Raw genomic sequence first — 144,179 nt, 5'->3', positions numbered from 1 at the left:
GTGTAGAGAGCCGATGTTGAAGTCCCCCCCATTTTTTTTTATAGGACAAATAGACTTTTTCAACAATGTGTGTTTTCTTCCAACAGAGGACTTTCTCACAGTGTCAATGTGTTGATTTGCTTTATGAAATTTTCTTTTTGTGAATAAGTAACAAAGAGTACTATGTAGCCCCTTATCTATTCACCTAGGGAGGCAGTCTGGGGCACCATTATTTTTCAAATTTGACATTTAACCACTTGCGGACTGCCCCACGCATATTTACTGCGACAGAGCGGCGGCTCTGTGCCAGATCACGTACAATAGTATGTGATCTGACACCTCCAGGTCTAGGGCACGTGCAGGGGCGTAACTAGAAATAGCAGGGCCCCATAACAAAATGTTGTATGCCCCCCCCCCACAGCTGCCCTAGTGTCAATGCAGCGTGACCTGTGCCACATACAGCGTGACCTGTGCCACATACAGCGTGACCTGTGCCCCATGCAGCGTGACCTGTGCCCCATGCAGCGTGACCTGTGCCCCATGCAGCGTGACCTGTGCCCCATGCAGCGTGACCTGTGCCCCATACAGCCTGGTCTGCCTGTGCCCCATACAGCCTCACCTATGCAGAGGAAGAGGCAAGTCACCCAGATCAGCAGAGAGCGGGATTGCCCGCTGTAACAGCTTTCATTTGAATTTCCCGTCTTCCCGGGGCTCATCGTCACATAGCCCCACCTCTTGGCCCAACGCCTTTGATGACGTCACATGTCCCGCATTGGATCGGCGTTCTGTCTATCAAAAGCGCCGGGCCAAGAGGTGGAGCTATGTGATGTGAGCCCCGGGAACACTGGAAGTTCTAATGAAAGCTATTACATCAGGCAATTCAGCTCTCTGCTGATACAGACATCTTGCCTCTTCCTCTCCTCTCTCTTCCCCTGGCTGGGAGACTGTGCTGGCAGTGCTCTCATCCTCACTGGGCCCTACTCGGCTGCGGGCCCCATAGCGCACGCATGGGTCGCTATGGTGGTAGTTCCATCCTTGGGCACGTGCACGCTGCTGGCGACCCGCTCACACTGTGATTGAACACAGCAGGAGCCAATCAGCGGGTCCAGTGGAGGTGATGTCTGCCCAGACCCGCCGATCGCTCGGGAGACAGGCAGAGTGGCGGTCTGCCCATGTAAACAAGGTAGATCACCGTTCCGTGGGAGGGGGATGTACTGATCCTGTTTCTGCTAACCAGGAACACGGATCTTTACCTTCCCCACTCCTACATACATTTAACCCTTTGATCGCCCTTAATGATGTTAACCGCTTCTCTGTCAGTGTCATCAGTACAGTGACAGAGTATATTTTTTTTAGCACTGATCACTGTATTAGTGTCACTGGTTCCATTTGTCTGCTGCAAAATCGCAGTCCCGCATTGCCGCCATTACTAGTAAAATAAAATAAAAAATCCCATAGTTTGTAGACGCTATAACTTTTGCGCAAACCAATCAATATACACTTATTGGGATTTTTTTTTTTACCAAAAATATATGTAGCAGAACACATATTGGCCTAAATTGATGAAGAAATTCGAATTTTTACTTTTTTTGGGGGAATGTTTTATAGCAGAAAGTAAAAAAAAAAAAAAAATTAAAACCGCAGAGGTGATCAAATAGCACTAAAAAAAAGTTCTATTTGTGGGGGGAAAAAAAGAGGACATCAATTTTATTTTGGTTCAGTGTCGCACGACCGCGCAATTGTCAGTTAAAGTAATGCAGTGCTGTATCGCGTAAAATGAAATAGTTAAGATTTTGTCTCGCCTGCAGACCCCACAACCTCAAGGCCAGTGTTGTGAGGAAAAAGCCCTGACCCTCCTCAACATGGGAATTAGATGCTTTTCATGCTTTTGGCCAGCCAGGCCGCATGCTTCAAAAAAGGTCAGATGTGGATTGTGGGGGACCCCACACTTGTTTTGTGTAGGGTTCATCCTTAAAATCCATACTAGACCCGAGGGATCTGGTATAGAATTTGGGGGGAAAACCACACTGTTTTTTTTTCCCCCTCTTAAAATCCATATAAGGCCCTTATCAAGGATAAAGGTCTGGCATTTATTCTGCAGAGGGGCAGGCTTTTTATTTGTTTGCTTTTTTTCCTCAAGAAAGTCATTGTTTACTATGGTACACTAAGTCTTGGTTCACACTGGGGCGGCTTTAAAGTCGCCCGACTCTGAAGCCGCCCCGTACAGCGCGACGTCAGTGTGGCTTGCAAATTACTTCTTTAATAGAAGTCAATGCAAGCCTCTCCGAAGTCGCCCCACCAAGTAGTACAGGAACCTTTTTCTAAGTCGAATCAACTTGAGTCGCCCAATTAGAACGTTTCCATTGCACTGAATGGAACGTGACTTAGTCAGGTGACTTAGCTGCCTGACAGGTCGCCTCAGTGTGAACGGAGCCTAAAAACCAATGATCATGTGGCCACCAGTCAACCATTGTTAAGATGTGGGTGACCATCCTGCTCAGTGCCCTTGGTTGCTAGCATGCAGTCATCCTATTTAAAAAATGTTGTGTGTTCCTGCTTAAAATTCATATCAGACCCTCCTCTAGGATAAGTATCTGCTATGGATGAAGGGAATCCCCTTTATATACAAACATAGGTAAGCTGGCCAGGAAATGTCATTTAGCAGCCAGCAATTTGAATGTTTTTTTTTTCTTTGAAAAGGTCACTTTTGCTCATTTACATTAGATGTGTGCCACTTTACAGGCAGATTTAAGGTATCTTCCAAACAAATAAATTAAAGGAATTATGCATTTTTTATATTTCACTTTACCGCTTGCCGACCAGCCGCCGTCATTATACTGCGACAGGTTGGCTCTCCTGGGCGAATCGCCGTAGGTGTACGTCGGCCGCTTTAAAAGCGATAGGAAGCGCGCGTGCTGCGATGCTGGAGCCGATGCGCGTGGCTGCCGGCCGCAATGTCCGCCGGCCACCCACAATCCCGCCACAGAGAGCTAGAACGGGGATCTGTGTATGTAAACAAACAGATCCCTACTCTGACAGAGGAGTAGAGAGATCTGCTGTTCCTAGTGATCAGGAACAGCGATCTCTCTCCTCCTCCAGGCAGTCCCATCCCCATACAGTTAGAAACACTCCCTAGGGAACACAGGTAACCCCTTGATCGCCCCCTAGTGTTAACCCCTTCCCTGCCAGTGACATTTATACAGTAATCAGTGACTTTTTTTTAGCTCTGATCGCTGTATAAATGTCAATGGCCCCAAAAAAGTGTCAAAGTGTCCGATCTGTCCGCCGCAATGGCACAGTCCCGCTAAAAATCGCTGATCGCCGCCAAAAAAATAAATAAAAATGGCATAAATCTATCACCTATTTAGTAGACGCTATAACTTTTGCGCAAACCAATCAATATATGCTTAGTGCAATTTTTCTTACCAAAAATATGTAGAATACATATTGGCCTAAACTGATGAAGAAATTTGTATTTTTTGGGGGATATTTATTATAGCAAACAGTAAAAAATAGTTTGTTTTTCAAAATTAGTTTATAGCGCAAAAAATAAAAAAAACGCAGAGGTGATAAAATACCACCAAAAGAAAGCTCTATTTGTGGGGAAAAAAGGATGGTAATTTTATTTGGGTACGTCGTACGACCGTGCAATTGTCAGTTAAAGCGGCGCAGTGCTGTATCGCAAAAAATGGCCCGGTCATTAAGGGGGCAAATCCTTTCGGTCCTTAAGTGGTTAAACATTCTTAAAAGTACTATGTTCAGATTAACATTGAAAGCTTAGAGGAAGTTTAGTGAACCTCCCATTAACTGATCCCAGGTACTTCAGCGCACCGCTACACCCCTCCGTGAGATCTCAGATGTCTAACAAGGTGGCAGAAGAGGCCTTCATGCCTTTTCCCATGACCATCCAAGAAAATCGGACCTCTGAAAAGCGGCCATCACAGAAAAGGTACACACGGATCGCGGATCGCGGCCACCTCCTTAGGGTGCGACAGCCGAGGACACAAGGAAGGAAGGACAATGTCCTCATTCAAATGAAAATCTGACACCACCTTTAGAAGGAGAAAAAAAAAAAAAAAGAGGATGGCTGAAGCACCATCTTGTCCTTGTGTAAAATCAAATAAGGTGGCTTACAGGACAAAACTGCCAATTTCGACACCTGCCGAGCCGAAGCGATAGCGATTAGGAAGGCAACATTCCGCAAGAGCGTAAGCAAAGGAAAATTCCAAATGCTTTAAAATAGAGGCTTCTGTAGAGCTGACAACACCAAATTCAAGTCCCACGGTGGCAAAAGAGAGAGCACAGGGGTCACCATATGACGAACCCCTTGAATGAAAGTCCCAACCAAAGAATGTGTGTCCAAGGGACGCTGAGAGAAAACAGCCAGAGCAGAGACTTGACCCTTGATCGTGCTTAACCACTTAAGGACCAAGCCTCTTTCTGAGATTTGTTGTTTGAGTTAAAAACTGTTTTTTTTTGCTAGAAAATTACTTAGAACCCCAAACATTATATATATATTTTTTCTAACACCCTAGAGAATAAAATGGCAGTCGTTGCAATACTTTCTGTCAAACCGTATTTGTGCAGCGGTCTTACAAGCGCACTTTTTTTGGAAAAAATAAACTTTTTTGAATTAAAAAATAGGACAACAGTAAAATTGGCTCAACTTGTTTTATATTGTGAAAGATAATGTTACACCGAGTAAATTGATACCCAACATGTCACGCTTTAAAATTGCGCCTGCTCGTGGAATGGCGACAAACTTTTACCCTTAAAAATCTCCATAGGCGACGTTTAAAAAAATTCTGCATGTTTTGAGTTACAGAGGAAGTCTAGGGCTAGAATTATTGGTCTCGCTCTACCGATCGGGGAGATACCTAACATGTGTGGTTTGAACACCGTTTTCATATGCTGTCGCTACTCATGAATGCGTTCGCTTCTGCACACGAGCTCGGCAGACCGGGGCGCGTAAAAAAAAAAAAAACAGTTAACCCCTTTATTGCCCCCTAGTGTTAACCCCTTCCCTGCCAGTGACATTTATACAGTATTCAGTGGCTATTTTTAGCTCTGATCGCTGTATAAATGTCAATGGCCCCAAAAAAGTGTCAAAGTGTCCAATCTGAGTGAAAATTCAAAGTGAAAAAAATAAATTAAAAAACGGCCCTTTAAGAGCTATGGGCGGAAGTGACGTTTTGATGTTTTTTCTACCCTGCAATGATATGGAGATGGGTGGGGGCCCTCTCCTGTCGCCAATAAAAGTTATCTTGCAGCGAATCCACCGCAGAGACCACTTTTATCTTGAAGCGAGACCGTCAGCTGAGGAAGAGGATACCGGGGTTATGGCAGCTAGCTGCTGCCATGACAACAATGCTCCTTTTCAAAGTACCGACGTATAACAACGGTGGGCGGTCTGGAAGTGGTTAAAGTTTCTGATCCACGCCCTGCTGGAGGAAGGCCAACACCCAAGCCACTGAGAATGAGCAAGGATGGAACCTCAAAGCTTCATACAAAATGATATAAGCTCTCCAAGTGCGGTTAAAATTATTCTGGGAGGTAGACTTACGAGCCTTTAACATAGTCGGGATCACCGAGCCAGACAACCCCCTGTCCTTCAAAACCTGGCTTTCAATAGCCACCCTGCCAAAGCCAGCAACGGTAAATCGGGGTGGAATACCAGCCCTTGGGACAGAAGGTCCAGTGCCTGAAGGCTTGGATAATCCACTTGCAAGTTTTTGACACCTTGAATGTGTATGGTGGACAGAGCTGGAACAAACCTTTTCGCCCATTGTAGGATGGGAGATGCCTCCAGTGCTGCTGCCGCACTTCTCGTACCTCCCTAATGTTTGATATATGCCACGGTAGTGGCATTGTCCGATTGCATCCTGATCAGGAGACCGATTAGGTGGAGCATACCACAAAGTTCTTAGGGAGTACAAACGGATGCTTCGGACGACCCCAGTCCTTGTTGACAAATTTGTGGAAATATGTGGGTTAAGGGAAAACCTTAGCAGCCCAAACTGGCTTGTGTGTACCAAAGGGGACAGGTACCATCAGATGCCCCAGTGTAATCCTCAGTTTTAGAATCAATGAGAGCGGTGACCAACGCCTTCTCCTGTGCAGCCACAGAGGCGGAGGAACCATCCTCCACATCCAAGGATTTAGGGGATATGGAACAAAAAATAGGGGGTGGGAGGTTTTTGGGACTTTAAATGAGGTGTGTGGGATCACACAGCTCCATCCCTATCTATATGCAAGAAAAAGAGGGTTTGGGACTTTAAATCAGGTAGATCTAGCATGGCTAAAAGAGGAGTCAATGTAACAAGACATGTTTTAATCATTAAACAACATGACATGACAATAGGAGTACATACATGATAAATAGGTATAATAATCACATATTATTGACCAGATATTTATAAAAACAATCATAGCAACTTGAAGATGACATATTGAGGTATCGGACAATTGTCCATAGTAAATAATCGCTTGAAAAGCAGCATGGTGGGGTAGCTTGGGAGTGGATGAAATAAAACCATCTAAAAAGAAAATGGTGCCACAAAATTGGCCCCCCGCACGTTTCATGGTTTCCTACCATATCATCGGGGGCGAGTGCACCAATGTCTGTAAAAAAAGCATAAATAAAACGATATGGTCCAAAGTTACACCCAAACACAGGGAAGACTATATATAAATAAAGGAGGGGAGAAATAAACTTATCCCACTAAGTACTTACATGTCAAATAAGTCTAGACCATGTGAACATGAGAACTGGTGGCTGTTTAAAATGTTCATCCCGGGAGCTGAGGAAGGGGCCCACAGGAGAGCCAGACGCACACAATGATCCCAAGAACAAAGGAAACCAGTAGTCAAAAGGAAACCAATTTGGGCTCAAATGCTGCAAAAATGAACAAATCAGGCAGACCATGAGTACATGAAGGTGCACTGTATATTGCGATTCAGGGGATATGTAATTGGGATTTGCAGCAAATGTCGATCTGGCGGTGGCAAAAACCTAAATCAGGCTCAGAACAATCTTAGGAAGAGGGTGATGGTGGGGGGCACTTCTTGCTCGCCTTGAGTCCAAACGCCGCCTCCACTCGGGAGACAAATTACTCCAGAATGGCGGAGTGAGTTTACAGGAACAGAAGGACCCACCACCCAATGGGCGCTGCTGCAACCAGGGACCTCACAAGGCACTAAGTAGGAGAGACCACCTCCAGACTACCTAGCAGAGAGAGGGAAACCCAAGAAAGGACTCACCACCGGACCACCAGAGGTTGCAAGGATTCATTCACATGCTGCTGTGTCCTGCTCAGAACCATGCTCCATAAGTTCCAGCCCTCACATTCTCTGACCCTCAGAAGGAAGGACATGGCTACAAGAAAATGGCCATTCTGAACCTCCCCCAGCTAGCTCCTATAGCCTATACAGCCAGTCAGTCCCAGGCAAAATTGCCGCTGGGCATGGAAAGTACAGAAACGTCACCAAAACCCAGGAAAAATGGGTCAGCAGCTCCAGAAACATAGCCACCACTTGTGAGCTACCCCCCCCCACAGCAGTACCAAGCCAGTGGAGCATGCAGGTAAGGCTCCCATGACAGATCCTCCTCTCTGCAGAAGTGGGAGGGCTGTTGGCCAGGGACTATAGGACTGTGACACGGATTATAACAATGGTCATATGTGTCGCCACAAGAGGCTTAAGTGGGTTGTTGAGCAGGGACTATAGGACTGTGACATGGATTGTGACATTAGTCATATATGTCCCTGCGAGACGTTTAACTTGCTGGCCTCCCCTGTTCAGGATGGGGCATGTTGGTGCTGACCCAGAGCTGAGCTACAGGTCTGCACGCGCCTGTTGATTGGACTGGGGTGATCACTGGATCTAGATTATTCAGCCCATTGCCCAGCCTGACTCTTGATAAATCTCCGCAGGAAGGAACAAATCCCAGGAAAAATTTTAAATGAAAAAAAATATATAGGACAAGTCCCAGCAGAAAACCAGGTCCGTGCTCCTGAAAACACTTGGATGAATGACTGTGTTGCCTATAGCAGAGAGGTTTTTTTTATACCCAGAGAGAACTGCCCATAGGAGGTGCTGAGTTTTTTTTCAGCCTGTAGGTGGGGCTATAAAACCCTGTTTGGTCATGGATAAAGAAGAGGCTGTGTCCGTCAATGAATGCAAGAGAAAGGGCTTCTCCCCAGTATGAGATTGCTGATGTGAAATAATGCTTGATTTCTGTGAAAAACATCTCCCACAGTCAGGGCAGTCATACAGCTTCATCCCCGTGTGAGATCTCCGATGTGAAACAAGACCTGAGTTATGTGAAAATTTTTTCCCACACTCAGAGCAGGAATACGGCTTCTCTCCTGTGTGAGATCTCTGATGTTTAACAAGGTCTGATTTCCTTGCAAAACATCTCCTGCACTCAGGGCAGGAGTTTGGCTTCTCCCCCGTGTGCAATAATTGATGTGCAACAAGGTTTGATTTCTGTGAAAAACATTTCCCACACTCAGAGCAGGAATACGGCTTCTCCCCTGTGTGAGATCTGTGATGTTTAACAAGGTCTGATTTCCTTGCAAAACATTTCCCGCACTTAGAGCAGGAGTTTGGCTTTTCCCCCTTGTGCAAAATTTGATGTGAAACCAGGTTTGATTTCTTGGAAAAACATTTCCCGCACTCAGGGCAGTAATATGGCTTGTCCTCCCTGTGAGATCTCTGATGGCTAATAAGGTGTGATTTATCTGAAAAACATTTCCCGCACTCAGAACACAAAAACGGCTTCTCCCCCGTGTGAGATCTTTGATGTGTAATAAGTTGTGATTTCTCTATAAAACATTTCCCACATTCTGGGCAGGAATTTGGCTTCTCCCCTGTGTGCAATCTCTGATGTCTAAAAAGGTCTGATTTCTGTGAAAAACATTTCCCACACTCATGGCAGGAATGCGGCTTCTCCCCTGTGTGGGATCTCTGATGTCTAACAAGTTGTGATTTATCTGTAAAACACTTCCCGCACTCAGGGCAGGAAAATGGCTTTTCCCCCGTGTGAGATCTCTGATGTGTAATAAGTTGTGATTTCTCTATAAAACATTTCCCACATTCTGGGCAGGAATTTGGCTTCTCCCCCGTGTGCAATCTCTGATGTCTAAAAAGGTCTGATTTCTGTGAAAAACATTTCCCACACTCATTGCAGAAATACGGCTTCTCCCCTGTGTGAGATCTCTGATGTCTAACAAGTTGTGATTTATCTGTAAAAGACTTCCCACACTCAGAGCAGGAATTTTGCTTCTTGCCCTTGTGAGATCTGTAGTGTATAATAAGTTCTGATTTATGAAGGAAACTTTTACCGCACTCAGAACAGGATTGTGGCTTCTCACCCGTGTGAGATCTCTGATGTACAATAAGACTTAATTCAGAGCTAAAACTTTTCCCACATTCAGGACAAAAACATTTCTCCTCCCCCTGAATTCCGGCACCATCCCTCACAGTACGAGGTTGTTCAGAGTCAGAGGGATTTGATGGTCTATCCACAATGTGAAGTCCTCCATCCATAGCTGAGCTCATTGTCTTTTCTCCTGTACAATCTCTTGTGATGTCCTCATCTTCCATTTTACAATCTAGAGATAAAGTGAGACGATCCTTTGAGGGTTTCTCCATGACATGTCCTGGAAAAATATAAAAACCATGATCAATAGATAGGAGAAGGTTAGTCCACTTAAATTAAGATTCCATTTGGATCAGGTAGATTTTAGCGAGCAGATGTTCTCTGTAGATGTTCCAACTAGCTGTGACTTCCCCTCTTCAGCCAAAGAACCTATGATCTTCCTCCCAGATCACTTCTACATTTACACAGCCTTGTCCAAAAAGCAAGAACTAATAGGGACTAGGAGGTGCAAGCTCTTCACACAACCACACGCCTAGGCACTTGGTCATGTGATCTCTGATAAACAAGAGGTTCAAAGTTCAGACTTGTAGAACCTTTAGCATAGAACAAATGACCACAGGACTAGGATTCTGGTGATATGCAGCACTGGAGGGAGCTTGAAGCAGTATTTTCTTCTGTAAAGTGTTTCAGTTTTTATGTTACTACTTAAGCAAGACTGTAAATAGAGTTTTATGTTAACATTTAGCTATAAGTGTGCTTATAAAAGGCTCACTCTGTGTTATTATATTTGTGCTACTGTAACTAGGAGTGAACCACAACCTAATACTGCCAGATTTACCCCAAAATTGACATATATCCCATCAGAGTATAAAAATTGTGTCTGCAGCACAGAGAAGGGGGTTTATCTGAGAGAAAAGAAGAAATAATATATATGATGTTATCAGTGACTATTATCAATGTATTGTTGGCTTATACAGTATAACTCATCTCCCGCCCTACTCTGGCTCAATCAGTGTGCAGTAACAGAGCAGAGATAACAGAAGAATATATTATGGCTCACCTGTGCTGATCTCTGTAGGAGTGTCCTCCTCTTTGATTGTCCCCATCATTTCAGCCTCCTCTATATATTGCTGATCATCCCTCACATACGTCTCTTCTACTTCACCCTCAACTTTGATGTTCATCAGATCTTCATCCTAAACCAACAGAATGGCAGAAAATAACATCTGTAAAATAGAAGTATTTATGATGTGAGATCACATAGAAAACATCATCTTGTAGAGTCCACACATCGGAGTGTTCAATCACTTTATGTTCCAGACCCTCAACTCCACCCACCTGATGATGGAGAGGGATGGTGTGATCTTCCTGTGTGGAATCCCGGGAATACAGAGGACGGGGACATGTCTCTGGTGGGTTTCTATTATGCAATGGTTCCATCATATTATCCTTGTAGAGATCCTTGTGTCTTTCAGAAAGCTCCCCTATCACACCATACTCCTCATCCTCCTCTTTATATTCTAACAACAATATTATCATCCCTGAAGTTTCTGCTCTGAATATATTATAAACATTCATTGTAACAAACATGCTGTGTATAAATCATAACTACCAATAATTCTTACATAGTTACATAGTAGGTGAGGTTGAAAAAAGACACAAGTCCATCAAGTCCAACCTACATGTGTGATTATATGTCAGTATTACATTGTATATCTCTGTATGTCATTCAGTTGCTTATCTAATAGTTTTTTGAAACTATCGATGCCCCCCGCTCAGACCACCGCCTGTGGAAGGGAATTCCACATCCTTGCCGCTCTTACAGTAAAGAACCCTCTACGTAGTTTAAGGTTAAACCTCTTTTCTTCTAATTTTAATGAGTGGCCACGAGTCTTATTAACCACTTGCCGCTCGCCCTATAGCGGATTGACATCCGGGAAGTGGTTCTGTTATCCTGACTGGGCGTCATATGACGTCCAGCAGGATAACATGCCGCCGCGCGCCCGCAGGGGCGCGCATCGTGGCGATCGGTGGAGCGCTCCACCCTCCGGGGGAGGCTCTTTACCACGTGATCAGCCGTGTCCAATCAAGGCTGATCATGATGTCAATAGGAAGAGCCGTTGATTGGCTTTTCCTCACTCGCGTCTGACAGATGCGAGTAGAGGAGAGCGGATCGGCGGCGCTCCTGACAGGGGGGGTCTGCACTGATTGTTTATCAGCGCAGCCCCCCCCTCAGATCACCACACTGGACCACCAGGTATCGCCACTAGGACCACCAGGGAAGGGGCAACATGTGGATGGCCAGGTATGTACCCCATGGCCATCCACATGTGCCCAATCTGTGCCAATCAGTGCCCACAAATGAGCACTGATTGGCACCATTATGTTTTAGTTATGCCCAGCAATGCCACCAATAAATTTTATCAGTGCCACCAATCAGTGTCATTAGTGCCACCTGTCATTGCCCATCGGTGCCCATCAGTGGCACCTATCAGTGCCACCCATAAGTACCCATCAGTGCCACCCATATGTACCAATCAATGCCACCTATGAGTGCCCATCAGTGCCGCCTATGAGTGCCCATCAGTGCCACCTATGAGTGCCCATCAGTGCAGCATACCAGTGCCACCTCTCAGTGCCCATCAGTGCCACCTCATTGGTGCCACCTCATCGGTGCCCATCAGTGCCGCCGTATCAGTGCCCGTCAGTGCAGCCATATCAGTGCCCGTCATTGAAGAAGAAAACGTACTTATTTACAAAAAATTTTAACAGAAACAAAGAAAAACTTGTTTTTAAAAAAATTTTGGTCTTTTTTTATTTGTTGCGCAAAAAATAAAAACCGCAGAGGTGATCAAATACCACCAACAGAAAACTCTATTTGTGGGAACAAAATGATAAAAAATTTGTTTGGGTACAGTGTAGCATGACCACGCAATTGTCATTCAAATTGCGACAGCGATGAAAGCTGAAAATTGGTCTGGGCGGGAAGGTGTCTAAGTGCCTGGTATTGAAGTGGTTAAACTCCCTTTCGTAAAAAAGTTTTATCCCTATTGTAGGGTCACCAGTACGGTATTTGTAAACTGAAATCATATCCCCTCTTAAGTGTCTCTTCTCCAGAGAGAATAAGTTCAGTGCTCGTAACCTTTCCTCATAACTAATATCCTCCAGACCCTTTATTAGCTTTGTTGCCCTTCTTTGTACTCGCTCCATTTCCAGTACATCCTTCCTGAGGACTGGTGCCCAGAACTGGACAGCATACTCTAGGTACGGCCAGACCAGAGTCTTGTAGAGCGGGAGAATTATCGTTTTATCTCTGGAGTTGATCCCCTTTTTAATGCATGCCAATATTCTGTTTGCTTTGTTAGCAGCAGCTTGGCATTGCTGAGCCTATCATCTACTAGGACCCCTAGGTCCTTTTCCATCCTAGATTCCCCCAGAGGTTCACCCCCAGTGTATAGATTGCATTCATATTTTTGCCACCCAAATGCATTATTATCTTTTTGCAAGGTTTCCACATCCTGCAGAGAAGTTATTACCCTGCTTAGCTTAGTATCGTCCGCAAATACAGAAATTGAACTGTTTACTCCATCCTCCAGGTCGTTTATGAACAAAATAAATAGGACTGACCATTCCAAGTACTCCCCATTTATCACCACCCTCTGAATTCGCCCTTGTAGCCAGTTTTCAATCCATGTACTCACCCTATGGTCCATGCCAACGGACCTTATTTGTACAGTAAATGTTTATGGGCAACTGTCCAGATACACCACGTCTACAGGCTTTCCTTTATCTAGATGGCAACTCACCTCCTCATAGAAGGTTAATAGATTGGTTTGGCAAGAACGATTCTTCATGAATCCATGCTGATTACTGCTAATGATACCATTCTCGTTACTAAAATCTTGTATATAGTCCCTTATCATCCCCTCCAAGAGCTTGCATACTATTGATGTTAGGCTAACTGCTCTGTAATTCCCAGGGATGTATTTTGGGCCCTTTTTAAATATTGGTGCTACATTGGCTGTTCTCCAATCAGCTGGTACCATTCCAGTCAGTAGACTGTCAGTAAAAATTAGGAACAATGGTCTGGCAATTACTTGACCGAGTTCCCTAAGTACCCTCGGATGCAAGCCATCTGGTTCCGGTGATTTATTAATGTTAAGTTTCCCAAGTCTAATTTTAATTCTGTCCTCTGTTAACCATGGAGGTACTTCCTATGATGTGTCACAAGGATAAACACTGCAGTTTTGGTTACTGAAGCCCCCAATTCCCTCGTGAAGACTAAGGAGAAGAATAAATTCAATACCTTCGCCATCTCCCTATCCTTTGTAACCCAGATGTCCTTCCTCATTCTTTATGGGGTCAATATGGTCTGTCCTCCCTCTTTTACTGTTTATATACTTAAAGAATTTTTGGGGATTTTTTTCCTCTCCTCCTCCTATGTGTCTTTCGTGTTCTATCTTAGCTGCCCTAATTGCACCCTAACATATGGGCGGCACAGTGGCGCAGTGGGTAGCACTCTCGCCTAGCAGTAAGAAGGGTCGCTGGTTCGAATCCCGACCACGACACTACCTGCCTGGAGTTTGCATGTTCTCCCTGTGTCTGCGTGGGTTTCCTCCGGGTACTCCGGTTTCCTCCCACACTCCAAAGACATGCTGGTAGGTTAATTGGATCCTGTCTAAATCGGCCCTAGTATAGGTATGAATGTGAGTTAGGGACCTTAGATTGTAAGCTCCTTGAGGGTATAGGGACTGATGTGAATGTATAATATATATATGTAAAGCGCTGCGTAAATTGACGGCGCTATATAAGTACCTGAAATAAATAAAATAAACATATCTTGTTGCATTCTTTGTAAAGTCTAAATGCCGATGATGATCCCTCAGCCTTGTATTTTTTGAAGGCCTTCTCCTTTGCTTTTATAATGATTTTCAGATTAGAGTTAAGCCATCCAGGACTTTTGTTCGCTCTTTTAAATTTATTTCCCAATGGGATGCATTGGCTAATGCCCTTATTTAATAGGCTCTTAAAGCAAACCCATCTCTCCTCTGTGTTCTTTGTTCCTAAGATTTTATCCCAATTTATGCCTTCTAGCAAGGTTCGTAGTTTAGGGAAGTTGGCTCTTTTGAAATTCAGTGTCTTTGCATTCCCCTTATGTTTCCTACTTGTGTGATTTATACTAAAGCCAATTGACCTGTGATCTCGGTTTTCTAAACTGCCCCATATTTCCACAGCCATGATCAGGTCTGTATTGTTGGCAATCAGTAGATACAGTAACACTTTATTTCTAGTTGGTTCTACCATCTGAACCATGAAATTGTCCTGCAAGACATTTAGGAACTGGCGAGCCTTAGACGAATGCGTGGTTCCCTCCGCCCAGTCTATTCCTGGATAATTAAGATGGAATCCTTATGGGTAGAGCTCCAAAGGGATGAAGCTAAGGGGAAAATAATACTGGGAATATGCTATAGGCCCCCTAACCTGAGGGAGGAGGGGGAGATGGATCTCCTATCACAATTTGGACTAGCAGCAAGGATAACACTTCCCATCCTTGCTGCTAAACCAAATTGTGATAGGAGATCCGTCTCCCCCTCCTCCCTCAGGTTAGGGGGCCTATAGCATACTCACTGTATTATTTTCCCCTTAGCTTCATCCCTTTGGAGCTCTACCCATAAGGATTCCACCTCCTCTCTAGCTCCCTTAGTGATGTCATCTCTCACATTCACTTATTCTTGATATATAGGCATACCCCTGCCCCTTTTTTACCCTCTCTATCCCTGCAAAAAAGGGTATACCCTTGAATGGTTGCCAGCCAATCATGAGAGCTGTTGAACCAGGTCTCTGAAATTCCCACAAAATCCAAATCCTCCTCATACAACAGTATCTCTAGTTCACCCATCTTGTCCGCCAGGCTTCTGGCATTGGTGAACATGCCACGTAGTTTACTATCGCATACTATCCTCTTATTGGGTGTTCCGAGATTGCAACTAGGACTTGTTACTATACTTACCTTGGGTTTATGTGCTTTAGTGAATCTACCACTAATGCCCCCAATACTACCCTCGGGAATATGTTCCGCGCTGACTATCTCTGCCTCTGGGCCCTCCACCCCGTCACCTAGTTTAAAAACCCCTCTAACTTTTTGGCCATCTTCACTCCCAAATGATCTGCACCCTCCTCATTTAGGTGCAGTCCATCCCTTCTATAGTACTGGTGATTGACTGAGAATTAGGCCCAGTCCTCCAGGAACCCAAACCCCTCCTTACTACAACAGCTCTTCAGTCACTTGTTTACTTCCCTAATCTCCCTCTGCCTTTCTGGTGTGGCTCGATGTACCGGTAGTATTCCTGAGAATACTACCTGGGGAGGTCCTTTTTCTCAATTTAGCTCCCAAGTCCCTTAAATCGTTCTTTAGGACACTCCATCTGCCTTTGACTTTGTCATTGGTGCCAACGTGCACCATGACAGCCGGGTCTTCCCCAGCCCCTTGCAGTAATCTGTCCACCAGATCCGTGATGTGCTGAACTCGAGCGCCCGGTAGACAACATACAGTTCGGCGCTTCAGGTCTTTGTCACAGATTGCCTTCTCTGTCCTTCTAAGAAATGAGTCCCCTACCACCAGAATCTGTCTTTCCTTTCCCTTCATTTCCCCCCCCACTCTCACTGGAGTTCTTCCCCTGACAGCTCGGGGAGTCCCTCAGCTCCAGCAGTGCTGGTCCCTGACTGGTTTCACCAATGTCACTCAATTGAGCGTACTTATTGGGATGCTCCAGTCCTGGATCGACCTCCCTGGCACATACCCCTCTACTCTTCCTGACTGTCACCCATCTACTCTTTCCTAGTGCTTGCATCTCTTTGTCTCCACCCACCTCTGTGCTGGCCCCTGCCGGCACCTGCCGTGTACGTTCCTGGCTCTCCTTTAGTATGGAGGGACTTCTCAGTGCTGACAGTTGCTTCCCCAGATTCAGAACCTGGGCTTCCAGAGAAACAATGTGCTTACATTTTGCACAGCAGTATTCACCCTCGATCAGATGATCAAGGAACGCATACATGCCGCAAGATGTATACTGAGTCGCATCTCAACACCCACCGGGCATCGTACCTATTTAATGAGGATTGGGGATTATACCCTGTTCACATTACCTAACAACTAGCTTCCTGACACTAATACTCAACAAGACAATACACAGGTACTCGTTGACCAACGTGCACTCGCTGACCAATGTGCACACACAATACACAAGTACTAACGATCCACACACTACTCGGACAACACTCAGGTACTCACAATACACAGGTGCACACTCACCCTACACAGGTACTTGACACCTGTTACAACCTCTTGTTTTCAACTCTGTTTTTTAACTCACCACTTAGTCCAGTTCCACTTGGAGTAAGTTCCAGCAAGCTCAAAGATGAGCAGGCTCACCATGAGTTCTACAGGAGGTTATATAGGCCTCAAGCACTTGTGACCAATTAACCACTCCCCTTAATTAGTAGGCTAAAGGAAGAAAAGAAAAAAAGCTGTTTAAAAAGCCCCAGAAAAGGGTGTTAAAAAGCTACAAGGAAAAGCCCCAAAAAGAACCTAAAAATGCAACCCAGCAATCACCAGCAGTCAAAAAGCAAAACTTGTTCACACTCTCCTCTCAAGGTCCTCACTGTTTAGCTTCCAACCAGCAGTCTTGTTCCTCATCTACAGTACCTGATGATGGTGAGGGATGGTGTGAACTTCCTGTATGGAATCCCGGGAATACAGAGGACTGGGACATCTCTCTGGTGGGTTCCCATTACTGGATCCATCTGTAGGAAACACACACACTGACTGAATACATTGTTTCTATGTGTTTATCAGATGATGGGGGATCTAGGTGGACCCTCCATACTGCTCTCTCCTTTACAATAAAGTCTCCTCTTACCCGGTGATGTGAGGGGCGGCTGATTGTCCATCATGACGTCCTTGTAGAGATCCTTGTGTCCTTCTAAATACTCCCACTCCTCCATGGAGAAATAGACAGTGACATCCTGACACCTTATAGGAACCTGACACACACAATGATACAGTCACCATCCAGACACATCCCTTGTCTGTTACTGGATAATGTCCCAGAATTCCCAGCACCGCTCACCTCTCCTGTCAGCAGCTCCATCATCTTCTTGGTGACTTTTAGAATCTTCTCCATGTTGTGTCTCTCTGGTTTTAGGGAGTCACATGGAGTCACTGTGATGGTCATATGATCACCTGACTTCAGAAGAGGAAATCTCTGTATTGGAAAACCAATAGGAATATCATGTTAGAATCCCAGAATCCTCCTCACCTCTCCGGTCAGGTCTGTGCTTTATTTATAGAGATAAGAGTGATGTCATGTGACCTCCCAGAATCCTCCTCACCTCTCCGGTCAGCAGGTAGATGATCTCTAGGGTGAGGTTTAGTATCCTCTCAGTCATGTGACTCCAGTCCTCCTCCATCCTCATTGATGTGGTCATGTGATCTATTCAGGTTCCTCTGTAGATGGATACCTGAAAATTATCTGCAGTGTATTACTTATACATTTTTAGGATAGTGACATAAAGGGTTAAAAGGCAGACTGTCGGGGGTTGAGGCTGATGATGATAGCATGAAGAAGCAACAATACAGATCTCTGCATCCCTCAGCCCTTTCAGCCAATGATTCACAACCTTAGTTAAGAAATGCCTACCATCAGGTTGCAGATGTGCCTACTTCCCTGAAAAGCCAAGCTTGAAGCAGTTCTGGAGGCCTTTGCACTATACATTGAGGGGTCTGTACACAAAGAACTTGCCAAAACCCGTGAAGATGTGACACAATTGCACCCCAGGGTCATAGCACAGAATTCCTCCCCAGCGGCTTTGCAAGCTAGAATTGTGGGCTTTAGAATCATCACACAGGAACTGCGCTGTATGCATCTACTTTTAGAAGATGGAGAAAACAGTAACCATTGTAATAATCTCAGGATCAGAGGAATCCCAGAAGTCACATCTGGCAAAGATCTGTAAAGCACGGTAACAGCAATTTTTAACATTCTGTGGGCAAATTATCAACAGATCTAATCGAGATAGACAGGGTCCACAAAGTTGTTGGCTCACGTGTACCCATGTCAGACCACCCAAGAGACATTTTGTGCCAAATTCATTTTTATACAACCAAAGAGACATTATGAGACAAAAAGTACCTTTGACTTCAATGGCACCACAGTTCAAGTGCTGCCAGATCTGGTGAGATGGACCTGACAGCACCACAGGATTTTGAAACCCCTCCTTAATTTAATTCACTCACCTGGAGCATTATATATGGGGTCAGGAAGGAGAACAGAACCTTCCTATTACACTACCCTTCTGAACTCTCTGATCTCTATACCTTTCTATACCTTTATCTGTACCTTACTAGTTCGATGTCCATAGCGATAATCCCTGACCACAAAGAAGACAGGGATTCAATTTTAATTGTCCTAACTACCAAAACCTGAGACGAGACCCTGGACAAACAAAACCATGGTCCTAGGTTGTTGGGTCTGAGGCAAATTTACTTTGACTCCTCTGTAGGCAGAGGAGCAGGGGTTAATTGAGTTAGGAGGTTGTGCAGTGCTTCACAGGCTGTGGCTCTGTTCCCTGTACCTGCATTCTGGAACTCACTGGAAGTTTCCAGAACAAGGTGGGGGGGGGGGGGGGGACAGAGGCTGCAGCCTGAATATTCATAGGACTTCTACGAATCCCTGGGGAGGCAGATCCAGAGGGTGGGGAAGAAACCCATAAATACTGTGAAGCCTGGCAGCCTGTGAGCAGAGTCCAGTCATCTGGGAGCTCTCCCCTTGGGAGAAACAAAGGAAAGAAAGGAAAGAAAGAAAAGAAAGGAAACAAAGAAAGAAAGCTCCAGGTGACATAAACAAGCTTCATCTAGGCGATCGGAGCAGAAGTTCTCCCTCCAACTTCCTGGAACATGTCACAGGAGGCTTCAGGACCATTCACAGGGCACAGCGCAGCTCACGCATGTGAACTGCATGAAGTCACAGCCGGCTTTTCACAGTCAACATGGTGGCGCCGGGGACCCCAAGACTGGTAAAGAGCCAGCCCAGGTGAGGACAGTACTGGATCCTTGGACTGGAAAATGTCTCTTTTATTAAAAGTGCCACCCAAGTCAATTCTGACATTTCTGTCATACAGCAAAAATCTGCATTTTTTTTTTCGCTAGAAAATTACTTAGAACCCCCAAAACATTATATAATTTTTTTTAATGCAGAGGCCCTAGATAATAAAATGGTGGGTTTTGCAGAATTTTTATGTCACGTGGTATTTGCGCAGTGGTTTTTCGAATGCAAATCTTTGGGAAAAAATACACTTTAATGAATCTTAGTACACACAAACACAATATATTACCCATTTTTTTGGTATGCCAAACATGTCACGCTTTAAAATTGAGCACGCCCGAGGAATGGCGAAAAACTACGGTACATTTTGCTTCCACTCATCTTCCTGTCTGTAGGGCACCAAAAGCAAAATGTCATCCCCTCCTGGGGTTCATTTTAATCTTAATCCCCACTTACCTCGTCGATTGCATCAAGCTGAAATAGCATACTTATTCACCCGGTGAATCTAGTGCTGCCCTGCTGTAATCTGCCCATCCCCCCACCGCACACGGCTTCCAGCACTGCTATCTTCCTTTCTGACATCTTCAGGGGGTCAGCTGTCTGTACTTGCCCCCTGATATCATGAAGTGCGCACACGTGCAGTGCGGTGTAAACAGTCCCAAAGCCTCCTGGGTGCTGTGACGTGATATCACAAGAGGCTGTGGGTCGCTGGGACTACATCATTACCACCTAGGTGAGGACTGTGGAAGTCCCAGATGGCTACATAAAAAAAATATATAGATATAGAAAAATAATCTATGATTCTGTCAATACTGGTTCTGAGAGAACATGATTATAAAAAAAGGTGAAAAACTGGGTGAAGGTCCACTTCAGGAGACCACAAATTCACCCAAGATTCAAATCCTGGAAATTGGGGTAAAATTTTAGTCCAACCTGAATCTGAATCTCATCCCTCGTTACAAGAGACGGCTAAGGTGAGAAGGTGACACATCTCCAAAATGAAGAGAATGTTCCGGCCCTGTAAGTGAGGAAATGTTCTGCCCCTGAAGGGGTTAATCTAGGTTTCCACACTATATATGTGTGTATCATCATCTGCTGGAGATAAAAGACATCACAGTGACTATGGAGGAAGAGGACGGACATGACGGAGGGTTACTGGGTGTAAATAGAATATAAGATCTTATTACCTCCTCTACTGCCACTTCCAGCAACGTCTCCTCTCTACTTTCTCCCGAGTCACCTCTCACTCGGAACTTCCTATTTATACCTGACATCACTTCCTGTCTGTACCTGACATCACTTCCTGTCTGTACCTGACATAATTTCTTGTCTGTCTTCCATAGAGACTTACTGTCTGGGTAGAAGTGAGATCACCGCCTTATGGAGCTCAGAGGAACTGCAGCTTCAAGAAACATCTCATAGTGTGAACAAGGGCTTGCTCTGTGTATATACTGTATACAAAATGTCTACTAGAGATAAGATACAGTTTCACCACTACCATGGGTTTGAGATCATTTCTACAGGTTTTGAGATTCTTGATCCTGGAAATTTTTCTCACAGATTTGTCTGTGGACAACCTTTTTTAAACCATAATGCATTGCATGGCCTTTCCACTATGATCATCAGGCTCAGAATGGCCAATAAGGTTTTTTTTTTTGCATAAGCCAGCATCCTCATTATAAAAGGATTATCACAGGTTTAGTGTTATTAATGGGGTACCCCAGGATTCCATGTTATTAGTGGTACACCCCAAGGTTCAGTGTTATTGGTGGTACACCCCAAGGTTCAGTGTTATTAGTGGTATAACCCAAGGTTCAGTGTTATTAGTAATGTACCCCAAGGATCGGTGTTATTAGTGGTGTTCCCCAAGGATCAGTGTTTTAGTAATGTACCCCAAGGATCAGTGTTATTAGCGGTGTACCCCATGGTTCATTGTTGGGACATTTACTCTTTAATATGTTTTAAATCATATAGAGTTTTGTCAAATAAAGCTTATCCTCCCTTATGTATTTGTACTTGGTGATCATATCCCCCTTAAGTATTTATTTATTTATTTTTTAACAAGAAAACCCCTTATGTATTTATACATGGTGATCATACCGCCCCCCCTTATGTATTTATACATGACGATCATATCCCCCTTATGTATTTATACATGGTGATCATATCCCCCTTATGTATTTAAACCTGGTGATCATACTCCCCTTATATATTTATACATAGAGATCATATCCCCCTTATGTATTAATACATGGAGATCATATTCCCCCTTATGTATTTCTACATTTTCTCAAGAGAGAATAAATTCAGTTCCTCTAATCTTTCCTCATAGCTGAGCTCCTCCATGCCTCTTATCAGTTTGGTTGCCCTTCTCTGCACTTTCTCCAGTTCCCTGATATCTGGAATATGCAGTTCAGTCTTGGGCTCCAGTTTTCAAAAAGGACGAGGTCTTACTAATGATTTGTACAGATGATGTCTCTCTGGGCACAAGAAAGGATTTTAGAAACTGCAGCTTGGCATTCCATGCTATTATTAAAGTGGTTGTAAAGGCAGGTTTGTTTTATCATAATATCATAATGTATTAAGATAAAAACTTTCTGTGTGCAGCAGCCCCCCTCACCCCCTAATACCTGAGCCCCATCTCAATCTGGCGATGTTGCGCGAGGGACTCTCTCTCCTGATTGGCTGAGACACACAGTGGGCACCATTGGCTCCCGCTGCTGTCAATCAAAGCCAATGAGAGGAGAGAGGGGGAGGGGCCAAGCCATGGCTTCATGTCTGAATGGACACACAGAGCAGCGGCTGGGCTCGGGTGCCCCCATAGCAAGCTGCTTGTTGTGGGGGCACACGGCAGGAAGGAGGGGCAAGGAGCACCGACGAGGAACACGAGAAGGGGAAGATCTGAGCTGCTCTGTGCAAAACCACTGCACAGAGGAGGTAAGTATAACATGTTTGTTATTTTTAAAGAAAAAAAAACAGACTTTAGTTTTACTTTAAGTCTATGATCTACCAAAAGACCCAGATCCTTCTCCACCATTGATTCTCCCAGATTTTCCCCACCTCGTATGTATTATCTATACATGTTTCTAGCTCCCATGTGCTGAACTTTACATTTATTAACATTAACCTTATTTGCCAAACAGTTGCCCATTAAAACAGTGCATTGAGTTTGGCTTGCAAATTGGTGACTTCCTGTAAGGAACCGCTCACTCATCTAAGGCTTGCCATTTCCTAAATGTCTTGCTGGATAATTTCATGGGTCAGTTGGTGAACGCGCCAACAAGAGACAATGCATTACTAGACCTACTGATTACAAACAACATGCAGATGTGGAAATAGCGATCACAGGTTGATTATATTCAGCATAAACCACAGAAATAAGAAGCACAAAGGGAGCACTAATACACTGAATTTCAAAAAAGAGCCAACTTCCCTAAGCTGCGCTCTATGCTACATGATATTAAATGGGATAAAATCCTAGGAAGAAAGAACACTGAGGAAAAATGGGAGTGCTTCAAGAGCATACTAAGTAAAGGTATTGGCCAATGCATCGCAATGGGCAATAAGTATAAAAGAGCTAACGTCAAACCCGGGTTGCTTAACTCTAATGTAAAAATGCACATAAAAGCAAAAGAAAAGACCTTCAAAAAACACAAGGCTGAGGGGTCATTGTCAGCATTCCAACAATACAAGGAATGTAATAAGAAATGTAAGAGTGCAATCAGGGCAGCTAAGATAGAATACGAAAGGCAGATAGCGGAGGAGAGTAAGAAAAAATACATTTTTTCAATACATTAACAGTAAGAAAGTGAGGCCAAAGCATATTGGCCCCATAAAGGATGATGAAGGGAATTTGGTTACAAAAGACAAAGAGAAGGCAAAAGTTTTAAATGCATTCTTCTCCTCAGTTTTCACTAAGGAAAAATGGGGGTATTGAAACCAAGACTATAATGTTAATAACACATCACAGAATGCACCCTCATGGCTAACAGAAGACAGTATCAGAAATAGACTTGAAAAACATAACATAAATAAGTCACCAGGACCAGATAGCTTACATAAGACAAAAAAGAAGTTCTGGACAGCCGCACTCCAGAATACAGCCTTTATTTGTAAAAAGTCCAACAGATGCAAGCCACAGCAAAAAATGGGACAAACGAGCTGACGCGTTTCACGCTTAACAGTGCTTAGTCAAAGCGATGACTAAGGACTGTTAAGTGTGAAACACGTCATCTCGTTTGTCCCATTTTTTGTTGTGGCTTGTATCTATTTAAACAGAGATAGTTCCCCTGGTGGACTTTAAAGGCACATATGAAAAAAATGTGTAGGAGAGTGTATTAAGTAGACAATAATTTATTCATTACAAAAAGAATCTCATAAAAACATCAAACAAGTAATACACATAGCGAGGAATGCGATTTCATGTATCTATACATATATGGCTATTGATACCAATAAGCTTGCACCCGACGCGTTTCTGAGTTGTTTTAGCCTCCTTCTTCAGGGGTGGTTGTAAGCTTTAACAAAGATTTATTGGTATATATGTATACTGACTACGCATTCCAGAAAGGTTTAAAAACAACGGTGACACATACTGCCCATCAAGCGTGTTTTCCAATCGTGGTATGTTGGACTTAGTTTAGTATGCCCAGAGTATTCGTATAACCTCTGTCGAAATGAAAGTAGCTGGGTATGGATATATAGGGTGGTTTTACTTCCTTATGATAGGAAGAAAGGCCCATCAATTGAGGGCATACAAATATTTTGGATCTGGGATCTCACTGAGGCCAAATGCGGGTCCTAATAGGCCTACTGTACAGAGTTCGAAAAGGAACACCAAACGATGATAGGTGTAGACCAGATGGATCTCGGATAAAGTATGTAGCGGCAGCTCACACCGACAGCGTCCTGCCCACAGCAGATGACATGGCTTGTATCTATTGGACTTTTTACAAATAAAGGCTATATTCTGGAGTGCAGCTGTCCAGGAACTTCCTTTTTGCCTCATGTTGCTATATTAGGGATGCACCGAAATTTCGGCCGCCGAAACATATCTGCCGAAAATGGCCTTTTTGGCAAAATACCGAAAGAGAATTCTTGCCGATAATAGGGCCGGAAATTGGGCGGGGCCTGCTGTGCGGGGGACCCGCCCTGCCCCTGGTGCCGCCCATCACGGGGGTGTCATTCTGGAGTGCACGTCCTTACTCTCTCCTTCTCCCCTCCCCTCCCTCCTCGCCCATGCTGCAGGTGGCCTGTGGGGTCTCTGTGTAATGTCCCTCTCTCCCCAAGCTGTGGCTGCATATGGATCCTCAGCCGATGTGTAAATCGGCTGTGCAGGAGCTCGGTCACGCTGTTTACTCTGAAAGTGAAAGTAAGGGAGAGGTGTCTACAGTGCAATACCCGGCATGGAGATTGAAGGTACAGAGCTGCAGCTGCCAATTTTTAAAAAGGCTGTCTATATATGTTTGTATGCATGTGTGTTTTATATGTGTGTATGTTTATATGTGTGTGTGCACTTGTGTGTGTGTTTTATATGTGTATGTTTATATGCACTGGTGAGGCACAGGCAGGCTCTGTGACGGGCACTGGTAGGCTGCTGGGCACTGGTGAGGCACAGGCAGGCTGCAAATGATGGGCACTGGTAGGCTGCTGGGCACTGGTGAGGCACAGGCAGGCTGCAAATGATGGGCACTGGTAGGCTGCTGGGCACTGGTGAGGCATAGGCAGGCTGCAAATGATGGGCACTGCTAGGTTGCTTGGCACTGGCAGGCTGCATATGATGGGCACTTGTGAGGCTGCATTGATTTCCTGTGCCATGTCTGCAGTCTGTGACCATCTCCTGTAGTATGTCTGCGGTCTCTGATCATCTCCTGTGCCATGTCTGCAGTCTCTAACCATCTCCTGTACCATGTCTGCAGTCTCTGATCATCTCCTGTGCCATGTCTGCAGTCTCTAACCATCTCCTGTTCTATGTCTGCAGTCTCTGACCATCTCCTCTATCATGTCTGCAGTCTCTGACCATCTCCTGTTCTATGTCTGCAGTCTCTGACCATCTCCTGTACCATGTCTGCAGTCTCTGACCATCTTCTGTACCATGTCTGCAGTCTCTGACCATCTCCTGTACTATGTCTGCAGTCTCTGACCATCTCCTGTACCATGTCTGCAGGCTCTGACCATCTCCTGTATCATGTCTGCAGTCTCTGACCATCTCCTGTATCATGTATGCAGTCTCTGACCATCTCCTGTACTATGTCTGCAGTCTCTGACCATCTCCTGTACCATGTCTGCAGTCTCTGACCATCTTCTGTACTATATCTGCAGTCTCTGACCATCTCTTGTACTATGTCTGCAGTCTCTGACCATCTCCTGTATAAAAAGAAATTTTTTAAAACAGTCACTTTCGGTATCGGTGCTGTTTCGGTATCTGTATTCGGGATCAAGGAAGATTTATTTTCGGTACCAGTTTCCGCACCAAAAAACCCATTCGGTGCATCCCTATGCTATATGCTTAGCCGGCACCTGGTGTTCCAGTTCTGAGGAGAGTTCTATATCCACATTTCTACCTGGAGCGGTGATCCCCTCCCTTCACCAGATAGCTTACACCCGAGGGTCCCTAAGGAACTCAGTCAGGCGATAGCCAGACCATTGTTCCTAATTTTTATGGACAGTGTACTGACTGGCAGAGTATCAGCTGATTGGAGAAAAGCCAAAGTGGTACCAATATTTAAAAAAGGGCAGAAATATATACCTGAAAACTACAAGCCAGTTAGCCTAACATCAATAGTATGTAAGCTACTGGAAGGGATAAAGGGACCATATCCAAGATTTTGCTGATGAAAACAGTATCAGTAGTAATCAGCATGGATTCATGAAGGATCGCTCCTGCCAGACCAATCTATTATTATTCTATGAGGAAGTGGGCTGTCATTTAGATAAAGGAAGGCCGGTGGATGTGGTGTATCTGGATTTTGCAAAGGCATTCAATGCAGTCCCCAACACACGTTTACTTTACAAACTGAGGTCTTTTGGCATGGACCATAGGGTATGTACCTGGATTGAAAACTCGTTTCAAGGGCGTGTCTAAAGGGTTGTGTTAAAAGACCAGTATTTGGAATGATCCGGTGTGGTAAGTGGGGTGCCCAGGGATCTGTCCTGGGGCCAATTCTGTTTAATGTATTCGCTACTGATATAGAGGATGGGATAAATATCTCAATATCTGCGGATGATACAAAACTAAGCAGGGCAGTAACTTCTGTGCTGGATGTGGAAACCTTACAGGGAGATCTAAATAAAATAATGGGGTGGGCAACTACATGGCAAAAGGAGGTTTAATGTTGAAAAATGCAAGCATTTGGGTGCCAAAAATACAAATGCGAGTTACTCGCTAGGGGGAGAACCTCAGGTGTAATCCAGGATAGCGAAAGATCTGGGGGTCCTAGTAGATGACAGGCTCAGCAATGGCATGCGATAATAAGCAGCTGCAAGCAAGGCCAACAGAATATTAGCATGCATCAAAAAGGGGATCTAATCATGGGATAAAATGATAATTCTCCACTCTACAAGACTCTGGTCCGGCCGCATCTTGAGTATGCCATCCAGTTCTGGGCACCAGTCTTCAAGAAGGATGTGGTGGAACAGTAGAGATGGGCAACCAAAACTAATAAAGGAATTGGGAGGACCTCAGCTATGGGGAAAGACTACAAGCATTGAATTTATTCTCTTTGGAGTGGAGATGCTTGAGAGGGGATATGATAGCGATCCACAAATATCTTACTGGTGACCCTAGCATAGGGAGAAAAACTTTTCAGTGAAAGGGAGTTTAAAAAGACACGTGGCCATCTACCTGAAATTGGAAGAGAAGTTGTTTAACCATAATCACCGTAGGGGGTTCTTTACTGTTAGAGCAGTAAGGATGTGGAATTCTCTTCCACAAGCAGTGGTATTAACAGGGAGTATCGATAGTTTAAAAAAAAACACTATTAGATGGCATCTTAATGATCACAACATACAGGAATATGCATTTTACTATTGAAATAAATACATTCACACACACACACAAATTGAACTGGATGGACTGGTGTCTTTTTCAGCCTTACCAACTATGTAATGTTATTTAAATGCATAAGGGGGATATAATCTACATGTGTAAATACATAAGGGGGGATATGATCTACATGTATAAATACATAAGGGGGATATGATCTCCATGTATAAATACATAAGGGGGATATGATCTACATGTATAAATACATAAGGGGGATATGATCTCCATGTATAAATACATAAGGGGGATATGATCTACATGTATAAATACATAAGGGGGATATGATCTACATGTATAAATACATAAGGGGGGATATGATCTCCATCACTGTGTATAAATACATAAGTGGTCCACTTCGTTAATTTAGTGTAGAGTTATTCACTTTCAGATATTACAAAGGAGAAGGGGGCACTCTTTATGTCTAGGTAAAAAAAAAATTAGCCTACACATATGGAAAGGCAAGAACTGTGAAAATGTGGAATTGCTAGCGCTGGAGCAAATTCATTCCTGCTTTATTGTTTTTTGTGTTTGCCTTCCTCTGAAAGCTCAAGCCCAACACACCCAGTGCACTGTCAAGCCAAAGCCCACCTAGCCCACTCTTCTTTCAAGACCAGTCATTGGCAATCGGGAGGTATATAACCCCCTTGACATGTCTATACCATCCTGCAAAATCTCAAGAATTAGAAAGGTGATTAGCGTGGGATTCTATTAGGTTGCCACCACATCCGTGGTGATTTGTGACATAGGTGAGTGTGATACAATGCCATTAATAGGTGATTTTAGCATTTGTCCTAATCTTTGTCATTTCTACCCTTTAAACATCTTTTGCTGTCTTTAGTAGCTGCCTATATCCACTGAAGAGTGGAAGAGGCTGTAGAACTTTTTTTTTTTTTAGAATGTTCATCTCTGTAATGCTGTGAGTCTCAAGTGGATGAGAACTCTTTGTTCTGCTCTTTGAGACCTCACCTGTGCGGAGAAACTCCTCGTCTGAGGGGTGATCATCAAAAGTAACCCCTAAGGTGCCACATCTACACATTTCCTTCCAAACTATGTCATCATAGAGACAACCCAACAAAGTCACATGGAGAAAGGCTTGTGAGTAAAACTACACAACTCAAGTGATTAAAATCTCAGCTGAGCACTATATACATCATGGTGTTAATTCACTGAAGCTTGGAGCAAATTAATGTCTCGGGGTTTGGTTAATGCTGGCTGATCTATATACTACAACCAATAAACAGTCACACATCACATTCATTGGAGGAACGTGACCAAGTTCTGCTTAGTCTGACTTTTATATTCCTTTATTCAGGAGTTGTATCCTTTGTAGGGGAATAAATACATGGCTTACACAACCTCATCCATATGATGTAATGCAGCATATAAAATCCTCCATATATGACAGCAACATTGAAGCCTTGAACAGATATTTCTCAAGCACCACACAAAATCATTGATTATATATTTTTTTCTACGGCTGGACCCACAGTCAGATTTGGTGTGGGCTGACCATATGAAAGATACAGTACTTGATTAGTAAACTGACTCTACACTATAGTGGAGTTCTTTGATGTTTAGTAAGATGGGATTTCATTAAAAATATTTTCCACAGGAATAGGTGCCCCTACTTCTTTGCATTTGGTCCAATGTAGGCTTTGACCCAAACTTTGCATGTTTGCCATTTGTTTTACACAGTCCAGGTAAGAAAGGACTGGAACCCCACAGTAGGCTTCATGAAGATACAGCAGCAGAAATCTCTGGCAAAGCAGTCTTGGTGGCTAAGAGCAATGCTACCCTACATGAAAGGCTATATTGGTGAATCTATCAAGACAATGGCCACCAATGTGACTAGGGCTTAGGTTAGTGCTGCAGGTTCTTATGCTCTTTGGTGACTCGCTTATCCATCTTGACATAGCAGGGCTCAGTACCTAACACAGGTTCTTCATCAGGTATGGTCACTCTAATGCCGCGTACACACGAGCGGACTTTACGGCAGACTTTGCCCAGCGGACAATTCGATCGTGTGTGGGCTCCAGCGGACTTTGTTTGCTCAAAAGTTGGATGGACTTAGATTTGAAACATGTTTTAAATCTATCCGTCGAACTTGAGTCCAGTCAAAAAGTCCACTCGTCTGTATGCTAGTTCGACGGACAAAAAGCTACGCTAGGGCAGCTATTGGCTACTGGCTATCAACTTCCTTGTTTTAGTCCGGTCGTACGTCATCATGTACGAATTCGACGGACTTTGGTGGATTGTGTGTAGGCAGGTCCGTTCATTCGGAAAGTCCGTCATAAAGTGTCTGTTTGCTGTTTGCTGTCTGTTTGCTGTTTGCTGTCTGTTTGCTGTTTGTTTGCTGGGTTGCATTTTTGGGGCTTTTCCTTTTAGTTTTAATTTGCCTTTTGCTGTCACTTTTTAAATAGCTTTTTTTTTTTTTTTTCCTGGTTTCATTAGTCTATCAATTAAGGGGTGTGGTTAATTGCTCACAGGTGCCTATTTAACTGGTTGTAGGACTCAGTCTGAGCGTGCTCAGTCTGAAGCTGTGGAGCTTGGTGTAAGTGGAGCTGGAATAAGTGGGAGTTAAAACCAGAGTTTAAAACAGGAGGTTATAACAGGGGTCATAGTACCTGTGTAGTGTGAGTATCTGAGTGTTGTCTGAGTAGTGTGTGTGGATCGTTAGTACTTGTGTATTGTGTACTTGTGTATTGCGAGTGCACGTAGGTCTGTGAGTACCTGTGTATTGTCTTGTTGTGTACCTGTGTATTGTCGTGTACCTGTGTATTGTCTTGAGTATTAGTGCCAGGAAGCTAGCTGTTAGGTAATTTGGACAGGGTAAAATCCCCAAATCCTCACTAAATTTAATAGGTACGATGCCCGGCGGGTGTGGAGAGGCGACTCTTTGTACATCTTGCCGCATGTATGCGTTCCTTGATCATCCGATCGAGGGCGAATACTGCTGTGCAAAATGTAAGCACATTGTTTCCCTGGAAGCCCAGGTTCTGAATCTGGGGAAGCAACTGTCAGCACTGAGAAGTCCCTCCATACTAAAGGTGAGCCAGGAACGTACACGGCAGGTGCCGGCAGGGGCCAGCACAGAGGCGGGTGGAGACAAAGAGGTGCAGGCAAAAGCAAAGAGTAGATGGGTGACAGTCAGGAGGGGTAGAGGGGGAAGTGCCAGAGAGGCCGATCCAGGACTGGAGCATCCCAATAAGTACGCTCCATTGAGTGACATTGGTGAAACCAGTCAGGGACCAGTACTGCTGGAGATGAGGGACTCTCCTAGCTGCCAGGGGAAGAACTCCTCCAGTGAGAGTGGGGGGGCAGTAAAGGGAAAGGAAAGACAGATTCTGGTGGTAGGGGACTCAATTCTTAGAAGGACAGAGAAGGCAATCTGTAACCAAGACCTGAAGCGCCGAACAGTATGTTGTCTACCGGGCGCTTGGGTTCGGCACATCACGGATCTTGTGGACAGATTACTGGGAGGGGCTGGGGAAGACCCGGCTGTCATGGTGCACGTTGGCACCAATGACAAAGTCAGAGGCAGATGGAGTGTCCTAAAGAACGATTTTAGGGACTTAGGAGCTAAATTGAGGAAAAGGACCTCCAAGGTAGTGTTCTCAGGAATACTACCGGTACATCGAGCCACACCAGAAAGGCAGAGGGAGATTAGGGAAGTAAACAAGTGGCTGAAGAGCTGGTGTAGTAAGGAGGGGTTTGGGTTCCTGGAGGACTGGGCCGACTTCTCAGTCGGTAACCAGTACTATAGAAGGGACGGACTGCACCTAAATGAGGAGGGTGCAGATCTGCTGGGAATGAAGATGGCCAAAAAGTTAGAGGGGTTTTTAAACTAGGCGATGGGGGGGAGGGTCCAGAGACAGTGATAGCCAGCGCGGAAGATATTCCAGAGGGTAGTATTGGGGGCATTAGTGGTAGGTTAACCAAAGCACAAAAACACAAGGTGAGTATAGTAGCAAGTCCTAGTTGCAATCCTGAAACACCCAATACGAGGACAATATGCGACCGGTCTAAACTATGTGGCATGTTCACCAATGCCAGGAGCATGGCGGACAAGATGGGTGAACTAGAGATACTGTTGTACAAGGAGGATTTGGATTTTGTGGGAATTTCAGAGACCTAGTTCAACAGCTCTCATGATTGGCTGGCAAACATTCAAGGGTATACCCTATACCGCAAGGATAGAGAGGGTAAAAAAGGGGGAGGGGTATGCCTATATATCAAGAATAATGTACAAGTGAATGTGAGAGATGACATCACTGAGGGGGCTAGGGAGGAGGTGGAATCTTTATGGGTAGAGCTCCAAAGGAATGAAGCTAAGGGGAAAATAATACTGGGAGTATGCTATAGGCCCCCTAACCTGAGGGAGGAAGTGGAGACGGATCTCCTATCACAAATTGGATTAGCAGCAAGGATGGGAAGTGTTATCATAATGGGGAATTTTAATTATCCAGACATAGACTGGGCGGAGGGAACCGCGCATTCATTTAAGGCTCGCCAGTTCCTTGGTGTCTTGCAGGACAATTTTTATGGGTCAGATGGTAGACGCACCAACTAGAAATAAAACATTACTGGATCTACTGATTACCAACAATACAGACCTGATAACAGATGTGGAAATACGGGGCAATTTAGGTAACAGCGATCACAGGTCAATTAGTTTCAGTATAAATCACACAAATAGGAAACATGAAGGGAACACAAAGACACTGAATTTCAAAAGAGCCAACTTCCCTAAACTACAAACCTTGCTAAAAGGCATAAATTGGGATAAAATATTAGGAACAAAGAATACGGAGGAGAGATGGGTTTGCTTTAAGAGAATATTAAATAAGGGCATTAGCCAATGTATCCTATTGGGTAATAAATTTAAAAGAGTGAACAAACATCCTGGATGGCTTAACTCCAATGTAAAAATGCATATAAAAGCAAAGGAGAAGGCCTTCAAAAAATACAAGGTTGAGGGATCATCCTGAGCATTCAGAATTTATAAAGAATGCAATAAGAAATGTAAGGGTGCAATTAGGATGGCTAAGATAGAACATGAAAGACACATAGCGGAGGAGAGCAAAAAAAATCCCAAGAAATTCTTTAAGTATGTAAACAGTAAAAAAGGGAGGACAGACCATATTGGCCCCATAAAGAATGAGGAAGGACATCTGGTTACAAAGGATGGGGAGATGGCAAAGGTATTGAATTTATTCTTCTCCTCAGTCTTCACGAGTGAATCGGGGGGCTTCAGTAACCAAAACTGCAGTGTTTATCCTCATGACACAACACAGGAAGCACCTACATGGTTAACAGAGGACGGAATTAAAATTAGACTTGAGAAACTTAACATTAATAAATCACCGGGACCAGATGGGTTGCATCCGAGGGTACTTAGGGAACTCAGTCAGGTGATTGCCAGATCGTTGTTCCTAATTTTTACAGACAGTCTATTGACTGGAATGGTACCAGCTGATTGGAGAAAAGCCAATGTAGCACCAATATTTAAAAAGGGCCAAAAAAACATCCCTGGGAATTACAGACCAGTTAGCCTAACATCAATAGTATGTAAACTCTTGGAGGGGATGATAAGGGACTATATACAAGATTTTAGTAATAAGAATGATATCATTAGCAGTAATCAGCATGGATTCATGAAGAATTGTTCTTGCCAAACCAATCTATTAACCTTCTATGAGGAGGTGAGTTGCCATCTAGATAAAGGAAGGCCCGTAGATGTGGTGTATCTGGATTTTGCAAAAGCATTTGACACAGTTCCCCATAAACGTTTACTGTACAAAATAAGGTGCGTTGGCATGGACCATAGGGTGAGTACATGGATTGAAAACTGGCTACAAGGGCGTGTTCAGAGGGTGGTGATAAATGGGGAGTACTCAGAATGGTCAGGGGTGGGTAGTGGTGTTCCCCAAGGTTCTGTGCTGGGACCAATCCTATTTAATTTGTTCATAAACGACCTGGAGGATGGGATAAACAGTTCAATCTCTGTATTTGCAGACGATACTAAGCTAAGCAGGGCAATAACTTCTCCGCAGGATGTGGAAATCTTGCAAAAAGATCTGAACAAATTAATGGGGTGGGCGACTACATGGCAAACGAGGTTCAATGTAGAAAAATGTAAAATAATGCATTTGGGTGGCAAAAATATGAATGCAATCTATACACTGGGGGGAGAACCTCTGGGGGAATCTAGGATGGAAAAGGACCTGGGGGCCCTAGTAGATGATAGGCTCAGCAAGGGCATGCAATGCCAAGCTGCTGCTAATAAAGCAAACAGAATATTGGCATGCATTAAAAGGGGGATCAAATGCAGAGATAAAACGATAATTCTCCCGCTCTACAAGACTCTGGTCCGGCCGCACCTGGAGTATGCTGTCCAGTTCTGGGCACCAGTCCTCAGGAGGGATGTACTGGAAATGGAGCGAGTACAAAGAAGGGCAACAAAGCTAATAAAGGGTCTGGAGGATCTTAGTTATGAGGAAAGGTTGCGAGCACTGAACTTATTCTCTCTGGAGAAGAGACGCTTGAGAGGGGATATGATTTCAATTTACAAATACTGTACTGGTGACCCCACAATAGGGATAAAACTTTTTCGCAGAAGAGAGTTTAATAAGACTCGTGGCCACTCATTACAATTAGAAGAAAAGAGGTTTAACCTTAAACTACGTAGAGGGTTCTTTACTGTAAGAGCGGCAAGGATGTGGAATTCCCTTACACAGGTGGTGGTCTCAGCAGGGAGCATTGATAGCTTCAAGAAACTATTAGATAATCACCTGAATGACCGCAATATACAGGGATATGTAATGTAATACTGACACATAATCACACACATAGGTTGGACTTGATGGACTTGTGTCTTTTTTCAACCTCACCTACTATGTAACTATGTAAAGTCAGTATTAAAGTCCGCCGGGCAAAGTCTGCCGTAAAGTCCGCTCGTGTGTACGTGGCATAAAGCTGACCAAAAAAACTGACCCAGTTCCCCCATCCACACATGCCTGCTGTGCTGAGAGCGCAGAGACTCCCATTCTGTCTAGTGTCTAGTGCTGCACAACTGATCAAATGTTTTTTTTATTTGACAGAGTGGTTGAACAGAAGTCGATTGGTAGATCAACTTCTGTTTAACTGTAGCGGCCATGCTAAACGGTCTGAATTTTGATCCATATATGGCCAACTTGATATCCAGAAGGCACCTCTGCAAAATATATCCCATGGGCATGTTCAATAGCACAGGGGAGAATGAGTGATGTACTGTAGATCCATAAGATTTACAATGAATGACATCTGCCAGCTTGCCATCCAAAAAAATTACTCGACACATCTGGAGACTCGTTGAAAAATGACAATCCCCCAACTAACAGTAAAATGTATAACAGGGGGCAATGGGCAGGGTATTTAGGAGTGATGTCACTGACCAAATATGGACATGATCATATTTGGTCAGAAACGTCACAGGGGATCCCAGGTGATGCAATGAACCAAATATAGTCATGTCCATATTTGGTCCTGCTCTTTGTTAATATTCAGCTAAAGGGCTGGGACCTGTCATTGATGGCGAGCAGTGATTAGGAGCGGAGCATTGGTTTTATTTGGCATACATTATGATTGACATGTATATACTTTGCTGGACAATGTGCTTGATTGATTTACAGCCTGGGACTTTATTTTATGGCACAAATGTACTTATTCAACAATGTGTGTTTTCTTCAAAAATAGTGCTTTCTCACCATATCAGTGTGTTTATTTGCTTTATTGCAATTTTTTTTTTAAACATTTAACAGCATAAAACAAACTATGTCTACCAACTTTACACAATCCGAGTTGGTTCTTTGAAACTATTCACAGGTAGATACAATAAGCAAACAGTCAACTGTCTCAGCAGCAATGCATACACTCTCTTATTTGTGACATAAAGGAGTATACCAAATACATCTCGTCTACTGTGCAGTTTCCACAAAAAGTAGTGATGCTGCCATACCATCCGTCAAATATAACAGGAACCACTTGCCAAGTATTCTACGCAGTAGACAGGGCCTGCCACTCAGGCAACCCTGCTCTCATGAGAACAATCTATGTAGGTGTAGGGATGTTGGTATCATGCCCAGGGTGGCCAGCCACCAATCCCAGAGTTTTTCAAATTTTCAATGCGCAGTTTCTATGCTGGTAGATTTTTCTCTGTTTGGTACTATTCACTTGGTTTCTCCAGTCTTCCAATGTAGGGGAGTATGGGAACGTCCACTTCTGAGCTACCAGCTTATGGGTTATGAATAGTGGTCTAACAATAGGAACATACGTGTTCTTGGGCAGGGTAGATTTGTCTATCATATCTAAAGTGGTTCTAAAGGCTAAAGGTTCTTTACCTTCATAAAGGGGGATCCTAGGGCTAGATCAGTTTTCTCCAAACCGGGGCCCTCTGCTTGTTTTTATCTGGCCCTTGGGGCACTTTTCCTACCACTGATGCAAGACACTATTCCTCCCACTGACACTACCAATGGGGCATAATTCCCATTACATCAACGGGGCACTATTTTTCCAACTGAAAAATTGAAACCAACAATGGGGCATTATTCCGCCCACTGATGCAAAACACTATTCCTCCCAATGACACCAACAATGGGTCACTATTCCTCCCACTAATAAAGAAGCACTATTCTTCTACTGAAGCCAATGATGGGGAACTCTTTCTACCTCTAACGCCAAAGATAAAAACATTAGCTAGAAGGAAATGTGTATGGTCAAGAGAGCAATCTAGGAAGATATAGTGCCTCTCCGGGTCGAAGGTGGACTGGCTGCAGGAGAAGGTAGAAGAGGAAGAAATTTAAACACTCACCCCTCTGTTGTAAGAGGAGTATTGGGTTCTGAATCTAGCCTTATGTAGAAGGGTAATAACTTCTCTCACTATGTGTGTCTCCTGCAGACAGACAATGTTTGGGTTAAACCCCAGTAAAGTAGAAAGAACCGCCTGTTTCTTAAAATGGAACCAAGCCCTCCTATCGTTTTCAGCCAAGGAAGCTGCCATCTTGGCCTGTGTTTGATCTTCAACTGCCATGATTCTGCACATGAGATCAAGTATGACACCAGCCATTTGATGGTTTGACACTTTGGTTGAGAGCACAATCAATGTGACAGTTATCCTGAGAATGCAACTGTTTTTTGAAACCGTTAAATCGATGGGTTTATTTCCACTTTAAAGTGGAGCTTTACCCATATAAAAATAGATTAAAAATAATGTTCTTTAGCAAGGAACATATATTCCACATTAATAATTATGCTACCAAAAATAGCTTGTGCTGTAAATTACCTCCAGCATTGCTCCTGTTTCTTCTTGCTGGGGGCCACCATTTCGTTGAAGCCCAGAGCCCCTGAACAGCAGTACATCCTAAAGCTGAACCCATCGTTTTAATGGTTTAAAAAACAGTTACCTTCCTGGAATGCAGGGATTGCTAACTGTCACATTGCTAACTGTCCTTTACAAAACTGTCAAATTGCTGGTGTCATAACTGATCACATGTGCAGCACTGTGGCAGTTGCAGATCAAACAGAAGCAGCTTCCTTGGCTGTAAATAATAGGAGTGTTTAATTCTGCTTTAAGGCTGTCAGCAGATCGACTTCTGCAAACTCGGCAATGACTAAAAATGGAGAGCCTCTGCTGCCGGAGAGGGTACAGATACTCAGACCAAGGATATGTGCCAATTTTCAGAATAGCAGCGAGAGCGCTCAGGGACACATCCACTTACACTGGTTCTCAGCCACACTTCCGTTTATTTGGTTTTGATTTTTTTTTTTATTATGAATAGGTAACAAAGGGTACTATGTAACCCCTTATTTATCCACTTAGGGATGGAGTCTGTTTCTGGGGCCCCCTTCTTTTTAAATTGGACAATCAGATTTCGTCTCCCCCCCAGACCCCACAACCTCAAGGTCAGGCTTGTGGGGAAAAAGCCCTTGCTTCAAAAAGGGCCAGGTGTGGATTTTTGGGGAGACTATACTTTGTTTTCCGTAGGGTTCACGCAAAATCCATACTGCACTGAGGGGGAGACCCAACAGTGTTAGTTTCTATTCCATGGGGTTACTCTTAAATTCGAAATAGGGCCCTTATCAAGGATTAGGGTCTGATATTGATTCTGCAGGGGGAACGCTTTTTGTTATTTTTTTCCAAAATAAGTCATTGGTTGCTATGGTACACTAAAACAACCAATGACCATGTGGCCACCGGTTTCCAGGATGTGGGTGACCATTCAGCACAGTTTCCTTGGTTGCTAGGATTCAGGCGACGTTTTATTTTTTGCAAGGTCCTGCTAATAATCCATATCAGACCCTCATCTAGGATAAGTATCTGGTATGGATGAAGGGAATCTAGGCATGAAATGCCATTTAGCAGCCAGCAATTTAAATGTTTTTTTTTTTATATGTAATTTCTGCTTGTTTACATTCACAGGCAGGTTAAAGGCATCTTCCAAGAAAACTCTATAAAAGTGACACGGACATTTTGATGATAGGCAACTCCTATCCTCATATTGATTAGTGGTTCCAAATTAATAACTATTGCAGTAGGGAACAGACACAAAAGATACGCTCAGCATCTTTCCAAATAACTGTTCTGCCTTATTATGATGCAATTGAAGGTTTTTATGCACATGATTACGTAGGTATCACATTAATATTACAATTGTACATTTACGGTAACAAGGGGCGTAACATAGGCAGACAAATTATAATCAGGACTTGAAAGAATGTAAACGTGTAATGAAAACATTATTAGTGCTGTGTGCACAGTGAAGGTAGTGTGCAATACATACAAAATAGAATACAATTATATACAGAACTTACAAATTTCCATTACAAAAGGAATTATGCATTTTTAATATGCCACTTTAACCACTTCAGCCCCTGAATATCTGTTACTTTTTGCTATAATAAAACTATTTTTTTCCTCAGTTTAGGCCGATATGTATTCTTCTACATATTTTTGGTAAAAATTAAGAAAAAAATGGCAATAAACGTATATTGATTGGTTTGCACAAAATTTATAGCGTCTACAAAATAGGGGATAGATTAATGGCATTTTTATTATTATTATTTTTTTTTTTTATTTACTAGTAATGGCAGGGATCAGCGACTTTTATCGGGACTGCGAGATTATGGTGGACACTTTTGCCACCAGTGACAATTATACAACGATCAGTGCTATAAAAATGCACTGATTACTGTATAAATGTCACTGGCAGGGAAGGGGTTAACACTAGGGGGTGATCAAGGGGTTAACTGTGTTCCCTATAAGAGAGAGAGAGAGAGAGAGAGAGAGAGAGAGAGAGAGAGAGAGAGAGAGAGAGAGAGAGACTTAGTATGAACACACGATCTGTCTCCTCTCCCCTGAGAGAACCAGGATCTGTGCGTTTACACACACAGATCCCGGTTCTCGCTCTGTCACAAGCGATCGGGGGTGCCCGGCCGTCATCGCACCCGCCGGGTACTCGCCTAGTGGTCAAAAGGCGAAGCGACGTAAGGGAACATTGTTTCGCCCAGGGGAGCCAACCTGCCGCAGTACGACTGCGGCGGCTGGTCGGGAAGGGGTTAAACAATAAAGCAACTGGTTTCAGATTGACATTGAGAGCTTAGGAGCAAGTTTAGTGAACCTCCCGTAGCCTGAACCCAGGTAGGTTCAGCTCATCTCTACACCACTCTGTGAGATCTTAGATGTATATAAAGGTCTGATTTCTGGATAAAAGATTTCCCACATACAGGGCAGGGATTTGGCTTGTTCCCAGAGTGAGCTCTCGAATGTGTAACAAATGTAAATTTCCGTGCAAAACATTTCCCGCACTCAGGGCAGGAATACGGCCTCTCCCCTGTGTGGGATCTCTGATGGCTAACAAGGTTTGATTTCCGCGTAAAACATTTCCCGCACTCAGAGCAGGAATGTGGCTTGTCCCCCGTGTGAGATCTCTGATGGTTAACAAGGTTTGATTTCCATGTAAAACATTTTCCACACTCAGAGCAGGAATATGGCTTCTCTCCTGTGTGCAATCTCAGATGTGTAGCAAGGTTTGATTTATCTAAAAAACATTTTCTGCATTCAGGGCAAGAATATGGTTTCTCCCCCGTGTGAGATCTTTGATGTTCAATAAGTTTTGACTTTGTTGTAAAACATTTCCCACACTCAGGGCAAAAATTTGTTTCCTCCCCCGTGTGAGAATTGCAATGTATGACAAGTTCTGATTTATAAAGAAAAACTTTCCTGCACTCAGAACAGGGATGAAGCGTCTCACCCATGTGAGATCTCTGATGGACAGAGAGACTTAACCCAGAGCTAAAACTTTCCCCACATTTAGGACAGGGAAATTTCTTCTCCCCCTGAATTCTGGCACCATCCCTCACAGTACGAGGTTGTTCAGCATCAGATGCACTTGCTAGTTTATCAACAATGTGAAGACCACCATCGCACTCAAGGCACAAATGTGACTTTTCTGCTGTGTGAGATATCTGATGCTTAACATGTTCTGATTTCTGTGAACAACATTTCCCACATACAGGGCAGGGATACTGCCTATTCCCTGTGTGAGATCTCTGATGTCTAACAAGTTTGAATTTCCGTGTAAAACATTTCCCACACTCAGGGCAGGAATAAGGCTTCTGTCCGGTGTGAGATCTCTGATGTGTAACAAGTTCTGATTTCCTTGCAAAACATTTCCCACACTCAGGGCAGGAATATGGCTTCTCCCCCGTGTGCACTATCTGATGAGCAACAAGATTTGATTTCAGTGAAAAACATTTCCCACACTCTGGGCAGTAATACGGCTTCACCCCTGTGTGAGAACTCTGATGTTTAACAAGGTTTGGTTTCTGCGAAAAACATTTCCCACACTCAGGGCAGTAATACGGTTTCTCTTCTGTGTGAGATCGCTGATGTATAACAAGCTCTGCTTTCTGTGAAAAACATTTCCTGCACTCAGAGCAAGAGTACGGCTTCTCCCCCGTGTGGGATCTCTGATGTATAAGAAGTTGTTTTTTCAGTGCAAAACGTTTCCCACACTCAGGGCAGTAATATGTTTTCTCTCCTGTGTGAGATCTGTGATGTTTAACAAGGTCTGCTTTCTGTGAAAAACATTTCCCGCACTCAGGGCAGGAATACGGCTTCTCTCCAGTGTGAGATCTCTGATGTCTAACAAGGTCCGATTTCCTTGCAAAACATTTCTCACACTCAGGGCAGGAGTTTGGCATCTCTCCCGTGTGTAATATCTGATGGGAAACAAGGTATGATTTCTTTGAAAAACATTTCCTGCACTCAAGGCAGCAATACGGCTTCTCTCCTGTGTGAGATCTCTGATGTATAACAAGGTCTGCTTTCTCTGAAAAACATTTCCCACACTCAGAGCAAGAGTATGGCTTCTCCCCCGTGTGAGATCTCTGATGTATAAGCAATTGTTTTTTCCGTGTAAACCGTTTCCCACACTCAAGGCAGGAATGTGGCTTCTCCCCCGTGTGTAATCTTAGATGCACAACAAGGTTTGATTTCTTTGAAAAACATTTCAAGCACTCAGAGCAAGAATACAGCTTTTCCCCTGTGTGCAATCTCTGATGTGAAGCAAGATTTGATTTCTGAGCAAAACATTTCCCGCAATCAGAGCAAGAATACGTCTTCTCCGCTGTGTGAGATCTCTGATGTATAAGAAGTTGTTTCTTCTGCGTAAAATATTTCCCACATTCAGGGCAGGAATTTGCTTTCTCCCCCATGTGAGATTTGCAATGTATGACAAGTTCTAATTTATGAAGAAAACATTTCCCGCACTCAGAACAGGAATGAAGCTTCTCACCCGTGTCACTTAGATTAAAACTTTCTCCACATTCATGAGAGGAAAACTTCACCTCCTCCTGAATTCCGGCACCATCCCTTACAGTATAAGGTTGCTCAGAGTCAGAGAGATTTGATGGTCTTTCCACACTGGGAAGTCCTCCATCCATAGCTGAGCTCATTGTCTTTTCTCCTGTACAATCTCTTGTGATGTCCTCATCTTCCATTTTAAAACCCTGAGATAAAGCGAGATGATCCTTTGAAGGTGTCTGGATGGCGTGTTCTGAAAAAAATATCAAAACATGATCAATATACTTAAATCAAGATTCTATCTGTATCAGGTAGACTTTAGTGGAATAAATTAAAAAAAAAAAAAACGCAGATCACCGCCATTACTAATAAAAAAAAAAAAATAATAATAATAAAAATGCCATAAATCTATCCATTTTGTAGACGCGGTAACTTTTGCGCAAACCAATCAATATACGCTTATTGCGATTTTTTTTTACCAAAAATATGTAGAAGAATACATATCGGCCTAAACTGAGAAACAAACTTTTTTTTTTTTTTTTTTTTATATATATTTTTTGGGGATATTTATTATAGCGAAAAGTAAAAAAAAATATTGCTTTTTTTTTTTCAAAATTGACGCTCTTTTTTCGTTTATAGCGCAAAAAAAAAAAAAAAAAAAAAAAAACGCAGAGATGATCAAATACCACCAAAAGAAAGCTCTATTTGTGGGGAAAAAAAGGACATCAATTTTGTTTGGGTGCAACGTCACACGACCGCGCAATTGTCAGTTAAAGCGACGCAGTGCCGAATCACAAAAAGTGCTCTGGTCAGGAAGGGGGTAAAATCTTTCCGTGGCTGAAGTGGTTAAACACTTAGCAAACTAATACATATGTGAATTGGTTAATCACCATTGTTATAGTACACAATAACAACGATGCCCCCTATCACAAAGCCCCAATCACTTAAAGTAAGCACACATTGCACTTTGAGGGGAGCAGCTATATTTTTATTGATTTTCACTAACATACTTACGCAAGGTTCTTTTTCATTTTACAAAAGTGAAATACAACCTAATACTGCCAGATGAACCCCAGGCTCTACATAAATCCTGTCTGAGTATATTGTATCTGTATAACCTAAAAGGAGGTTGTTTTGAGAGAAAATAAGTAATAATGTGCTGGACAGGTATCAGTGACTATTATCAACCCATTATTGACTGATATCAGTCATCTCCCACCCTACTCTAGACCAATCAGTGTGCAGTTATAGAGCAGAGATAACAGAAGAATATATTATGGCTCACCTGTGCTGATCTCTGTAGGAGTGTCCTCCTCTTTGAATGTCCTCCTCATTCCAGCTTCCTCCGTATATTGCTGATCATCCCTCACATACCTCTCTTCTACTTCACCCTCAACTTTCATGTTCTTCAAATCATCACCCTAAACCAACAGAATGGCAGAAAATAACATCTAAATTATAGATAAATAAATAAAATAGAAGAATTTAGAATGTGAGATCACATAGAAAATATCATTACCATCAATATCAATATCATCACATAGAAAATCCACGTGTCAGTGTTCAATCACTTTATTATTTTTATTATAATACAGGATTTATATAGCGCCAACAGTTTGCGCAGTGCTTTACAATATAAAGGTGGACAATACAGCAACAATACAATTCAATACAAGAGGGTTAGGAGGGCCCTGCTCCTGAGGGCTTACAATCTAATAGGGAGTGGCTGGTGCAACAAAAAGGTAGTAACTGAGGGATAAACTGATGAGGGAAGTAGAAGATATGTTTGTTAATTGAAGGCAGGATAGGCCTCCTGAAGAGAGGAGTTTTCAGGGATCGCCTAAAAGTGGACAAAGTAGGAGATAAATGGACAGATTGGGGTAGTGAGTTCCAGAGGATGGGAGAGGCTCTGGAGAAGGCCTGGAGACAAGCATGGGAGGAGGAGACAAGAGAGCGGAAGGTCTTGGGAGGAGCTTAGAGGATGGTTTGGGTATATTTGGAGATAAGATTGATTATGTAGCTTGGGGCAAAGTTGTAAATGGCTTTGTATGTTATTGTTAGTGTTTTGAACTAACAGTGGAGGGATGGGCAGAAAGGAGTGGTGGACACTGAACGGTTAGTAAGGTTGATGAGTCTGGCAGCAGCATTCATGACAGACTGAAGAGGAATTAGCATGCAGAGAGGTAGGCCAATGAGGAGGGAGTTACAATAGCCAAGGTGAGCGATAACAAGGGAATGAATAAGTTGCTTAGTGGTTTCAATGATTAGAAAGTGGCATATTTTGGAGATGTTACGTATGTGAAGTCTACAAGATTTGGACAGCAATTGGATTTGGGGCTGAAAGGACAGGTCAGAGTCCAGGATTACACCTAGCACCCTGGCATGAGGGGAGGGACTGATGGTTGTATTATTTATATGGAGATATGGAGAAGTCAGGGAAGTGGGCACGGGCTGGAGGAAACATTATGAGCTCAGTTTTAGAAAGATTGAGTATGAAGAAGTGGTGTGACATCCATGCTGATATGTCAGTTAATAAGTTACTAATGTGAGAGGAGACTGAAGGAGTGAGGTGAGCAATAGAGAGATAGATTTGTGTGTCGTCAGCATAGAGATGGTACTGGAAGCCATGGGAGTTTAATAATTGACCAAGGAAGGCGGTATAATGGAGAGTAATAATGGAGAAGAGGAGGGGTCTGAGGATAGAACCTTGAGGTACTCCTACAGAAAGTAGGTAACAATGAAGGAGTTCTGTGATAGGTAGGAGGAGAACCAGGAGAGAGCAGAGTCTTGAAGGTCAAGAGAGTGGAGTTGTTTGAGGAGGAGGGGATGGACAACAGTATCAAAGGATACAGAGAGGTCTAGTAGTAGCAGTATGGAGTAGTGGCCATTGGTTTTAGCAGTTAGTAGATCATTCGTGAGTTTTAGTAGGACACTGGCAATGGAGTGGAGTGAGCGAAAGCCAGACTGTAAGGGGTCAAGAAGATTGTTGTCATCGAGGTAGGATCGCAGATGGTTGTAGACTTATGCCCCGTACACACGGTCGGATTTTCCGACGGAAAACGTGTGATAGGACCTTGTTGTCGGAAATTCCGACCGTGTGTAGGCTCCATCACACATTTTCCATAGGAATTTCCGACACACAAAGTTTGAGAGAGGGATATAAAATTTTCCGACAACAAAATCCGTTGTCGGAAATTCCGATCGTGTGTACACAAATCCGACGTACAAAGTGCCACGCATGCTCAGAATAAATAAAGAGATGAAAACTATTGGCCACTGCCCAGTTTATAGTCCTGATGTACTTGTTTTACGTCACCGCGTCTAGAACGATCGGATTTTCCGACAACTTTGTGTGACCGTGTGTATGCAAGACAAGTTTGAGCCAACATCCGTCAGAAAAAATCCTAGGATTTTGTTGTCGGAATGCCCGAACAAAGTCCGACCGTGTGTACAGGGCATAAGTGTTCTAAAAGTTTTGGCGCAAACGGGAGCCATGAGATAGGCCTTAAGTTGTTCAGGCTGGTGGGGTCCAGCGAGGGCATTTTAAGTATGGGATGTTTAGGGCATGTTTTAGAGTGGAGGGGAAGGTGCCAGTAGAGAGGGAGAGATTGAAGATGTGAGTGAGGGAGCATAAGATAGAAGAGGGTTACCGTAGTAGTTGGGAGGGAACAGGATACAGGGACAGGTGGTAAGGCGGGCTTCTGAGAAAACTTTAGTGACCTCTTCAATAGTAGCAAAGTCAAAAGGGGAAAGTGTTGAGAGTGGATTTGTACAGGGTATGTTAAGTGGGCTAGATGTCTGTGCAGTGGAGATGCCTCCACAAATTGCATCAAACTTGTTTTTGAGGTGATTGGTAATCTCGTGAGCAGTGAGCGAGTTACTGGGTGGAGATTATGGTGGAGAAAGTAGAGTTAAAAGTGGAGAAGAGACTACGAGGACTAGAGGACAGAATATTAATGAGAGTGACAAAGTAGGCTTGTTTGGCAGCATGGAGGGAGGAATTATATTTTAAGAAGGCAGATTTATATTGGGTGAATGCATGCTGGGAGTTGGTTTTACGCCACAATCGCTCCAGTGCATGACTGTGTATCTTAAAGTTTTTAGTGTCGTCAGTCTGCCAAGGTTGTAATGCTCAGGGCCTGGTACTTTGTGTAGTGAGAGGAGCAAAGGAGTCCAGTGTGGATGAAACTGAACTGTTGTAGACAGAAGTGGCCAGGTCAGGGCAAGACATGGGTGAGATTTTGTCATGGAGGTAGTCAGTTGCAGAGTAGAAAAGAGAGGGATTAAGTGGCAAAGGTTTCTGCGGGTAATTGTTTTCTGCTTGGAGGGACAGGTGGTTAGAGACGAGGACATTGTGAAAGGTTGATGTTGTGGTCAGAGAGAGGAAAGGGGGTGTTGGTGAGGTTGTAGGGGTGCAAATATGGGAGAAAACAAGGTCAAGGGTATTAATATCGGAGTGAGTGGGTCACTGTGTCCATTAAGTTAGTTCAAAGGATGAGGTGGAGTTAAAAAGATGGGATGTAGCTGAGTGGGGATGTTAAAATCACCAAGAATGATAGTGGGTATTTCAGAGGAGAGGAAGTAGGGTAGCCAGGCAGAGAAGTCATCAAGGAAGCGTGAAACCGGTCCAGGAGGCCTATAGATCACTGCAATCCTTAGAGAAATGGGAGAAAACAGATGAATACAGTGTGTCTTAAAAGAAGAGAAGGATAGAGAGGGAGGGGTGGGAAGGACTTGAAAGGTGCTCAGTGGGGATAGAACCAACTCCACCTCCTTTCTGTCCTCTGGGTTTGGGAGAGCAAGTCCAGTGGTGGAGGCCTCCATGTGCGAGCCATCTAAAACATTGATTGGACCCTGGGCAAACATTTACTTGTCCCCCGCTCTGAGACATACAATAAAATAGCAGCTAGACTCAAAATCAGTTTACGGCAGCAGATCAGGCAGCGATTGCGATTGGTTCCCAGAGGTTACATAATATCATTATCGCTCACTGATTAGTTGCAATAGGTTACAACACATCATTTCTGCTTGCTGATTGGTGGATAGAGGTTACTTCACATCATTACTGCTCACTTATTGGTTGCCGGAGGCTACTGCACATCATTACGGATCACTGATTGGTTGTTAGAGCTTACAGATCATCATCTATCTTGGTCAGCTGTCTTGGTCCATGTTGGAACCAATGACAGGATACAGGGAAGGTGGAGGCTCCTTAACTACCAATTTAAAGAACTAGGCTGCAAGTTGAAGGGAAGGACCTACTAGGTGACATTCTCTGAAATACTGCCTGTGCCATGCGCAACACAGGAAAGGCAGGGGTAGATCAGAGAGCTGAATTCATGGTCAAAGACCTAGTGTAAAAAGGAGGGCTTTGGGTTTTTAGAGCTCTGGGCTGACATTTCATTGGGGTGCAACCTATATGCTAAAGATGGTTTGCGCCTAAATGGAAGGGGGTCTACTGTGTTGGGGGAGAGGTTTATGGAAAGACTGGAGGAGTATTTAAACTAGGATTGTGGGGGAGGGTGAATTAGATTATAATGGGGTAGACAGGTCAGACAGGGGTCAGCATCTACTAGTGGGTGGAATGAGGAAAGATGAGGGAGGGCTATGGCAGATGATATGAAGGCTCCTATGTTACAAACAACCATTGGAAATGGTACGATTTGTACTAAAATAGAAAAATATGCAACATATGTTTGTATGCAACACCAGTGCCAGAATTCTGCCAAGCAAAATAGGCTTCCTCTTCATCACAGAAAGCTGGCTAACATCCGACTGCAACACCATCCTAACTGAATTGGTGCCCGAGAACAACAGTATCCTAACCGAGCATAGAATAGGAAAAAAAGGAGGAGGCCTAGCAGTGATTTTCAAATCGCACCTTGGGTTCACCAAACCAACTTTACAGAACTCAGTGCCTTTCATGGAAACACTCTCACTGCATCTTCAAACAACACCTCAAGACACCATTCACATACTACTATGCTACAGAACACCAGGACCAAAGACCAATCTCCTTACTCCACTCACTGAATTCTTCTCAATACACACCCTGAAAACCAAAAACCTTCTGGTACTTGGGGATTTTAACCTGTGGGCTAACTCTGCCCAAGACTCTATCGCAGCCGCCTGCGTCAACCAAATGGAAGAACTAGGCCTTCAACAGCTGATAAATGCTCCCACGCATGGTTCAGGACACACTCTAGATCTCATCTTCAAACAGAATATGGACATCAACATATTTGACAACACTCCACTACCATGGACGGACCACCATACTATCAAATTTAAAATCACCACTAACACCACCCTCCAAAAACAGAAACGCGCAACAACAACACACTGGAATAGATCTCAGAAGAAACTACACTCCGAACTCAAAACTACATTATCAATCAAAATTCTTTTGCTAAACTCAAACCTCTCAACGGAACAAACACTCAACTCCCTTAACAAGGTATTACTACAAAACAGCAGACTCAGTGGTGCCAAAACGCAGAACACTCGTCCGCAAAAAAAACTCGAGTTGGTTTAATGGCACTCTCACCCTACTAAACCGTCCGCAGGAACTTTTTAAAATAGTTGCTCAGTCAATGAACCCGACCTGCTTAGAGCCCCCAGCAAACGATACTCAAGAATTCTGCAATGAGTTATCAGATTTCTTCATCGACAAAATCGACAACATTCGGAAATCAATTCATCAGAAAATAACAACCAACCTCACTCAACCAAAGCAAAAAGAGGATATCGACACGAACATCACACAACCACCGAATTTCTCTTTGACCCCAATCACCACTGACACGACTAAAAACATCATCAGAAGCCTTCGAGACAGCACATCACCAAACGACATCATCCCCACTAAACTGTTGAAAGAATGTTCCGACATCTTGGCCCCTACCCCAACACACCTCATAAATCAATCATTCAAAGAAGGGACTGTGCCAACCTCCCTCAAGCAAGGCATCGTCAAACCCCTGCTAAAGAAACCCAATCTCGACCCTAAGGACCCTAACTGCCACAGACCAATAACAAGCCTCAACACCATCTCCAAGATTATAGAGAAAGCAGTAGTACAGCAGCTACAATGCCACCTGGACACACACCAACTCCTGGACCCTCTGCAATCAGGCTTCCGCCCAGGCCATGGCACAGAAACAGCACTTCTCAAAATATGGGACAACGCCCTTGAAGCAGCAGATGACGGAGAATAGTGTCTCCTGTTACTGTTAGACCTCAGCGCAGCATTCGATACAGTGGACCACAATACTTTACTTGTCCGCCTCGCAGAAGTTGCAGGAGCTACAGATTCTGCTCTAAAATGGTTTGCATCCTTCTTAGAGAATCGCTCTCAGATAGTGAAACTAGGAACATTCACCTCGGAAACCTGGGCAATCTCCTGTGGAGTCCCTCAGGGCTCACCCGTGTCACCATTGCTATTCAACATCTACATCCGCCCACTCCTCAATATCATCAGGAAAACGGACCTCTGCTTCCACTCATACGCTGACGACACCCAACTCTACCTTCGCATCAACGGACAAAAAGACCTTCATCAGCAATTACAGAAATGCCTCACTTTAATAGATGACTGGATGACCATTAGCTCCCTCAAACTCAATGGATCAAAAACAGAACTTCTTCTCCTACATGCTAACAAAAATTCCAAAATAAAGACTCCGTGGACGCCTCCCACCATCCTCGGACAGACCATCTCTCCAAGCACCAAAGTCAAGAGTCTTGGAGTCATCTTTGACTCAGTAATGACAATGGATGCACAAATAGGATCAGTAGTCAGTGGATCCCACCATCTCCTCTGCCTGACTACACAAATTCGATCTACATAGGACTACCCCAATATCAGCTTGCGCGCTTGCAACTCATCCAAAACACGGCGGCAAGACTGTTAAGAGGAAAAAAACCTTGGGAATCCATTTCCCCATCCCTAAAGAGCCTACACTGGCTAACCGTGAAGAATCGGATCACATTGAAGACCCTCTGCCTCACCCACAAATGCATACAAGGAAACTCTCCTCAATACCTTCGAGAGAAAATAAAACACTACACGCCAAATCGCAGTCTTCGATCAGCTAACCAAAACTTCCTCATCATTCCCAAATACCGCTACAAAGCAAAGGGAGAACGAAGATTCGCAGTCCAAGGACCTCGACTATGGAATGCTCTTCCAACCAACATCCGCATAGAAGAAAACCACCAGGCCTTCAGGAAAAAACTAAAGACCTTCCTTTTCTAAGAAGCTGACAACAGAGAATGCATCTAGCGCCTTGAGGCGATTCAGTTCGCATTTGCAGCGCTTTACAAATCATTCATTCATTCATTCATGGAAAGGGCTGGGACAGGGATAATAATAGGGGATTTTAACTACCCGAAAATTGACTGGAGTAATGGCACTGCTGGGACAGTTAAAGGGCAAAAATGTATAAACCTATTACAAGACAATTTTATGGTCCAGTTTATTGAGGCCCTAACTAGGAATGACGCTCTGCTAATCTCAAAACATTATTACCAATATTCATATAAAATAACATCTGGGTAGCAGTGTTCTTAACATAACATGATTTCCTTTATTGTTAGCTGTAACAAACACATACAGGAAAGATAAAAACACTTAACTTTAAGACCCCTTTCACACTGAGGCAGTTTTCAGGCGTTTTAGCGCCTGAAAACTGCCTCCCATTCATTTGCATGAGTGCTTTTACACTCGAGCGGTGCACTGCGTGACATTAGAAAAAGTCCTGCAAGCAGCATCTTTGGGGTGGGTTTGGAGCGCTGTAAAAAGCACTCCAAAAATGCCCCTGCCCATTGAAATGATTGGGCAGCGCTTCTGAAGTGCCTTGAGAAGCGATTCGAAAGCACAGCAAAACGGGTGTTTTTTAGATTTTTTTTAAGGCCACATGACCACATGTATAGAGTGCAGGGTTGAGGAGCGTGCTATGTACAGAGTGCAGGGTTGAGGGGCGCGCTATGTACAGAGTGCAGGGTCGAGGGGTGTGCTATGTACAGAGTGCAGGGTTGAGGGGTGTGCTATGTACAGAGTGCAGGGTTGAGGGGTGTGCTATATGCAGAGTGCAGGGTACAGGGGTGCGCATGTGCAGAGTGCAGGGGTGTGCTATGTGCAGAGTTGAGGGGTGCAGAATGCATGGTTGAGGAGTGCGCTGTACATCCAAGTCCCCCCCAAGAACAAATCTCTCCTCCCCTCAGATTGTAGTTCAGAGCCTAACCCCCCCCACACCAGTACTGAGCTTTCCTTAAAAACCCACCTAGAAAACAACAGAGCGGCGCTGCAGAAGAGCAGCTACAACTCACAGCATGTCCGTGCAGGCTGCCGGTCTTTGGAGGAGCTTCCACCTGTGTAGATGCCCCGCCCCCTCCGCTCTCATAGAGATCGACGTGTGGAGCAGGGAGGCTTCTGAATGGCGCTGTCACTTGTAAATACAGAAGCAGCGCTCCTCTCCCAGAGAACAGTAGCGAATAGCCAGCCTGACCAGCACCGGATGTGGCGGGCAGCAGCGCAGACTCAAGGAGCCCCCAACAATGACTGGGCCCAGGACAGTTTCTCCGTTTTGCCCCTCGTTAAAGACGGCCCTGTCCATGGGAGAGGGCTGAGTGCGAGGCAGAGTCTGACTCTTGAAGCATGTTTCCGTGACTGCAAGGTGGTTAAGGGAGTGGGAGACAAAAAAGTCATGGACAGAAGTGAGCTTGTTGCAGACAGAGCGGGCATTCCAGAGGGCATGAGAAGGGGGGTGGTTTTTAGGAGCAGGGGGATAGAGATAGGACTTAGAAGATTGTGGCTAACGCTGGAGGAGGGAGGGTGCCTGGTGTGGGGGTGAGACACTAGAGTACCAGGATCATAGGAGATATCCCCAGGGGTTAGGAGTATAAGGAGGGTGAGTAACGTATGATGGGAGTGGGATGTGTAATGCCCCATACACACGGTCGGACTTTGTTCGGACATTCCGACAACAAAATCCTAGGATTTTTTCCGACGGATGTTGGCTCAAACTTGTTTTGCCTACACACGGTCGCACAAAGTTGTCGGAATTTCCGATCGACAACCACGCGGTCACGTACACCACGTACGACGAGACTAGAAAAGGCCGGTTCAGAACCAAGCGCAGCACCCTTTGGGCTCCTTTTGCTAATCTCGTGTTAGTAAAAGTTTGGTGAGAGACGATTCGCGCTTTTTCAGACTCGTGGCTTTCAGATCGTTTTCTGCCCTTCAGTTTGTGCTTGTGGGTTTGTATGTGCTCTTCAGTGTGTGCAAGCAAGTTCCGCCTGACTTTAAGTAGTCATTGTATTCTTGTTCGTTCGTTACTGGTTTTCAGGTCACTCTTCACAGGCCTTGCTGTTCTTCAGTGCGTTCTGCTACTTCGTTCTGAGCAGCCGACCGTTTTCTAGCCATGTTTCGTATGCGTACTCCTCGTAGAGTTCGTGCTGTGCGGGGGCTTGGTGTTGGGGTCCTGACCTTGACACAAGTCCAGTCCATGAACAGGGTGGGGAGGAGTTCATGGACCAAGAATTGGTTGCTTCAGCGTGACCAGTTCTGTCATATGCCTTTGCTCCGTGAGATCCGTGAGAATAATCCTGATGATTTCAGGAACTTTCTCAGGATGACGGACCCTGTGTTTCACCGTCTGTTGGCTTTGCTGACCCCCTATATCAGCAGGCAGGATACCTGCATGAGGCAAGCCATCACTGCGGAGCAGAGGTTGGTCGCTACCTTGCGGTATTTGGCCACAGGGAGAAGCCTGCAGGACCTTAAGTTCTCGACAGGCATCTCCCCCCAGGCTCTGGGGATCATTATCCCAGAGACCTGTTCTGCCATCATGCAGGTCCTGCAGAAGGAGTATATGAAGGTAAGATTTTTATCCTTTTATATCCCATTTTATTGTATTGAATGTTTGGTAATATATTGTATTTCTTTCCTCATTCCCTAATTACCATGATTGTAATATGCTGTGAATGTCCCCTTTGTCCTCATGCATGCTGGATTTTTATGTAATTATTATTTTAGGTCCTACATACATATTTGCCCTTCAATAACCTCTCCAGCATGGTGTCTCCTGCCCTATATTCACCTCATGTAGTCACTTAACAATGTATTTTATCAGCTCTATAGTAGTGCTTTACCTCAAACACCCCCTAAAATGTTTGGAAATGTTATTTTTTATTTAAATTCAGGCAGAGTGGCAGAGGCTTTTTTTTTGTGGTGTCCCCAAATTTTTTGTAACCCTCCCTCCCCCCAACTGCTAAGTCAGCTAATCCCAATTCTCTATCCTCAATCATCTATCTGCTGACTTTGCCAAACCCATACACATTATACCCACCTCTTTACTGGTCAGATTTATGGATGAATTCCCCAAAGCATGTAGTGCAAGGGCCTGCCTGTATACTTTCCAATGGTACTGTTTAAAGTTCTTGTATCCTATTATTATCTTGATAGGTAATAGCAGAATGTTCAAATGTGCTCAAATGTGTACAGTGTGTATTTATATCTTTGTATTATGACACTTCTTACCTGTCCAGTGGTCTGCCAATAGTGTAACTAAGGAGGGGCTGTTCCAAGTAATACCCTGTATTTAGGCATTCATCTCTCAATGAAGTGAAGAGGGTTACCTGTCCAAGAGTTCCCCCCCTATAATGTTAGAAATGGCCCATGAGGGGGGGAGGGGGAATATGATAGGTGTACCTTATACTTTGTTGTTGTTAAATTTCCCTTAATAAATGCTATCTGGAGGTTGCCCCATAATGTTTGTGTCTAATCTGCTTGCCATGTTTCTGTGAAAAAATAGTAATGTTTATTGTTTTTTCCTCAACAGTTTCCTTCAACGCCACAGGAATGGCAGACTGTGGCCTCCCACTTTGCCCAGCGGTGGGACTTTCCTAACTGCGGAGGGGCAATTGATGGGAAACACGTCCACATCGTCCCACCACCCAACTCGGGGTCGTACTATTATAATTACAAGGGGTTTAATAGTATAGTGATGTTGGCGGTGGTGTCGGCTAATTACGAGTTCTTGTATGTGGACGTGGGGAAGAATGGCCGGATGTCCGATGGTGGAGTGATCGCCCAGACGGAGTTCTACAGGCGTCTCCAGAATGGCAGCTTGGACTTGCCACCTCCAGAGGACAATGTTGAAGGTCTCCCATTTGTGTTCGTTGCTGATGAAGCATTTGCGCTGGGGGACCACCTGATGCGGCCATTCCCGATGAGGACCCTCACCCCGGAACAGAGGGTTTTTAATTACCGGCTGGCCAGAGCCCGAAGAGTGGTGGAGAACACATTTGGAATCCTGGCCAGCCGGTTCCGATTATTTCTGACACCCATCCATATGGCGGAGTATAAACTGAACCATATAATACTTGCCTGCTGTGTTCTCCATAATTTTTTAAGAAAACATTCAGCCAACTATGCTGGCTCAGTTGGGCCTGAGGCCGGAATCCCAAATCCATCAACACTGACGGCGCTTGAAAGTGGCCGTCCTGGCTTGCCCTCCCTGAGTGCCCGTGATGTCCGGTTACGATACCTGGAGTTCTTTGCGGGTAGGGGGGCTATCAATATGCCAGACAATCTGTGACACCTTTTTCAAATAAAAAACAACCAAAAGAAATTCTTTGTGGACATTTACTGCTTGTGTTTGTTTTAGCTGACCCTGACAGAAATGTGTTGAGTGCAGAAAATGTTGTGATTGGGTAACCTTATAAAAAACAGTGTTGGCTGGTACTTCCTAAATGCAAAAACACATTTCACTACAAGTGCACTTGCAACTGCACTGAACCTGCACTTGTAGTGCAAAGTGTATTTGCCCTTAGGAAATAACCCCCATTTTTGCATAAAACAGCAATTACATCACCCCAAAAGTGTTGTAGTGTTGAGACAATAATCCACACATTCTTGAGTAAGCCACTTTTTTATACCTGCACAATCACATGTGCATTTACGAATGTTTTTAAAACAAACCAACATGTTTGTTGTATAACAATTTTTGCAGTAGCATTATCAAAAATCGAAATATCCATTTCAGATAAAACAGGCCTGTGTAAAACCAACAAGAAAGCCAAAAAACTTTAACTTACAAAGTTCACATTTGGTAAAACCTGAAGGCTATATCAGACATCAGTATTTAGGAACTGGGTTTGATATAGCGTTCAGATGGGGGGAACTCACCCCTGGAAAAGCCAAATTTGGAAGATGCACACCAATTTACGAATGTCAACATGTGCTATCTGCCATCGGGGGGATCAAGGGACGTGTTTTGGGGGAGCAAGCCCTTCCTCAACGCGACTTTATAATTGAGGAAGGGGTTGCACCCCCAAAACGCGTCCATTGATCTCCCGTGATGGCAGATAGCACATGTTGGCACACTGTGTGCATCCTCCAAATTTGGCTTTTCTAAACATTGAAAAAATTTTTGGAAGATTGGACCACAATAAAACAGGTGATTTTGTGGGGTTTAAATTCGCCCCAAAACATCAATGATGTTATTATTTTTTTTAATAACATCACTGATTTTTTGCTGGATGTTCTGCAATTCGAGATTACACCCCATGATCTCCCCGATCAGTATCTGGGCACTTTCAGATGTGAAACGTTCTCTCTCCCTCACATCACAATCACCTAAAAAGAGATAAAGAACAAAAAAAAAGGTCTCAAAAATCTGCCACCATCCATCTCTTTTACCTGAGTCTGTGGTCGCAGACACTCACCTGTTGTGGTGCCAATCTCCACCACATCTTCTTCTTCCTCCTGGTCTTCTTCTTGGGTTGGTGTTATTTCCCCTTCTTCCAGAGGTGGGGGATCTGTGTTCTCCTGGGATGAGGGGTGTCCTCCGAGTCTTTTCTCCCCTATGTAAAACAAAAATGGTATACTTAGCACACAGATATTTGATGGCAGAACTAGAAATAGGAAACATTGCTTGGAAGTGGGGTACAATTGTCTATTTTAGCCGAGTTCCAAGATGTATATTTTTTATTGCCCTTTGTCAAGCTGCAATACTTTACCTGTTTGGTACAAGCTTCACAGATGTAGCCCCCCCTATAGTATACACTGGAGCACCTGTGTGCCCCCCCTAATAAAAATGGTGTTCTTGTGTCCCACACTAGTGCTCCAGTGTCCAGATGTGAAAACAGCTGCTCAGTGTCCTCTCCTTACACACAATCTAGTTGGCATTTCATTCTAGTAACAAACCCATCTACACAAACAAATATTTGGCATCCAAGTAGGCCCCAAAAAATGTGTGAAAATGCATATGGCCTAAACAATGGTGTTCTAGAGGCCGAAAGAAAAATGTTTGATACGAACGAATAATGGGCCCATGAACATTAAAGTTGCCCTTTTAAACGTTACAATTAATAAAAGCATATGGAGCAGAACGAACGGAATAAAGACAGAAAGAATAGGAACACAGCACAACTACTTACTTTTTTGCAGCACTCTCCGGATCTTTCGGTACTGCTCTGGCTCTCTCAACTTCAGGTCCGACCACCGCTTCCTGAGCTGATCTTTAGATCTTCGTACCCCGAAATTCCTCTCAAGACTCCTGACCACTTTCGCCATGATCTTGGCCTTTTGGATGTTGGGGTGGGGGTAAGGCCCATATTTTCCGTCATAGTCGGACTTCCTCATGATGTCGACCATCTCCAACATCTCCCCAAACGACATATTTGTGGCCTTAAAACGTCTCCTTCTGGATCGGGACGTGCCTGGATCCGGGCTTTCCTCCTCCTCCTCCTCGTTGCTAGAATTAGCATGCACCTGCTGTAACTCTGCCATCATGCTCTTCACCCACTGCGCCGAACGAAAAGGGGCGGGGAATAGACTAGAAAGAACGTCAGGGGCGGGCGGAGTTACACGCATGCGCAGTGTGTATAAAGCGTAACACGCGTGCGTATTACATACGATCTGTGAGCGGAGGAAGGAGCATTGGACGCGCCGATCGTAAGAACGAAGGTAAGAGACAAACTTGTGCCTATACTGCTTCTAGATTGAGGCCTATATTGTAACAAGATTAGGAGAGTTTTGTCTGACATTAGGCTTTGTCTTGTGTTGTGCCTTGCAGTGAACATGGATATCTTATTAAAAGATACTGACTTCATGTCATTATTCCTCGAGATGCTAAGGGAGCTGCCCTGTCTGTGGGAGATTACCCACCCCCATTTCAAGAACCAAGCAAAGAGGAAGGCAGCACTGGAGCAATTGTTGGAAATTGTGAAGCAGGTGATCCCCACGGCAGACATCACTTAAATTTAAATAAATTAATTGGTTGCCTGAGGAGTACATATCTGAGGGAGCGCAAGAAGGTCCTGGATTCACAGAGATCCGGAGCAGCAGATGACATCTATGTCCCCAGGATGTTGTACTACGACAGGCTGCATTTTCTGGCAGGCCAGACTGAACCCAGGCCATCCCTCTCCAGTCTTCCTTCCACGCTTCCTTCCCCCCCGGCTGAGGCTTCTGACGCCCAACCTGGGCCTTCCAGGCCACATGTGGAGGAGCCCAGATTGAGCCAGGTATAGCATTCTTTTTAAATATTTCTGCTTGTACAATCAATGATGTTAACTAGATGTTAGTTGGGAGTACTAATTTAGGATTGTGATTGATGATGCAAAACATTACAACCATGTCCCTTTTTCATACACAGGGAAGTCTCAGCCAGGAGGTGGCCGGGCCGAGCCGGCTGGCTGATATCAAGGTCCCTCCACCCCCCCTGAAAACAGAAAGTGGCAGTAGGAGGAGTACCCTAGAGGAGGCGGCTATAGGATTCTTTTGGAGGGCTACAGAGGTCCTGGGAGCACCCCACACCATGCAGGAGAACATTGCTGCCTTCATAGCATATAAAATGCAGAGGATGGAGGAGGGCCAAAAAGTAATGTGTGAGGCCCTCATATCGGAGGCTCTGGAGAAAGGTATGAGGGGCCAAATTACACCTCAGACACACCTTTGGGATGGTCCTCCTCCTCCTCCTGCAGGTCCTCCTCCTCCTTCTCCAGGTCCTCCCAGTCCTCCTCCTCCTCCAGGTCCTACTCCTCCTGCCACATCTCCAACTGCACAGCCACAGCCCGGAAGGAAGCGTGGAAGGAAGACCAGACAGTGATTGCCCTGGGTTCAGTCTGGTCGGCCAAAAGATGCAGCCTCTTGTGGTACCACAGCCTGGGGACACCGATGTCATCTGCTGCTTTCCAGATCTCTGCGAATCCCGGACCAGACTGCCCTCCCTTAGATATGGACTCCCCAGGCCACCAATTTTGATGTTGAAGAATTGTTGTCTGCCGTGGGGGTCCCAGGCTTCACTATTTTCTCCTGTTGATCCAGTGTTGCCTTCCTCTTTGTTTGGTTCTGATCCCTTAATAAAGGATTTTTGTTTGGAATTATACTCCCCTATGTGTTTTACTTCAAAAATGACAGTTTTGTTGTGAGGGTTCAGGTACATTTCAAATATACAATGTGAAATTAACAAGGGACACCAACACCAAACAATCTCCTGGAGATTAAATAATAAAATATATCAATGGTGTTGGGGTAACTTGACACACAAAACACACACACAAAAATATTCTGTAGTAAAAATAAAAATAACATTGAACAAAGATCAGCCTTGGAAAAAATCCAAACATTAAAGAAAAAAAAAGGCTGAAAATCCAAAAAAAAAAAAAAAAAAAAAAAAAAAAAAACTGTCAGATGTGACAACTAATAACAATATATTGAGGGAATCCCAATAAAAAAAACACAAAGAAAAGTTTGTGAGAAGTGTGTGTGAATATGATCAGCAAAACTACTTCATTCTTGTCACATTATAAAGAAGAAGAGAGTGCGCTGTATTAAACCATTTTTAACATTGCAGCGTGACGAAAGTGCTGTATCCATTGCGAACGCTAAGTTTACCAGAACGAGCTGTCCCGTGTCGGAATTTCTTCTGAGCATGCGTGGCACTTTGTGCGTCGGAACAGGCCACACACGATCGGAATTTCCGACAACGGATTTTGTTGTCGGAAAATTTTATCTCCTGCTGTCCAACTTTGTGTGTCGGAAAATCCGATGGAAAATGTCCGATGGCGCCCACACACGGTCGGAATTTCCGACAACACGCTCCGATCGGACATTGTCCATCGGAAAATCCGACCGTGTGTACGGGGCATAAGAGTGCACGTACTTCCTGTCCTGGTGTGTGGGTCAGCGGGTTGGTTAAGTATTAGGTGATGAATAAAGTAGTAGGGAGAGAGTAGGTGTTAGGATGATATGTAGAAGTTTTGGGATGGAGATAAAGGGAAAAGTGAGAATTTGAAAGCAGAGGATACTAGTATGAGAAGGCAGAGAAGAGGGGGCATATTAAAGGGTAGAGGTGATATGATTCAGTTTTGTAAGATGCCTTCCAAACTGGTGGTTTACGGTTGGTCCAGAGTGGAGCAGAATTCTTTGTGATCTTTTCTTGCTGTTTTCGTTATGCAGCTTTAGTTAAACTGTTGTGTTCAACTGCTAATTACTCCTGCGGAAAAGTTACTCAGGCAGGAAAAATTGCTCTGACTTTCCCCATAGGCTCTACTAAATGAGATGATCAAATGAGGAAACCTTCTCCACCCAAATTAGAGACTGATAAGGAACACATGAAATCAGGGGAGAAATGGTCAAAGCCAGCCACAGACACAAGCCAAAGTCATAAAAGATGATTGACTCTTAGATCCCAAAAGGAGGTGAGAATCATTCACCACAAATGGCCAAGTAAAAAAAAAAAGTTAGGGTTTTCCCTTGAAGAACAAGGCCAGGACATAGGGATTGGACTAGGGACCTCCCCCAAGCAGGGCTGGTGCAAGGATTTTTGACACCCTAGGCGAAACCTCATTTTGCCGCCCCATTGGCTCCACCCCTGACTCCACCCCCTTTGTCCCACCCATGTGACAGAAGGTAGCATCGGCTCTGCTTCCTCTAGCGCTGGCTCCAGTGCTGTACCTCTAATTACACTACCAGTCGGACTGAGTTAGTTACATGCTGCAGCCTGCAGAGCATGCAAACCCAGAGGGAAACCAGTGGCCTGGGCGCCCCTAGGCAGCAGTGCGCCCTAGGCGGCTGCCTAGTTTGCCTAGTGATAGCACCGGCCCTGCCCCCAAGGGTCAAAGATCAGGAGGTGTGTCACAAAGGTCAGGGGGTGTGGTTGACCCACACCAAAGTACCCCGACCACCCTAGCTAAGTCAGGGAATGAACCAAGTCGGGGAATAAACCAATTTGTGGAAAGCGTTTTGCGCGCGCAATGAAACAGAGTACATTGGTTGAGAGACAGTTGCATTACCCTAGATATAGCAGAGTGTCAGCAAAGCAGTGAGACAGTGTACACTGGTTGAAATACAGTTTTCATTGGTTGAGAGACAGTTGCATTACTTGTGAAGAAGCAGAATAAGAGATGATAAAATGATAGGAGAATGACAGACTGCTGATTACTCCTGCAGAAAAATTGCTCTGACCTAACCCCCTGTCTCTCGAAACCCTCAACTCCACCTACCTGATGATGGTAAGGGATGGTGTGACCTTCCTGTGTGGAATTTCGGGAATACAGAGGACGGGGACATCTCTCTAGTGGGTTCCTGGTATTAGATGGCTCCATCATATCCTTGTGTCTTTCTGGAAACTTCTCCATCGCACCATGCTCCTCTTCAAATTCCTCATCCCTGAGGTTTTCACTCTGAAAGATATAATAAAACACTTATTGTAACAAACATGATGTGTATAAATCAGAACTCCCAGTGATTGTCAATCATCTACCTGATTATGGTGAGGGATGGTGTGATCTTCCTGTGTGGAATCCCGGGAATACAGAGGACGGGGACAGCTCTCTGGTGGGTTTCCATAGCTGGATGACTCCAGCTCCATGGTGTCCTGGTACAGATCTTTGTGTCTTTTTAGAAACTCTGACTCCTCCATCACCCCATCCTTATCATCCTCCTCTTTTATCTCTTCTTTAACCTCAAATTTGGAATCTCTCAGGTTTCCACTCTGAATATATAATTAAAATTACATCAGTTGTAAAAATGCAGATAATGTACAGATCCTAATGATACTATCAGTGATTGTTCCTCAGCTACCCGATGATGGTGAGGGATGGTGTGATCTTCCTGTGCGGAATCCCGGGAATACAGAGGACGGGGACATCTCTCTGGTGGGTTCCTGGTATTAGGTGGCTCCATCATATCCTTGTGTCTTCCTGAAAACTTCTCCATCATTCCATGCTCCTCATCCTCCTCTTTATACTCTTCTTTAACATCAATATTATCATCCCCGAGTTTTCCACTCTGAAAGATATATTAAAACATTCATTGTAACACACACATGCTGTGTATAAATCATAACTCCTAGTGAATGTCAATCATCTACCTGATGATGGTGAGGGATGGTGTGATCCTCCTGTGTGGAATCTTGGAAATACAGAGGACGGGGACATCTCTCTGGTGGGTTCCCATTACTGGATCCTTCTGTAGGAAACACACACACTGACTGAATACATTGTTTCTATGTGTTTATCAGATGATGGGGGGATCTAGGTGGATCCTCCGTACTGCTCTCTCCTTTACAATAAAGTCTCCTCTTACCCGGTGATGTGAGGGGCGGCTGATTCTCCATCATGACGTCCTTGTAGAGATCCTTGTGTCCTTCTAAATACTCCCACTCCTCCATGGAGAAATAGACAGTGACATCCTGACACCTTATAGGAACCTGACACACACAATGATACAGTCACCATCCAGACACATCCCTTGTCTGTTACTGGATAATGTCCCAGAATTCCCAGCACCGCTCACCTCTCCTGTCAGCAGCTCAGTGTTCTTGATGATGACTTCTGGAATCTTCTTTTTCTTTCTCTATTCTATCAGGGAGGGAGGTGGAAGCAATGTGACGGTCTTATGATCACCAGACTTCAGAGGAGAAAAAAAATCTTCATTTGAATATGAATAGTAAAGTCAACTGACATTTCTAGAATCCTCGTCAAGTCTCCATTATATTAAAGCTCCACTTCAGGCCAAAGATTAATTTACCCACACAGCCCCCCCCCCCACCCCCCATACTATGTAGGTTAAAGGCTTGTCACAGAAAGAGCATACATCATATTGTAGCAGTAGGTCCTCCCTCTACTTCCACAGGACTCTGACCTAGGGGCAAGACACACACGACCCCAACCCTGCAACAGTCAGTCAGAATATTTAAAGTGATATTATACCATAATAATTAACACAACAGGATAGCAACATGCAGTAGGCACCTGCCTAAAGATCCAGTCATCAGAACTGGCTGATCCATATAACCTACCATCACTGAACAAGAAGGAACCCCTCTCCTAGCAGGTATTGTGACGCATCAAAGACTCAGCATTTACAGATTTCTAGTATTCTCTCCCCAAAAGCATAAAACAAGACTGCCCAAAACGAAGTTTATCTACGTTTTTCTTCTCTTATTTTATAGGCACAAAAAATACATATACAAAATATGTCATTTGTCTTCATTTTCTTTTGTAATTCTTTCATTTCTGCATATTTCTATGCACTACCCATCGAGGGGAAATTAAAATGTAAATTTAATAAGTGGCTTCTGTTACTAAACTAAGAATTCATACCTCAAGAGAGAGATAGTGTCATTAGTGGCTGTACGTTTAGTCCAGGGTACGTATATAAACGTCCTGGATGGTGAATGATTATATCAGGATTATGTTCTTGTTAATGGAGGGATGGAGCAGCCATGTAACCTATATCACACACCGCTTTGGTTTCTTGATATCAGTATTATGGTTGCACCTGTCAGGAACCTCAGGCCGCGGCCACGCTCATTTGAGACGTGAGCATAGATGTGTAACTGGACTTGCAAAAATGAGAATGCACGCACCATGGCATGCACATGGACCCACGGGTGGGCCCACAGATCCTGGCACCCGGCATTCTTTTAAACCTGAGGCCTGCCTAATATCATTACTGGAATTTTTTTAGCGTTACCTTGTGACTTGTGTTCCTGAAAGTCTGCTGTTATAGTGAGCATCTCACTGTGTCTTATGATCATCAGCATTATTGATTACACACAGCACAGCAGGCTATGACCATCATCAGCATCATGATAACCACACAGGCAGCACAGTCAGAAGGTGCTCCATCACAACGTGTCACATGGCTGTTGGGTGCTGGCTTTGTTGTGCCTGTTTTGTGTTATAGTTTGTGAGATTCTACTATAGCACCCTCCAGTGTGCTACCAGTGGTAGTGTGGGTAAAAGATAGCTTGGCTCAGGGCTAAACCTGAGCCATGGAATCTGGGTCAAGGTTATTAAAGTTCAGGGCTGGATGACTCATCCAGGCAGCTCTCTGGTGCCTCCCCCTGGTTCTAGAATGTTGGAGAATTTTCTAAATACTAGTGGGTGGAGGCTAGGAGGGTTGTCCTGCAGGGGACTAAGTGAGGCCTCAAGGCCTATGATTGAGTCAGGCCAGCAGGGGAGTCGGGTGGAAGATGGAGATGAAGTGATGAGGGAGGCTGTTGGTCGCCCTTGAGAAACCCCTTCTGGGGAGGGTCACTACCTTGGACCAGGGCTCAGGTGGCTGGCCTGGAAGGATCCTACCACAGGAGAAGTTGGAGGATGCTTTCCTGAGAGGTAGCGAGAGCCAGTGTGAGTACTGCTGCATGGGACAAGGGACACACAAGGGGAAAGACTGCCAGAGGTAGCAGGTCTTTTTCTGGAAGATAGCGCTGTGCTTAAATTTTCCCTCTTTGCTCTCGGAAATCTCCAGAGAGTCAGTCGAGCAGACTGGTGAAGAGTAGGGATGAGCTCACTGTTCGGGTCGAACATAAGTTCGACACGAAGATCGGGTGTTCGCCCATTCTCCAAAGAACTAACATTATGGGGCGTCTGCGGCAAATTTGAGCGCTGAGGAACGTCCCATAATGCACTGCGAGATCACAGTGCATTGCTGTATGATGATTAGCCAATGCATGCGTCTGACCTGAATGCTTTGGCCAATCACAGGGGGCTCTGCTAAGAGAGCCATAATTGCCCAAAGGCAGGGTGCCTTTGGCCAATCATGACTCAGGGAGACCAAGTCCACGCTCAGGGGGACTAAGTCCACGCCCCACACTATATAAGGCGGCCCTGTGTAGTGTTGTTGGTGTGGACGGAGAGATATCTTGATTTTGATTAAGCAGGCAGGTTATTCAGTTAGTGCCAGTGTATTTGATATATATATAGTACACAATACAGTGCAGCCGTAGTGCAGTTGCTACTACTTTTCTGGTGCAGTACACAATACAGTGCAGCCGTAGTGCAGTTGCCACTACTTTTCTGGTGGTGTACACAATACAGTACAGCTGTAGTGCAGTTGGAGTACACAATACAGTGCAACCGTAGTGCAGTTGCTACTACTTTTCTGGTGGTATACACAGTACGCAATACAGTGCAGCCGTAGTGCAGTTGCTACTACTTTTCTGGTGCAGTACACAATACAGTGCAGCCGTAGTGCAGTTGCTACTACTTTTCTGAAAAAAGAAAAAAGAAAAACTAGCTAAATGGGACTTTAAATGAGGACATTTCAAAAATGTACCTCCATCCCCAAAATGCATATACAAAACACAGAAAAGTAAGGGGGTTTTTTGGGACTTTAAATGAGACATGCAGCTGGGAAGGTGACACAACATGGTAATAATATGAATGTCTGATAGTTGCACCATAAATGCGACCGCATTGTGTTGCATAGTAATAATTACATAAACGGTAAGTTATAATAAATCCAGGAAACTTTATTCCATAGTAAGATGTATATTATTAAAACATCATAAAACAACATAATGGCATAGCAGCCTATTATGGTCGATATGGTACCATAGTAAAAATTCATCAGACTAATATTTGCATATGACTGCATCGTAATATTTATAATGTCTGGTGAATGGACCACATTAAAGACCACATAGCTTGCATGTATACAGAATAAGAGAGTATGACATATGAAAAAATGTTCCCTAAGTATGAACCAACATAATGAAGATGACCCATCAACATAGCAGCACAATGTGGAGCGCAACGGTGAGGTAGCAATAATTCAATTTTGAAGTTGTGTGTCTTCACAGTAAAATAGTAACATAGCAGTTGGTGGAATCCAAACGGCGTAATCTGATAGAAGTATAGGGGGGGCTGTTAATGTGAATAGCATCTAAGAGCTCTACGCGTTTCATGGATCTTTCCAATCTTCAGGAGCAGATGCAATGTAAAATGTCTATAAAAGATATTAAAAATATTAAGGAAGTTCTCCGGGGCTGATCACAGGGCAGGTAAAAAAAAAAAAAAAAAACTGTTGTAACATGATCCCAAAGTAGTAATGATAGCCAAAAACCATAAAGGATTACTTACAAGGAACCTATGTAGGTGGGTGGAAGGCCCCGAGGGTGTGAGCCTGCCAGGGATAGAGATCAAGCAATCCCGGGAGCTGAGGTGGTACCTAGAGGGCGACTTTGTAAAGAATTGTTGAAAGTGAGAATCACATCTTAAAGTTTTAAAAGGATAAGAAAAATTAAAAGTGACTATAAAAGGAAAGCAATATGAAGTGGAATATTAGAGATTGAGAAAGTGTATGTGAATACCATACTAAACCATGAGGTATAGCGGTTGCAGTAGTGAAGGAAAAAACAGAGGGAACAGTGAAAAATATACCAATAAGTGATAAAGTGATAACCGAACAGGGGGAGTATAATCAGAAAAATTAGAGTTGCATATATGTGCCTGTGCCATAGGAAAGAGTGTAACCACAATAGTGGAGGCCAAAAAAGGCCATAGTATTACCTGAGATTCCCAGAACACCAAAATGCCGACAAAGTGGCCACCGATAGGGGGTGTATTAGCAGGGAATGTGTGTCCACTTAGGTGGAAGAAATACAAATTAGAGCGCCGCCGGTAGGTAACCACCAACGCCACGTGGGCGGCTAAAATAAAGAAGGGTGACAGCTGTCGGAGCCGAGCCAAGCCAGCCCGCAGCTGGCGCTTCTTATAGACGCTTAGATGGGCGGCACACAGTGTCGACGTGATGGCGTCATAACGACGTCACACGCAGGACACTGGGAGCGCGGCGTCGATGCGTGATGGGAAGTCCGCCCCAGCCCCCACATGACAGGGGAGGGGGAGGGCTCCCAGCACGCATCGCAACTCCCGGGATTGCGAACCCCGGCAAACAACCCACCCAAAGGCCGACCACACCCCCCACACACGGTATTGTCCGCAGGGAAGCAAAAACAAGTCAATGGTAATCTAGGTATTAAATGAATACCTGTCTCTGGGAAGAAGCCTCCAAGAGGGAAGAAAATAATAACGAAAAGTATTGAGTTATACAGGTACTAATGATGGAAGATACCAAAATAATAAACGTTATGATAAAACCTACGATCCTATCCACAGTAAAATTGGAAACCTTACTGAAAAAGTAAAAGCCTAAATAGCACTTACACTGAATGCCACCAATAACAGTAAAAATTATAAAAGGTAGCGTGCATGTCTCCATCCCTAATATTTTGAAAAAAGAAAAACTAGCTAAATGGGACTTTAAATGAGGACATTTCAAAAATGTACCTCCATCCCCAAAATGCATATACAAAACACAGAAAAGTAAGGGGGTTTTTAAAGTCCCAAAAAAAACCCTTACTTTTCTGTGTTTTGTATATGCTACTACTTTTCTGGTGGTGTACACAGTACACAATACAGTGCAGCCGTAGTGCAGTTGCTTCTACTTTTCTGGTGGTGTACACAATGCAGTGCAGCCCTAGTGCAGTTGCAGTACACAATACAGTGCAACCGTAGTGCAGTTGCTACTACTTTTCTGGTGATATACACAGTACACAATACAGTGCAGCCTTCATGCAGATTCTACTACTTTTGTGGTGCAGTACACAATACAGTGCAACCGTAGTGCAGTTGCTACTACTTTTCTGGTGGTGTACACAGTACACAATACAGTGTAGTGTGGTGTTGCAAAACAAAATATACATCATGTTCGGAAGGCCACCAAGGAGAGGAAGATGCTCACAGGCCACTAAAAGAGGGCAAGTAGACCCAGTGTCTACAGTCAACAGTGCTGGTCGTGGACATAGTGCATCCCCTGCAGGTGGCTGTGGGGCATGCTTGTGTAGGCTCACATTCATAAAAATGGATTAGTCTTGGATCAGCAACTATCAAGCACCTGATGCTGATATAACTGATTGATTTTTCTAGGGATGTGGGATCCCTTGAAGACTGCCTATGCTGAGTGACTATCCTATTCCTCCTCAATCTTGATGATGCTAGCTTCCAAAAATATTTTTGGTTTAGGGCACCACCACCACTGCCTAAACAGGGGCATGTAATTACAATTTTTGATATAGATTTTCACAGCAGGGTTCGTTCCTGTGCCCACCAGAAGTAACTGTGAGGGCTTACAGTGTTGTGGCACCACCATCACCAAAGGCATAATTTTTCAGCCCGTTTAACAGGGGCATGTAATTACAATATTTGATATAGTATTTCACAGCAGGGCCCGTTCCTGCGCTCACCAAGAGTAACCGTGAGGGCTTACAGTTTTCTGGTACCAACAACACCTAAGGCCCAATTCAGCAGAGTATATAGGGCAGGCTGTATAGTATATATTTTATTATTTAAGGCACTTATATAGCGCTGTCAATTTATGCAGCGCTTTAAATATACATTGTACATTCACATCAGTCCCTACCCTCACGTAGCTTACAATCTAAGGTCCCCAACTCACATTCATATACTAGGGCCAATTAACCTACCAGCATGTCTTTGGAGTGTGGGAGGAAACAGGAGTACCCCTAGGAAAACCACACAGGCACAGGGAGAACATGCAAACTCCAGGTAGGTAGTGTCATGTCATGGATGCTACCCACTACACCACTGTGCTGCCCACTTCTGACCAGAGTATATAGTGCCTGGGGGCCACCCACGCCATTTTTAAAAAAAATTTGGGTGCGGGGTTCCCCTTAATATCCATACCAGACCCAAAGAGCCTGGTAATTTTTCTGGGGGGGGACCCACACCGTTTTCCTCAACGATTTTCATCTATATTGCCGGAACCTGACAATACATTACAGCCGCAAGCAGTTTTAAATGACTTTTTTTTCTTTAGAAATGTCATTTTGCTGTGGTATTGTTCTAAACAAGGGAAAACGTTTTTTTTTTTTTTTTTATTGTTTCACTTTAAGCATTTTTAAAATCACTGCTCCCGAAAAATTTTTGCATTGATACATGTCCCCTGGGTCAGGACCCGGGTCCCCAAACACTTTTTATGACAATAACTTGCATATAAAAGCCTTGAAAATTAGCACTTTTGATTTTTCACGTTTGTGTCCCATAGACTTTAACGGTGTTTGAACAAACTTTTTGCATGTTCGCATGTTCATCCCCAGTGAAGAAAGCCAGTCGGATTTAGACTGGTGAAGTGGAGCAGACAGGTGGGCTTGAGAAGAGGCAGCCAGGCACCTGCTGTGGTAAAACTGGGACCAGGGTCTACAAGGGGAGCTGGAGGTACTTCAGAAGACAGTCCACAGCCATTTTTGTGCTACTTCTACCAGGGAGGGAAAGTTTGTAGCCTTTAAGGGGCTTTTGCATTTCTAAGAGACTGCCAGTACTGAGGAGAAAAATCAGTGGGAGCTGTAGTTGTATAGGAGATGGATAATCAATTGGAGCTGTAGTTGTACAAAAGAAAGGAGTGAAGAATTGAAGTTAAAGCTGTACATAGGGGGAAGTTGGCCCTAAGTTTGGGCATCCCATAATTCCCATCCCTATTCAAGTTATTACCCCCTCAATAAAACATAAAGACAAGCTCAAGGACTGTTTTCTGTGTCTGGATGCAAGTTGAAGATGCCATGTGCCTGGCTGTGCAGCATCGGGGAACCCTGTCACTTGCAGCCCCAATGGGGGTAGTAGTGCTACACTACATTACCCTTATCTTTGGGGGGGGTGGCAGCACAGCAAACACGTGCAGCTGAGGTGCGCTTTTACCACCCCCAACCACTCCCCTTTAAGAACCTTTCACCCAAGCTTTCCAATTAGGGCCTCCTGTCAGTTTTTAATGCAGACCTGATTGAAGGCTCTATGTAGGTCTACGGGAGTCCAGATGTAAATGGACTTGTGTCCATTTACACCCACCTACCTCCATGTCTCTTCAGGTCCAAAAAAAAAAAAAAATGGAAAAGGACTGCATCCTTTTCTATTATTTCAGACCTAAACGTGACAGATCAGAGGTAGCCTGATGTAAATGGACATTGGTCCACTTACAACTAGCTACCCAAAGAGCTGTCACAAGTCCACCCGTCCTCTGTGTGGTGTATGCGGACACAAACTGAGCGGGCACGGATGTCAAAACACTGACATCTTTCTGTTCACTTCCACTTCTGATTGGTGAGGCACTGTGACAGCTGGTGGGATAGCTGGGAAGATTCAGACTACAGTCCAAATACGCCTAATCTCATCCGTGCTAATTGTTGCCAAAAAAGTTCTAAAACAAGGCATCTCTGCTGGATTATAATAGGTGCAATAAATTTAGAATATTAATGGTAATGGTAAAACGCAAAACTACATACCTGTACGCGATTTCTAGCAGCAGCCCTACAGCCATGGAAGTAGCTGATCAAACATGAGTTTGATCAACTGCTTTGAAGGGCACAGGAGACATCAGGGGTTGTGTCCCTTTATTAATTTTGTTACTAATACATTAAAATGTTATCAAATGCTTGGTTGACCCTGTGTAAAGTACTTAAATCTAGCTTTCCACACTATATATGTGTGTATCATCATCTGCTGGAGATAAAAGACATCACAGTGACTATGGAGGAAGAGGACGGACATGACGGGGGGTTATTGGGTGTAAATAGAAAATAAGATCTTATTACCTCCTCTACTGCCACTTCCAGCAATGTCTTCTCTCTACTTCCTCCCGACTCACCTCTCGGCGGAACTTCCTATTTATACCTGACATCACTTCCTGTCTGTACCTGACATCACTTCCTATCTGTGTTCCATGCTATAAGTGAGATCACCACCTTCTGGAGCTCAGAGGAACTGCAGCCCTGAGAAATGTCTTACACCGACCTATAATATTTACACGGTCTTGTCATTGCTGCCAAGTGTTCTGGGTGCTGCAGGACAGTCCTGGGATTTCAGCTACTGTCCAATCGATGCAGTGTAGAATGGCAACGAGGCACTGACTGCTGGAACATTCTCTGGGTTTCATCACCAGGCACTGCAATTTTACCAGACTGTTGGGATCAGTGATCTCCTTTCTGACAGTGAAAGTAGAACTCCGACATCAGCAGCAGGAGTGTGTGATCAGGAAAGTACAACCACTGATCACCAATGCTGGACTGGAATTCCGCTTTGTTCTCATTGACACCAATGATGGTGCCTATTTTTTACCTCTGACACCAACAATGGGACTTAGGCTATGTTTCCACTAGTGCGTCCCCAAAGTTGCGCGATTTACACTGCAACTTTACAATGCGATTTATGTTGTGATTTGATGCGACTTTAAAAACGACTTTGATGTTCTGCGATTTAGCCAGAGGGATGTAATTCCTTATCCTGCTTAGTTACTTCCCCTTCCTGTCTTCCACACTCACGTACATCAATATAGGAAGTGATGTATTTGGGAGGAGCAGAGATCATGTGCTTCCGTAGACTTCCGTGGAAGTTGCAACAAAGTCGCGGTGTCAGACATGTACATGCGACTGCATTGCGACTTAATACCTTTCTATGGAGAACAAGTCGCACCGAAGACGGAACAAAGTAGTGCAAGAACCTTTTTTGGAGACGCTGCGACTTGAGTCGCACTAATTAGAATGGGGACCATTGAAATACATGGGTTTTGACTTGTCATGCGACTTGACATGTGTCAAGTCGCAAAACAAGTCGCAGTAGTGGAAACAGAGCCTAAGTGACAGAGTGGTTAGTACTTCCTCCTGGCACTGGGGTCGTTGGTTTGAGGCCCAACCAAGGGACTACCTGACTAGAGTTTGCATGTTCTTCCTGTTTACTCCCACACTCCAAAGACATGCTGGTAGGTTAATTGGCTCCAGCCTAAATTGGCCCTGGTATGTGTACGTATGAATGTGAACTAGGGAGATTAGATTGTAAGCTCCTTGAGGGCAGGGACTGATGTGAATGTCAAATTGTCAAATATATATGTAAAGCGCGGCGTAAACTGACAGCGCTATATAAGTACCTACAAAATAAAATATTTTATCCCAATGACACCAACAATCGGACTTATTTGATCACACTGACACCAACGATGGGACATACCGTATCCCATTGACAGCAACAATGGGACTTATTTTAGCTCACTCACACACAATAATAAGTCTTAGGCCGCGTATACGCAGTTGGACTTTCCGACAGGAGATGTTGGATGTGAGCTTGTTGTCGGAAAGTCCGACCGTGTGTATGCTCCATTGATCATTTGCTGTCGGACTTTCCGCCAACAAATGTTTGAGAGCAGCTTCTCAAATTTGGGGGGATGCTTTGGGGGAGGGGGGGTGTTGATGAGGACAAGGGCCTCTTCCCGACAACCCTGGCTGTTGGTTGTCGGGGTCTGCGGGCGGGGGGCTTATCGGAATCCGGGAGCCCCCTTTGATAAGAGGGCCCCCAGATCCCGCCCCCCCACCCTATGTGAATGAGTATGGGGTACTTGGTACCCCTACCCATTCACCTAGGGAAAAAGTGTCAATAATAAAACACACTACACAGGTTTTTAAAATAATTTATTAAACAGCTCCGGGGGGGGGGTCTTCCTCCGGCTTCGGGGGTTCCTCTTCTCCCGGCGTCCGGTTGGTTGTTCTCCGCTCTCTTCTCCCGGTGTTCCAGTTCTTCGGCCGGCTCCTCTGCTGTCTTCAGGTAGCTCTCTTGCCAGCAGAGGTCCGGGCTTCTGGGCTTCTTGGCTTCTTCCCTCTTCTCTTCTCCAGATGTTGACACGACGCTCTCTCCGGCTGGACTGCTCTCTGAGGGCTCCGTTGTGACTTATATAGGCGGAGACCCCGCCCCCTAATGATGTCACAGTCCCTGGGCATGCTGGGACTGTGACGTTTTAGGGGGCGTGGTCACCGGGCGATATTGACCACGCCCCCTAAAACGTCACAGTCCCAGCATGCCCAGGGACTGTGACATCATTAGGGGGCGGGGTCTCCGCCTATATAAGTCACAACAGAGCCCTCAGAGAGCAGTCCAGCCGGAGAGAGCGTCGTGTCAACATCTGGAGAAGAGAAGAGGGAAGAAGCCAAGAAGCCCAGAAGCCCAGAAGCCCAGAAGCCCGGACCTCTGCTGGCAAGAGAGCTACCTGAAGACAGCAGAGGAGCCGGCCGAAGAACTGGAACACCGGGAGAAGAGAGCGGAGAAGAACCAACCGGACGCCAGGAGAAGAGGAACCAGAGGAACCCCCGAAGCCGGAGGAAGACCCCCCGGAGCTGTTTAATAAATTATTTTAAAAACCTGTGTAGTGTGTTTTATTATTGACACTTTTTCCCTAGGTGAATGGGTAGGGGTACCATGTACCCCATACTCATTCACATAGGGTGGGGGGGCGGGATCTGGGGGCCCTCTTATTAAAGGGGGCTCCCGGATTCCGATAAGCCCCCCGCCCGCAGACCCCGACAACCAACGGCCAGGGTTGTCAGGAAGAGGCCCTTGTCCTCATCAACATGGGGACAAGGTGCTTTGGGGTGGGGGGCCCCGCAGGGCGCCCCCTCCCTCAAAGCACCCCCCCATGTTGAGGGCATGCGGCCTGGTACGGTTTAGGAGGGGGGGCGCTCGCTCGTCCCCACCCCCTTTCCTGACCGGCCGGGCTGCATGCTCGGATCGGGGTCTGGTATGGATCTTTGGGGGAACCCCACGCCGTTTTTTTCGGCGTAGGGGGTTCCCCTTTATAATCTATACCAGACCTAAGGGCCTGGTATGCCCCGCGACGGGGCTCGCAAGGTGTCAATCTTGCCGATAAAAGCGGCAAGATTGATTTCCTTTTCTAGTCCCGTCGCACATGAGTCACGTTCAACATGAACGGACTTGTCCGTGTGTGGGCAAGTCCGTTCATTCTGAAAGTCCGCCGTACCTCCGGCGAAAGTCCGTCGGAAAGACGGGCGGACTTAGCCCGCCGGAAAAGTCCGGTCGTGTGTGGGCAAGTCCGTCCGTTTTAAAGTCCGGCGCACCTGGCGGACAAAGTCCGTCAGAAAGTGTGCCGGACCAAGTCCGCCGGAAAGTCCGACCGTGTGTACGTAGCATAACTGACACCAATGATGAGACTTATTTTATCCCACTAATACCAATGATGGGGCTTATTTCTTATTATTTATTTATTATCACTAATACCAAAAATTGGGTTTTGTTTATGTCACTGCTTTAACCACTTGCCCACTGGGCACTTAAACCCCACTCCTAACCAGACCAATTTTCAGCTTTCGGTGCTCTCACATTTTTTTTTTTTTTTCAGAGCAACTTGTTTTTTATTAAATATTAAAGCTCGGAGAGATTTAGCTTGTTGGGCATTCAATGTCACCACTGTTGATATCGTCATTTACATCATGTGCTGGTCTGCCATCAATGTTGCAGCCCACAGACTGTGCCGTGCCCAGGATCTCCTTAATGGTACCAGATAGTTCTCTGGCCAGGGAACGATGCCTCATCTGACGAGCAATGGCGACAATTTCATCAAACGTGATGCTTCCACTGTGTTTAATGTTCTTCTGCTTCTTCCTGTCACGTAGAGGCTCCTTCAGGGCCTTGATGATCAGAGCAGAGGCAGATGGTACAACCTCAATCTGGGCCTGTCTGTTCTGGATGGTCAGTTTGACAGTGATCCTCAAGCCCTTCCAGTCACCGGTTGCCTTGGCAATGTCATCACCAACTTTTTTGGGAGACAAACCCAACGGTCCGATTTTGGGGGCCAGAGCTGAGGTAGCCCCTACCTCACCACCGGTGCATCTCAGGAAAACGATTTTAATTTCGAGGGGGTCGAACTTAGGAGGCATTTCTGTGCCGGACTAAGGGGAATTCAGCTTCTCTCGGTCCGGTTTCGGTGTTGGATGAACCCAGATTCGGGACGACCGAAGAACAGTTGCACCTCTACCAGCAAAGGAAGCGGGATAGGAAAGAGGCGGTGCTCTCACATTTTGAATGACAATTACTCAGTCACAGACATCCCAACCTGCAGAAACTCAACTCAAAACTCAAACTCAAATTTCAACCCACCTCGCCATTCATAATAAAATACTATATTAAAATAATATTTTAAAGATAATTAATAATATAATGCCATAATAAAATAATACTTTAAAAGATAATGTTGTGTCACACTCACCTCAATATGTCTTTTACAGTCATTTAACCCACCATGGGCTACGGAGAATTCACTGCTGCAAACAGTGCAACGAGTTACACCGTCATTGTTTTTTACCCCTATTATGCATGGGTACACTTTGGTGTATTCTGGGGTGGCAGTGTAATTTGTACTTTTTTTTTACCATGATGGTTCTGCACTGCCACTGATAACCCTGGCCCTGCCTGTGTAGTAACTCTGGCACTAGGCTGTTGTAACAAATTTATATATAAATAAAAAATATATAAAATATATAGCCTCATCAGTGCAAACAATGCAGCCTCATCAGTGCCAACAATGCAGCCTCACTGTGCCAATCTGCAGCCTCACTGTTTCAATCTGCAGCCTCACTGTGCCCATTTGCAGCCTCATCTGTGCCAACAATGCAGCCTTGTCAGTGCCCATCAATACAGCCTCACTGAGCCATCAATGCAGCCTCACTGTGCCCATCTGCAGCCTCATTAGTGTCAACAATGCAACCTCAATGTGCACATCTGTATCCTCATCAGTGCCCATCTGTATCCTCATTAGTACCCATCTGCAGCCTCACTGTGCCCATCTGCAGCCTCACTGTGCCAACAATGCAGCCTCAGTGTGCCCATTTGTATCCTCATCAGTGCCCATCTGCAACCTCGCCAGTACCTTGATTACACACAGCGGGTGTGCCCCGCTGTGTCATGCAGCTGCAGTCTTAATTGTTCGGCGGCCGTCCACTGTAACAAAAGCCCCACCTCCTCATCCATGATAGATGGTCAACAGAACAGGGATACAATGCTGGGAAATGTAATCAGCGTTCCGTCTATCATGGATGAGGAAGCGGGGCTTTGTTACAGTGGACGGCCACCGAACAGAGATTGCAGCTGCATGACACAGCGGCAGACAACCGCTGTTTGTGATTACACAAACGGAGGGAGAGGAGGACTCTGCATTTGGATCGGCCCTGGGCGCCGCTGCAGTTGCAGCTCAAAGTGGCCCCAGGGCAGTCTGGCCCTGCTCCAGGCTGAGAGGCAGGAGATCGTGCCGCACTCGCTGGTGTCCGTGAGCCCACCGTCAAATGCGGGAGTATCCCGCGAGTCGCGAGAGACTTAAGATGTCTGCAGTCATGCAAGACTGTACCCATATAACATTGTTGTTTTTTCTTCACACAAATAGAGCTTTCTTTTGGTGGTATTTGATCACCTCTGGGTTTTTTATTTTTAGCGCTATAAATGAAATTTTTTTTTTTTTTTGCAAATTAGTAATTTTTCTTCATAAATTTTGGTCAAAAATTATACTGCTACATATCTTTGGTAAAAATAATCCAAATCGGTCTAAATTATTTGGTCTTTGTGAAAGGTATAGAATCTACAAGTTATGCTGCCAATCATAGAAAATTGATCACACCTGACAGCCTATTTAATTTCTTGAGACCCCAAGCCAGGACAGGACAAAAAAACCCCCAAATGACCCCTTTTTAGAAAGTAGATAGCCCAAGTTATTTAGTAAGAGGCATGGTGAGTTTTTTTAAGTTGTCATTTTTTGCAAAATGAAGATTTTTTTCTTTTTTTTCACAAAATTGTCATATTAACGGGTTATTTCTCTCACGCAGCATATGCATACCACAAATTATATAGTGCCTGTAAGCCCTCACAGTTACTTTTGGTGGGCGCAGGAACGGGCCCTGCTGTGAAATATTATATCAAGAATTGTAATTACATGCCCCTGTTAAACAGGGGCAGAAAAATTTGGCCTTTGGTGGTAGTGGTGCCACAACACTGTAAGCCCTCACAGTCACTCTTGGGGGGGCACAGGAACGGACCCTTCTGTGAAATATTATATCAAGACTTGTAATTACATGCCCCTGTTAAACAGGGGCAGAAAAATTGAGCCTTTGGCAGTGGTGCCCTAAACCAAAAATATTGTTTGAAGCTAGCATCATCAAGATTGAGGAGGAATAGGATAGTCACTCAGCAAAAGCAGTCTTCAAAGGATGCCAAATCCATAGAAAATTCAATCAGTTACATCAGCTTCAGGTGGATGAAGACGGCTTTGTTATCCACTTCACCAACTCTTCTGCATGTTCTGGCTCAATAACACAGCCAGCAGCAGAAAAAAAGGACAAGCATGCCCCTCGGCCACCTGCAGAGGATGCACCATGTCCACGACCAGCACTATTGACTGTAGACACTGAGGCTACTTGCCCTCTTTTAGTGGCTGCAATGGGAACAGTGAGACTGCATTGGGCACAGTAAGGCTGAATATGGGCACAGTGTGGTTGCAATGGGCACAGTGTGACTGCAATGGGCACAGTGAGGCTGCAATGGGCACAGTGTGGTTGCAATGGGCACAGTGAGGCTGAAATATGGGCACAGGTAGGCTGCAACAGGCACAGTGTGGCTGCAATGGGCACAGTGTGTTTGCAACAGGCACAGTGTGGTTGCAACGGGCACAGTGTGGTTGCAACGGGCACATGTGAAGCTGCATTGATGAGCACAGGTGAGACTGCATTGATGAGCACAGGTGAGGCTGAATTGAGGGGCACAGGTGAGGCTGCACTGATGAAATTGTTGTTAATATTTATTTCTGTAACTTATTTTTGCATAAAACATTTAAGTGTCATTTCATGAGATAACTTATAAGGGCGTGTTTAGGAGCGGGGCAGGGTAGGGATTGAGTGGGGCACTGGTGGCCAGTAACCCTTGAGGCCTGGCTAGTAGTTTAGGACTTGAAATTTTGAGCCCTGTATATACATATTAATACACCTCCTGAAGTGTATTAGAAAAGTATAGATATAGGCTACACTGGATGCAGATATATATATATATATATATATATACACACACATACATACATATACACAAGACTGTATATCTATATTAATACACTGCTTGCACTGACTGAATATAGAGTAAACACTGAATTTATAGGCTATGCTAAATGCAGAGTGTGTATATATATATATATATATATATATATATATATATATATATATATAGTATATATATATAGGTCACGTCATCCAGGGGCCCTTGGATGACGTGACCTATCACGAAACGCGTAGGGTGGAGCAGGACAACGCGCTGACGTCACCTCCAGACTGTGTGTTCTCTTCCAGCAGGACGGGTTTGTCTGTGTGTGTTCGGCCGACACACCGGACTTTAGGCTTGTTTTTTGGACATTCTATGTAAGTGTGTTTTTGACTTTCCTATACAATAAAGCTAAAAGGTTTTACACGATTGGAGTTTCCCACTTTGTGTTACATGCTGAATTTACCACTGCACCGATCGGGTCCCCTGATGTTCTGAGGCACAGCCGCAGCAGTCCAGTCCGGGAGTCATACAGCTGATATGCCCGTTATGATCCTCTGTAATGGGGGATCATTTTCGTCTGGTAAGAAGTAACCCCTTCTGTACTGGTGGTGGTTCACATCTTTTGCTGCATTGAAGTTGAAGATGTCCTTACAAGTGAACTTTTGGAGCTTGTGTCTTGCACGGGTGGACTAGTTTTTTTATCACAATGAGAGACTTTCTTTCTTCTTTATATATAAAAAAATATCACAAGTGCACATAATGTTCTATCAATGACGAGCATTTAGATATATTGATAAGGGCATTCTTATTTTTGTTTATCTATTTTGTTCAGTCAGTGAGGGATACATTAGATATATCACTGTATATATATATATTTTTTTACATTTAATAGAGCGATTCAGTTGTTTTTTCTATAATATTATCATTATTCTTAGGCTCACTTGGAAAAAAAAAAAGCCTTTGAAACTTCGTTTGCAACTCCATCACTATCACCAGGAAAGCAGCTTCAATATTATCCCATTAAAGAAGAGAATTGTGCGCTGCATTTGGAGATTTCATCTTTTGCCACGTCACGAATGTTAATTCTCCATTACGAACGCTAGTTTACAAGACCAGCCGCTTCTGCTTATGAGCATGCGTGAACTTTTGTGCGACGGACTTGTGTACACACGATCAGAAAGTCAGACAACAAAATTTTGTTGGCGGAAAATTTGAGAACCTGCTAGCAAACATTTTTGGCAGAAAGTCCGACAACAAATGTTCGATGGAGCATACACACGGTCGGACTTTCCGCCAACAAGCTCACATCCAACATTTCCCGTTGGAAAGTCTGATCGTTTGTACGGGGCATCAGAAGGATGATCTATTGGGTGGAGTTGGTGATGGTGCGGAGGAGGAATTACGGGTGAAATGATATATGGGTCTATGAACTTACTTTTGGATTATACTACAGACACCCTAAGATTTATGAGAAGAGGGAGAGTCGGCTGTTCCAACAAGTACAAGCTGGGAAAACTAAACTACGAAGACACAAGATTAAGACTTAAGCCGTGTACACTTTCTGATGGGAAATGTTGGATGACAGGCTGTTGGCGGAAAATCCGACCGTGTGTACGCTCCATCAGACAATTGTTGTTGGACTTTGGCTAGCAGGTTCTCAAATTTTCCGTGGACAAATGTGTGTTGTCGGCTTTTCCGAGCGTGTGTACACAAGTCCGTCGGACAAAAGTCCAAAGTACAAACACGCATGCTCAGAAGCAAGGACAAGCCAGAAGAGGTCTTGTAAACTAGCGCTCGTAATTAACATTTGTGACGCGGCAAATTATGAAATCTCGAAATGCAGCGCACAATTCTCTTCTTCTTTAATGGGATAATAATGAAGCAGCTTTGCTGGTGATACTGATGGAGTTATTGCAAAAGAATTTTCAAAGGCTTTTTTTTTCTAGTGATATCAAGATTATGATTATTATGCTTGCTTTTTTTTTTTTTTGGGCAAGTTACCACAACACCATTATTGGGGTCCCCTCCAATTTCATACCAGACCCTTGGGGGGGCCCCATGCCAAAATAAAAAAACAGCATGGGGCCCCCAAAATCCATACCAGACCCATAGGGACTGATATGCATGGGGAAACCCTATGCGTTTTTTTCATTTTTTTTTGTATTGCCGGGTGATGACAATTTTTTTTTTTTTTTTTTTACAAATGTCAGTTTTCCTGCAGCAGGCTCTATACACAGTACAGATGCACTACTTTACAGGCAGACTAAGGGGACCCCTCAGGCACTATATTTAAAGGAATTTTTCATTTTTTATTGTTTCACTTTAAGCACTTAAAGCGGAGTTCCACCCATATAAAAGTCAGCAGCTACAAAAAGTGTAGCTGCTGACTTAACAATCGGACACTCATCTGTCCCACAGTCCAGCGATGCGGGCGAATGAAGCCACGCTCCTCTCCCCCTCCTCGGCGCTGGCATTATGACTGTGGGCGCCCGGCTGTGGCTTCACAGCCAGGCATGCACTTCGCATATGTGAGCCGCGCTGTGATTAGCCGGGCAATCTTCTGGGACCTGTGACGTGTCCCAGAAGATTGTACGGAGGGAGAGGGGGAGAGGTGAACTTCCTTCCGGCTCCGCGGAGCCCCGGGAGAAAGTGGGAGCTGGATGCCCCTAAAAAGAGTATCTGCTCCCCCCCCCCAAAAAAATTACATTCTGTCACAGACCTAGCCGGGACAGAGGCTGTTGGAGAGGACTGTATGCAAGCCTGTTGCCTTTTGATTATGGGCCCTAGCATTTGGGGGAATGGTGCTCTCTGTGAGCTGTATGCCTGGGGACCCTGGGGTTGGTGTTACGTTGGATTCAGCTCCATGTCCCCCCAAAACACACAGACTCTGGAACCCGTTATATGCCATATTAGAATGATAAGACTGAATTATACTGTTGGGACACATCCTGTGAGGAGATGCTAATTTCATCAACTCCACTCACCTGTCTGATGTCAGCTATAATGTGTTTAATGTAAATAAGTTTAGTCTAGGTTCTAAGGGTATTCAACTCATTGTTGTTTGTTCTAATTAACCCTGTGTTGATGTTTATGGTAATGTGTGTAAATTGAATGAGCTGATCACATTGTCCTCTATACAATGTAGGAGACGGGACGACTCCTATTGGAGCTCATGTTAATTAGGTTAGCTTTGAGTCATCCTGGTGTATAAATGTGTGGGAGATCTCAAATAAAGAGTAGTTCTGATGTACTCCAAGACTGGTGTTGTCTAGTTCTTGGGGGTTCCTATAGCCAGATCCATTGGACTCGTGTTCCAGAACTTAGGAAGCGGTATACTGACGGAAACACTCAAGCGGAGTGTGGGACGTTCCGTGACATTGGTGGCAAGCAGCGGGAAAGCTTCCTGAAGTCTGGGATATCCAAACCTCCAACTGGATCCAAGATCAGCATAGCAGACTTCAGTCACCCCAGCGGAGATATGGACCTGGCATCAGAATTCCCGGGGCTGCTGCGGATCATCCTTTCAACGTACACCAGGACTGTGTCGGAGGATGAATACCTGGAGCTCAGGCAGCTGATTCGGGTGGAGCTCTGGATTGCAGCCCTCCGTCTCGCTGGTATAAAACAGGGCAAGTGCTTTCCAACCCAAGGCAACAGGCTTGCATACAGTCCTCTCCAACAGCCTCTGTCCCGGCTAGGTCTGTGACACATTCCAAATATGGCATGTCAGGGGGTCACCTGCACTTAAGGCGGAAGTTCCATTTTTGGGTGGAACTCCACTTTAAGGACCGAGCCTCTTTTTTACACTTGTTGTTTACAAGTTAAAATCAGTTGCTAGAAAATAACTTTAATAAAATGGCAGTCGTTGAAATACTTTGTCACACCGTATTTGCGCAGCGGTCTTACAAGTGCACTTTTTTTGGAAAAAAAATACACTTTTTTGAATAAAAAAATAAGACAACAGTAAAGTTAGCCCAATTTTTTTTTATATTGTGAAAGATAATGTTACGCCGAGTAAATTGATACCCAACATGTCACGCTTCAAAATTGCGCCCGCTCGTGGAATGGCGACAAACTTTTACCCTTTTAACTCTCCATAGGCGATGTTTCAAAATTTCTACAGGTTACCAGTTTTGAGTTACAGAGGAGGTCTAGGGCTAGAATTATTGCTCTCGCTCTAGCGATCACGGAGATACCTCACATGTGTGATTTTTTTTTCTTATTTATTTTACTTTTAATTTTTTATTTTGACACTGTCTTTTTTTCTAAAAACATTTGGGTCACTTTTATTCCTATTACAAGGAATGTAAACATCCCTTGTAATATAAAAAAAAAGCATGACAGGACCTCTTAAATATGAAATCTGGGGTCAAAGAGACCCCAGATCTCATATTTACACTAAAATGCAATAAAAAAAAAAAATTCTCCTTTAAGAGCTATGGGCGGAAGTGACATTTGACATTGCTTCCACCCTCCCATGCTATGGAGCCGAGCAGGGGCCATCTTCCCCTCAGTCGGCAACCAGGCATCCACGGGAGAGGACGCAATCGTCTCCGCCGCTACTAGCGAGCCCGGTAAGCGGCATAGACGACCGGAACGCGGTGAGGTTGGGGCCCCTCTTTCGCCGCCGATAAAAGTAATCTTGCGGCAAATCCGCCACAGAGACCATTTTTATCTAAAGAGAAACGCACAGCGTTCCTGAACATACTGGGGTTATGGCAGCTAGCTGCCATAACCCCAGGATTTAGTGTCAAAGTACGGGTACGTCACTTTGCGTGAAGTGGTTAAGCATAATTAAAATCACTGCAGTACCCGGACCCCCATACCCCTTTTATGGCCAATGACTTCCATATAAGCCTTCAAAATGGGGACTTTTCATTTTTCATGTTCGGGTCCCATAGACTTTAATAGAGCTTGCAGCTCGAGTCAGAACTTCTTCCCTGTTCGGGAGTTCTGGTGCGAACCGAGAGTTGTTCAGCCCATCACTAATCCTTACACATGACATATCACCTTCTCATAGAAACATAATACAAAAAGGAACACGCTTGGTAGGTTGGGTTTGAAATGTATTTATTCTGTTCTGAACAGATTGATCAGAGGGCAGAGTCAACCAATATGTGATACCATGGAGGTATCCGGACAAACATTTTCTACACTCAGAAAATAAATATGACTTCTCCTCTTGTATAGCAAAGTTTGACTTCCATGTATAACATTTTCCACACTTAGGGCAGGAATACGGCTTCTCCCCTGTATGAGATCTTTGATGTTTGATAAGTTCTTATTTCAGTTTATAACATTTCCCACACTTAAGACAGGGTTACAGCTTCTTCACTCTGCAAGATCTGTGATGTGTGACAAGCCCTGATTTCCGTAGATGACATTTATCACACTAAGGGCAGGAAAATAGCTTTTCAAGTGTGTGGCAAAACTGATGTACAGTTTTGCCCTGTACACACAATAGAATTTTCCGACAACAAATGTTGGATGTGAGCTTGTTATCAGAAAGTCCGACCGTGTGTATGCTCCATAGAACATTTGTTGTCAGAATTTCTGCAAACAAATGTTTGAGAGCAGGTTGTCAAATTTTCGACAACAAAACTTGTTGTCAGAAATTCCCAGCGTGTATACATAAGTCCGACGCACAAAAGTCCACGCATGCTCGGAATCAAGCAGAAGAGCCGCACTGGCTATTGAACTTTTTCTTGGCTCGTCGTACATGTTGTACGTCACCGCGTTCTTGACGTTCGGAATTTCTGACAACATTTGTGTGACCGTGTGTATGCAAGACAAGTTTGAGCCAACATCCTTGGGAAAAAAATCCACGGTTTTGTTGTCGGAAAATCCTATCGTGTGTACGCGACATAACACTTGATGTTTGTCAGGACAGGTGTACGGCTTCTACAGTGTGGGATCTCTGATGTTTAATAAGGTCTGATTTCTGTGAAAAACATTTCCCGCACTCAGAACAGAAATACGGCTTCTCCCCTGTGTGAATCCTCTGATGTCTGCAAAGACTGGACTTCTCTGAAAAACATTTCTCGCACTCTGGGCAGGAATACGGCTTCTCCCCTGTGTGAGATCTTTGATGTCTAACAAGGTCTGCTTTCTGTTGAAAAAATTTCCTGCACTCATGACAGGGATACAGCTTCTTCTCCCTGTGAGACTTCTGATGATTGCAAAGACTGGACAACCGTAAAAAACATTTCCCACATTCAGAGCAGGAATACAGCTTCTTCGGTGTATGAGATCTTCGATGTACAATAAGGTTTGAGTTCTGTGAAAAACATTTCCCGCATTCAGGGCAGGAATATGGTTTTTCCCCAGTATGAATCTTCTGATGTCTGTAAAGATTAGATTTCTCTGAAAAACATTTCCCACATTCAGGGCAGGAATATGGCTTCTCGCCTGTGTGAGATCTCTGATGTGTTAGAAGGTCTGCTTTTTGAGAAAAACACTTCCCACATTGCATACAGGAAAATGGCTTCTCCCCTGTATGAATCATCTGATGTTTGTGAAGAGCAGATATCTCTGAAAAATATTTCCTGCACTCAGAGCAGGAATACGGCTTCTCACCTGTGTGAGATCTCTGATGTTTAACAAGGTCTGATTTCCGTGAAAAACATTTTCCACACTCAGGACAGGAATATGGCTTCTCCCCTGTATGAACCCTCAGGTGTCTGCAAAGACCGGATGTGTCTGCAAAACACTTCCCGCACTCCAGGCAGGAATAAGGCTTCTCTCCTGTGTGATATCTTTGATGTTTAACTAATTCTGAATTCTTTGAAAAACATTTACCACACTCAGAACAGGAATGGACCTTCTTACCCATGTGAGATCTCTGACGTACAGTAAGACTTAATTCAGAGCTAAAACTTTCCCCAAATTCAAGAGAGGAAAATTTCCCCTCCCCCTGAATTCCGGCACCATCCCTCACAGTATGAGGTTGCTCAGATTCAGAGGGATTTGATGGTCCATCCACACTGTGAAGTCCACCATCCATAGCTGAGCTCATTGTCTTTTCTCCTGCACAATCTCTTGTGCTGTCCTCATCTTCCATTTTACAACCTGGAGATAAAGTGAGACATTCATTTAAAAGTTTCTCAATGATGTGTTCTGGAAACATAAAAACATAATTGTTATATACATTACCTAAATCAAGATTTTATCTGGTAAAGGCAGATATGAGTAAGCAGTTGTTATCTATGGATGTCCCAACAAGCCGGGACCCTTCTCTCCTTCACTCAAAAGGCCTGTGGTCCTCCTACATTTAAGCAGTCTGGAGAGCAGGAACCCTTGAGGACTGGGAGGTGCATGCTTTTCACACAACAAGACCAGGCACTGGGTCATGTGATCTCTGATAAACAAGAGGTTCAAATTTCAGCCTTGTAGAATAGGGTGACCAGACATTCCCGGAGTACGTCTGTCCCCGGATTGCAGGGGCGGTGCCAGGTGCAGGCTGATCCTGGGCGGGTGCTGAGGCGGGGGGGGGCGGTGCATCCCAGGTGCCACACACAGGGGGGTGTGTCAGGCCGACCTCTCCCACTGTGTCAGCTGCTGTCCCACAAGTCCCGCCTCCTGGTTTTCTCCTTCGACAGACAGCACACTTGTCCAATGGACATGTGCTGTCTCTCATAGGTAAGAGCCAGTCCAGGAGGCAGGGCTTGTGTGACAGCGGGTACCCGGCAATTCAAATTAAAGCTGACACAGTGGGAGACACCGGCCTGAAACAACCCCCCTCAGCGGACTGCCCCCTCTGCCTCAGCACTCGCCCAGGATCTGTGTGATGATCAGCTCTCCTCTGCCCTGCACAGGTGAGGCTGCATCGCTGGGCACACGTGAGGCTGCATCGCTGGGCACACGTGAGGCTGCATCGCTGGGCACACGTGAGGCTGCATCGCTGGGCACACGTGAGGCTGCATCGATGGGCACACGTGAGGCTGCATCGATGGGCACACGTGAGGCTGCATCGATGGGCACACGTGAGGCTGCATCGATGGGCACACGTGAGGCTGCATCGATGGGCACACGTGAAGCTGCATAGATGGGCAAACGTGAGGCTGCATAGATGGGCAAACGTGAGGCTGCATAGATGGGCAAACGTGAGGCTGCATAGATGGGCACACGTGAAGCTGCATAGATGGGCACACGTGAGGCTGCATAGATGGGCACATGTGAGGCTGCATTGCTGGGCACACGTGAGGCTGCATTGCTGGGCACTGGTGAGGCTGCATACATGGGCATGTGCATTGTTTATGTAGTGCACTCCTGAACTATGCACTCTGTTTTTTCTCTGTCTTATCTTCATAACATTTGGTAGTCATATCTCAAAAAATTCTAAGCAGTATCTTTTTTTAATCTTTATTTATAGACGAAATAACGTATATATCATACAATCATTTCACACATAGTACATACACTGCATATATCATTTGAGGAAGATATGCTTATAAAATACCGTATTTATCGGCCTGTAACTTTTTCCCCCTGAAAACAGGAAAAACAGTGCCTGTGTGTTATACGTCAATATATTTTTTTTTTTTACCAACGGGGCGGTCCACCCCGAGTGCCACACATTGGGGGGGGGGGGGGGGGGGGTCATGCCGGCCGCCCCGCCTCTCGTGGTCCTGAGACAGCCCACCAATGTATTCTAAAGATTAAAAAAAAAAAAAAAAAAAATCACTGCCAGCCCCTTCCATAGATCCTTTGTAGACTGTGTAAGTGTCATAGTAAACCGAAGGCCGCAAATACCTCATTCCCGCCATTCTTTCCGGCCGCTCTCCTCCTCCGAGTGTAGCTTTAGATTGGAGGAGGAGAGCAGTCACGTGAAACATCAGAGGAGAGCGATCATGTGACCAGCCAGAAAGAATGGAGCTAATGAGGTATTTGCAGGCTTTGGTTTACAATGACAGTGACACAGTGTAGGAAGAATGTATGAGAAGGGACTGGCAGATTTTTTTTTAACCGCTTAAGCCCCGGACCATTTGGCTGGCCAAAGACCAGAGCACTTTTTGCGATTCGGCACTGCGTCGCTTTAACTGACAATTGCGCGGTCGTGCGACGTGGCTCCCAAACAAAATTAACGTCCTTTTTTCCCCACAAATAGAGCTTTCTTTTGGTGGTATTTGATCACCTCAGCGGTTTTTATTTTTTGCGCTATAAACAAAAAAATTGCATCAATTTTGAAAAAAAAACGCATTCTTTTTTACTTTTTGCTATAATAAATATCCTCAAAAAAATATATTAAAAAAAAATTTTCCCTCAGGTTTAGGCCGATACGTATTCTTTTTTTTTTTTTTTTTTACCAAAAACATCGCTATAAGCCTTTATTGATTGGTTTGCGCAAAAGTTATAGCGTCTACAAAATAGGGGATAGTTTTATGGCATTTTTATTAATAATTTTTTTTTTTTTAATACTAGTAATGGCGTTGATCAGCGCTTTTTATCGTGACTGCGACATTATGGCGGACAGATCGGACACTTTTGGCGCTATTTTGGGACCATTCACATTTATACAGCGATCAGTGCGATTAAAAATGCATTGATTACAGTGTAAATGTGACTGCAGTGAAAGGGGTTAAGTGTGTCCTAGGGAGTGATTCTAACTGTGGGGGGGAGGGGCTACGTGTGACACAACACTGATCACTGCTTCCGATTACAAGGAGCTGTGATCAGTGTCACTAGGCAGAATGGGGAGATGCTTGTTTACATCAGCATTTCCCCGTTCTTCCTCTCCGTGAGACGATCGCGGGTATCCCCGCGGACATCGAGTCTGCGGGACCCGCGATCACACTCACGGAGCTCGCGGTGGACGCGCCCGCAAACCGCTTCTTAAAGGACAACCTACAGGTATGTTAAATATGCCCTGTACGTGCCCTTCTGCCGACGTATATCGGCGCGGGGCGGTCGGCAATCGGTTAAACTTTAGAGTATGCTGGCAGTGCTGACCCAGAAGACTGGGGTGTCTCCTGGGAGTTCAGGAGGTCTGTGCAATGTGCGGGGGTCTGCATAGTTTAATTGCAGGGGTCTGTTTAATGTAAAGGGGGGTCTGTGTAATGTAAAGGACATGCTTTGGAATGTAAAGGGGTCCGTGGAAAGTTTTTTTCCTGAAACTTCCCTCTTAACCACTGCAGCCCCGAAAGAATTTACCCCCTTCCTGACAGAGCACTTTTTGCGATTCGGCACTGCGTCGCTTTGACAATTGCGCGGTCGTGCGACGTGGCTCCCAAACAAAATTGATGACCTTTTTTTCCCACAAATAGAGCTTTCTTTTAGTGGTATTTGATCATCTCTGCGCTTTTTATTTTTTGCGCTATAAACAATTTTGAAAAAAAACGCATTATTTTTTACTTTTTGCTATAATAAAACTCCCCCAAAAATATATAAAAATTTTTTTTTTCCTCAGTTTAGGCCAATATGTATTCTTCTACATATTTATATTATTTAAAAAATAAATAAATAAAAAAATCACAATAATCGATTATTGATCGGTTTGCGCAAAAGTTATAGCCTTTACAAAATAGGGGATAGTTTTATGGCATTTTTATTAATAATTTTTTTTTTTTTTTTATTAACTTACGGCGATCAGCGATTTTTATTGTGACTGCGACATTATGGCGGACACATCGGACATTCTTGGGACCATTGTCATTTATACAGCAATCAGTGCTATAAAAATGCACTGATAACTGTGTAAATGACACTGGCAGTGAAGGGGTTAACCACTAGGTGGCAGTGTAGGGGTTAAGTGTGTCCTAGGGGCGTGTTTCTAACTGTGAGGGGCATGGCTGTGTGTGACACGTCACTGATCTCTGCTCCGATGACAGGGTGCAGAGATCAGTGACACTTGTCACTAGGCAGAATGGGGAGATGCTCATTTACAGTAGCATCTTCCTCCCCGTGAGGCGATCGCGGGTATCCCCGCGGCGATCGAGTCCACGGGACCCGCAACCCGACTCACGGAGCTTGCCGCGGGCAAGAGACGCGAGGGCAAAAAAAACAATAAGAAGGACCCAAACTGCATTAGAAAGGAGAAATGTAGCAATATAAATATAATTTTGAAATTGAAAACTTAAAGCAAACCAAACAAAGTGATAACTAACAATGTAAAAGCATGATGCGGCTACAAAACTTGGAAATACAAAGCAATAGCCTTACTAAATGAACTGTAAGCAGCATGTGGAGTCTCACTCCTCATGCTGCAAAATGAAACAGAGTCTCTAATGAAACAACTGCAGACAGAACGTGGAGTGAAGTTGAACACTCCCTCCACAGAACAAGTGACCGTAGTCCTGGAATTCTGGTGATAAGCAGCACTGGAGGTCATTTCCTTTTCTATGTTCCTTCTTAATTTTCATTCCAAAAAAACTGTAAATAGAGTTTTATGGTAGCCTTCAGCTACAAGCCTGCCTAAAGATGAGGGACCAAGGAACATTCTATGTTATTATATTTGTGCTACTGTAAAACACAACCTAATGCTGCCAGATGAACCCCAGAAGCTATATAAATTATACATAGGGGTTGATTTACTAAAACTGGAGAGTACGAAATCTGGTGCAGCTGTACATTGTAGCTAGGCATGAGCTTCGAGTTTGAGTCGAACTCGAACAGCGAACAATTTGGGGTGAAATTCGAACACCCTTTAAAAGTGTGTTTCCCGTGTTTAGAACAGTCTGACAGCAAAATGACATTTCAAAGGAAAAAAAGTAATTTAAAACTACTCGCGGCTATTAATGAATTGCCGGTCCGACAATACACATAAAAGTTCATTGATAAAAACGGCATGGGAATTCCCCACAGGGGAACCCCGAACCGAAATACCGAAAATTTTAAAAAAATGACGTGGGGGGTCCCCCTAAATTCCATACCAGGCCCTTCAGGTCTGGTATGGATATTAAGGGGAACCCCGGCCAAAATTCAAAAAAAAAAAAAATTGGCATGGGGTCCCCCCAAAAATCCATACCAGACCCTTATCCGAGCACGCAACCTGGCAGGCCGCAGGAAAAGAGGGGGGGACAAGAGAGCGCCCCCCCCCCTCCTGAACCGTACCAGGCCACATGCCCTCAACATTGGGAGGGTGCTTTGGTGTAGCCCCCCAAAACACCTTGTCCCCATGTTGATGGGGACAAGGGCCTCATCCCCACAGCCCTTGCCCGGTGGTTCTTGGGGTCTGCGGGCGGGGGGCTTATCGGAATCTGGAAGCCCCCTTTAACAAGAGGACCCCCAGATCCCGGCCCTCCCCCCTGTGTGAAATGGTAAGGGGGTATTTGTACCCCCTACCATTTCACAAAAAAACTGTCAAAAATGTTAACAATGACAAGAGACAGTGTTTGACTATTCCGTTATTTAAATGCTTCTTCTTTCTTCTATCTTCTATCTTCCTTCGGTTTCTTCCTCCATCTTCTTATTCTTCTTCTGGTTCTTCTGGTTCTTCCTCCGGTGTTCTTGTCCGGCATCTTCCTCCGCAGCGTCTTCTTCCCTTCTTCTCCCCGCATCCATGATGGCATGGTGGGAGGCTCCCGCTGTGTGACGCTTCTCCTCTTCTGACGGTTCTTAAATAACGGAGACCCCGCCCCCTCTGACATCACGGGGAATGCCACAGGGAAGTCCCCGTGCGTCAGAGGGGGCAGGGTCACCGGGTGGCCCCGCCCTCCATTATTTAAGAGCCGTCAGAAGAGGAGAAGCGTCACACAGCGGGAGCCTCCCACCATGCCATCATGGATGCGGAGCGGCCCGAGGGGAAGAAGGGAAGAAGACGCTGTGGAGGAGATGCTGGACGAGAACACCGGAGGAAGAACCAGAAGAACCAGAAAAAGTAGAAGATGGAGGAAGAAACCGAAAGAAGATAGAAGAAAAAGAAGCATTTAAATAAAGGAGTTGTCAAAAACTGTCTCTTGTCATTTTTAACATTTTTGACACTTTTTTTGTGAAAGGGTAGGGGTACTTTTGTACCCCCTTACCATTTCACACAGGGGGGAGGGCCGGGATCTGGGGGTCCCCTTTTTAAAGGGGGCTTCCAGATTCCGATAAGCCCCCCGCCCGCAGACCCCCACAACCACCGGGCAAGGGTTGTGGGGATGAGGCCCTTGTCCCCATCAACATGGGGACAAGGTGTTTTGGGGAGCTACCCCAAAGCACCCTCCCAATGTTGAGGGCATGTGGCCTGGTACGGTTCAGGAGAGGGGGGCGCTCTCTCATCCCCCCCTCTTTTCCCGTGGCCTGCCAGGTTGCATGCTTGGATAAGGGCCTGGTATAGATTTTGAGGGGGACCCCACGCCATTTTTTTTATTTTGGCCGGGGTTCCCCTTAATATCCATACCAGACCTGAAGGGCCTGGTATGGAATTTAGGGGGACCCCCACATCATTTTTTTTTAAATTTTGGTTCGGGGTTCCCCTGTGGGGAATTCCCATGCCGTTTTTATCAATGAACTTTTATGTGTATTGTCGGACCGGCAATTCATTAATAGCTGCGAGTAGTTTTAAACAACTTTTTTTCCTTTGAAATGTCATTTTGCTGTCAGACTGTTCTAAACACGGGAAACATGCGCCCCTTTACAGGCATACTATAGACACCCCCCAGGTACAAAATTTAAAGGGATATTACACTTTTATTGTTTCACTTTAAGCATTATTAAAATCACTGCTCCCGAAAAAAACGGCCGTTTTTAAAACTTTTTTTTGCATTGATCCATGTCCCCTGGGGCAGGACCCGGGTCCCCAAACACTTTTTATGACAATAACTTGCATATAAGCCTTTAAAATTAGCACTTTTGATTATTCATGTTTGTGTCCCATAGACTTTAACGGTGTTCACGTGTTCGAACAAATTTTTTGCCTGTTCGCAAGTTCTGGTGCGAACCGAACAGGGGGGTGTTCGGCTCATCCCTAATTGTAGCCCATCAGCTTCTAACTTCAATTAACCACTTAAGGACCGAGCCTCTTTCTGAGATTTGTTGTTTTCAAGTTAAAAACATTTTTTTTTTGCTAGAAAATTACTTAGAAACCCCAAACATTATACTTTTTTTTTCCGAACACCGCAGACAATAAAATGGCGGTCGTTGCAATACTTTCTGTCACACCGTATTTGCGCAGCGGTCTTACAAGCGCACTTTTTTTGGAAAAAATAAATTTTTTTGAATTAAAAAATAAGACAACAGTAAAATTAGCCCATATTTTTTTTTATATTGTGAAAGATAATATTACACAGAGTAAATTGATACCCAACATGTCACGCTTCAAAATTGTGCCCGCCTCAAAACTTTCACCCTTAAAAATCTCCATAGGCGACGTTTAAAAGATTCTACAGGTTGCATGTTTTAAGTTACAGAGGAGATCTAGGGCTAGAATTATTGCTCTCGCTCTACCGATCGCAGCGATACCTCACATGTGTGGTTTGAACACTGTTTTAATATGCGGGCGCTACTCACGTATGCGTTCGCTTCTTCACGCGAGCTCGTCGGGACGGGGCGCGTTTAAAATTTAATTTTTTTTATTATTTTTACACTGTTTTTTTAAGAAAAAAAATGTCACTTGTATTCCTTTTACAAGGAATGTAAAAAATCCCTTGTAATAAAAAAAAGCATGACAGGACCTCCTAAATATGAGATCTGGGGTCAAAAAAACCCCAGATCTCATATTTACACTAAAATGCAATAAAAAAAAAAAAAAATTGTCATTTAAAAAAATAAATTGGCCCTTTAAGAGCTATGGGCAGAAGTGACGTTTTGATGTCGCTTCCGCCCTGCAGTGTCATGGAGACGGGTGGGGGCCATCTTCCCCTCACTCATCTCCATGTCAACCCAGGGGGCCGCCGCGATCCAGTGCCCTCCGCCACTTACCGGAGCCGTTGGCAGTGGCGGAGGGCACCGGATCGCGACCGATAAAAGTGATCTCGCTGTGAATCCGCCGCAGAGACCACTTTTATCTTGTAGTGGACCGCCCGCTGAGGACGGGGATACCAGGGTTATGGCAGCTAGCTGCTGCCATAACGATATCTTCCTTCAAACTGCCGCTGTATAACGACGGCGGGCGGTCCTTAAGTGGTTAAGCTTGGACAGAAAACCTGAAAGCTGATTTTTATGCAGAGCTGCACCAGATTTTGCACTCTCCAGTTCTAGTAATTCAACCCCATTGTGTCTGCAGCAGAGAGAAGGGGGTTTATCTGAGAGAAAAGAAGTTCTAATGTGCAGAACATGTATCAGTGACTATTATCAACCTATTATTGGCTGATAATCACTCATCTCCCTCCCTACTCTGGACCAATCAGTGTGCAGTAACAGAGCAGAGATAACAGAAGAATATAGTATGTCTCACCTGTGCTGATCTCTGTAGGATTGTCCTCCTCTTTTTTCAATGTCCTCATCATTCCAGCCTCCTCCGTATATTGCTGATCATCCCTCACATACGTCTCTTCTACTTCACCCTCAACTTTCATGTTCATCAGATCTTCACCCTAAACCAACAGAATGGTAGAAAATAACATCTGTAAAATAGAAGTATTTATGATGTGAGATCACACAGAAAATATCGTCTTCCGGATCAATAAGCGGACTCTGTACGCTCGGCGGATCAACAGAGGTCTTTCGGTCCCCAATCTTCAGGCATACTACACGGCAGCGAACACAGTCCCACTATCTCACCTTCATGACACATATCAAATGCCGCTATGGGCCACCATTGATCTGGTCGAATCTCACCCTATTCCCATTTCCTCTGTACCCTGGCTCCCCCCCCCACAAAATGCCCACATGGGTTTGGGCCATGTATGACACACTCTCTTTGCCTATGGGACTCTGTTAAATTCTTGGCAGGACTACTATCCCCCCCCCCCACTTACCATTACTGCGTCTTACTCACTGCCCTTTATTTCCTCCAGTTGTGAGAATAATAAACAATTCTCGTGGTGGACGGATAATGGATTCACTGACATTCATTCTCTGTTCACCCCTACGAGAATAATAACATTCGCTGTTCTCAGATCTTCCCATGATATCCTCCTTCGGGAACATTATAGTTACCTTCAAAACATTAATTCTCTGTTCACCCCTACGAGAATAAAAACATTCGCTGTTCTCAGATCTTCCCATGATATCCCCCTTCGGGAACATTATAGTTACCTTCAAATTAAACACTTTCTCCAACAACTCACAAAGGCCCGACCTACCCCATACACCTTAACCCCCTTTGAAAGCATCTGCAGGGCTAAACCCCATTCCCCGGGATTAATATCTTTTCTTTACTCCTCAATCATTTCCTCTAGGAAACCCCCAGTGAGAGCGTATCATCTCCAAGAGACTTGGGTAAACAGTTGGACCCAGAGGACTGGCAAATCATGACAATAGCCCTTACGAAGAGTTCTAGGAATGTTCTCATTCTGGAAGATGCATACAAAGTGTTCTATAGATGGTATTATATGCCAGCTAGACTAGCTAGTTTTATACCTTCCTATTCCCCTCACTGTTACCGGGGTTGTTCGCAGGAAGGTACCATGGCCCACATTTGATGGACTTGTCTCAAAGCATGTAGACTATGGGTCAGGGTAGGGCTGGAAGATTTTCCTAAAAAAAAAAAACTCAATTCACGATTTGAATTGAGTTTTTTTTTTTTCTTGTGGACACCGTGCCGGTCTCGAGGAGCTGCGGGCAGGAGTTTTTAAGTGAGGCTAGTCCGTGGTGTCCGGTCTAGCGGACTAGGCCGAAGCCACGGCCTCGCCTAAAAACTCCTGCCCGCAGCTCCTCGAGACCGGCGCGGTGGGAAAAAAAAAAAAAAAAAAAATCAATTTGCTTAAATTTTGAATTGATTTGCCCTCTCAACCCGATTCAAGATTTAAATCGATTTTTTTCTCCAACCTTAAAAGAGACCCCTAAGAAGCCCTTCTGTGTAAACCTATCCTTGAACTCCTCCGACCGAAACGCCAATTGGCCCTGCACCTTTTTTTTAATGCAACTAAGTTGACCATTGCGAGGGCATGGAAAACCCCAGTACTCCGCTTCGAAGCAGTTAAAAACCGCATGAACGACATTATGATTAATGAGAAACTGGCGGCCCTCATCTCTGATACTCACAAAAAATTTCTCAGGGTCTGGCAACCATGGATATCAATACAACCAGTCCTCCGGGTTCAACAGCACCCACCCCCCGCCCCCCAACGGACTCTTCCCTCCTTTCTCTCCTCCTTTTTTTTTCTCTTATATCCCCACTTGTCTTCTACAGTCTAACCATTCCTTTTCTATATACTTTCTCTGACACTCCGGGTTTCCAGGAGTCGGTCCAGTGAAGATGGTTACAGTGATGAAAAAAATAAAATGAAAAAAAAAAACAAAAAATAAAAAACAAACAATTATTTTTCTCTTATCCATAATCAATATGCAGTTAATCTATGTATGCACCCCTCTTTATTGCTTGGGGTTTCCGAGCTTTTGCCTACCATACAATATACTCTGGGGCATTAAATAATCTTCATTGCGATGTATCGCTGCTGCTTTCTATTGTACTGATGAATATTGTACCATGTATATAACATCCCTTTGTTGCGATCTTCCTCTCTATCTTATGTTTGATGTAACCATCACACTGTTACACTAATCTGTTGAATTTACTTTACTACCAATAAAGACTTAGTAAAAGAAAATATCATCATCCTGTAGAGTCCACACATGTTCCTCCTCACGTATTACTGATTTACTATCAGATATATCAGTCTGGATGTCACACCACTTCCTCAAACTTAATCTATACAAGACTGAATTTATCATTTTTCCTACCCCACGTGCCTCTTCCCCTGATCTCTCTGTCAAAAACAATGGCACAACTATAAGTCCATCCCCGCATGCCAAGGTCCTAGATGTAGTCCTGGATTTTAAAGTCTCATTTAAGCCCCACGCCGAATCACTGTCCAAATCCTGCCGCCTCAACCTCCGCAACATCTCCAAAATATGCCCCTTTCTAACCAATGACACAACAAAGCTCTTAATTCACTCGTTGGTCACCTTTTGCCTTGACTACTGCAACTCCCTCCTCATTGGCTTACCTCTACATAGTCTATCCCCCTTTAATCCATCATGAATGCTGCTGCCAGACTCATCCACCTTACCAATCGCTCTGTGTCTGCTACTCCTCTTTGTTAATCCCTCCACTGGTTTCCGCTCACCCAACAAATTAAATTCAAAATACAAACAACTTACAAAGCCATCCACAACTTAGCCTCCAGCTACATCACTAGCCTAGTCTCAAAATACCAACCTACTCCTTCTCTTCGTTCTTCTCAAGACCTCTGGCTCTCTAGCTTCCTCGTCACCTCCTCCCATGCTCGCCTCCAGGACTTTTCCAGAGCCTCTCCAATCCTATGGAACTCCTTACCCCAATCTGTCCGCCTATCTCTTACTCTATTAGCTTTTAGACGATCCCTGAAAACCCTCCTCTTCAGAGAAGCCTACCCCACCCACACCTAACAACTGTATTTTCACTTCCTCCATCTGATCATACCCCCCACTGCTGTTACCTTTTGTTCCCCTTGACCCTCCCTTCTAGATTGTAAGCTCTAACGAGCAGGGCCCTCTGATCCCTCCTGTATTGAATTGTATTGTAACTGTACTGTCTGCCCTCATGTTGTAAAGCGCTGTTGGTGCTATATAAATCCTGTATAATAATAATAATAATAATAATGTTCCAGACCCTCAACTCCACCCACCTGATGATGGTGAGGGATGGTGTGACCTTCCTGTGTGGAATCCCAGGACAACAGAGGATGGGGACATCTCTCTGGTGGGTTCCCATTACTGGATCCATCTGTAGAAAACACACACACTGACTGAATACATTGTTTCTATGTGTTTATCAGATGATGGGGGATCTAGGTGGACCCTCCGTACTGCTCTCTTCTTTACAATAAAGTCTCCTCTTACCCGGTGATGTGAGGGGCGGCTGATTGTCCATCATGACGTCCTTGTAGAGATCCTTGTGTCCTTCTAAATACTCCCACTCCTCCATGGAGAAATAGACAGTGACATCCTGACACCTTATAGGAACCTGACACACACAATGATACAGTCACCATCCAGACACATCCCTTGTCTGTTACTGGATAATGTCCCAGAATTCCCAGCACCGCTCACCTCTCCTGTCAGCAGCTCCATCATCTTCTTGGTGACTTCTAGAATCTTCTGCATGTTGTGTCTCTCAGGTTTTAGGGAGTCACATGGAGGCACTGTGATGGTCATATGATCTCCAGACTTCACAGTAGGAAACCTCTGTATTTAAGCAAAAATATTAATATCATGTCACATTCCCAGAATCCTCCTCACCTCTCTGGTCAGGTCTGTTTTTTATTAATAGAGATAAGAGTGATGTCATGTGACCTCCCAGAATCCTCCTCACCTTTCCGGTCAGGTCTGTGTTTTATTAATAGAGATAAGAGTAATGTCATGCGACCTCCCAGAATGCGCCTTACCTCTCCGGTCAGCAGGAAAATAATCTCCAGAGTGAGGTTTAGCATCCTCTCAGTCAATTGAATCCAGTGCCCCTCCATCCTCATTGATGTGGTTATGTGATCAATGCGGATTAATCTGTAGAAAGAGAATTATCTGGACTGTATTTGTTGTACAATATTAGGATGGCGATGTAAGGGGTTAATAGGAGAGCTGCCCCCATTGGGATTTGGCACATGTGTAGGAGGCTGCTTCCTTACAGTGTCTGTATTTGTAAATAGCTGTTGTTTGGTGAACAGAATATTAACAGATACTGCCTGTCTCTGCTAGCTTGGTAGGAAACCCCATCTGGAGGACTTTGATATCTTTATAAAGAGGGGGTTTCCAGGAAGTAGACACAGAATCGGACCACATAACCTTCCAGGCAGGGGTTGTTACTGTAATATTTCATCCAGACTAGAAGCAGAGACTATTAGGTACGTGTTCCTGTGTTCTAATTGTATAACTGTTGTGTGTATCTGAAGTTTAGTGACAGAAGTATTGTTATCCTATTGTTAGAAGTGTCTCTGTCCACATGCACAGCACTAGATAGCCAGGTCTTTGCTACTGTATGTGTGTAGCGGTCACCTATTTTTAGGTGAAACTCTTTATTAAAATAAGAGTTTATTTGAAGATCCTATTACTTTAGTTAACTGCTGTCCCTTCTGGTCTGGGATTCTGTAGCTAGCTTTAGCTCAGGACTCAGTAAACAGCTTAGGGTAGAGCCAGGTTAGGCATCTGATGGCTCATAGTCAGCTAGAGGTCAAGTTGTATGGTAGATTAGAAACTGTTAGGGGTTGAGTAGATAGGTTGACACTGAGGTCCGGTGTCACACCACAAACCTTTCAGTGAGTAGATCTGTCCCAGGCTGGCCAAATGCAGTTCAGAGGCTCGCTGCATCACCACTATCCCAGCTCTTCAAAGGCAGAATGTACATTGCACCTGTGATCATCTCCCATGGGTTCTCGCAACTGGAATTTACTGAGACTTCTCTTTGCTTAATATTTATATATCTGCACGCAATTCACAGGGACTCCCATTGGGCTTGTTTTACTAATGTTATATGTTCATAGATTGGGTAAATGTTCTACTGGTGTGTATCTATAAACTTATCGTTATTGTTATATACTGGGTGCAGTAGATCCCCTGCTCCCAATTATTTTGCTTAATTTCTCAGGAAGAGAACCCCCTCTGCTCACAAAATACTCTGTCCTGGATGGAGACACCGTAAAATGAATTATCAAAATCCACTCTTCCACTTGACGAAGGCTCTGGTCTGCTCCCAGATTTGCTAGGACTGCCCTAATTTTCAGACAGGTGTCCAGCAATGTTTGTGTCCCATAATGTGTCCCGGGATCAGGACCCTGAGAGTATTGCGTTCAATCTCCTCCGCTCTGCAACAAGGTTCCTCCCATATTTCTACTCAGCGCCTCTGCAGCGAACACACTCCCTCTGCCCTATTCGCTCACATTAAGCAAGCACACTAGTCAACACATACAACACCTCTGCCCCACTCGTTCCCACAGCAGGGTGCACACTGTGTGTGGGCCGTGGAAGCCGCTGGTTTTAGTATTAGAGGTATTAAAGGCATAGATGGGTCTCAGTTCAGGGGGTAGTGGGGGAGAATGGGTAAAGGGGTCTTAGTGCAGGGGGAATCGGGGGGGGGGGGGTGTTTCAGTGCAGAGGGTATCGAGGGATGAATAGAGGGGTCACAGTGCAGGGGTTAATGGGGGAATGGGTAGAGGTGTCACTGTGCAGGGGGTATCTGTGTGGGGAATAGGTGGAAATAGTATTATGGGTTTTAGGGGCATAGAGAGGTCATAGTTCAGGGGGTATTAAGAGAGAATTGGTAGAAGGGTCATAGTGCAGGGTGAATCGGGGGGAGAGGGTAGAGGTGTTTTAGTGCTGAGGGTATTGGGTAGAATGGATAGAGGGGCCACAATGTGGGGGGTATTGGGGGGAATGGGTGAAGGGGTCACAGTGCAGGGGTTAATGGGGGAATGGGTAGATGTGTCACTATGCAGGGGGTATCAGTGTGGGGAATGGGTAAAGGGGTCACAGTGCAGGTGGGATGACTAGGAGGGGCTATCTGGGAGGTAGAGAGGTGACAGTTCAGTCACCAATCAGAATTAATCTGGTCTGTGCTGAAAGTGCTGCATGGAGAAATACAGAGATTTTAAATCCCCATGTAGGTGAGGTGCAGCGTGGTGCAGCTGCAATCATTCACACAGTCAGGTGCAATGGAAAACTTGTACTGAAGCACTACAGCAACAGCTCACAACAAACCGGGTGGGGCAGCTACCCAACCAAGCACAGTTCCAATAATGTGAAGGAGTAGGTTCCAGCCAAACCCGCAGCATCTGTTCAGAGGGGACAGAATGTGGCTTGGCTGTCTCATGCCCAATCAGGGTATCCAAGGAAATGGGACCCTATGCTTTCTGTCCTCATCTGGAACCTTTCCCTATTGCTAGTTCTGTCCCTCACAGACAGGGTACTTTTCTCTACCCACTCGAATAAAGTGCACCAAACCCAGGGCCTAGGGTCTTAAATAGACTCTGCCACAGCCAAAATGGTCATCTTAAGTCACATGTCTGGCCAGCAACCAACTTCCACTGCCTCTGCATGGCCGATGCGGTTGAGTGCCACCTGCAGTGGAGACAGCAGATTGTACCTGCCTACACCCAGACCACTCAGCTCAGCATCCCTAATAGTCTAGTCTCATGACCCAGTAAGCCAGTGGATCATCAACTGGAAAGCGCTCCATCTCTGTTTTCACCCCTAGATAATCGTCCACCACGTGATGCAGACGCTGCCGATGGGATGTGGAAGCTGACAGCCCTGGGCAGCGAGAACTAAAAAAATTGAGAAATACGTCACTTAGGTAGCCGCCTTCTCCACCGCTCCTCTCTTGACCAACAGAAGCCTCAAGACTACATTTTCCATGACTCTGTAACCTACCAGAGTCAGGAAAAGCGTTTGATAAACTTTTCTTTAAGGTGTCCTCAAGAGATTTCATCTTCTGCACTCTCTGTGGGGGATAAGGGGAGATCTAAAACTTTCCCCTTATAACAGTGGTCAAGGAGGGTTGCCAACCAATAGCGATCCTTCTCCTTTACGACACGTGTTCTTGGGTCCTTTTGCAGGCTTTGAAGCATGAGGGAGCCCATACACCGCAAATTTCTGGAGGCAGGAGAAGCAGACTCCTCGGGGTCACTGGGGATTAGAGTATCTGGAACTGCCTTCTCCCAGCCAGGTACTACTCCCAAGGATTCTGCGGATGGAAAACTGTGATGGGAGTCAATTTAGGTGGGGGGGCTTGTGAAACCCAGGTTACCTTGGAGAGCACTAGAAGCTCCTTGTTCAGCTCCTCTGATGTGTAAGTTACCCTGTGTCTATTAGGGGCACAGGGTGACCGAGAACTTCAGTCTGACCTCAGGAATATATGAAGATAAAGTCCACCGTTCATCAGAGACCATTGCTAGATGGTTTGAGGTGGGGTGGGGGTTGCTATGTGTTTGTTAGGTGTAGCTGTATCCCATTGTTCCATTGTGTGTCTGCCTTGTGATCAACCTATTATGGGATGTATATGTCTATGTAGATTAGCTATGAGAGGGGAGGGGGAGAATTCCCCCAACAGCTCTCCCTGCTGAATGGACAGTCTACTGACGAGAATTTTGAATATCTCTGTGTGCCTATATTCAAATAATCAGTTCCATGTTCCAGCTTTGTAACTTAGCTAGTCTTGCCTGTTTTTAGTTACAATATGTGGCTGTAAGATCTGATATCTATATTCAGACTGGAAGGAAGCAGTATATGACAAAAGCACTCAAGCAGGGTGTGGGACGTTTCATTACAATAAACATCTCTTGCTGTTTGATGTAGGTCTTCCTCTGCTTCAATGCCTCTGAAAATGCTAGAATCCTCCTCTCTCCTCTTGCGTGTTCTGTGGTATAGGAACAATGGTGTCTGAATAAAGTGGGCCTTGAGAGGAAAGTAAGTCGTCCCCCCCCCCCCCCCGCTGCTCTGCTTTGAGTGCCCTGTCCATAATGCACGCAGTCTGCTCCAGCAGAAACACAACAGGGATTGTGTCACTGATGCATGCATTGTCACGGCTCACCATCCTTGTGGCCTCCTCAAATGGTGACAGTATAATGCATGTATCCTTTATGAGCAGCCATTGGTGTGGGGGAAAAAAAGCAGACCTGGCCCGAGCCTGTCATGCCATACTCACACAGGTACTCGTTGACGGCCCTCTGCTGCATGTGCAGCCGCTACAGCACTGCCAAAGTTGAGTTCCACCTGGCGGGCATGTCACAAATCAGGCAGTTTATGGGCAGGTGGAATTCCCGCTGGATTTCAACCAACCGAGTACTGGCTGTTTATGACCACCTAAAATGGCTACAGACTCTTCTGGACTGCTTTAGTAGATCTTCCAACTCTGGGTACCTATTTAGGAAACGCTGCACCACCAAATTGAGGACATGTGCCAGGCATGGCACATGTGTCAACTTTGCCAGTCTAAGGGCAGACAGGAGGTTTGTGCTATTATCACTCACCACCATTCCTAGCTCCAACTGGGGTGGCATGAACCACCTCTGGGCCTGTCTCTGCAGAGCTGCAAGAATCTCTGCTCTGGTGTGGTTCCTATCCCCTAGACACACCAGCTGAAGCACTGCATAGCACCTTTTAGCCTGACTCATTGAATAGCTCTTTCAAAGCTTAGAGGGTACTTGAGGTTCATAGGACAATTCAGAGGAGGGCATGGAGGAGGAGGAGGGGGTAGAGCTGATGAATCTGGCATCATCACCAGCTGTATGGAGACGTGGGGGCACAACAAGCTGCAGCACTGAGCCCTGTCCTTCCGAGCTACAAGCAGAGTTACGCAGTGTGTTGTGAACTAAATATATCGTCCCTGCCCATGCTTGCTGGACCACATGTCAGCAGTAATGTGGACTTTGCGACTGACTGCCTGGCCCAACGATGCTACAACATTGCCTTCCACGTGATGGTAGAGAGATAGAATGGCCTTACGTGAAAAGAAATATTGACTGGGAACCTGCCATTGCGGTACAGCACATTCTGCAAATTCACGGAAGGAGGCAGAATCCACCAGACGGAAAGGCAGAAGTTGTAGAGCCAACAGCGTAAAAAGTTTGCATTTAGACGCTGGGCATGTTGGTGGCAGGGATTGTATTTTTTTCCCGCTGCATCGGATGGGGCAGAGAAATTTGCCGGCTATAGTCTACAGCTGGTGGTGTGCTGCTGGCAGATGTGCTGCTAGGACCTAGGACACCCTGCGCTATACCATCATCCCTGTCAGTGGAGGCTGCTGAGAGGTCATGAGGTATAGCAGGGAGAGACTGAGGTGAGTAAAAAGGAGGGACAGATTTGTGCCTCTTTTGTTTGGTTTTTAGGTGCTCTTGCCAACGGGCTGAGTAGCGGGAGGTTAAATGCCTTGTCAAGCATTTGGTACCCAAAATGTTGGCGTTTGCAAAAAGCAGCAGTGCAATCGGCTGCACATGAAGGCCCAGACAGCTCAGCTGTGGGAAGTGGGCTGGGAGATAACAGCTCCACAATGTGATGCAATAGGATGGCTGCTTTCTATTCTTCCATGATGGCTGCCTCGTTGGGGTTGTGCCTCACCCTCACTTTCCTCCTCTGCTCTATCCGGCACCCAAGTCGAGTCAGTGATCTCATCATCATATCCTCCTTTCTCATTACCACTGGAGACAAATTGGCAATACGCTGCGGCTGGGGGAACATGACTGCCAATTTGTGTACCATTGTTCTCCCCTCTCTGTAGGCTCATGTTCCTGCCTTCCTCAACCTCAGAACCAACATCTGAATCGAGTAATGGCTGTGCATCGTCAAGGGCCAAGTGGCTGAAGCTATGTTAAAAAAAAACTTAGCTGACTCCTCCATGCCTGATGGTGGGGCTATGGCAGGAATAGCTGTGGACAAGGAGGCAGGTTTTGCCACTCTGGTAGCTGCAGGGTACTGCGCACTAGTCTCTGCTTGGGTGAAGCCGAAGGACAGCTACAGCACGCTCTCTGTTGTTCTGGGAGGGTGTGGGTGTCCATAGACATCTGCCCAGAACCAATTTTTCAAAATGTTCGGTCTTTTTTTCGCAAACAATAAAAAAAAAACAGCAGTGATTAAAAACCACCAAAAGAAAGCTCTATTTGTGTAAAAAAAAAAAAAAAAAAAAAAAAGATAAATATTTCATATGGGTACAGTTTTGCATGACCGCACAATTATCATTCAAAGTGCGACAACGCCGAAAGCTGAAAATTGGCCTGGGCAGGAAGGGGGTGAAAGTGCCCTGTATTAGAGTGGTTAAGATCCTCCTTTAGGGTACCTAATTGTCAGCACAGCGTAATTGACTATTATATTATTGTTTATTTTATTAACAGTATAAGAGTGCAGATGTATGATTAAGCAGTGCCAAACTAATTAAGGTTTATTTAAATAAAATAAGATCTTATTACCTCCTTTGCTGCCAGTTCCTGCAATGTCCCCTCTCTACTTCGTACAACTTGAAACTTTATCCTTTACATCACTTCCTGTCTGTAGCTGACATCACTTCCTGACTTCCATAGAGACTTCTTGTCTCGGTATAGATGAGATCACCACCTTGTGGAGCCCATGGGAACTGCAGCCCCGAGAAAGTTTTCGTAGCGTGAATAGAGCCTAGTCATTGTCAATGGTCATTTATATACCGGGATGGAAGCGTTCGGATAAATGGGATCGGTAGTGTTCCCCTACCTTCCCGGTGTGAGGTTTGCCCTTATTCATAGGGCACCTTATTTTAAGGTATATATACTGGATATAATTTATATGTATATACTGCTTTTTTTGTACTTATATCAAGTTATTTGTTTATATGGTATTTATTTCTGTACATGGTTTTATAGCCAGCATGCCTGGCACCGATTCAGTGTCCCACATGGCTATTTATTTCTAGGTGTCCCATGCATGTTTACCACCCGGCCAGTGTTGTGCTCTGTGTGGTTGTTTGGGTTGTCAGGTTGTGCTGGGTTCCCTCCTCTGTGCGGGAGCTGCGATGCGCCAGTGGGTCCTCCCCTCCTCCCCCTTTCACCTTGTGATTGGGAGGTTCGGGCGGATGCCCCTCTGTGCATCAGCGCCACGTCTCCTACGCCGTACGTATGACGTCAGTTCTAACGTCACTGCGCCGACGTGTGTTGTGTTAGATCCCGGTGTTCCCATTGGGGGGGTAATTTTGCGCCGGCTGCTGAGTAATTATTCAGTTCAGGTGCGGTCCCTCCCCCTTCGGCTTGCACCCACGTGGCGTTGGCGGCATACATATATACCCCCACTCCTGGAGCAAGCTGTGTCCACGGCTAGTCTCCTCCTGGAGTTAATGCACACCAGTCTCCAGGAATACTGGTGGTGCTTGGGTGCGACTGTCGGGTGAGATTTTTTCTATTGCTGACCCTGTTTTCTCAGTTATTTATTTATTTTTTAGTCAAACAATGTCCTTTTTACTCCATACTATTTCATTTTCACTTAATCCCTGCAACTTTATATTCATGCAATAACACTTATGATATAGACCCACCACTACCTTTTTGCACTATTTAGATTTTTATTATCACCTCCTATGGAACTTACTGGGTTCATTATTAATTAATATCATAAGCACCACTACTACAAATTATACATATACTCAATATTTTATTCCCAGGTATGCTTGTTTCAACAACTATGCTTCAGCTCCGTTTGATGAGATCTTCGCCACTTTTCTGCACTTCCCTTCTCTGCCCGATTGTCGCATCCATCTATATGCCGCCTCAGCTCCCGTGGAGAGGTTATATTCCTAGCCCCCCCTGCACCCACCGCCATGCACTGCACTCGCTGTCTGAGGTGGTGAGTGTATCTGGTTCAATATTTATATACACTAGATGTTCATGCACCTTGTTACTCTCTCTACATTATCAGTATGGTTTATTTTAATCTATACATATTCCATAGGAATTTTTGGACACATCAACTCCTGATGAGTGGAAATACGTCTATCCACGAAACGTGTCGAGCTTTACTATGATGCCCCAGATACATCTTACACGCAACCATACTTACTGAACCACCATCTTATGTATTCAACCATATTATCTGTTCCTACTCAGTGGATGTATGTTTACCGTATGGGTGCAATTGTCGGTATCTGGCATGTTGTCGCCTACAGTATTATGCTATACCACTAGAATCATGTGCTGTTATAACTGTACCTTTTTACTATGCCTATGCCATGTGTACGCTTTTTATATGTACATGAAATCCATACTTTTATTGTTTGTATATCATTAAACATTCCATGGTGAAATTCAAACATGGTGTGATTTACCTCTACTATCCAAACGCTTCATTTAAAGCCCCAATTTCAGTTTATTATTACCCATATATCGGGATGGAGGCACTTTGCCGTGCTTCATCTAAAGTCCCAACTCCCCCTCTTTTCCAAAACATCTGGGGTGCCAAAGTTCGCCATCACTGCTCTATAGCCTTGGACATCCTTCAAACAGGGTCTTACTCTTATGTGTGGCATTGGGGCAGGCCCAGAAGCATCTTCCAGGGGGGCATCAATATAGGAGTGGGCCTTGAGGAGTGAGACCTTCTACAGTGGCTACGATGATGTTCTCTTCCTTATGACATATTAGCATTGCTCCTAGACTGGAGATTGGAGCTCAGGCTAGCCCTAGAATGGCTAGAGGCAAAGATACAAGTAAATTTGCATTACCTGTGTCTGCGTCAATCCTTTTCTTCATTAACCTTGACCACTGATGCCTACCCTTTCTGTTCATGTTGTTCCACTAGGGGTGACTGCTCCAGGGTACCAGGTGATTGCTGCAGAGCTCCTGTTAGCTCCTTGGTGCAGCAAAATGAGATCAGATGTAGGACAATTCGTCATTTAATCACCCACCAGCTACAGACGATTTACTGGAAGTGGGGAGCATCTGAGACCTGACCACCAGGATGCTGTTCAGCAGGAGCCATGCACCATATATAGGAGCAGTATTTCTACTGCTTCTATGTAAGACAGCTTCCTTCTCTCACTGGTCCTTAGATATCGTAGGGAATCTCAGCTCTTTTTAAGCAAAGGGGCAAGGACAGAAGTGACATCACTGCCCAAATATGGTCACTGTTCAAATATGCCATGGCCGTATTTGGTCTAGGATGTCACCAATATCCCTGCCCTTAGGTGGCCAGTGACAACTTGGGTAACTGTCATTGGATTGGCCAGGATTAGTCAGGCGTGTCAGGACTTTTTTTTTCAGCAAATCAGAGGGTGGCATGCATCGTGTTTGACGATTAATTTACAAGGGACATTTTTTGGGGGATTTTTTTTAATAAAGGACCTGTCAAAAATTTGATTTCTTTAATTGTTTTTTTGTGAATGAGATGGGGTACTTTGCACTCCATAATCATGTAGTGGAGCGGTATCTGGGGGACCTCTTTTTATTAAAGGGGGCTTCCTGATTTTGTACGTTTTCCCTCCCATGGACCCCCAACAACCACTGGGCAATGGTTGTTACCAACCACTGGGCAATGGTTGTTTGCCCCCCCCCTTCTTTCCCTTCTCTTTCCTGACCAGCATGCTCAGTGAGGGTCTGGTTTAGATTTTTAAGGCCAGGTGGATTTATGATGGGACAGGTGTCCTAATGTCATGCATTTGTTTCCCATTTCTTTCCATTCAGCCCTTCCAGGTCAGATTGATAGCTTGCATGGGACGACAGAGACCTTGCCAGACCGCAACAGCAGCATTCTTCTTCCAAGTCCAGACGTGACTCTCCGTCTAGGACCCATCAACAGAGGAGATGTTCCCATTTCTCCTCCAGACACCGCACCCACCGCCTCGACAGCCGCTCTGATCGCAGAGCCTGCTGGGGATGTGGGACACGAGTCCCAGAGGGCAAATCGCTATGTGACCCATGCTATACCCAGGCAGTCGGGGAAAAAGAGACTGAGAACCTACAAGATGGAGTCTCTAGTTAAGCGTGTGGTGCAGCAATCCCTAAAGGAGTGGGGCACAACCCGCATGCGGAACCAGTCCACCACTTTATCTGGCTCCCTGGCTGACGAGGCCCAGGAGGATCCAGGCCCATTCCAGCCTTATGACGCATCTCCCAGGTCGTCAGACAGCAAAATAGAGGGAGGTGAATTTGTTGGAGGCTTCGACTTCGCCTTTGTTTCACCACTGACTAAAGCGGTCAAGGAGGCCCCTAAGTGGGAAGACACTTCCACTCCCTCGGTAAACAAAAGAGATTCTTGAAGAATCTGGGGAAGGAGCGCTCCAATTTCCCTCTCCTTTCAGAGTTAAAGGATATCATTGATGATGAATGGAGCAAAGTAGATGCGATTACCCAAACATGTCACTTTTCCTTTAGAGGACGCTGTATCCTTTAAGGGCGGGCTTGAAAGGAGAATAGATCAAGACCTTGGGCCTGGATTATGCTGTTTTTGGTCACGGCTAAGCGGGCCTTATGGTTACGCCCTTGGCTCGCTGATCCAGCATCTAAACAAGCCTGGTGTAGGATTCATTTTGAAGGACCCACGTTGTTTGGCAACAGGCTGGATAGCACTATGGCCCAGGCCATGGGCTTGAAGTCGGGCTTCTTGCCCCAGGATAGGCATCTGTTTGGCCATAAGAGGCCTCAGCAGAGAAGATGCAGTACCGAGCATCAAGAGAAACACGCTCTTACAGGCCTGGCCGGAATTTCAGAAGGTATTGGAACAGAGGTCAGACATCCTTCCAAAGCCCGCTAAAAGGCAGGCGTCCAGTGGATGCAAGCTGGCTAAGTCATTTTGAGATCGGGTCAGCCCAGGTGGATCGGTGGGGGCGCGTCCGCTTCTCTTCCGGCACGTCTGGGTGGCCTCAATCTCGGACTACTGGACCATCAAGACGGTCTCTACAGGCCACACATGGTCCTTTACCAGTACTCCTCCCCCAGATTTATTTCTACCCTGCTAAGACGGTCAGAAGAAAAGAAGCTGGTGCTTCTGTCCTATGTGGATATGTGCCTGTCCCAAAGGGCAAAGAATTCCAAGGGGTGTACTCCCCTCTCTTCCTAGTGCTAAAGAAAAACGGTTCATAGTGTGATAGACCTAACCTACCTAAACAAGTCTATAAAACACAAAAGATTCAAAACGAAGACTGTCTACCATCCAACATTCCGCACAGCCAGGCGATTGGCTATTCTCAATCGACTTGAAAGGATGTCTATTTCCACATGCTTGTAGCAGAAGAATTTCGCAAATACCTCCAGATCATGGTTGGGCAAGATCATCTACAGTTCACCTGCCTCCCTTTCGGGCTGACAACCTCACCCCGAGTCTTTTCAAGTTCTTCTGGCCTTGGTGGCCCTCATCAGAACAAAAGGGATACGCTTGTACCACTATCTCCTGCAACTATTCCAAGACAAAGAGCAGCTGTTGATCCACAGAGCGGAGGTTATCACCACACTGCTCGTGTTTGGTTGGCTCCTAAACTTAGAGGAAAGCCATCTGGAACCAGTTCCACGCCTGGTATACCTGGTGGCCCAGTCCAACACTGTGGAAAGTACCATCTCTCTCCCAGTAAAGAAGATCCCAGTCATATGAGAAAGAATATCACAGGCTTTGAGCTCCTCACGCCTGTGGGCCTCACAGTGCCTAAAAATTATTGGCACAATGGTCTCTACGATCTCCATGGTCAAATGGTCTCTGTGGAGGCTACGCCCTTTCCAGATAGGGTTTCGCCAGCAATGAAACTCAGGAGACAGCAACCAATCCATTTGCATAACAGCAGTAATGAGGAACAGCCTCTTCTGGTGGCTTCAGAGCAGGAATCTGCTCACATGCCACTCCATTGCCCCCGTCTCATGGGTCACGGTCATGATCGATGCCAGTGGTGCTGGATGGGGAGCCCTTTGCAGGTCAGAGCTTGCACAAAGCAGGTGGGATGCTCGTTTCCACAACCTGGGCTCGAATGTCCTGGAATTACGGGCAGCCTGGTGTGCCCTTCAAACCTTCAGTCATCTCCTGAGAGTGGAATCAGTTTTACTGAGAATGGACAACACCACAGCGGTCTCCTTTGTGAAGAGACAAGGGGGCACTCGGAACTCCACCTTGCTCCAAAAAGTCAAGCCCATCATGTCATGGGCCCAGAAAAAAAACTGGCCAATATCTCGGCAGTCTTAGTTACTGGAGTCCAAGTGGACTTCCTGTCTCGCACACAGACAATAACGAGTGGTCCCCTTATGTGGAGACGTTCGAGTGAATCTTGTCCTTGGGAGTCGATCCCGAAGTAGATCTATTTGCATCCCCTTGCAACTTCAAGATCAGTAAGTACTATACTCGGGGCCATTGCAGCCAGGCCTTCGGAATAGATGCCCTGACAGATTGCTGGAGTTTCAGAGGGGCATATGCCTTTTTTCCCCGATCCCGACCTCAGGTTTTTGCAGAGGCTCCAAGCTGAAGCGGTCGAGGTGGTGGTGATAGTGCCTTACTGGCCGAACAGGCTATGGTTTCCCCTCCTGACCCAGCTCAGCTTCCGGGACCCGGTTCCTCTTCCTCTCAGACCGGACCTTCTTTCTCAGGGGGCAGTTCTGCACCCTTGACCGGCGTTGCTGAGACTGATGGTCTGGTTCTTGAGAGGGAGAGGCTGGAAATTCTTGGGTGCGCATCAAGAGTGATTTCCACCATCATGAGCTTGAGAAAGGCAAGCACAAATAAAGTCTACGGGAGAATATGGGCTAAGTTTGTTGAATTTTCATCCTCTATGGGTAATTCGTTCAGAGACCCGGGAATCCAAGATATCCTGGGCTTCCTCGAATATGGCCTAGATCTGTCTCTATCTATCAGCTCCCTCAGGGTCCAAGTCTCAGCCCTGTCAGCCTTCTCTGGAACATCATGGGCCGTTAAGCCTCTAATCTGGCAGTTCTTCCGTGGGGCGGCAAGACTCTGGCCCCAATGAAAGCCGAGATTCCCCAAGTGGGATCTTCCTCTTGTCCATGACTCACTGACTGGTCTCAGTACCGCGGGATCCACTCCGCTTTCCATCAAAGACCTTTCTGCAAAAGTTGCTTTCCTAGTTGCCATTACTTCGGCCAAAAGGGTCTCTGAGATCGGGTCCTTAGGTCATAATGAACCATTTCTGACTTTCTTCCCGGCCTGGGTGGTCCTTATTCCTATGCTTGGCTCAAACCCGAAAGTTACATCAGTGTTCCATGAGAACCAGGAAATTGTCCTACCTACATTCAGGGCCCCAGAGTCCACTGAAGCTCACCCTGTGGTTATGGGGGAAATACTGAAGGAATACCTGCAAGTTACTTCCTCCTTTAGATGTTCTGACTATCTGTTTATCCTGCACTTCGGCAATAACAAAGGGAAGTGAGCTTCGACCAGAATGGTTTGTCCAATTCACCCAGCAGGATTATAGGGCTAAGGACTTGGCTCCTCCAGAGGTGGTGAAGGCTCATTCCACCAGGGGTATGGCGGCTTCCTGGGCAGCAGCCCAGCATGTGGCTCCAGATGTCATCTGCAAAGCGGCCTCGTGGACCTCCATTAATACTTTTATGTCACAGTATTGCATAGAACCTGCTTCTCTATCAGCTGTGAACTTTGATTTAGGAATCCTGTCGGTTGATGGGCAATTTAAATTTCTTTTTGATCAGCATACCCGCTCATGTGGTTTGGCTAGTTATTTCCCACACGTAGACTGCCATGGAGTCTGTCAGGAAAATTTTCTATCAAATACTTACGGTAATTTTCCTTTCCTGATGGACTCCATGGCAGACGGAGTTCCCACCCATTGGTTAAGAGTTGGCTAGTTATGGAACGCAGTCTCAAATTTATGGCAGTGGGGTCCTATAGTATTGGAGAGGAGGTGGGGTTAACCCACACATAGACTACCATGGAGTCCCTCAGGAAAGGAAAATTAGGGTAAGTATTTGATAGGAAATTTTCCGTTTTCTTCTAACTTCAAATTGTGGCCACATGTCCTCTTCAGGGACCTTAAAGCAAACATTTTATTTCAGTTACTGAAGTCACCTTTGATATATTTTTAAATGGTAATCATATTGCCTCTCCTCCAGAGTGAATAACTTATCTATGGCATCGATCCTCATAGCTGAGGTCCTCCATCCCCCATAGTTAAGCTCCTCGATTCCCCATAGCCAAGCTGCTCCATCCCCCATAGCTGATCACCTCCAATCCTCATAGCTGAGGTCCTCCTTAGCCAAGCTCCTCCATTCCCCATTGCCAAGCTTCTCCATCCCCCATAGCTGATCTCCTCCATTCTCCATAGCTGAGCTCCTGCATGCCTTATAGCTGAGCTCCTCCATTTCTCATAGTTGATCTCCTCCATCCCTCATAGCTGAGCTTCTCCATCCCTCATAACTGAGCTCCTCCACTCCTCCTTTCTGATGCCTCCATTCCTCATAGCTGATCTCATCTGTTCTCCATAGCTGATCTCCTCCATCGACCCATAGCTGAGCTCCTCCATCCACCCATAGCTAAACTCCTCCATTCTCCATAGCTGAGCTCCAACAACCCTCATAGCTGAGCTCCTGCATTCCTCATAGCCGATCTTCTCTATTCTCTATAGCTGATCTCCTCCATCCACACATAGCTAAACTCCTCCATTCCCCATAGCTAAGCTCCTCCATCCCTCATAGCTGAGCACCTCAATCCCCCAAAGCTGAACTCCTTCATCCACCATAGCTGAGCTCCTCCATCCCCATAACTGATCTGCTCTATTTCCCATAGCTGAAGGGCTCTATGCTCATAGCTGAGCTCCCCCATTCCCCATAACTGAGCCCCTTCATTCCCCATAGCTGGGCACATGCACAAGACACAGACAAGTAACAAGACTCAAATAACATATGGGGAAGCAGGAGTAAGAAGGATTATACTTCATAAGGACATTCTGGCAGTCAAAACAGGCACTTAGCTGAATAAAAATACCTTAAAATTATATTTGTAAAAAAAAAAACCTTTAAATAAGCATTAACTCAGGAGACCCCCTTTAGAGGCCCATGACTAGGGATAAGCTAAATGTGCCTGTGTTCCGTTTAAGGCGGGTTCCCATATATGACTAAAGTTCAGATGCAAATCCAAATCCAATCGAAGTAAATGGGAGCTAAATATTAAAAATCAGTAAAGACCATGTTCTCAGCAAATAGGTAAGGGGGTTAGGCACTGCCCTGGGGGACATGTAATTTTTTAAATTTTTTTTTATAAATTGTTATTGCTATTTTAAGTAGAAAAACAATTAAGAAAACAGTACAATATAGTATATGTCAGGCCTCATAAATACCATTGGAACATCCCTTAAATCATATGTTCTTATTATTAACGAAACTGTTCCCTACAACAGATGTAGTTAAAATTTCAACATGTTCCAATCAGAATTATAACTTTCATCAACTTTAAACACATACCATATCAATTTTAATTATTAATTCCCAACCTCCTCCCCTCAAAGGAATAGAAGGGAGGTAGGAAGAGGGAGTAAAAAATAAGAGGAAAGAGGAGAGAAAAAATTAAAAAGGGCAAAAAAAAATTTAAAAAGTGGAAAAGGGGAGAGAAAAGATGGGAAAAGAAGAGTGAGATGAGAGAAAAACCTACGACAAATATATAAAGCGGTTAACTGATATGTCATGCTCTGACACTCTATTCTCTAAAGTCCGAAATTAATTCACAATATAACATAGTAGTTCTAAATTCGAACCATTTTGCCCATGTCTCAAGATACTTCCTGGTTAGCCCTTTATTCCTACAAGTTAATGCTTCCATTAGACGGAGCTCATCAACCCTACTAGCCATTGCGAAATAGTAGGTATAAATTGCTTACCCCAATATAATGGAATAAGAGCTTTACCCACATTTAATAGATGTGGAATCATTGTCATCTCATATTGACCTATCGATTCATTCGTACAGTGAAATAGGAATGCCAATGGTTCAGGTCTGATTACTCCACCCTGTATCAGAGAAATCATCCATGCTGTGGTGGGTCCTTATGTTACATAATTGCCTCTATAGGATTCAGTTTGTTTAAAGAGCGAAAAGGTTGCGGTAGACTCCAGATGTACGTATCTCCACTGATCCATGAATGCTGGCTGGTCTACTCCGCACATGGACATTAATGGTTTAATCTTTGAGTCCTTTATCACTTGATGTAGTAGTGGTATTGACTCTGAAAACCATGATTCAAAACCTTTGTCTAGAACCCCTGGCATAAAATATTCATGTCTCAACAAAGGCTTTGTTGGGGAGTTATTTTTCCAGCCATATCGATTATGTAAAGAATCCCATAATGCCAAGGTAGATCTAGTCAAAGGAGATATTGTGGATGCTAGCCTTCTCATTGGTCAAGGTATCCATATTACTGATAAATCGGTGTCTCCCAGTGCCATTTTTAATTCAACCCAGAGTTTAGTCTTTCTAGCATATTTCCAGTCTTCCTTTAACCACCTCAATACAGGGCACTTACACCCCCTTCCTGCCCAGGCCATTTTTTAGCGCTGTCACACTTTGAATGACTTCATTTGCGGGCATGCTACACTGTAACCATGTGAAATTGTTATAATTTTATTCACACAAATAGAGCTTTCTTTTGGTGGTATTTAATCACTCCTGGGTTTGACCAAAATGACCAAAAATTTTGAAAAAAAAGGTTTTCTTAGTTTCTATCAGTAAATTTTGTAAATAAGTAATTTTTCTCCTTCACTGATGGGCGCTTATGAGGTGGCACTTATGAGGAGGCACGAATATGCCGCACTTATGGGCACAGATAGGCGGCACTGGTGGGCACAGATAGGCGGCACTGATAGGCAGCAGTGACGAGCATTGATGGGCAGCAGTGATAGCCAGCACTGACTGGCATTACTAATGGCCACTAATTGCTGGCACTTGTGGACACTGATTGCTGGCACTTGTGAGCACATATTGGTAGAAATTGTGGGCACTGGTTGCCACTGATTGCTGGCAGTGGTGGGCACACATTGCTGGCACTGGCGGGCACTTAATTGTAATCAGGGCACTCTCCTTTCTTCCTCTGAGAGATGCAATGGGAGGGGCAGAGATTCCCCTGCTGAAGTCAGTCTGGAGGGGAGGAGGAGAGGGTTGGCTGGTCATGTGATCGCAATCTCGGCTGTGAAATTAGGTATTTACAGCCTTTATATTTATAAATCACACACAGAGGGGGACACTGTAATAGGAGGCAGTGCTTATGGTGTACACAGGTTAGTGTTATGAGAGGAGCGGGGGGGTGGCACTGTCGCCGCAAAGAGGGGAAGGGGGAGGAGGACACAGGAGCAGAGAGGAGCCAGATAGCAGGCTGCAGATGAAGGAGGCACGTACACTGAACACGGTATCAGGGCTCAGCAGCCATTGTACACCGTGGTCAGTTTACAGAAGGGAGGGGGGAAACTGGCAGGATCAGCCAGGTTTTTTAGATGTTACAGGGGGCCAAATGACTCAGGACAAGCACTGTGTCATATAACATGCTTTAAAGGAGCAGGATCCATTTTTTTTGGGTTAACAAACACTGCCGACCGCCTCACGTAGAAGTATGGTGGCAGATCGGCTCTCCTGCACTGGATCACATATCTAGTACGTGATCCAGCACTTTCGGGTAGCGGGCGCTGGCTTGTCTTGTGGTTAGTCACAGCACAAGCTGATCAGGGGGCGCGGGCCAATGATTGACCACCAGAAACCACCGAGCGGCGAAGAGAATGACAGAACAGAGCTCTGTGAATGTAAAAAATACAGAGCTCTGTCCTTTTAGTGGGGATGTGCAATTTTTTTTTCTCTGCAAAGCAGGATCCCATGCATAGGGAGGAATATGTCCCCCCTATGCATGGTATCATTATTCCTATGACTAAGCTCCATGGGCGGAGTGAAACGTGTTGGGGGCATGGCCTGGTTGGAGCCTGGGCTGAGGCTGTCATACACCTTCTTACAGGATTTTCCTTTTTCCATTGGTTGTCTAAAGCTAGAACGAGCTCTGTCCTTGTTTGCACTCCCGGCAGTGTATTTATTTAGGGTTTATTTACAGTACCTGGGGGCCCATTATTGTTAAAGGGAGCTTACAGATTCATGGGAACAAGGTTCTTTGCCAGGGGAACCCTGTAGAGGGCATGGGGTCTGGTATGGTTTGGGGGGGGGTGTCGCACACTCATACCCCTCCTTTCCTGGCCAGTTAGCTGTATGCTTGGATCAGGGCATGGTATAGATATTGGGTTGGACATTTTTTTTTCCACACCAAGCTTGAAGGGTCTAGTATTACTATGAGGGGACCCCACACCTTTTTTTTTGGTATGGGGTGCCCTCTAAAATTTACCCCAGACCTGAAGGGTCTGGAATTTCTATGAGGGGGTCCCACTCAACCACTTGCCAACTGCGCTATAGCCAAAAGACAGCTACAGCACGGTCATCCAGTTCTAGGACCCCCCGATCAGAGATCAAGGCAAAGGGCCAATCACAGCAGCCCTTTACCATGTGATCAGCTATGTCCAACCACAGCTGATTCCATGTAAATAAATGCCGGCTATCTGCATTTCCTTTCTTCTGCTCTGTCACTTTGTGAGGAAAGTCGATAACCAGCTATCTTGTGACAGCACACGTTTACACTGATAATCAGGGCACTGATCATTAATGCCCTGATTATCTGTGCAGCCTCATCAGTGTCCATTCTTGCAGCCTCATCAGTGTCCATCAGTGTAGCCTTACATAGTTACATTGTTAGTCAGGTTGAAAAAAGACACAAGTCCATCCAGTTCAACCATAAAAAAAAAAAAAAAAAATCGTACAATCCAATATACCCAATACTATACCCACAGTTGATCCAGAGGAAGGCAAAAAACCCCAGCAGAGCATGCTCCAATTTGCTACAGCAGGGGAAAAAATTCCTTCCTGATCCCAGAGAGGCAATCGGATTTTCCCTGGATCAACTTTACCTATAAATGTCAGTACCCAGTGCCTTATCAGTGCAGCCTCATCAGTGTCCATTATTGCAGCCTCATCAGTACCCATCAGTATAGCCTCATCAGTGCAGCCTCATCAGTGCCCATCAGTATAGCCTCATCAGTGTCCATTATTGCAGCCTCATCATTGCCTATCAGTATAGCCTCATCAGTGTGGCTATAGTGTGGGGTGGGTAGTGGGGTTCCCCAGGGTTCTGTGCTGGGACCAATCCTATTTAATTTGTTTTTTAAACGATCTAGAGGATGGGATAAACAGTTCAACCTCTGTATTTGCAGACGATACTAAGCTAAGCAGGGCAATAACTTCTCCACAGGATGTGGAAACCTTACAAAAAGACCTGAACAAATTAATGGGGTGGGCGACTACATGGCAAATGAGGTTCAATGTAGAAAAATGTAAAATAATGCATTTGGGTGGCAAAAATATGAATGCAATCTATACACTGGGGGGAGAACCTCTGGGGGAATCCAGTAGATGATAGGCTCAGCAATGGCATGCAATGCCAAGCTGCTGCTAACAAAGCAAACAGAATATTGGCATGCATTAAAAAGGGGATCAACTCCAGAGATAAAGCGATAATTCTCCCGCTCTACAAGACTCTGGTCCGGCCGCACCTGGAGTATGCTGTCCAGGCACCAGTCCTCAGGAAGGATGTACTGGAAATGGAGCGAGTACAAAGAAGGACAACAAAGCTAATAAAGGGTCTGGAAGATATTAGGCTGTGTGCAAATGGGAAAATCCGGACAGCCGCACTCCAGGAAATTATAATCCAAACTTCTTTATTTTAAAATCAGGAACATGTCATACAGTACATCAAAGGCAGAGTGTACAGACAGGCAGCTGCCTGTCTGTACACTCTGCCTTTGATGTACTGTATGACATGTTCCTGATTTTAAAATAAAGAAGTTTGGATTAAAATTTCCTGGAATGCGGCTGTCCGGATTTTCCCATTTGCACACAGCCTTTACTAGCATTAGCCAGCACCTGGGGCTCTTTGTTCCTGGAGACCAACAGCCAGTTCATACCTGGACAGATTCACCCTAGTGCAGGGACAACATTCACATCTGGAAGATATTAGTTATGAGGAAAGGTTGCGAGCACTGAACTTATTCTCTCTGGAGAAGAGACGCTTGAGAAGGGATATGATTTCAATTTACAAATACCGTACTGGTGACCCCACAATAGGGATAAAACTTTTTTGCAGAAGAGAGTTTAATAAGACTCGTGGCCACTCATTACAATTAGAAGAAAAGAGGTTTAACCTTAAACTACGTAGAGGGTTCTTTACTGTAAGAGCGGCAAGGATGTGGAATTCCCTTCCACAGGCGGTGGTCTCAGCGGGGAGCATTGATAGCTTCAAGAAACTATTAGATAATCACCTGAATGACCGCAACATACAGGGATATGACATATAATCACACACATAGGTTGGACTTGATGGACTTGTGTCTTTTTTCAACCTCACCTACTATGTAACTATGTAATTATGTGTCCATCAGTGCAGCCTTATTAGTGTCCATTATTGCAGCCTCATCAGTGCCCATCAGTATAGCCTTATCAGTGTCGATCAGTGCAGCCTCATCAGCGCACATCTGTGAAGAAGAAAAACAACTTATTTGCAAAATTTTATAAAAGGTTTTTTCTTCAAAATTTTCAAACCTTTTTCGTTTGTTTACAAATAAAAAAAAAACAGTGGCGATTAAATACCACCCATAGACAGCTCTATCTGTCTCAAATGATAACAATTTAATATGGGTATAGTGCTGCAGGACCACGCAATCGTCATCCAAAGTGCGATAGCACTGAAGGCTGAAAATTGGTCTGGTCAGATAGGGGGTGAAAATGCCCAGTAGGCAAGTGGTTAATGTCTATACCAGACTTGAAGGACCTGGTATTACTATGAGGGGGACCCCACACCTTTTTTTTGCATGGGCTCCTCTTTAAAATCCACACCAGACCTGGCAAAACTATTGGGGGGGGGATGTACCCATGCCAATTTTCGTTCCCCACAATCCGTGCCCTCTTGTTTACATTATACTGTCAATTGGCTGACAATATAACGGACTGAACGGGAGTGATTCCTGGAGACTGATGGGGAGTGATTCATGGAGACTGAAGGGGAGTGATCACATTTAGCACCAGCAGTAATGCTTGACTTGAAAAAACACCAGTTTAGTTGGGCCGACTGTTGAATCTCCAAACAAGCAAAATAAAATCTGAAATGGTAATGCGTACAAAAGACATATTAACCTTGTTCTCACCACAAGAGGATGAAAAAAAAATGAACACTCCAGATAGGATGGGTAAAATTTTATTTATATTGTCCTCGAGGGGTTGAGCAGAGGGCAGAGTCAACCCTGAGAGATACCATGAAATTGTCAGGAAAAACATTTTCTACGTATAGGAAAAAAATATGGCTTCTCACCTTGATGTATAGCAAAGTCTGATTTTTATATATAACATTTTCCACACTCAGAGCAGGAATACAGCTTCTTCCCAGTGTGGAATACCTTATGTGTGACAAGTTCTAATTTTCGTGGATATTTCCCACACTCTGGAAGGAAAGCAGCTTTTCCCTTCTGTGGCACATCAGATGTACACATCCACTGGGCGTCTATAATTTCCACACTCGGGGCAGAAGTATGGTTTCTGCAGTGTGAGATCTTTGATGTCTAACAAGAACTGATTTACGTGAATAACATTTCCCGCACTCAGAGCAGGAATACTTCTCCCCTGTGTGAATCTTCTGATGTTTGGAAAGACTGGAAACCTCTGGAAAACTTTTCCCGCACTCAGGACAAGAGTATGGCCTCTCGCCCGTGTGAGATCTCTGATGTTTAACCAGGTCTGATTTCTGTGTATAACACTTCCCGCACTCAGGGCAGGAATATGGCTTCTCGCCAGTGTGAAACCTCTGATGTATAACCAAGTCGGATTTTTGTCTAAAACATTTTTCACACTCAGAGCAGGAATAAGGCTTCGCCCCTGTGTGAGAGCTCTGATGTCTAAAAAGGTTTGATTTTTTTGAAAAACATTTTTCGCACTCAGGACAGGAGTACGGCTTCTCGCCTGTGTGAGATCGCTGATGTGTGATAAGGTTTGAATTCAGTGAAAAACATTTCCCACACTCAGGACAGGAATACGGCTTCTGCCCAGTGTGCAGCCTCTGATGCCTGTAAAGACTGGACTTCTCTGCAAAACATTTGCTGCACTCAGAGCAGGAATATGGCTTCTCGCCTGTGTGAGATCTCTGATGTATTAGAAGATCTGATTTCTGTGAAAAACCTTTCCCGCACTCAGGACAGGCATAAGTCTCCCCTGTGTGAATCCTTTGATGTTTGTAAAGAGTGGACTTCTCTGTAAAACACTTCCCACACTCAGGACAAGAGTACGGCTTCTCGCCTGTGTGTGATCTCTTATGTTTAACCAGGTCCGATTTCTGCGCATAACATTTCCCACACTCAGGACAGGAATACGGCTTCTCACCTGTGTGAAGCATCTGATGTCTGTAAAGACTAGACATCTCTGTAAAACATTTCCCACACTCCGGACAGGAATACGGCTTCTCACCTGTGTGAGATCTTTGATGTCTAACAAGGTCTGATTTCTGTGAAAAAAGTTTCCCGCACTCAAAACAAGAATGTACCTTCCCACCCATGTGAGATCTGTGATGTACAGTAAGATTTGATTCTGAGCTAAAACTTTCCCCACATTCAGGACAGGAAAACTTCTCCTCCAACTGAATTCCGGCACCATCCCTCACAGTACGAGGTTGCTCAGAGTCAGAGGGATTTGATGGTCTATCCACACTGTGAAGTCCACCATCCATAGCTGAGCTCATTGTCTTTTCTCCTGCACAATCTCTTGTGATGTCCTCATCTTCCATTTTACAACCTGGAGATAAAATGAGACGATTCCTTGAGGGTTTCTTGATGGCGTGTCCTGCAAAAATATAAAAACCATGATCAATAGAGACGAGATGGGATTCTACCTGGATCAAGTAGTCTTTATTGAGCAGCTGTTCTCTGTGGATGTTCCATCCAGTTGGGACCCTTTCACCTTCAGGGCCTTGCAGATCACTTCTACATTTACACAGCCTTGTCAGAAGAGCAGGAACCAATAGGGACTGGGAGGTGCATGCTCTTCACACAATCACAGGCCTAGACACTGGGTCAAAGGATCTCTGACCCCACACTATTTTTTATTTTTTTTGCCTTACAAAAAAACCATACAAGGCCCTAAGTGTTAGGCAGCAATAATTCAATGGTTGTTAGGAAGCTGGAAAAATGACAAATTCCAGTCAAACCTAAAGCCCATCCGGATTCCTTAACTGCTTGCTGGCCAGCCGCCGCAGTTGTACTGCGGCAACATGGCTCGGCTGTGCGAATCGCCGATATGTTACTTCGCTCCCTCTGGTGGCCACTAGGTCTCGCTGACCGCTGGACTCCCACAATCACTCGCAACACGCCGATAACTGGGATCTGTGTGATCCCGGTTCTCTGAGGGGAGAAGTGACAGATCGTCTGTTCATACAAAGTATGAACAGCGATCTGTCATCTCCCCTAGTGTGCTCCCCCCTTCAGTTAGAACACACACTAGGGAACATAATTCCAAACACACTTGATCTGCCCCTAGTGTTAACCCCTTCCCTGCCAGTTACATTTTTACAGTAATCAATGCATTTTTTTTAGCACTGATCGCTGTATTAATGCCAATGGTCCCAAAAATGTGTCAAAATTGTCCGATGTGTCCGCCATAATGTCGCAGTGACGATTAAAAAAAAAAAAAAAAGAAGTCGCAGATCGCTGACATTACTAGTAAAAAAAAAATATAATAATAATAAAAATGCTATAAATTTATCCCCTACTTTGTAGACGCTATAACTTTTGCACAAAACAATCAATATATGCCTATTGCAATTTGTTTTACCAAAAATATGTAGAAGAATACATATCGGCCTAAACTAAGATAAGAAATAGTTATTTTTTTAGATATTTTTGGGGGATATTTATTACAGCAAAAAGTTAAAAATAATGCTTTTTTTTTTTTCAAAATTGTCGCTGTTTTTTGTTTATAGCGCAAAAAAAAAAACGCAGAGGTGAACAAATACCCCCAAAAGAAAGCTCTATTTGTGGGAAAAAAAGGACGTCAGTTTTGTTTGGGTAGAACGTCGCACGACCGCGCAATTGTCAGTTAAAGCGACACAGTGTCGAATCGCAAAAAATGCTCTAGTCAGGAAGGGGGTAAAATCTTCCGGGGCTGAAGCGGTTAACTTCCTGGTATCCAGGATAACTTTTTATCCTGGTGAAACTGTTAAAGAGGAAGTAAACTCAGAAGAAATATTCCCAGTAATCATATAACCACTATGTATAGCATTTATAAACTCACCAGGTTAAGAAATAGCGTTCTAGGATCTTCCTTACTGTTTGTGCAGCTTGGTTTCTTCTTTATCTGTTCCTGCCTAAGCCGGCGCCATGTTTGCGGTTGCCTTTCCGCTGCCAGCCTCATCTGCACTTCTGCCCTTTCCTCTCTGTCAAAGTCAGAATCTCGGGCATGCTCAGTAAAGATTAACCAAGCCTCGTTTTAGTATACCGTTACCATGGCGACAGCCCGGCAAACCAATGAGAGCACACATGCAAATATCCTCCCTGTGTTAACCATGAATGTCCTTGTTCACACCCCCTGTGATGTAGCTGGTCACATGGGGTGTTTCAAGAACACCAGGATCTCGTGGGATTGTCATGCTGTGGAGCTCTACTATCAGAGGTACGGCACATAGATGCATAGACTGACGTTGTGCGGAGTTTGCCGTAAGTGAGGGACAAAACGCGCATGCACGAGGGACGTCACTGACACAGATATCGTTGATATCCCCTAACAAACACAGTTTTTAAAACTTTTAAAGCCACCTACATTATAAGTGATTGTAAAATGCTTTACATGCGGTAAAGTTGGGCAGTGGAGCTTACTTCCATTTTAATAGAGTCTTATCTTAATACTTAGCTATAAGACTGCTAAAAAGAAGAAGGACCAACTTATGAAAGGCACAATCTGTGTTATATACCCTAATTATATATATATATATATATATATATATATATATATATATATATCTGTGCCTACATAAATCATGTGTAGCCAGGTACAGGACTGCAGCAGTCAAGTTAAAGACCTTGTTTCAAAATGCAGTCTCCTTGAAGTTGTTGTGCTGTTGCTTTTTTCTCCTCCAGCCAGCAGGGGGAGAGTTAAATCAGTCCAAGCTTAAAAAGGGGTTGTAAACCCTCGTTTTTTTTTTTTTTCAAATAACAAACATGTCATACTTACCTCTACTGTGCAGTTCGTTTTGCACAGAGCGGCCCCGATCCACCTCTTCTGGGGTCCCCCGGCGGTGCTATCAGGTCATCCCAGCATCGGAAAACCACCTAGGAGAAGCGCTCCCCTTGGGGGTCCCTCCCGAGTCTGGCTTTTGCTTCCATAGACACAGAATGCTGGACTTGGCCCCGCCCCCCTGCGTCATTTGATTTGATTGACAGCAGCGGGAGCCAATGGCTGTGCTGCTATCAATCTATCAAATCAAGAGCCGAGACAACAGGCAGAGAGGTAAAGCGTGTCTCCGCCGTGAGAACGAACCGGCTCAGGTGAGTAAAACGAGGGGATGGTCAGTGTCAGAAGTTTTTTCACCTTGATGCATAGGTTGCATTAAGGTGAAAAAACACGAGGGTTTACAACCCCTTTAAAGACTGTAATATAGAACAGCTGGAACACTGGGTGATGTAGTTTGAGACATATCGAGGAGATGGTCTTTTTTTAAATTACAAATCCCCATGGCCTGTGTGCTGCAGGAAGAGGTAGGGGGGGCTTTACATCCTTTGCCCGGGAAAAGGCTGCTATCTTGGAAGACTGGACCTGTTGGAGCGAGCCAGCCTGGGAGTAGGCCTAAGCTGCTGGCGTCGGGAGCGCTACTTGTGCAGTCCACAGACCAAGGCAGCCGCTGTGAGATCGCTACCTTCACCGGATCTGTTGTCTGATCTTTAACCAAAAGGCCGGAATATCCTTCAGACCAGTGGAACTGTTGATTGTCACCACCTCGGGAACCTGCACACGAAAAGGAGCCCCCTTCCACCACAAAACTTCATTGTCTCTTAAGAAGTTGGTGAGCGGGCCGCTGAACCACATACACTTACATCTGACATACCACTAAAAGCAGAACATCAATTACTCTTCCTTATAATCAGATCCTTAAGGTTGATGCCTCTATTTCTTGACTTCACCTCATATACTGCCATCCCAGGGTGCAGTTTTAATACAGTTCACCAAGCACCCCTCTGACTAATGAGTGTTTGCATTGCATTGCAAAAGAAGAACAACTCTACATCTAGTGCCTGCAGGATATAACCATCATCATTAATGGACAAACCGTCGCCTACAGAGCCTCAACTAGGGATATATGTAAAGAACCCGCACTCTGGAATCCATCCAAATTCTTTATTCAATAATCACCAAGTACAGAGTAACTACAGGGCCCCAACATTAGCCGGCAACATTTTATCTTAAAGACTCCCTCTTGCTCGGTTTCAAACCCCTTTTTGTGTTTTTTATGCTGGTGTCAGGGCTGGGCTCATCCCTTCCTTCTCAGAGCTGGCCGCTCACCTGTCAGCTAATTGCCAGCTCCTATCTCCCCACAGTTACTCAGCTGTTGGTGATATCCTGCTCGTCAGTCCTGCCTACTTAAGCCGTCCAGCCCAAAGGATCTCTGCCTTCGCCTTGGTCAACATCACAGAGCCTCCTGCGTTCCTGTTTAAAGACTTGCTTTGCTGACATCCCTTCTGGCTCCAGATCCTGCTTGCTGTTCCACTACATTGATCCCTGACTTCTGGCTTGGCTGACTATCCATTCCGGTTACTGAACTTTGGCTATGTTTTGACTAGAGGTCGACCGATATATCGGCCGGCCGATATATCGGCCGATATTTGGCGTTTTTTACTTAATCGGCATCGGCCGATTGTGCTGATAAAAAAGGCCGATTATAACTTCAGCAGTGACTTGCAAATGACTTCTGTAATATAAGTCAATGCAAGTTGCCTGAAAGTTATCTTCTCTCCTTCTCTGGGCAGCCTGCCAAGTCTGATAAGAAGATACATTTGTATCTCTTCAAGTTCTTTTTTATCAATAGACTGAACTCCGTGGAGAAGTTTTCAGTTTAACCATTTAAAGACTAAATCTTTTCTGACACTTGTTGCTTACAAGTAAAAATCCTGTATTTTCTGCTAGAAAATCACTTAGAACCCCCAAACATTATATATATTTTTTTTAGCAGAGACCCTAGGGAATAAAATAGCGGTTGTTGCAATATTTTATGTCACACGGTATTTGCGCAGCGGTCTTTCAAACGCAATTTAAAAAAAAAATACACTAATAAATTAAAAAAAAAAACTAAGCAGTAAAGTTAGCCCATTTTTTTTTGTCCAAAAGTTTTGATTACCTGTTTTTGTGTATTAATTTTTAAGATATAGTTTTTTTTTTATATTTTTTTTAATCTAAATTCTACATACAAGTGAACTGATTGGAGGTTTGTTTTGTTTAATAAATGTTTAAATGTAAAAAAAATTTCTGTATCACTTTAGGTTGCTTTCACACTGGAGCGGGCATGCGTTGACGGTAAAACGCTGCTAGTTTTAGCGGCGCTTTACCGTCATTTTAGCGGCGCTATTCGGCTGCTAGCGGGGAGCTTATCACCCAGCAGCAGCCGAGGAAGAGGTTAAATGCGCGCCTGAAGCGCCGCTGCCGAAACGCTTTGCAGGCGCTTTGGCAGCGGTGTGCATTCATTTCAATGGGCAGGAGTGGTGGTATACACCGCTCCAAAGATGCTGCTTGCAGGACTTTTTTTTAACATCCTGCCAGCGCATCGCCTCAGTGTGAAAGCTCTCGGGATATCACACTGAGACTGCAGGGGAGCCGTTTTACAGGCACTTTACAGGCGCTATTTTTAGCCCAAAAGCGCCTGAAAAAAGCCCCAGTGTGAAAGGGGTCTAAATGTTAGATTTTATGAGATGAAGGGGAAAAAAAAAAAAAAAAAAAAAATCGGCCTAATATATCGGCCCAAAAAAATCGGCATCACATATCGGCCATCGGCCACTGCGATTTCTAAATATCGGCATCGGCATCGGCCAGAGAAAAACCCATATCGGTCGACCTCTAGTTTTGACTACGTTTGTTCTTTTTACTTTTATTATTAAACAAGGGTGATTTAACTGTACTTCTGTCTCAGTCTGATTTCATGGTTTCTGACAGCTGTTTGACTTTGATTACATTTCCTAACCAGTCTAGACCTAACACAGGCACCATTAGGACACGTGGGTGAAAAAGTCCTGTTTCCTTGTTAAAGGGAACTCACTCATTGCCTGCTGAACACTCAGGGTATAATTCCTACTGTTTATGCCGATTTGGGGCTACTAAACCACATGTATATAGTAGGTGAGGTTGAAAAAAGACACACGTCCATCAAGTCCAACCTATGTGTGTGATTATGTGTCAGTATTACATTACATATCCCTGTATGTTGCGGTCATTCAGGTGATTATCTAATAGTTTCTTGAAGCCATCAATGCTCCCCGCTGAGACCACCGCCTGTGGAAGGGAATTCCACATCCTTGCCGCTCTTACAGTAAAGAACCCTCTACGTAGTTTAAGGTTAAACCTCTTTTCTTCTAATTGTAATGAGTGGCCAGGAGTCTTATTAAACTCTCTTCTGCGAAAAAGTTTTATCCCTATTGTGGGGTCACCAGTACAGTATTTGTAAATTGAAATCATATCCCCTCTCAAGCGTCTCTTCTCCAGAGAGAATAAGTTCAGCGCTCGCAACCTTTCTCATAACTAAGATCCTCCAGACCCTTTATTAGCTTTGTTGCCCTTCTTTGTACTCGCTCCATTTCCAGTACATCCTTCCTGAGGACTGGTGCCCAGAACTGGACAGCATACTCCAGGTGCGGCCGGACCAGAGTCATGTAGAGCGGGAGAATTATCGTTTTATCTCTGGAGTTGATCCCCCTTTTAATGCATGCCTATATTCTGTTTGCTTTATTAGCAGCAGCTTGGCATTGCATGCCATTGCTGAGCCTATCATCTACTGGATTCCCCTAGAGGTTCTCCCCCCAGTGTATAGATTGCTTTCATATTTTTGCCACCCAAATGCATTATTTAAAATTTTTCTACATTGAACCTCATTTGCCATGTAGTCGCCCACCCCATTAATTTGTTCAGGTCTTTTTGCAAGGTTTCCACATCCTGCAGAGAAGTTATTGCCCTGCTTAGCTTAGTATCGTCTGCAAATACAGAGATTGAACTGTTTATCCCATCCTCCAGGTCGTTTATAAACAAATTAAATAGGATTGGTCCCAGCACAGAACCCTGGGGAACCCCACTACCCACCCCTGACCATTCTGAGTACTCCCCATTTATCACCACCCTCTGAACACGCCCTTGTAGCCAGTTTTCAAACCATGTACTCACCCTATGGTCCATGCCAACGGACCTTATTTTGTACAGTAAACGTTTATGGGTAACTGCGTCAAATGCTTTTGCAAAATCCAGATACACCACGTCTACGGGCCTTCCTTTATCTAGATGGCAACTCACCTCCTCATAGAAGGTTAATAGATTGGTTTGGCAAGAACGATTCTTCATGAATCCATGCTGATTACTGCTAATGATATTGTTCTTATTACTAAAATCTTGTATATAGTCCCTTATCATCCCCTCCAAGAGTTTACATACTATTGATGTTAGGCTAACTGGTCTGTAATTCCCAGGGATGTTTTTTGGGCCCTTTTTAAATATTGGTGCTACATTGGCTTTTCTCCAATCAGCTGGTACCATTCCAGTCAATAGACTGTCTGTAAAAATTAGGAACAACGGTCTGGCAATCACCTGACTGAGTTCCCTAAGTACCCTCGGATGCAAGCCATCTGGTCCCGGTGATTTATTAATGTTAAGTTTCTCAAGTCTAATTTTAATTCCGTCCTCTGTTAACCATGGAGGTGCTTCCTGTGTTGTGTCATGAGGATAAACACTGCAGTTTTGGTTACTGAAGCCCCCCGATTCACTCGTGAAGACTGAGGAGAAGAATAAATTCAATACCTTCGCCATCTCCCCATCCTTTGTAACCAGATGTCCTTCCTCATTCTTTATGGGGCCAATATGGTCTGTCCTCCCTTTTTTACTGTTTACATACTTAAAGAATTTCTTGGTATTTTTTTTGCTCTCCTCCGCTATGTGTCTTTCATGTTCTATCTTAGCCGTCCTAATTGCACCCTTACATTTCTTATTGCATTCTTTATAAAGTCTGAATGCTGTGGATGATCCCTCAACCTTGTATTTTTTGAAGGCCTTCTCCTTTGCTTTTATATGCATTTTCGCTTTTTTAAATTTATTACCCAATGGGATACATTGGCTAATGCCCTTATTTAATATGCTCTTAAAGCAAACCCATCTCTCCTCCGTATTCTTTGTTCCTAATATTTTATCCCAATTTATGCCTTTTAGCAAGGTTTGTAGTTTAGGGAAGTTGGCTCTTTTGAAATTCAGTGTCTTTGTGTTCCCTTCATGTTTCCTATTTGTGCGATTATACTGTCCTTTGTTTTTCCCTATGATAGCTATCTACCCAGCGTGTTAAATTGTGCAACGGTAATTGACTTTGGCTTGCATCTGTCTAATAACCATGTTGCCAAATAATAATCAATCAGTTCACTTTGTCACAGGTTTTTTTTTTTATCTCACTCAAAATAACTGGGGTATAGAGTGTTAAGGATTTTTTGCGTTTAACACTTATCTAATAGCCTGGTGTGCCAGTACAGCTTAGGCCTGTGAAAGTTGGTGGCAGAGGACAGAAAACCCGTCTTTACTAGTGCCACCTTTGGGGGTAGCACTACACATGTCTGAATAGAAAAACTGTCTGCAACAAAGAAAAGGGGGTTTATCTCAGAGAAAAGAAGATCTATTGTGCAGGATGAGTATCAGTGACTTTTATTATTGGCAGAGATCACTCATCTCTCGCCCCAAATCTGGACCAATCAGTGTGCAGTAACAGAGCAGAGAGAACAGAAGAATAATATATTATGGCTCACCTGTGCTGATCTCTGTAGGAGTGTCCTCCTCTTTGAATGTCCTCGTCATTCCAGCCTCCTCCGTATATTGCTGATCATCCCGCACATACGTCTCTTCTACTTCACCCTCAACTTTCATGTTCATTAGATCTTCACCCTAAACCAACAGAATGGCAGAAAATAACATCTGTAAAATAGAACTATTTATGATGTGAGATCACATAGAAAATATCATCTTGTAGAGTCCACACATCGTCTCCACATGTCAGAGTGTTCAATCACGGTGGGTGGTGCAGGGGGCATGGCCGGAAGCAGATGGAGGTGAGAGCTGAGGAGTGAGAGTGGATATGGCCCTGTGATTAGCCTAGTCAGCCTGTGGAGATGTGCTTGTTTACGGCCCCCCTGCTCTGTCGCCTATGAGTTTGATATCCCCTGTGCGGTAGCGGCTGGTGCTGTGCGACCCTGTCCGGGACGTGTGTGGGATCGGAAGCTGGTGGAGGAGAGGAGTGTATGACGCAAGCCAGACGAGGGGGAGCGTGGCTCGGCTGCGGGTGAGAGAGATTGGAGGAGGAAAACACCAAAGGTCAGCAGCTGTCAGAGTTGCTGGAGGCGGGACTTTCAGTGTGTACCGCAGCTAACATGCTAGCTGAGCTGTGTGAAGATTATAAGCAGGAATTTGGTGTGCTGGCTGGAGCAGTGTAACTAGAGACAGTCTGGCAGCTGTAGATAGCGGTGGGGTGAACAGCTGTGTGCAGCTGTGAAGATCACAGAAGCAATCCTTGGGTCCTGTGTATCCCCCATAAACCAGGCTGGAAGTATCCTCTGCCGTGTGAAGGGAGGTATCGTATTAACTCTCTTAACCCTTTGTAACAGTGTTTGGTGCCACCTGTAGTTCATTTTGGAAGCATAGCAGGGACTGCCGTGTATTGAAAATATTGAGTTACTGGATCAGTTAAGCCTTCCTTTGAGTTAAGATAAGCCTTCCTTTGAGTAAAGAAATAAAGTATATACTGCTATACTGTGACACTGTGATACGGGCTGTGCAGGTGGAAAAAGCATAAACTTACAAGGTGAACCAATATGTCAGCAAGAAGGAAGGGAGAGGAACACCCCAACCAGGACAATATGGGTATCCAGTCTCTACGGTCAGCCAAAGAGAAGGAAAAAAGCCTTCACCCTATTGTGGCGGGGGCAACGGCAGCGGCGGTTGCAGCATCCGCCAAATTAGAGAAAATGGTTCTTGCAGCGGAGCATACTCCTAACAAAGGGGGGCATCTAGCACAGAACAAGGCGGCAGTGGACAGGAGGAGTCAGGGACAGTCGAGCCTGCACACTACTACGGCTAGTACAAAAACTCCCTCTACAAAAAGCGCAGGTGTCTCTAGTAAAGAATTAGAGGCCTCAGCCTCCTCAGAATGTAAGGCAGAGGATGAGCCCTCCCTAAAGGACATTCTTCTGGCAATAAATGTATGTAAGCAGTCTCTGGGGGAGCTTGGAGTTCAAATGAAGGATATCAAAGAGGAGCTGTCTTTAGTGCGAAACGATCTTAAGAAAACCGCAGAAAGGGTGACAGAAGCAGAAAATAGAATAAGCCTGATAGAGGATGAGCTATTCCCTCTGAAACAAGAAGTGAAGAGCTGGAGAGAAAAATGTGACAAGCTGGTGGGGAAGTTTGATGAGATGGAAAATAGACTTTGCAGGGACAACGTGAGGGTGGTGGGGGTCCCTGAGGGGAGTGAAGGTCCAGATCCGATTGTTTTTCTGGAGAACTGGTTGGTGGGGGTGTTTGGGGGTGAGATATTCTCCCAACAATTCTCAATAGAACGAGCACATAGAGTCCCGTTTAGACCCCCCCCCTCCTGGAAACCCCCCAAGACCATTCATCGTGAAGTTCCTAAATTATAAGGACAAAGTAACTCTCCTACGTAAAGCCCGTGACTTGGGGAAGGTTCTATATAAAGATGCCAGGATATCAATATTTTCAGATTTCTCCCCGGACCTACAGAGGCGTAGAGCTGGGTTCCTGGGGGTTAAACGTAGCCTCCAGAAATTCAATGTTACATATGCCCTCCTCTACCCAGCTAAGTTAAGGATAACCGCACTGAGGGGAAGTCAGATTTTTGAGACCCCTGACAGTGCACTAGCTTGGTTAGAGGATAAGAAAGATTTTCTACCCAGGAAATAATGGAGGAATCATGAGGGAATTAGTAGACACAAATAGGGTTAAGGTTAATTTTGTTTAATAATATATTTGTTCACTTAAAGGAGCAGGATTGTAGTGAGTGTTGTAAATGGATATGAGATGGGGAATGGTGTTAAATATTTTTGTTTGGTGTACAGGGGGGGGAGGGGGGGAGGTGGGGGGAGGGGTGGGGTGGTAAGGGTGGGGGTGGGTTGTGGTACGGTAGGGTAGGTGGATGTGGGCTGGCCATTAAAAAAGCCCCTAGGGGTAACCTAGAGTGGTATGGGAAGGATGGGCGGAAAGGGGGGTGGGGAAATTGGGGAGGGGGGGTGAGGGGGGGTGGGGGGATTAAGTATGGATATAGTAAAACACAATATAAGGTAGTAAGCCGCACGTTAAATGTAAAAAGAACCTGTGACACATTGAATTATAGAAAAACACAGAAGACACAGATAAAAATAGGGTTAAATATATTGATAATCTGAAAGTTTGTAGTGAGACAAATGATATGCAGGTTTTGCACTGGATGTTACACGATATGAAAAGTAGGTTTTGGGTGTTATGGGGAAACACAGAGTTAATATATTGTAAACACGATACAAAATCCAACACCTAGGTAAATGTGGTATGGGAAGAAATGGAGCAGGACTACACTAAAATATGAAAATAATAGGAAGCTTCAAAAGAATAATAGGACCGGTGGAGAGCTATAGAGGGGGTACCCTTAGACGATATCTGTCCTTCTTCCGTTTGTGTGGTGTTAACTTTACTTTAGATTAGTAAATGGGACTAAAGATAGGCTCATGGAATGTTAGGGGGATGGGCACTCCCTCTAAGAGAGCACTGGTATTTGATATATTAGAGACTTTTAAAGTTGATATTGCTTGTCTACAGGAGACGCATTTGACACGGGATACGAAAACTCACATAAGAAATAGAAAATATTGGCACCAGTTTCATGAGGTACACACCTCCTATTCAAGGGGGGTGGCGGTGTTAATTGGGAAAGAGGTTGTGTTCTCCTGTAGGCAGTGCAATATAGATGTGGAGGGGAGGTATGTTTTCCTGCATTGTACAATAGGGAATCAGGAATGCATATTAGCGAATATTTATAACCCTCCACCTTTTAAACTAGACGTTCTATATTCTTTGTTGAAGTTCATGGTGGATAAACCGAATATACCTGTTATTGCTGTAGGGGATTTTAATGTCGCAATAAATAAAGAAATAGATAGATTTCCCCCAGGAAAAAAGGGGCAGGGCTCATACGGGATCCGAATGAGCCAGTTTCTTAAAGAGGCAGGGCTGTTGGACCTCTGGAGAATGTGTAATCCAGGGGTGCAACAGTTCTCATGTTATTCAGGTACTTACTCTTCACTCTCAAGAATTGACTTTGTACTAGGTAATGATCTGGCCGCACATATAGTCAGAGACATTACGTATCAACCTAGGGGGGTATCAGACCACTCATTGGTGACTGCCAGGATGGTTACTGGATTGAATAGACAACGCGGTATGTGGAAACTAAATCCAATCTGGCTTGAGATATTTGCGGACCCAAATAAAATTATAACCAGAATGAGGGAGTTTATAAGTGTAAATGAGGACACCACAGCAAGAGGGGTAATGTTGGATGCCCTGAAGGCATACCTGCGGGGTCTGTTGATCCAGCAGGTATCCAGGTTAAAAAAAGCCTCAATGGCAGGGGAAGAGAAGGCCAGGGAGGAGCTTCGAGCGGCAGAGAGGGAACTTGTGAGAGATCCAACCCTGGACAGTCAGCAGAGATGGGAGGATAAACAGTTAAAATATAAGGAGGTAATGACTAGGAAATCCGAAAACAAGAGGCTATTTCAAAAACAAATGTTATATGGAGAAGGGGAGAAAGTGGGGAAGATACTGGCCCATATTGTTAAATCAGATCCCCCCCCCCCCCCCCCCGACGATCCCCGCTATTAGAACCAAAGATGGTGAGATTACATCCCATCCAGATAAAATCAACGAAACATTTAAAATATACTATGATGAATTATATAAGTCTCGGGGCTCAGCGGAGGGGGCGGATAGGGAAGACTTTTTTAGGAAAATAAGGCTGCCCTCCCTTTCAGGATTGGAGATTGAGGCATTGGAGGCCCCGATTACATTAGAAGAGATTGGTATAGCAGCAAAGGCACTGGCCAATAAGAAATCCCCTGGGCCGGATGGCCTCCCAGCGGAGATCTACAAGAAGTATGGGGAGATATTGTTACCGGAACTTTTAAGGGTATTTGAATGGGCGTATCAGGAGGGGAAACTACCTGAGTCAATGACTGAGGCTATAATAATAATAATATTACCTAAAGAAGGGAAGGACCCCTTGGAACCTGATTCTTATAGACCGATCTCCTTATTATGCTCAGATGCAAAAATCTTGGCAAAGATTCTGGCCACCAGACTGCAAAGGATAATACATAGGTTGATCCACCCGGATCAAACTGGGTTTATTCCCCAGAGATCAACAAGTGAAAATATAAGGCGGTTCTTTTTGAATGTACAAACCCCAATAGAAAACTCGGGCACCAGAGCTGTCCTGATGTTAGATGTAGTAAAGGCATTTGACAGCCTGGAGTGGGGATTTATATGGCATATGTTGCAGGTATATGGGTTTGGTCCCTCATTTAGTAAGTGGGTAAAGATTCTATATAATAAACCTAAAGCAAGGGTCAGAGGCAATAATATACTCTCGAGCGAGTTTTGCTTGGAGAGAGGCACCAGACAGGGGTGCCCCTTGTCGCCTCTGATCTTTGCTTTAGCAATGGAACCAGTGGCTGCCGCTATAAGGCAAAACAGGAGTATGGAAGGATTCCGGAGAAGCACTGGGGAGGAGAGGATCGCATTATATGCGGATGATGTACTTATCTTCTTAGGAGATACAGAAGGTTCACTTGGTCAGGTGATGGGTATCTTCGCAGAGTTTGGGGGGATCTCGGGCCTTTCCATAAACTGGGAGAAGTCGGTGATATTGCCAATAGACCCGATTAAGCAAGGTACCCGTTTGGAGGAAACCGCACTAAAAATTGTGGAAAAAACAAAATATCTAGGCATCCACATAACTAAAGAACCGGGTAACTTCCTAAATAATAACTTGGTCCCACTGTTGGAGAAATTTAGGAAAAAGACTGAGATATGGAGGAGACTTCCACTGTCGGTAGCTGGTAGGTGCAACCTGTTAAAAATGCTATGGTTGCCTCAGCTATTGTATATCTTACAAAATTCACCAGTATGGATCTCTGGAAAGTGGTTTAAAAAAATAGATATGCTGTTTAGAGGGTTGATATGGAAGGGAGGGCACTCCAGGGTAAGCCTACAGACACTACAATTAGCGACAGGTGAGGGGGGTATGGCGGTTCCGCATCCGCGAAACTATTTCCTGGCAGCCCAACTGCAACATCTGAGATCAGGTAGTGGTTATGGGGGTAATAATAACACGGAAATAATGATTGTTGGAGCACCTCATAGGCAGATTTTGGAGGTATTAGAGGCAAACTCGTTTACCTATAGGACCCCTACGATTAAACTAATGTTAAAAGTGTGGAACTCAATTAAGGGCATGAAGGGTATGGAGGGGGAAGCGAGGCACAGCCCTTTATGGAACAATAAGAACTATCAGGAACTATTACAGATAGGTAAAATTAGGACCTGGGAATTAAAGGGGATAGTAAAATTAGAGCAATTATATAACGGTAATATGTTAAAGACCTTTGCCACTTTAAAGGAGGAATTCGGTATTCCAAATCAGTCATACTTTAACTATGTACAGATCAAGCATGCACTGCAGGCCCAATTTGGAGTACAAGGCCCGAACTGGTGCCAGTCACCCATTTCCCAAAAGATAGAGAATACTGTGGGAGTAAAAGGGCTAATAACAGAATTCTACCAATACATTTGTAAAAACAGTAGGGAAGGTCCTGAGAAACTTAAGTGTAGAAGGGAATGGGAAAGGGACCTGGGGACAATATCGGATACTCAGTGGAAAGAGATTCTGGAGGGGGGTCATCAGGTGTCGGTTTCACCGGCCCAGAAATTCTCACATTTATTGCTCCTTCACAGGGCATATTATACCCCCAAAAAACTGTTTAAGTATGGGAGAAGGGTAAACGCTGATTGTCCCAGATGTCAAAATACGGGAGATATGTTACATATGATATGGAAATGCCCCAAGCTATTTCGCTATTGGACGGAAGTGGTTGAGAGTATAAATAAGGTTTTCGATCTGAAACTTAATATAGACCCGAAATTATGTGTTTTGGGGGTAGTGGGGAATGGAAAGGCTAAGAGTAAAGCGGTGCGGAGATGCCTTTATCAGGCAAGAAAGGAAATAGCAAGGAGATGGCAAGCAGAGAAACCCCCTTCAGTAGAGGATTGGTTTAGAACGGTGTCAGAAACAATAGGGAAGGAAAAGACAGTCTATGTTAGAGGAGGGAATATAAAGGAGTTTAAAAAAATCTGGACTCCATGGATTGAGAAGGGAGAATATCTAGTTAGAGCATAAAGGAAAAAAGAGGATATGGAAAAGTGTAAGATCTAAGTATTAAGTAGAGGTGTGCACGCAGGTAATATAAGACATAGAGTGGGCTGACTACCAGGTTTATAGGTTAGTGTAAAGGGGGGTATAAAAGGGAAGAAAGTTAGTAGAATACACCCGGTAGGGTGGATATATACATCTTGTAGTGAAGTAGTGGACTGTATTACTATGTGGTTTTATGTACATTGTTTAATATGAGATGTGATGTATTTTGTATGAAGATGAATAAAAAGTATTGAACTAAAAAAAAAAAAAAGAGTGTTCAATCACTTTATGTTCCAAACCCTCAACTCCACCCACCTGATGATGGTGAGGGATGCTGTGACCTTCCTGTGTGGAATCCCGGGAATACAGAGGACGGGGACATCTCTCTGGTGGGTCTCTGTTATTAGGCTCCATCATAATGTCCTTGTAGAGATCCTTGTGTCCTTCAGAAAGCTCCTCCATCACTCCATACTCCTCATCTTCTTCTTTATACTCTTCTTTAACAACAATATTATAATTCCCGAGGTTTTCATTCTGAATATATAATAAACATTAATTGTAACAAACATTCTGTGTATAAATCATAGCTACCATTAATTGTCAATATCTACCTGATGATGGTGAGGGATGGTGTGATCTTCCTGTGTGGAATCCTGGGAATACAGAGGATGGGGACATCTCTCTGGTGGGTTTCTGTAGCTGGATGACTCCACCATGGTGTCCTGGTACAGATCTTTGTGTCCTTTTAGAGACTCGGACTGCTCCATCACCCCATCCTCATCATTCTCATTTTTTATCTCTTTTTTCACCTCAGCTTTAGAATCTCTCACGTTTTCACTCTGAATATATAATAAAAATGACACCAATTATAACAAGGCAGATAATGTACAGATCCCAATTATAGTATCAGTGATTGTTCCTGATCTACCTGATGATGGTGGGGGATGGTGTGACCTTCCTGTGTGGAATCCCGGGAATACAGAGGACAGGGACATCTCTCAGGTGGGTTCCCATTACTGGATCCATCTGTAGGAAACACACACACTGACTGAATACATTAGTTCTATGTGTTTATCAGATGATGGGGGATCTAGGTGGACCCTCCGTACTGCTCTCTCCTTTACAATAAAGTCTCCTCTTACCCGGTGATGTGAGGGGCGGCTGATTCTCCATCATGAGGTCCTTGTAGAGATCCTTGTGTCCTTCAGTTCACTGATCTTGCTGGCGATTTCTAGAACCTTGTTTTGATTTCTCTATTCTGTCAGGGAGGGAGGTGGAGGCAATGTGATGGTCATATGATCACCGGGTTTCACAGGAGGAAAACTCTAGATTTCAACACAAATGGTAAAATCAGATGATACTCCCAGAATCCTCCTCACCTCTCTGGTCAGGTCTCCATTTTATTAAGGCCCCACTTCAGGCTGAGGTATAATTTAACCACTTAAGGACCGTAAGAATTTACCCTCCTTAATGGCCAGGCCTTTTTTTGCGATACAGCACTGCGTCCCTTTAACTGACAATTGCGTGGTCGCGCAACGCTGTACCCAAACAAAATTGACGTCTTTTTTCCCCCACAAATAGAGCTTTCTTTTGGTGGTATTTGATCACCTCTGCGCTTTTTATATTTTGCGCTATAAACAAAAAAAAGCGACAATTTTGAAAAAAAAAAAATATTTTTACGTTTTTCTATAATAAATATCTCCAAAAATTATATAAAAAAAAATAAATTTCTTCCTTAGTTTAGGTCGATATGTATTCTTCTACATATTTTTGGTAAAAGTCCAACAGTCCTGCTTTGCATGTGAGAATGCCAAGGTTCTGCCCACATTCTAAGAGCATTGGAAAAAAGTCACAGCACCCTTTAAAATTCTGCATAATCTTGAGGCACCCCATCCTAATATGTAAAAGAAAAAAAATAAACGAACAGCTTTACAAAATGCAGCAACAGCCACACACGTAGGACACGTAGTTAACCTTAAACTACGTAGAGGATTCTTTACTGTAAGAGCGGCAAGGATGTGGAATTCCCTTCCACAGGCGGTGGTCTCAGCGGGGAGCATCGATAGTTTCAAGAAACTATTAAACACCTGAACGACCGCAACGTACAGGGATATACAATGTAATACTGACACATAATCACACACATAGGTTGGACCTGATGGACGTGTGTCTTTTTTCAACCTCATCTACTATGTAACATTAGAGGTAATGTATTCTTCCAAAGCAAATAGACCTTTGCACGCTGGTATATACTTATATTCCAATGCTTCACTTCTCCCTCAGTTTTTCTCCCTCACTCAGCTAATGTGGCCCCGGTGCCGACAGAGAGGGGAGAGGCAAACAAGGATGCTGTGCGATTAATCGTTAAGAATCAAAATCAAGTTTTTTTCCCCCTGGTGATCTTAACAAAGCATTTTCCCTATTCTGTGCAGAGTTCTCTGCTTCAAAAAAAAAAAAAGAAACACAACAGGCAGTCTGCCAAGTTTCACAACATTCCTCAGCCACTGAGCTAACTATAAACATTGTAACGTTTTGTTCTTTAGATCAAAGGAATGAACTTCGATCTGCAAATGAGGTCAGTTTAACCACTTAAAGACTAAACCTTTTTCGGACACTTGTTGGTTTCAAGTTAAAATAATCATTTGCTAGAAAATTAATTAGAACTCCCAAACATTATATATATTTGAAGAGACCCTAGAGAAAAAAATGGTGGTTGTTGCAATATTTTATTTCACACTGTATTTGGGCAGCGGTCTTTCAAATGCAATTTTTTGAAAAAAAAAAAATACACTTTAATGAATTAAACAAAAAACTAAACAGTAAAATGTTAGCCCAATTTTTTTGTATAATATGAAAGATGATGTTACGCCACGAGAATCGTGATCTTTATTCTAAGAAAAAAAATTGTGATTCTCATTTTGGCCAGAATCGTGTAGCTCTACTGTGCAGGCGCCCAACATCCTTCTTATCAACCATTCATATTAGTGGTTGTCAGGACGTCGGCGGCTAGAAGGTTGTAACAGTGCATAATGAAAACCTGTGGCTTGGTCTAACTAAAAGGCAGGCTTGATCCACCAGCTAGCTTGCATACACTTTTTTGGTAGTTTTTAGGCATTTTGCCAAGGCACCCCTGAATAAACCTAAAGGCACCCCCAGTGTGCCTGGAAACCCTGGTTGAAAAAGGCTACTATAGACTGATGAGGTGAGAAGATCATTGGTGGGAAAGGTGACATCTCCAAAATGAAGAAAATGTTTCCGCCCCGTAAGTTGGGGAATGTTTTGACCCTGAAGGGGTTAATCAAGGTTTCCACACTATATATATATGTGTGTATCATCATCTGCTGGAGATAAAAGACATCACAGTGACTATGGAGGAAGAGGACGGACATGACGGGGGGGTTACTGGGTGTAAATAGAAAATAAGATCTTATTACCTCTTCTGCTGTCACTTCCAGCGATGTCTTCTCTCTACTTCCTTCTGACTCACCTCTCACCCAGAACTTCCTATTTATGCCTGACATCACTTCCTGATTGTGCCTGACATCACTTCCTGTCTTCCATAGAGACTTCCTGTCTCAGTATAGGTGAGATCACCATCTTGTGGAGTTCAGAGAAACTGCAGCCCCAAGAAATGTTTCATAGTGTGAACATAGTCTTGTCATTGCTGCCAAGTGTTCCAGATACTGTAGGACAGTCCCGGGATCCTGGCTACTGCCCCAGCTCGTGTCTCGCAGGTTCCAGGACTATGTGCAGAGTGGAGAGTGTGATCAGGTAAGTACTGAAGGAGGAGAAAGAGTTAACATGACTAAAACTTTACAATAGCTGACAGAGGAATATCTTTATTTTCTAGGGTCTTGTTTGTCACGATGACCACAGGATAGATAAGGTCTGGTAAGAACTGGTTTTGATATGATGTCTTCAAAGTCAGAACATCAGCATTAAATAGTTTAAATGATGTTTTTAGATAATATCCCCTGTCAGCTAAAATACTAGTTTAGACTATGTCTGAGATGCTATATGTTTGTATAGGAATTATGTGTCATGTGATGAACTCTGTCCTCTCTCCCTCCTTTTCTTTAAGTTGTGCAATATTCTTTGTCCACAATTTGTATAAAGATACGATTCTTTGACTTAAAACTAAGCATTCATTGAACGACTCTCTTGTCTTGTGCATCGGATGCTTCCGGAGCTCCGAAAGAATTCCATTGATTATCCAGGTCAAAGCAGATTTAACCCCTACAAGTACCACCACTGACCACCAATGCTGAGCTGCGGTTACACTTTGGTAGTACTGACACCAACAATGGGGCCCATTGTATCTCACTGACACCAACAATGGGGCTTATAGTATCCCACTGACACCAATGATGGGTCAATTAATTTTGGCTACAGTAAATTTGTTTAATTTCTTTTTGGAATTTGTTCTGGAACCTGTAGGATGAGAACACAATGGGGTTGATTTACTAAAACCGTAGAGTGCAAAATCTGGTGCAGCTGTGCGTGATAGCCAATCAGCTTCTAACTTCAACTTCTTCAATAAAGCTTTGACAAAAAAAACCTGGAAGCAGATTGGTTTCTATGCAGAGCTGCACCAGATTTTGCACTCTCCAGTTTTAGTAAACCAACCCCATGGTGTACTCACCCTACAGGTTCCAGGACAAATTCCAAAAAGGAATTAAACAAATTTACCTAATCAAATTTATGTAAAGAACAAATGGAAAAGGAAACAAAAGTTTTCATTCTGCACATGGCTAATCAGCAATGGGGCTTATTTTACCCACTGACACCATCAATAGGGCTTATTTTTCTCTTATTGAACTTCCACTTCCTGTCTGCAAATACAATAAAGACTTCTTGGGTTTGCAACTCCTCGATATAAGTGAGATCACAACCTGTGGTGCTCACAGGAACTGCAGCCCCAAGAAACTTTTCATACTTTGAACACAGCCTTGCACTGTGTATGTACTGTATATCATAAAGATGCCCACTAGAGGTGAGGTTTGGATTCACCACTGCCATGGGCTTGAGCTAAAGCCTGTGAGATTAAGATTCACAATCCCGACAACTTTTTGCACAAATTTGCCTGGGACAATATTTTTACACCATAATTCACTGAGTTTCCCACAAAAGGCCTGGTATGTATTTTAGGAGGACTTTACACCATTTTTTTTTAATCTTGTTCTAAGATGTGCCACAGAAAAGTGACATTTACAAAAAAAAATAATAATACAGTTTAACCACTTCAATACCAGACACTTTTATCCCCTTCCTGCCGAGGCCAATTTCCAGCTTTTGAAGAAACATTATTAATTTGCAAAAAAAGTTGGTTTTTTTTCTTTAAAATGTTTGGTATTTTTTCTCTTTTATATAGCAAAATAAAAAAAACTGATTAAATACCACCAAAATAAATCTCTATCTGTCTCAAAAAATGATAAAAATTTCATTTGGGTACAGTGTTCCTGAGTAATTTCCATTTAAAAAACGTGACATTCTGCTACTTTTAGACTTTTTCACAGCTTAGCCACACAGAGAGGCCCAAAATCCAAGGAGCACTTTAACCACTTCGCGCCCGTAGGGCTTCCTGGGACGTCCTCGACTTTGAGGGGCTATATCTGAATGATGCCTGTAGCTACAGACATCATTCAGATATCGGCTTTTTCCGCCGGCAATTCCCTACACCATAAGAACGATCATAGCAGCTGTTACGCCACTTGATCGTACTTACGGGCGGCGGGAGAGGATGACCCCCCCCCTCCCGCCGCCCTCCGGTGCTTGTACCGACTCACCGCTTCCATCGGTGAGTCGGACACAGGATCCGCCAGCCCCAGATGGTGATCATAGAGATTTCCGGCGGACCAGATGGTCGCCGGAGTCTCTATGATTGTTCGGAGGCCGGGCGCGATGTTATGACGTCACGCCCGGCCTCTGCATTCAAAAAAACGGCGCTGCTTTGGCTGGGAAGTGGTGATCGTTTTTTTTTTGTTAATTTAAGGCTTCCCAGCCTAGAGGTGAGATGTGGGGTCTTATTGACCCCATATCTCACTGTAAAAAGGACCAATCGTGCCATATTCCTATTACAAGGGATGTTTACATTCCTTGTAATAGGAATAAAAGTAATCAATTTTTTTTTTTTTTTTAAATGTCAAACTAAAAAAATAAAAGTCAAATTAACAATAAAAAAGAAAAAAAAATTAAAGTGTCCTTGTCCCCGTGTGCTCGCACGCAGAAGCGAACGCATACGTAAGTCCCGCCCACATATGAAACCGGTGTTCAAACCACACATGTGATGTATCGCCGCGAACGTTAGAGCGAGAGCAATAATTTTGGCCCTAGACCTCCTCTGTAACTCAAAACATATAACCAGTAAAAAATTTTAAAGCGTCCCCTATGGGGATTTTTAAGTGCCAAAGTTTGGCGCCATTCCACGAGTGTGTGCAATTTTGCAGTGTGACATGTTAGGTATCTATTTACTCGGCATAACTTTATCTTTCACAATATGCAAAAAAATTGGGCTAACTTTAATGTTTTTTTTTTTTTTTTTAAGCATTGTATTCTCTAGGGTCTTTGCTAAACAATATATATATAATGTTTGGGGGTTCTATGTAATTTTCTAGCAAAAAAATGATGAATTTTACATGTAGGACAGAAATGTCAGAATTGGCCTGGGCATGAAGTGGTTAAGGCTTTCTAAGGGCATAAACCATGCATCTAATTTCCTGATTACCTATCATATTCTTGGAGGCCCTGGAGCTCAAGGACAGTGAAAACAGTTGGGGATACTGGCTCGTTTGACACTAGTACTGGTATGGCAGTGATCAGGACACTGGTGTGGCTCTGATTAGGATGCTGGCTTGGCTATGATCAGTACACTGGTATGAGGTATAGCTGTGATCAGGATGCTGGTATGGGATATGGCAGTGATCGGTATGCTCGTATGAGGTATGGTGGTGATCAGGATGCTGGTGTGGGGTATGATGGTGATCAGGACACTGGTATGGGGCATAATGATGATCAGGACATTGGTATGCGTTATGTCAGTGATCAGGATGCTGGTATGAGGTATGGCAGTGATCAGGAAGCTAAAATGGTGTATGGCAGCGATCAGGATACTGGTATGGGGTATGGCGGTGATCAGGACACCGGTATGGCATATAGCAGTGATCAGGATGCTAGTATAAGCTATGGTAGTGATCAGAATGCTACGCGCATTTCGTCAAAATCTGACGTCGTTTCGGGGATCAGGCGACGCACCGAATCATCGCGCTAAATAGTGTGACGACGGGACCACGCCTCGATGTGAGTCTTGGGAGGCAGGAACCCGAATGTCTCAAACCATGAAGACAATAGAACAAAGAAATCTTTATTAAAACGTTCTTTAAAAACAAGAAAAACAGAAATGTAAGGCGCGCACACCTAGTGCATTACCAAAGATAATTTAATAATAAAAATGTTTTATATAAAAGTGGGTACTCACAAAATGCAACTGACAAAAGGTCATAAAAAGAATGCATGGACATGCACAGAACACAGAGTACAGCTAACGCGTATCTAAAATCCTCACCTTATCTAAAATCCCCTCCTCAAAGCCTCTCTGAACAATAGTTTCTAATTCTCTAAAGTATTGAACCTTGGGATCTGAGGGCAACAAAGTATATGTATTCTCGTCCCTGACTATGCGGTTCAAGAAAAAGGGATGCTCTAGAGAACTGTTGGGTCACACCCTTAAAGAGGTCATTGGTATGGAGAGAGGGGATTTACTTAAACAGAAGCCCCCCCGCACAGATAGGGCACCCATAGTGCCTTTTATCACGACTTACTCTTTTCAACATATGAGCATTAAGAAACGTATCAATAAACATTGGCACATACTAGGTAATGACCAGCCTCTAAAATCAGTTTTACCGGATAGACCTCAAGTCACCTATAAAGGAGCCCCTGCCCCCCCAAATATTCTTGACCCTCCGCCTATCAGGAGGGGTTTCTTTCAAGACCTTACCGGCTTTTATCAATGTAGGAGGTGTAGGGTGTGCTCCCTTAATGGTTGTAGCCATAGAACACAAAAATTCTTCTCATCCAGCACCTCCAATGAATTCGAAATAAAACCATTCATTACTTGTTGCACCGAGGGGGTGGTTTATCTGCGCCAATGCCCTTGCGGCCTTCAATAAGTGGGCAGGACTAAACGCCTCCTCTTGGTGTGACTTAATGAACAAATCACTAATATTAAAAATGGTTTTCAGAAACAATCAGTTTCTAAACATTATTCATTGGTTCATGATAAAAATCCTGCCAAAACTATATTCCTGAGGATCGATAAATTCCATCCTCAGTGGAGAGGTAGCTCTCTGGTGCGTGATATCTCTAGACTAGAAATGGCATGGATATACAAGATCAAGTGCTATGTTCCATTGGGATTCAATGTAGACATTGATGTTAATGCATTTATTGATAATTCCTGATGGTGCAGAGTATGGGTATAGGCCTACATTTTGACCTATATTCTTTAGAGTCTACTGGTTATGGTTATTTAGTTATTTTTGTGAACTTGCTGTGAGTCTTGGGGAGCCTCACCCCTTTTTCCTCTCTATTAGATCTTTAGAATCTATTGTCTATATGGAAATATACGTTCTGTATAGATTCTATTTTGATTATAGGAAAATTGGTGATTTTTTCGTGTTTAAGACATGATATGAGTTCATTCATGTACAGTATTGGTATGGTGTATGGCGGTGATCATGACGTTGGTATTAGGGTATGGCTGTGATCAGGATACTAGTATGGGGTATGGCCGTGATGAGGACACTGGTATGGCATATGGAGGTATCAAGAAAGGGGTATGGGTATAATGATGATCAGGACACTGGTATGGGACATGGTGGTGATTAGGGCATTGGTATGGTCTATGGCAGTGATCAGGACGTTGGTATGGGGTATGATGTGATCAGGATGCTGGTATAGCATATGGTGGTGATCAGGACATTGGCATGAGGAATGGTGGTGATCAGGATGCCAGTATGGGGTATGTCAGTGATGAGGACGCTGGTATAGGGTATGGCAATGACCAGGACACTGCTATGGTGGTAATCAGGATGCTGGAATGGGGTATGGCCATGATCAGGACGCTGTTATGGCATATGGTGGTATCAGGACACTGGTATGAGGTATGATTGTAATCAGGATAGTGGTTTGAGGTATGATGGTAATCAGGGTGTTGGTATGGTGTATGGCGGTGATCAGGACGTTGGTATGGCGGTGATCAGGATACTGGTATAGAGTATGGCCATGATCAAGACGCTGGTATGGCATATGGTGGTGTCAGGACACTGGTACGAGGTAAGATGGTGATCAGGACTTTTTTGTTTATGGTGCAAGAAATAAAAACCGCAGAGGCGATCAAATACCATCAAAAGAAAGCTCTATTTGTGGGAAAAAAAGGATGTCAATTTTGTTTGGGTACAACATCGCACGACCGCGCAATTGTCAGTTAAAGCGACGCAGTGCCGCAATCGCAATCTTCTGGTCAGGAAGGGGGTAAATTCTTCCGGGGCTGAAGTGGTTAAAATGTTCAGTGGCCAAATGGAACTCAATAAAAATGTTTTTTGCAATGGAACATGCTGCCCGGGGCAGTGCCCACCACCTATAATACTTTTTGACACTCCTTTGCCAATTAGCACAGAACACAGGCATTTTCAATTTAACTGATTCAACTCCCATTGATTTTAATTAGGGTTTAGGTTTAGCATCCAAACGTCTTCAAAGTTCAAAGAACCCAGTGCATTTTGGCTCATCCCTAGTAATAAGGAGACATCTCCAAAATGAAGAAAATTTCCCGGCCTTATAAGGAAGTAAAACTTCTGCCCCTGAAGGGGTTAATCTAGGTTTCCACACTATATATGTGTGTATCATCATCTGCTGGAGATAAAAGACATCACAGTGACTATGGAGGAAGAGGACGGACATGACGGGGGGGTTACTGAGTGTAAATAGAAAATAAGATCTTATTACCTCCTCTGCTGCCACTTCGTTAGCGGCTAGTTCCCATCCTCCAGATTCACCTAGTGATGTCACAGAAAACATGTGACCAGGAAGCAGGAAATCGAGGGCGGGAACATGAAGTGAAAAGAAGTGAATAGGAGGCTGCAAGCAGAGCAGAGAGAGCAGAGCACACGTTTTCACCTTGAAGGTCTCTCCCTCCCTTCCTCTCTCTGTCCATCCATCTTCTTTTATATTATATCTTCTCTGTTCCTTTCTCCTTGTATACCCCTCTCTGTATATCTCCCTGTATACCCCTCTCTGTATATCTCCCTGTATACCGCTCTCTGTATATCTCCCTGTATACCCCTCTCTGTTTATCTTCCTGTATACCCCTCTCTGTATATCTCCCT

General features: G+C 44.4%; 5 protein-coding genes and 1 long non-coding RNA gene across 9 annotated transcripts; 1 reads left to right on the top strand and 5 right to left on the bottom strand.

The window, feature by feature from the left end:
- Positions 1-6,295: 6,295 nt before the first annotated feature.
- Positions 6,296-20,749, bottom strand: LOC141121590 (uncharacterized). The gene is made up of 7 exons (XM_073611230.1): positions 20,649-20,749; positions 17,750-17,878; positions 17,488-17,622; positions 17,278-17,401; positions 17,064-17,161; positions 10,422-10,557; positions 6,296-9,641 (listed from the first exon to the last, which is right to left on the bottom strand). Exons 2-7 carry the CDS (start codon positions 17,843-17,845, stop codon positions 8,086-8,088), a joined length of 2,145 nt encoding a protein of 714 aa, XP_073467331.1. The 5' UTR covers positions 17,846-17,878; positions 20,649-20,749; the 3' UTR covers positions 6,296-8,085.
- A 14,508-nt stretch (positions 20,750-35,257) lies between these two features.
- Positions 35,258-69,347, bottom strand: LOC141121584 (uncharacterized). Its single transcript, XM_073611218.1, has 9 exons — positions 69,254-69,347; positions 61,156-61,269; positions 60,946-61,069; positions 60,731-60,828; positions 60,442-60,648; positions 60,122-60,352; positions 59,862-60,041; positions 42,631-42,766; positions 35,258-41,598 (listed from the first exon to the last, which is right to left on the bottom strand). Exons 3-9 carry the CDS (start codon positions 61,028-61,030, stop codon positions 39,197-39,199), a joined length of 3,339 nt encoding a protein of 1,112 aa, XP_073467319.1. The 5' UTR covers positions 61,031-61,069; positions 61,156-61,269; positions 69,254-69,347; the 3' UTR covers positions 35,258-39,196.
- A 3,472-nt stretch (positions 69,348-72,819) lies between these two features.
- Positions 72,820-73,524, bottom strand: LOC141121583 (large ribosomal subunit protein uL11-like). The gene has a single exon (XM_073611217.1). The coding sequence runs from the start codon at positions 73,373-73,375 to the stop codon at positions 72,878-72,880; it is 498 nt and encodes a 165-aa protein (XP_073467318.1). The 5' UTR covers positions 73,376-73,524; the 3' UTR covers positions 72,820-72,877.
- An 8,040-nt stretch (positions 73,525-81,564) lies between these two features.
- LOC141121603 (uncharacterized) lies at positions 81,565-95,589 on the bottom strand. The gene is made up of 4 exons (XM_073611252.1): positions 95,415-95,589; positions 95,201-95,298; positions 91,825-91,963; positions 81,565-83,579 (listed from the first exon to the last, which is right to left on the bottom strand). The coding sequence occupies exons 1-4, from the start codon at positions 95,497-95,499 to the stop codon at positions 82,393-82,395; spliced, it is 1,509 nt and encodes a 502-aa protein (XP_073467353.1). The 5' UTR covers positions 95,500-95,589; the 3' UTR covers positions 81,565-82,392.
- Positions 95,590-101,385: 5,796 nt separating this feature from the next.
- On the top strand, positions 101,386-104,238 carry LOC141121621 (uncharacterized). Its single transcript, XR_012240584.1, has 3 exons — positions 101,386-102,788; positions 103,681-103,862; positions 103,968-104,238. It is a non-coding gene; the product is annotated as an uncharacterized lncRNA (long non-coding RNA).
- Positions 104,239-117,262: 13,024 nt separating this feature from the next.
- LOC141121591 (uncharacterized) lies at positions 117,263-143,896 on the bottom strand. Of its 4 annotated transcripts, none has more exons than XM_073611233.1 (8): positions 143,800-143,854; positions 137,229-137,572; positions 134,937-135,119; positions 134,723-134,820; positions 134,406-134,633; positions 134,110-134,328; positions 127,088-127,223; positions 117,263-118,907 (listed from the first exon to the last, which is right to left on the bottom strand). In XM_073611233.1, the coding sequence occupies exons 3-8, from the start codon at positions 134,968-134,970 to the stop codon at positions 117,580-117,582; spliced, it is 2,043 nt and encodes a 680-aa protein (XP_073467334.1). In that variant the 5' UTR covers positions 134,971-135,119; positions 137,229-137,572; positions 143,800-143,854; the 3' UTR covers positions 117,263-117,579. The 4 variants fall into 4 exon arrangements, with proteins under 4 accessions (XP_073467334.1, XP_073467336.1, XP_073467332.1 ...); XM_073611235.1 differs by having other exon boundaries at positions 134,937-135,052; XM_073611231.1 differs by lacking the exon at positions 137,229-137,572 and having other exon boundaries at positions 143,800-143,896.
- Between the last annotated feature and the right edge of the window lie 283 nt (positions 143,897-144,179).

Source organism: Aquarana catesbeiana, unplaced genomic scaffold, assembly GCF_042186555.1.
Source record: "Aquarana catesbeiana isolate 2022-GZ unplaced genomic scaffold, ASM4218655v1 unanchor226, whole genome shotgun sequence".
Classification (NCBI taxonomy): domain Eukaryota; kingdom Metazoa; phylum Chordata; class Amphibia; order Anura; family Ranidae; genus Aquarana; species Aquarana catesbeiana.
Note: the sequence above shows the minus strand (reverse complement) of the source record. Positions and strands in the feature narration are given on the sequence as shown.

Excerpts from the sequence above, each read along its gene's own strand:
- LOC141121590 (XM_073611230.1), bottom strand. The coding sequence starts at position 17,845 with ATGACCACATCAATGAGGATGGAGGAGGACTGGAGTCACATGACTGAG. Across the intron at positions 17,623-17,749 it reads TCTACCTGCTGACCGGAGAG|AGATTTCCTCTTCTGAAGTC; the intron begins GTGAGGAGGATT and ends TTTCCAATACAG. Across the intron at positions 17,402-17,487 it reads TGGAGCTGCTGACAGGAGAG|GTTCCTATAAGGTGTCAGGA; the intron begins GTGAGCGGTGCT and ends TGTGTGTGTCAG.
- LOC141121584 (XM_073611218.1), bottom strand. The coding sequence starts at position 61,030 with ATGGAGGAGTGGGAGTATTTAGAAGGACACAAGGATCTCTACAAGGAC. Across the intron at positions 60,353-60,441 it reads CCATCCCTCACCATCATCGG|AGTGGAAACCTGAGAGATTC; the intron begins GTAGCTGAGGAA and ends TTATATATTCAG. Across the intron at positions 60,042-60,121 it reads CCATCCCTCACCATAATCAG|AGTGAAAACCTCAGGGATGA; the intron begins GTAGATGATTGA and ends TATATCTTTCAG.
- LOC141121583 (XM_073611217.1), bottom strand. The coding sequence starts at position 73,375 with ATGCCTCCTAAGTTCGACCCCCTCGAAATTAAAATCGTTTTCCTGAGA.
- LOC141121603 (XM_073611252.1), bottom strand. The coding sequence starts at position 95,499 with ATGGAGGAGTGGGAGTATTTAGAAGGACACAAGGATCTCTACAAGGAC. Across the intron at positions 95,299-95,414 it reads GCCGCCCCTCACATCACCGG|ATGGATCCAGTAATGGGAAC; the intron begins GTAAGAGGAGAC and ends TGTTTTCTACAG. Across the intron at positions 83,580-91,824 it reads TCCTACAGAGATCAGCACAG|GTTGTAAAATGGAAGATGAG; the intron begins GTGAGACATACT and ends CTTTATCTCCAG.
- LOC141121591 (XM_073611231.1), bottom strand. The coding sequence starts at position 134,970 with ATGATGGAGAATCAGCCGCCCCTCACATCACCGG. Across the intron at positions 134,821-134,936 it reads GCCGCCCCTCACATCACCGG|ATGGATCCAGTAATGGGAAC; the intron begins GTAAGAGGAGAC and ends TGTTTCCTACAG. Across the intron at positions 134,634-134,722 it reads CCATCCCCCACCATCATCAG|AGTGAAAACGTGAGAGATTC; the intron begins GTAGATCAGGAA and ends TTATATATTCAG.